The 144,179-nt window shown below is 40.6% G+C and overlaps 3 protein-coding genes and 1 long non-coding RNA gene across 10 annotated transcripts in view; 2 read left to right on the top strand and 2 right to left on the bottom strand.

Moving 5' to 3' along the window:
- AK7 (adenylate kinase 7) overlaps nt 1–48,763 on the bottom strand; it is a 56,888-nt gene extending 8,125 nt beyond the window's left edge. The window contains exons 1-14 of one of the 2 annotated variants that reach the window (XM_019746384.3): nt 48,563–48,763; nt 45,219–45,407; nt 42,670–42,778; nt 38,134–38,228; nt 32,064–32,174; nt 22,717–22,797; nt 19,606–19,694; nt 17,273–17,363; nt 16,346–16,423; nt 15,260–15,409; nt 12,246–12,374; nt 9,633–9,756; nt 3,677–3,805; nt 3,356–3,424 (exon numbers count right to left, since the gene is read on the bottom strand). In XM_019746384.3, coding sequence (XP_019601943.2) covers nt 3,356–3,424; nt 3,677–3,805; nt 9,633–9,756; nt 12,246–12,374; nt 15,260–15,409; nt 16,346–16,423; nt 17,273–17,363; nt 19,606–19,694; nt 22,717–22,797; nt 32,064–32,174; nt 38,134–38,228; nt 42,670–42,778; nt 45,219–45,407; nt 48,563–48,667 — 1,549 coding nt within the window. In that variant the 5' untranslated portion in view covers nt 48,668–48,763. The remainder of the gene's footprint in view (nt 1–3,355; nt 3,425–3,676; nt 3,806–9,632; nt 9,757–12,245; nt 12,375–15,259; nt 15,410–16,345; nt 16,424–17,272; nt 17,364–19,605; nt 19,695–22,716; nt 22,798–32,063; nt 32,175–38,133; nt 38,229–42,669; nt 42,779–45,218; nt 45,408–48,562) is intronic. The other variant, XM_074326968.2, reaches the window with a different exon arrangement.
- LOC148758713 (uncharacterized) lies at nt 2,909–7,055 on the top strand. Its single transcript, XR_016020943.1, has 3 exons — nt 2,909–3,048; nt 4,699–4,774; nt 6,919–7,055. It is a non-coding gene; the product is annotated as an uncharacterized LOC148758713 (long non-coding RNA).
- A 3,990-nt stretch (nt 48,764–52,753) lies between the features above and the next one.
- GSKIP (GSK3B interacting protein) lies at nt 52,754–66,785 on the bottom strand. 3 transcript variants are annotated; one of them, XM_074326971.1, is made up of 3 exons: nt 66,679–66,785; nt 56,926–57,184; nt 52,754–54,030 (listed from the first exon to the last, which is right to left on the bottom strand). In XM_074326971.1, exons 2-3 carry the CDS (start codon nt 57,181–57,183, stop codon nt 53,869–53,871), a joined length of 420 nt encoding a protein of 139 aa, XP_074183072.1. In that variant the 5' UTR covers nt 57,184; nt 66,679–66,785; the 3' UTR covers nt 52,754–53,868. The 3 variants fall into 3 exon arrangements, with proteins under 3 accessions (XP_074183072.1, XP_019601931.1, XP_074183071.1); XM_019746372.3 differs by lacking the exon at nt 66,679–66,785 and adding an exon at nt 66,342–66,658; XM_074326970.1 differs by lacking the exon at nt 66,679–66,785 and adding an exon at nt 59,423–59,560.
- A 58-nt stretch (nt 66,786–66,843) lies between these two features.
- Nucleotides 66,844–130,901, top strand: ATG2B (autophagy related 2B). Of its 4 annotated transcripts, none has more exons than XM_019746338.3 (42): nt 66,844–67,468; nt 76,013–76,175; nt 78,128–78,280; nt 78,754–78,856; nt 80,095–80,257; nt 81,247–81,426; nt 84,943–85,039; nt 85,739–85,924; nt 86,920–87,065; nt 87,159–87,267; nt 87,980–88,241; nt 89,522–89,672; nt 91,003–91,095; nt 91,235–91,423; nt 92,463–92,736; nt 94,355–94,457; nt 96,117–96,312; nt 96,596–96,738; nt 101,553–101,710; nt 102,108–102,280; nt 102,742–102,892; nt 103,803–104,002; nt 104,167–104,247; nt 105,516–105,622; nt 105,788–105,880; nt 106,422–106,492; nt 106,897–106,973; nt 107,258–107,428; nt 108,985–109,126; nt 110,842–111,044; nt 112,074–112,300; nt 113,306–113,414; nt 114,217–114,411; nt 115,090–115,191; nt 120,447–120,525; nt 120,828–121,035; nt 123,396–123,465; nt 123,813–123,895; nt 124,792–124,913; nt 125,165–125,319; nt 126,246–126,395; nt 129,614–130,901. In XM_019746338.3, exons 1-42 carry the CDS (start codon nt 67,307–67,309, stop codon nt 129,842–129,844), a joined length of 6,231 nt encoding a protein of 2,076 aa, XP_019601897.3. In that variant the 5' UTR covers nt 66,844–67,306; the 3' UTR covers nt 129,845–130,901. The 4 variants fall into 4 exon arrangements, with proteins under 4 accessions (XP_019601897.3, XP_019601906.3, XP_019601888.3 ...); XM_019746347.3 differs by having other exon boundaries at nt 86,917–87,065; nt 113,309–113,414; XM_019746329.3 differs by having other exon boundaries at nt 86,917–87,065.
- The last annotated feature ends 13,278 nt before the right edge of the window (nt 130,902–144,179 follow it).

The following is a 144,179-nucleotide window of genomic DNA, read 5'->3' as shown; positions in this document are numbered from 1 at the left end:
TTCCACGTGTAGCTACTTGTATGTTTTGAAAAGGAAAGAAGACAGCTGGACCCCAGATACTGGTATAGGACTTAACTTGAAATTATATGAATAAATTCGCTGGAAATTGAATCTATTTAGACTCCATCATGTCAGATATCTAGGTCAAAATTTAGTAATTCTGTTAATAATCTAAGAATCTCAAAATGTAATACCGCACATTTTTTTCCAGTGATGAGGAGATGGAAGATTCCAGTTAATCACATATTGTGAATGAGTGATATACTTGACTTCTAATTTTCAAAGAATTTTAATACGATGCAATATATTTTCCACTAGATGGTATATTTTTAAAAGTCCTTTCTCCTTTATGATTCAGAGAGAACTTCAGGATTTTGCAGGATTTTGAGAATTACTCAGAATGCTTACTGCCCTTGAGATGGCTAAGAGTGGATAGCAAGTACTAGAGTTCTGCTTGGTAAGAGTGCACAGAATGACAAGGTCACCACATTGGGCTAACTGGGGGTCATGTGAAAATCTAAGTTTTAACACACTTTTCCATATATGTCAGGTAGGTACAACATTAAACTTGTCTCCTTCACCTAGGAGATCTGAAAAGAATCAAACTGGATAGAGGCTAAGAGCAGTGACTTCCCACCCAGGACTGGATTACCACAGATTCAAATATTTTATCACTCACATCAAGCATGGATGCCTGCGTGAATCACGCTATTTTCTGTATCCGATGACGTTGTGACATCTTGAGGGGGCCTTACAGACCCAGCGGCAGCGGGGAAGCTGCACCTACCTGGTTAGTTCCTGGGCTACTTCCTAAGCTGCCCCTACGCTACCCAGTTGCCAAAGATAGATTTACTTGGGAGCAAGCCTCTTCTATGCAAGCCAACCACCCCCTTTACATAACACACACACCAGGCCAATATTTTCCCTGCGTGAAGTCATCCCAGGGCCTGATACGAGGCAACTAGAGACCAGAGCCCACTGGAATCAGGCAAAACAGCCAATCCTCTAAAAAAGCTGTTTACTCTGCCCTGCCTTGCTTTTCCCACGGAAACCCCCCAAAAGGTCATGTCCTAGACATTCCCCAGTCTCCTGCTTCTGCTTCTTGACCAAGCCCAATGCTTCCCCACGTGGTCCGACACACCCCCTTCTCTGGGGAAATATGAGTAATAACTTCTTGTTTCAATGGCATTAGCCTCTCGTGTTATCACTGTCACCTCCATAAATTAAAATCCTACAGTTACAAATGAGACAATGCTCTAATTTCTTTTAGGAACATAGAAAATAATGACAATTTCTGGAAAGAGAGTAATTTACTAAGAACATACTAAACATTCCAAATAGATTATATCTGAGACACGTTTGGCCTGTGTCCAGCAAAGAGAGGGCAGCCCAGGGACCATGATTCAGAATCGTTCATCATTTTACCCCCGTGTTTCCATTTCCCTATCTTAGGGAGGAGGTTCACTAATTCCGCTTTTTGGAGGCAATGGAGTGAGAAGACCTGCGTTTGAACAGAAGCCCTCTCGCTCACCAGGGAAGTGGGCCTGGATACGTCGCCGGGATTTAGCTTCTGGAAGGAGTAAGTGTGGGAGTAATTCCTGCCTTGCATGATTGTGGAAAGGTTTAGTGAGCTCATAGCTCACATGATGCCTGGTGTGACAAATGGTTAGTTGAGCAGAATTTCGTCTATTTATGCATCAGCGAGATGACTATTGCCCACAAGTGATAAACTCTCATAAACTGGACTGACCTGGTTATTTAGAGTAATCGACTTTGCTTTGGACCCTTTTTGAGGCAAATACATAAATAAATGGAAAATCTGAGACCACCCTTCCCTCTGGCCTTCCAGTTCCTGCCACCTTTTCAGAACCCTCAGGCACACGATAAACCTCCGCCCCTCAGGATGATGGCTCGCTGGTGCTGGTGGTCTCAGTGCTTCCATAAGCATCATTGCAAGCCGTGCCTGGACCAAGACGAGGAGACGATTACAGCCATGAACCATGGGGACCTTGACGCAAGAAAGCAGGACCTTCTGAGTTACAACTCTCAGGGGCCTGGAACAGGCTGCCCCAAGGTATATCACCATGGCCTATTGATTATTTTGAATTAAGAAACTGCCTGTGCAAGACGACAACCCTGGCCTCTCTGTCCCCCTAAAAGCAGGAGATCAATCTCCCAAGTGACAGGTGACTTCCCTTCCCTGGAGGGCTGAGAGACAACCTTATCACGAGAGTTAAAGAAATCCAGAGTAGAAAGCAGGTATAAACAAGCCTTGTAAGGCCTTTCCCAATTTTCTACCCAAGCCCAAACTTTGGTTAGATTCCTAACTAAGGAATACCCCAAAATTGCTTAGATTCCTTTCTAATGAGCACTATTTTTCTTTCTTCTGTCAATTTCTCACAAATTTATGTTTCTTTGTCTAAAGAAACATAAACGTGCCGGGTTTGATCATTTCTTTGAGCCTCATTTTATGATCTGAGCAGCTTATGATTTTCCTGTGCACACGTACTAAATTGTTTTTTCCCCTGTTAATCTAGTCATGTCAATTTTATTATTTTATTATTAATCCAGCCGTAAGAACTAAAGAAGGGTGGGAGGTGGGGGGGGTGGGAGGTGGGGGTGGTGGGAGGTGGGGGTGGTGGGAGGTGGGGGTGGTGGGGGGAATTCTTTCCCTTCCCGACACAACCTTGTGATAAGTTGCTGAAAATAGCTGTTCTTGTATTTACCGTCTGACCAAGAATTACCTCCTATGATTACACCTCATGCAAATTAATTTAAAAAAGAGAGAGACAGAGAGAAACTTTTAAAGTTCATGGCAAGGGTACAAGAAATGCCTGCTAATTAGTCAGCAAATCTTTTTCGTGCAGGAAGTTGTTTATGCTTCTCTTTCAAGAGCACATTGTGAAATCTCAATGTCAGCGTATGATAGAATAAACTTGCTATGGAGTTCACAGTAGACTGAAAAACTTTTTATCTGCCCAGCCTCAATTCTGGATTCTGAATGTCTTCTGGAAAAGGTGAAGATGGCATGGCTGTCTCCTAAAACAGGTAGGAATGGCAGTGATCCAGTCCCTGGTGGTCGCGACAACTGACTCAGAAGTCAGAGCACCTTTTGATTTGGTACAGCAGCAGGCAGTAGAATCGAACATCTCTCGAAGAACTTTAATATCCCTGATATTTACCCCAATGCATTCTTCAGTGTGAAAGTTTGATTTTAAGTGTATTATTTGACTCTTTTCTTGGGGGGTGGGGGGTGGGGAACTACCTTATTAACTTCAAAAAGATTGTTTTGGTACAAAGAGGTATCAAGTGGCATTCCTTTAAATATGACCTCGGAGGAATATTTTAAACTTACCAGGTATGGTTAATTTATCAAAGGGAAACATTTTGCCTCTGACTTCATCCTCCTCCTCCTCATCTTCTTCTAATAAAAGCAAAATATACATCATCATGGTTATTATACATATTATTACCCTGGACAGCTCAAAAAATTAAAATATTTTGACTAGTAGTCACTAAAAAAAGTTAGCCATAAATGGGAAAGCATGTGTTTCAGACATAGTCTCTCTGATTTTTTTTGCTTATTTTAATCAAGTGACTATTACTCTGCGCAATAAAGTTGCAACTTATTGTTGCAAAAGTAAACACTCAAAATACAAGGAACACTCAAACTTACGGCTGAACAGGTCTTTGGCTTGATCATAAGTCTTTGGAAATCCATCCAAAATGTAACCTTGATTCCTGCAAGGCATCGATTTTAGCTTTTCTCTTACAAATCTAATTATATATTGATCGTCCAGCTGACCTAATAAAAAGAAAAAAAAAATATTGCTGTGGAGTCACATTCTACATAGGGGTTACATCCTAAAGTCATCTGCAAAATTGTTATGTAGTCAAAGTTACCACTTAAAATCCCTTATTTTTCCATTAAAGTGAAAAACCATGTGGTTTTGTATTTCAAACATAACACATGAATTCTAATGCACAGTAAAGTAGGAGAACCCCAGCTGTTGTCCCCAAGGAAGGACAGAAGCAAATGCTGATGTCTGCCCTTCCAGAATGTCGCCAGTGGTCACAGCTTTTGGGTGAAGTTGAAAACAGAGTAAGTGGAGGAATCCAGTGTTCCTACTTCACGGGGGTTTACTCAATTCTCTTTTGATGTTTTATCTCTATAACCTTAATACACTACGATAAGTGCTTCTGTTGTGTGAATTAAGTGAGCGGTATTCATGTATGTTGCTGGCCCACAATGTATTCATAGTTAGTGCTCAATAAACGTTTGCTGCTGTATTCAAAGAAAAACCAAACTTGATCTGACTCTCAAAGCACTGTTTTCTTTAAAGCTGCAGGAGAGAACAGACCCTGCCCTTCTCCCTGTCTTTTGCAGATGGCCTGGCTTTTCTGACGTTTGCCTCACTGGACAGTTCCCTCTGAAGCCTCCTGCAATTGCTTGGGGAGGCTGAGGCTGGGGGAGTTAACCACTGGAACAGTGGTTAAAGACATAGGAATTCAGAACAGGCCTCCCCAAAATGTGCCACTTTGACCTGTGAACTATTTTGAGCTGAAGACAGTCAAGACCCTGCAGGCTAATGAGAAACTTTCGCCTCTCCCTTAAATAATTTAAATTAGGGGCCTTGCCCATAATAAGAGTTCCCACTAGAAATAACTTTTTTTTTTTTTTTTTACCTATTTATACAGCAGGGCAAACTACTAATTATTGAACATCTGCTCTTCTTATCGTCCTGTGAATGACCTGCCTCCCTTTGGAAGGAAGGTAACTTACCTTATCCTTAGCTCAGAATGTCATATATATACACCTCATTTTTCCTTTCTGTCTTTGATCTGTCTTTGAACCTCCCATGTATGCAGACTCTTTGGCTCTCTTATGTATGTGGGCTTCCCAGGCGTACATATGTAATTAAATTTGGTTATTTTCTGTTGTTAACCTGTCTCTTGTGTAGATTTCATTATTAGACCAGTGGAAAGAACCTGGGGGGTAGAGGAAAGTTTCTTCCTCCCTGACAAAGACAATATAATGCAACTCCATGACAATGTCCAATTGTCATTCCATCATAATTATTAAACAGCTATCATTTCCAAGACTCAGCCCTGCCCTTACATTGCTGCACAAATACATTACAATAATGTAAGTTTGGCAAGTTTGAGAAATTGCTCTCCAAAGCTTTTTCTAGGGTAGAACTATACTTTCAGTTTATGGATGGGTCCATAAGAGAAAATGAATAGTGTTTGGCCTCGTTTGATCACTCTATTAATGACAATAAAATGAGCTCATCAAAACACCTCCCCTTTCTTTTAGCTTTCATTGTCACACGAATCATTAAGCAGTAACTGATTGAGAAAATAATTGTCTTTCAGAAATATAAATATTATGGCAGGGACAAAAATAATCAAAGATATTATTTAGCATAATGAAGTTCCTTGAAATGATTTGACATTACTTCCCGGTAAGGTTCACAATGGTGCAAAGAAATAAAGCTAAATTGAAAAAAAAAAAAAAACCAAGGGATTCACTAAGACTCAAAGACAAGTGCTGCTGAAGCTGTACTTTTACTTTTCAAAGGTTTCCTTGGTAAGGCAAAGGCACACACTCAGAAAGTGAGCTTCTGTCCCCTTCCATGCGTGCCTTGGTTTATTTCAGGCAGTGAGCTTTGCCATTCATTTGTTTGCATCTAATCGTCGTCCGTTGTCTAATCCTAAGTGTTCAGTATGCAGGAAAGGGCCTCCAGGAAGTTTATGATCATTGTGGAATGTGAGTACACAAAGGGCCAAGCCCAAGTGCATTTCTCTAGAAAACTGTGACCTCTTGTAGATACACCCAGGGCCAGTGTTGAGCTCCTTGGAAGGAAACTATCACTTCTGCTTTCAAATGAATGAGCACAGCCCTACTGTGTAGCCTTTTAAACACCACACTGCTGTTGTTTTTTTTGTTTGTTTGTTTTTGTTAAGTCTATCTTTCAAATGCTAATATTAACTGATATTCATAATTACTAAAACACTTTAAAAATAGGCAGCTGCAACAAAAGTGCTTTTTTTGTTGTTGTTTTTGTTTTTAAATAAGAAACTGCCAAACTCAACAATTCTTTTAAATCTTATAAATACCATCATTACCATGAATGGCCACGAAAGAACATCAACATCGTGCATTTCCTCCAAAGGGCTAGAGGAAGAATAACTCATGAGGGGGGAAAAAAATCTCAAAAAAATTTAAATACCAAGGTTGTAAAATAATCCATGCACAGTATAGACAGTGTCAAGTTGATACACTGACATGTTTTTCCTTCTAACCTTTTATTTTCAAATTCATAAAATAGTTGGAATAGTCCAACAATCACCCAGCATTCCACCAACTAGATTCAATAATTCCACAACGCTTTGGAAATACAGACAGGGAGCACAAAGAATCTATAACTAGTACACTCAGTGGTTTCAGCAAGTGCCTATTTCAGCCACAACTGTCCAGGGCAGCTGGGAGTAGAATTGTGAGCAGACGCAGAGGTGCCTTGTGCAGGATTGCGAAATCGGTCGGTCTTGCTGGAATCATTAGAATCTTATGATAACAGACTGGATCATGTGGGACAAATGAGCTCACCTGTGTTGTGTCCCTGTGCTGTGAAATGTCTGTGTGGGATCGTGAAGGGGGTTCAAAGGTCTTGTTCAATCATAATCAAGGCCCACATTCTACACGGTTTCTGGTAAATAGGACTAGAAAGGATTTGGGGACAAACTTGAGGAAGAACCAAATACCTTCCTCAGGTTAAAGGGGGGTGATGAACTACTCCAGTCGTATAGGAAGAGGGTGCATGGGTGGCACACCAAAAGGGGAGTGGGGAGGGAGGGGTGCTTGCTGTTCTGAAGACTTTCTGTTCCCCAAAGACTGCTCCCTCTGCTCCATCCCAGGGTCCCTCCTGACGCAGGCTGCTGACCCAGTTTCGCCTTGTGCATCTATCTGGGGGAAGAACAGAGGCCCTTCCTGAGCTTGGGATGCAGTGACCGTTCTCAGCTGGACAGAGTTTCTACTATTCTATGTGGTCACCTCCTCAGGCATGAAAAGAGCCCAGTCAGTACCTCACGCCATCCTGTTACAGTAAGTCCTTGGATAAGACTTTTGGGTCCTTGCAAAGACCAATCACATAAGTCTATGCCCATCAATATCATCTAGTGTTTGTCTTGTCCGATTACCTTGAATACTGGAGGTTCTTGCCTCTTTTCTAGGGGCAGCACTGTTCACTGCCCCCTAGTACCCTCTTTCTGGCCTTACACCTCAGGCTTAAAGTGTACACCCTTGGATTCCTAAAAATCACAGCTCCCACTCTTTCTTTCTTTTCTTTCTTTCTTTCTTTCTTTCTTTCTTTCTTTCTTTCTTTCTTTCTTTCTTTCTCTCTCTCTCTCTCTCCCTCTCTCCCTCCCTCTCTCCCTCCCTCCCTCCCTCCCTCCCTCCCTCCCTCCCTCTCTCTCTCTCCTTTCTTTTTTATAGAATTTTTATAAGCGTTTATTTGAGCCAAACTGATGGCATGTGGGGAAACTAGACCTCAAATGCCCCTCCCCCATGCTTTCATGTGGCCTGGCCAGATTTCTTTCCACAGGTGTCCTCACAGTGGAATGTCTTACCTTAGTTTTCTTCCCCTCCCGCAAATGGCGGTAGCAGGACTCTGTTAGACTCTAAACCAGGATAGTGACTCCCAGCGTCTCATGGGTGAGGCAGAGGCAGTGTTCTATCTCAAAGAAATGAATCTGTGTTTTCTCTACACACCTTCCTTTGCCTCTGGGAAATCTCTCTGGGGCTCTAAATTCCATTTCCTCCTGGCCATGTCCACACGAAAGCAAAAAGCAAGACTCTGATCATCCGCTGGTGTAAGTGACAATCAGTGTATGCAAACAAAACCATTTTCTCCACCCAGGACAATCAAATTGGCGTGGCCCGGGAGGACAGGAGGAGGTACAAGCGCAGCCTGGACATCAGGGGAAGGCCAGGGGGATGAGAGTCCTTGAAGATGACAGCTGGGAAGACGACCACTTGGAGGGACGAAGGGTGGAGGGCCCCGAAGACCAGACGAGAGCAGCGCTTCAGGAGCCAGCAGTGGATGGTCCTCAGGGCGAGGGCCTCAGTGGCCACCTGTCTGTCACCCGGGGCCAGTTTACCCAGACCAACCCGGGAGGATCAGAAACAGCCACCAGCCAGAAGGAAGAAGTAGAGGGAAGAAACCAAATACGCTTGCTAGGAGGGTGAGGGGGAAAACTATTGGATGAAAGTCCAAACTATTGGTTACACATAGGACTAGTCTCTAAACCACACTCGTATAACCAGTTTGCTGGAGGATCTCAACTGTCTAAGGATAAAAATGAAATGTTTTTATTTTTCTAGTCGAACTGCTGACAGACTGTTTTCCTGCTGGGTCACAAGCTCCTTTAGAAACATCTCAGTTCAAAACCTAGTCTGTGATGATTTGAGTGGAGTGGACTTCAAAAAACATGAATAAACAATGAGGCTGCATACTCATTGTTCTAGGAGTTGCAATGGGACCTGCCTGAAACTCCACCCCAGGGTAGGGAAAGAAGGATTCCAGAGCTGGAGTTTAAAATGACACTTTACTATGATGAGTTGGTTCAACAAACTGGTTAAATACCAAGTAAGTGTGGACAAAAAAGGGGTTCTATGGAAAGTAGTGATCTGGTCATAAATTCCTACCTGGGCAGGTCATGGTGGGTCACGCCCCAGGCCTAGAACTTCTGTAGTGAAAGGTTTCAAGCCAGCCCTGCCCATCTTGTGCATCCAGGTTAACACCTTTGAAATACCAGCGGTAACACCCCTGAAGGGGGTACTAACCCTCCAGAGACACATAATCTGGTTAACTATCCTGTAATCCAATCTGCTCCTTGCTTTCTACCACCTCTATGTAAACCTTCCTGTCATCCCCTCCTTAATCTCAAATGCATAAAAGAAGCTGCAAAGCTGTTATTGTCTGAAGCATTTGAGATCTTGCTCACTGGCATATGTGGTCAGTTCGACTCAAACTCTTATAAAACTATCTACAGGTTTGGATGTTTCTTATGAAGACACGAGTAAGAATGTTTTCCCATTCATTTGTATTTCGTCCTGCATGAATTATGGGTCCATGTTATTCATCAATTTTTTTCTATGAAGATTTTAATGATTTTCTAATAGCTTGCCTGAGCATTTTATATCTTAAGGATATTAACTCTGTCATATTGGTGGCAAATATTTTTTCCCGGTTTGTCCATGACCTTTTAATTAATGATTGTTGATGCTTATAAAATATTTATGACTACACCTTTGATCTTTTTTACACCTTTGATCTTTTTTCTTTTTAACCTAGGTCGTTCTTTCCCGTCTTATGATCAATCACCAAGATGTTAAAGTGACTTTTTTTTTTCTTGGTGGGCGAGATAAAATTTCTTTGTGGCTGTTATAATTTCTATACTTAATGTATAATAGGAAACAAGTAGTCTTTTCTAACAAGGGGGAAAAACCCCGAAGACCCACAAATCAAATTAGAAAAATAAAATAATAACGTGCTGTTTACTTGGGGAAAAAACAAAAACCAACAAAACCTCTTAACAGGACCCGCTCAACCCTGTGCCGTGGGCGTTACCTGCGTTCTGCTCCATGCTTTCTTTGATGCCATCCAAGAGGTCCTGTGCATCGTCCACATTCTCCTCTTCCTCCTCCTCACCTTCTTCTCCTTCCTCTCCAGCTTTAGGTGCCACGATCGCCTCCTGCAGACCATAAGGATATTCCAATTGGATGATGCCCACTGATGTGCTACTCACGAGTCTCCTGGCAAGTGGTGCTGGGAAAGGCTGGAACCCAAGTCAGGAATGCACTCAACCCACCGGACAGGCGTCCTGCGAAAGTCAGGCTGTGTGTGCCTGCAAAGGTGGAGGGGAGCCTTGAGGTTTTCCTTAGTGGAAAATGGAGAATCGTCCATTTCTGTGCTGATGCCAGAACTGCTTAAGAATCAACACTTTTCTAGGTAGTACCAGATTATAGCTTACTTGAAGGACACATGTTTTGTAGAAATCAAGACTTAAAAAAGAAGTTGATTGGGGGTAGGGAGGTGTTTAAAAAAGAAGCAACAGGCCCAGGGCCGCAAACCAAGACTTAGTTGCAGTGTTAGCCCCTCCCAGGAATCTGACCTGAAACCAATCACTCTGGAATTCTATGTTCAACACTGGTGAGGCAATCTGCCTGATAAGACCCCTGAGCTCCTCCTTCCAAAGAAAGGTGCCCTTGCCTGAAATACTCCTTTCTTTTCTTTTGCTGATAACTTTCTTGCCCTGCCCAATTTCTGCCTATAAATAAACCTTCCATGTTGAACAAATTCTCAGAGGAACTCTACTTGCTAGGGTGCTGTGGCATTCATGAATCACTCAGTAAAGCCAATTAGATCTTTAAATTAAATTTACTTGGCTGAATTTTGGTATTTAACAGAGGGAAGGCAGAGCACAGAGGATGTTTAGGGCAGTGAAACTACTCATTGTATGAAACTGTAAGAATGGTTACATGTCATTATACATTTGTCCAAACCCATCGGATGTACAGCACCAAATACGAGAACCCTAATGTAAACTGTGGACTGTGGGTGATGAGGACGTATCAATATTGGTTCGTTGATTGTAATGCATCACTCTGGAGGGGGATGATGGCAATGGGGGCAGCTGCGCTTGTGAGAGGTAGGGGACGTATGGGAAATCTCTGAACTTCCATTTTTTAAAAACTTTTTCTTTTTTTTAAAGATTTTATTGGGGAAGGGGAACCGGACTTTATTGGGGAACAGTATGTACTTTCAGGCCTTTTTTCCAAGTCATTGTCCTTTCAGTCTTAGTTGTGGAGGCCGCAGCTCAGCTCCAGGTCCAGTTGCCAGTCCAGTTGCTGTTGCTAGTTGCAGGGGAGGGGGTGCAGCCCACGATCCCTTGTGGAGTCGAACTGGCAGCCTTGTGGTTGAGAGGACGCGCTCCAACCAACTGAGCCATCTGGGAGCTCAGTGGCAGCTCAGCTCAAGGTGCCATGTTCAATCTTTAGTTGCAGGGGGCACTGCCCACCATCCCTTGTGGGACTTGAGGAATTGAACTGGCAACCTTGTGGTTGAGAGCCCACTGGCCCATGTGGGAATCGAACAGGCAGCTTTCGGAGTTAGGAGCATGGAGCTCTAACCGCCTGGGCCACCGGGCCAGCCCCTAAAAACTTTTTTAACTTTTTATTTTAAGTGTGTTTTTGTTAGTCACAGCTAGGGGAATGAGTCGCAGAAGACCAACATTGGTACTTTAGAATTTATTTGGCATGTTTGAGCTGCAGGAGGTCAGGTTAGAAAAGACCATAACTTCCCCAAGCAAAAGGGGTATGGAGTTTTATAGGTGGGGGTAAACGAGGCTGTTCCCCTTTTAACGTCTCAGGGAGTTTTCATTGACAAAGGGTTCCAGGACCTGCCCAAGCCCTCCAGCTCCACACCCTGGCCCAGGTGTCTGGCCCCAGGTCTCTGGCCCCAGGTCTCTGTCAGACTGCCCAGCTGGGCTGATCACAGGCTCCTAGAAGGATCAAGACAAGATGGCTTTTACGATAAGCCTTCTGCTCCTGGCCTAAATATGGCTTCACATCAAGTAGTTGTTTCAATCTAGTTGTGGAGGGCACAGCTCACAGTGGCCCACGTGGGGATCGAACCAGCAACCTTAGTGTTATTAGCACCACGCTCTAACCAACTGAGCTAACCGGCCACCCCAGGAATTGTTTAAAAACTGAAAATGTTCCAGTCAACAGAGAGAATACAAGATATATTTTGAGCAACAGCAGGAGACAGACTAAATTTCAAGGGCAACCCATGAAAGATGCTTGCATCTCACAGAGGAAAGCCCCATGGGATAATGTGTTTTCCTAAGCAGGGCTGACAATAATATCCTTAACAAATCTCTGTGTAGGATGCCATGTAAAATTAGCGGCTTCCTTATTACAAGATTAAGAAAAGCATTTTTAAAACATTTAAATTTCCAGGCGGCCAGTTAGCTCAGTTGGTTAGAGCGCGGTGCTCTTAACAACAAGGTTGCTGGTTCGATTCCCACATGGGCCACTGTGAGCTGCGCCCTCCACAACTAGATTGAAACAACTACTTGACTTGGAGCTGATGGGTCCTGGAAAAACACACTTACAATAAATAAAGTTTAAAAAAAAACAAAAACATTGAAATTCCCCACAAAGTAGTTAAAAGTGATACCAGTTTTGCTATGGCTTCGGAAATGACGTCCTTCAGTTTAACGTGATGTAGTTTGTAGTGCTTGGACAATGCTTCTGCAATACTGGATTTCCCCACCGCAGGAGGACCAAGAATGCAAATCTTGATGGGCTGCAAGAGAAGAAAAAGGATCGTACAGCAAGCTCGGAGCAGTCTGGAGCTAGACAGAGTGTTTTTTATTCCGGGGCTGTGCCTTCTGCAGTCTCCGGATGCTGTAGGCTAACTTTCACTCCTCCACCTAAACTCCAGTCACTTTCTCAAGGTATTTAATCAGCACCGAGTGTATGCTTTGGTCTGGGCTTGGAGAATAAGACACTCAATAAGATGTGCTCAGGAATTCCTCAAAAGTACTAAACAAGAAAGTACTCGAGCAGTACACGCTACCAGCTTCACACTTTCTGCGTTATTCTTGTAAAGGTAACAAAGAAATCGAATAATTTTTGGTCTGGTGTAGACAGTGCTCGATTTATTGCCTCATGAATATTGCTTCGGACTGAACTCGGTCTTCAATTATCCTTTCTTTATTGACACAATTCTAGTTTTAAAAAATACACTCATTAAAAGACAAACGCCATTTCTTCTGCTGAAAAACTTGCTTGAATGCTAAGGAAGCTCTGTCACATTCATAACCAATGAGTAAATGTTTGTTTCTAACAGAAACGAAAATAACAGTAACAAATAGTCATTTCTTTCAAAATGGTCCAAACGGTGGTGAAACCGAAGCCTGGTATTTTGCAAGGCACATTTAAATACTTTTTAATTAAAAATTTTTTTTAAATCATGCGAATGAAAAGAATTTCCACTAGCAGAGTGTCCATGTGCTTCAAGATGACATAATTTCATCCACGAAGCTGGTTATGGTTATTATTACCACCGCTTCTCAGACAAAGAAATCAAGGCTGTGAAGGAAATAAGCAGAGATAGGAGCTCCCCTTATCTAGGCAGGAAGCCCAAGAGGCATTTGATTCGTTTATAATGAGAGGTCTGAGTACCACTGAGCTCAGGGCACTCCGAGCGCACGTGGTACTTTCACTCCCTCAGGGCAGACAAGCATGTAAGTTGCTTGATGAGCTTTGATCAGAACAAGGAGAGTTGGAACAAGGGATTGTGCGTTGGCATCAGGTCAAGCGGACTGATGCACCTGCCTCTGCAGCTAGGACGACTTTGCTTTGCTAAAGGAACTGGGATATCACGGAAGCCCTGGGCTTGAGGCTCCATCTTTCTGGATAGCACTGTCCACATTGCCCTCTTGTATTTCCTCTTCTATCTGCTATGCTGAGCAATGTCCCCAGGGGTGGATAGGCTGGTACATTTTTAGATATGCTTATTCCTTCTATCACGTTCTTGTCCAGTCTTGCTAACCAGGGACCACATGGTCTCTTTAAAGTGTCTTATGTCTAACTGCGCGCTGCTGCTTTACAGTTGACTTGCAGAGGAAAACACTAGTCTAACCTCTCGAGTTGGGTGAGTGTGTGCCTTGGAAGCGTCTCCAAGTACAGCCATCATGGGTTTCTCAGACGCTTGAACAGGTCATTGTTTCTTTTGCTGAGTGGTATACCTTTTACTTATTCTTCACCTGCCACGTTTTTCAGGAGAATATGGTTCTTAGGATATAATGGCAACACTGTACTCGTCTGAAGGATTCCCATGCACGGTAGTAATTATGATTATGGCGGCACCTGTTACTCAGATCCAATCTACAGTTTTCAAAACATTTTCTCACGTAATGCTCACGTCCGTCCTTGGACTGGACCAAAGGTCTGGGCCAGTGCTACATTTACCTGATTTCAGAGCGGGGCTAGGCCATTCTCGCTAAGTTTGCATCCTAGCTAGTTTGAATCCCCAACGAGCTACCTCTGTGACCTTGAAGAAATTGCTCCATCTCTCTTGAGTTTTGGTTTCCACATCTATAATATGGAGATAAGAATATCTACCTTGAAAAGTTGTGATGATTAAAATGACTAGCAAATGTCCTAGCCAATACGATCAAAGTAATAATCAGTCATCTTCCATCTCCGCCTTACCCTCTCCCATACGTGTTCCCAGGGCTGAAACAGGCAGGCCAGTAAGACACCTGGTTTTTCTCCTTATACAGACAACTCTGACAATCAGTCTGGAGCTTGCTGTTACGTTCAATGTGTGTCAAGCATTAGTCATTATCTACATTAACTTAAAATTTTTTATTTTTTTTTTTAAAGATTTTATTGGGGAAGGGGAACAGGACTTTATTGGGGAACAATGGTCAAATTGTTGTCCTTTCAATCTTAGTTGTGGAGGGTTCTGTTCGGCTTCAAGTTGTTGTTCTTTCCGTCTTAGTTGTGGAGGGCGCAGCTCAGCTCCAGGTCCAGTTGCCATTGCTAGTTGCAGGGGGCACAGCCCACCATCCCTTGCGGGAGTTGAACCGGCAACCTTGTGGTTGAGAGGACGCGCTCCAACCAACTGAGCCATCCGGGAGCTCAGCGGCAGCTCAGCTCAAGGTGCCGTGTTCAATTTTAGTTGCAGGGGGCAGAGCCCACCATCCCTTGCGGGACTCGAGGAATTGAACTGGCAACCTTGTGGTTGAGAGCCCCGCGCTCCAACCAACAACTGAGCCATCCGGGAGGCAGCTCAGCTCAAGGTGCCGTGTTCAATCTTAGTTGCAGGGGGCAGAGCCCACTATCCCTTGCGGGACTCGAGGAATTGAACTGGCAACCTTGTGGTTGAGAGCCCACTGGCCCATGTGGGAATCGAACCGGCAGCCTTCGGAGTTAGGAGCACGGAGCTCTAACCGCCTGAGCCACCGGGCCGGCCCTAACTTAAAAATTTTTAACACTCAGTTGGTAGTATTAATAAAACATATGTGTAGATTGTCAGACCTGGACAAATGGATCAAATCTGAAAAGGAACTCGAATTTAGAAATTTGGACATTTGAGAAAGGAAATGCTTTCACTGATATACTGAAAGTTTCATTTACTTTGCGTAAATCAGAGTTGAAACAGGAAACGGTTATAGTTACCAATAATCCTCGGCTTTGCTTGTATTCTTTGAGGATACTGTTGATATTTTCCACAAATCCTGCTTGGGCAACCCATCGAATGTTAAAATTCTCCTTCACAAACAGGGCTTCCATTCTCAAGTTGACCAGTAAATGGTCAATATTCTCTTGCTAAGAGATAAAGGCACATTAGAGATTTGTCTCCTTTTCTCTCTCTTTTTTCATCTTGACAGTTATAACAGACCAAAATCACCACAGTTATTTACTTTTTTTATACGAATTTATTGAAGTTTTTTGAGCCAAACTAATGACAATGCCAGGAAGCAAGATCTCAAATGCTCCCACTGCAGTTTTTAGAGAAAGTACATATACATTCACTGACCGTGAAAGTCAAATAATGCAGCATCCAGTATTGCCTGCTCTGATATGCTCTCACACGTCTAAACTCTCCCCACCTCTGCTCTCTTGCAATAGGCAGCAGCCACCCTGACTCCTGTAGATACACAAGCACCTCAAAGAGTAGAAAGATATCATGAGTCCAAGTATGATGTTTCTTCCTAAAATTTATAAATTGTATCTACTTTTTGAATAGTGTGGTCCCATGGTTCAAAATCCAAGGGGACAAAAAGCATAGAGGAAAATGCTGCTTTTGACACCCGTCACCACCGACACAGTTCTGTTGCTCAGAGGCAACCAATGATATCAGTCCTTCCAGAAACATTCTTAAATGCAGTGTTTTGATCAGTATATTCCTAAAAAAAGTTACATCCTAAAGCTAGCTGGAAGACCACACTGCATGACTAACAAACATTGTATTGGTTTTTGTTGCGATGGAGTCAGAATTCAGCCTCCTGTTCAAATTTTAGAAAAGGCCAAACAGAATGGCACCCAATGCTTGTGCAGCATCTCACGTATCAGACAGCTTTCATATATGTGTTCTGACCATGACCTCGGAGAGTTTTTCAGAAAAGAAAAGAGGAAGTCGCTTAGGGTGGATGGCTCAGGAGCTGAGCTGAGCTTGGAAGCCAGGCATTCGGACTCCAAATCCCTCAAGAACCACTATGTTTAGGAAAAGGGTAGGAAAAAAAGAATCTCTTATATACTAACTGTTAAGTCCTTGGTTAGGAAAGCATTTTCTTTGGGTACTTTCTGGATTTTTCCAGGGCCAGTATGTTTGCTGATGCACTGTTAGAAAAAAATAGAAATATTATTTGGTTTACCTGTAAGATTTTAAATATAAAAGTTCTCAAATGAACACAAAACATAACTGAATACAAAAAAAAAAAACAACAACAAAAATATTTTGCAAAACAGAGGGCAGTGCCCGATGGTATTCATTCATTTATTTGTTCTATGCATAATTAATGATCACCACTGCATGTCAGGAACTGGAGAGAGAGATGAGAAAGGCCCAATTCCTGCCCTCAAGGAGTTCCCAGTCTGAAAAGGGAGGCAGGTGTGCGTACACAGATGTGTCATGTTTGCAGCCTGCAAAGGGGCTGCTGGGAGTACAGAAGAAATATCTGGCCTATGCGGGAGGTGGGAAGGAGGCAGGGAGGGTGCAGAGGAAGACATCTAAGCTGAACCTTGAAGATGAGTGCGAGTGGCCAGGGCAGGAGAAGGCTAGCTGGGCTCCAAGGGGACAGGTGGCTTTAGCCAGAGCGGCCTGGACTAGAGACGGAGCCCTCACATCCCCAGAGCTTCTGGAAGACACCAGTAGGTTTGGAGAACCTGACGATCGCGGTACATTGAGGCAAGTGTCCACAGACACATTTTAGTATCCCAGTGAGTGATTTGTGTGTGTGTAGCCCTACAATGGTCTTTCCTGTCACCTTCCATGCAGTTACTGGAGAAAGGGCCACTTTGATTGTCACTTCCCAACACATACACTGCAAATACAGATGGTGAGTTTGGTTTTAAGGATATTCTACTTTAGGAGCCCCCAGTCTTGTTAGCACACCTGATTTCATAACTACATTTTAGGGGTAAAACGATTTAAGAAGTGCCATCAAATGTGGGACAAAACGGCTGTACCTTGACAAAGTCTTCCAGCGTATGTACAGACTCGTCCACGGCAACCAGGTAACGGAGCTTTGGCACGTGGTCTATTATGTTTTGTATCATTCTGCAGACCAATAGGGAAAATCATCACCAGAGGGAAAATCCAGAGAGAGGCAGTAAACTAGACTTCACTGAGCACCAGCCCCACGGCCGGTCACCATGGCAGAGCCCGGGGCTTTAGGAAGTGGTCTGACTTCATTTCCGACCAGGTCAGGGTCGAGATGCTGATGCGCAGTACAGATGAGCAAGCTGCTACAGAGGTAAGTGACCTTTCTCCGGCTGAGGGGGCTACAGGATTTGAAGCCAGGTCCATCTGGCTCCAGATCCGGCTGGTGTTCTTCAAAGAAGTACCTGACCCCACGGGCCTAGCGTTGATCAAGTCTGCCCACTCAGACGCTCCTTTAAGTCAGGGCTTTGGGGTCCGTGTTTCACAAGGTAGACACAGTTCCCGAGAAGCTGTGGCTTTCTTAAGGGAGTCACACAGCTCTAGGGACTGGATCTAAGGTTTTCTACGTTAGATTAATAAAGATCATCAACATTTCTGAGTGTTTAACTCTGTCGGGTCTGGGCCATGGGCTTTCCAGGTGCCACCCCATTGAATTCTCACAACAATCCTATCAAGTAGGGACTATTATTATCCTCCTCTTACAAATGAGAAAATCAGACACAGAGAGGTTAAGTAACATTCCTAGATTCACACAGCACAAATGAAAGAACCCCAGAGAGAAACAACGGAGCATAGAAACCTATCACGAGACTGTCAATTCTCCCTCCATTTCAACTTCTTCAGTGAAAGGAAAATAAAACAAATGTGTGTACGTCTAAATGTCCATTTCCCATATATTTTATATTAAATTTTCAGACCACTTCATCCTTTAGTTTCTTCCTTTGTTAAATATTTTACAATCTTCAAAGAAACCTTTCAGAAAAAATGCTACTGAAAGGCTCCCTGAATCCTTCAGTGGTGGGAAGAATTTAACTCTCTAATGTATCTGTTTGGAAGTAAGATGTTAAAAACGAACACTAAGTGTTTTGTTTTAATGACGTAAAACATTCTTTTACGTCTTTAAAACCTGATAACATAATGATGTAAAATCTCTGCAGAAAAGGGCACATTTCAGCCTCTCCACCTCCAGAGTAAATGTTGGAACAGACCTAGGTTTTGCAATTCAGGGGATTCTTCTTTCAGAAAAATAGTAGAAGTTAAGTTTAGGGCCTTGGAAGAGAACCATGTATGAGGAGGGGTCCTGAAGTTTAAGCTGCATTATTTCCCAGTGAACCTGTAAATCTGCCTGGGACGGTGACCAATTGACTAGCTGTCAGTGGATGAGAGAAAGAGCGGAATCTAGAAACCAGAATCTCAGGGAAGAGCCGACACTGGTCCCTGCTGGGGCTGGGGTGGGGGAAGGGGTGGTAGAATAAAGCCCCTGAAATCCAAAATGCAGAACTGACGAACCACCAAGCAAGTGAACCATCTCTTTGACCATATGTTTAAGTCAGAGCCTGCAAAGGAGATGGGTCTTGACTGTCTGGAACACAGAGTTAGGATACTCTGTAACTGTGAGAAACATGTGTTAATTTTACCTACAGTTGCCAAAAAAACCCACTTTGGCTTTATTTTATTATATTTTTATTTTTTTACAGGACTTTTTTGGGGAACAGTGTATATTTCTGGGACTTTATTGGGGAAGTGTGTTTTTCCCAGGACCCATCAGCTCCTAGTCAAGTTGTTGTCCTTTCAATCTTGGTTGTGGAGGGCGCAGCTCAGCTCCAAGTCCAGTTGCCGTTTTTTTTTCAATCTAGTTGCGGGGGGTGCAGCCCACCATCCCTTGCGGGAGTTGCCCTGTTGCTCAGAGCTCGCGCTCTAACCAACTGAGCCATCCATCCTCCCCAAAACAACTTTGGCTTTAGAGTTTGCTATCTAAATTTCTAGAATTTAAGTTGGTGGGCTGGACATATCAATCTTATCTGGGACACAAGAATAAGAAACTAGGTTCCCAGGATAAACATAACAAGTTCATTCTTTTCCAGAATTGGAAGGCATGCTATTCTGCTGATAAAGTTTCTAAAAGATGAACCGGAAGTTGTCATCGGAAGCGTGGAGCTTTTAGATGGTGGACACGATTTCATCAAATGCAAAATGGAGATAGTAACAGTACCTTCTGCATGGGGTTGGCGTGAAGAACAAGTACAATATTACATGTGAGGATCTTAGCCCTTGGTAAGTGCTCAATAAATATTCACTTTTAAACAAACACGTTAGTACATGAATTCTAGGGAATTCGAATCTCTGGGAGAATGCTTACCCTGCTAGATCAAGAACATGAATTGCTGGAATTACATTTGTTCCATCTCCAAAAACTGGTAATGCAGGGACCTCACCCAACCAAGCCATCTAAAAGACAGGAAAGCAAAAGCATATTTTTCCTGTTATATGTGTCCGACGATTACAACTCGCGTAAAAGCCATAGGCACCCATGAGATCTAGCTGAGGAAGTAATCATCAGATGAAGCCCCAGAGAAATGTTTTGTAAATCAGCCCTGATGAGATTTATCAACTCCTATTAAGACTAATAAAGTGTAACCTGAGCTGAAATACTTTTCAAGAAATCTGTCATCTCATCAGCTATCTGTAGCAGTCATCTGTATGTTACCTACACACAGAAATAAAATGCTTTCACATGCATGATGCCTTTGATTCTCACAAAAATTAAAATTAAAATTTAAAATTAACCTGACTGGCTAGGCGTAATCACCATCAGTCCATAAGTGAAATGCTTAGTAAAGGATCCCGCAGGAGATTACACTTCTCATGAGTCCCATAGCCTGGATTTGAACCCTGATCCTCAGACTCCCAAATCCATGTCTTTTTCCTTCATTAAATATTTCAATAAATAAATAGACAGCCTGGGTACTGTTTAGCTGTCAGGTACTTGGTTATTTTAAATTGCTTTTAACGAGTGAAAGAGGTGGAGGTGGGGGCCACAGTAGACCATTGAATCTTACAAGGTATTTTGGACTTAGGGAAATCATTTAAGGGTTTTAAGCACTAAAGTGGCATCATTAGATACACTATTGCTGCCTTGTGAAAGAATGGTGGACAGTAAGAGTCTAAATGGGAAGATGGAGGCCATGACAGTGGTGTGGACAAGAGATGGTTTAGCTTAACCTGTGGGTGGGGAGTCGGGGGAGTGAGGTTGGAGAGAAGAGACATATTGAGGAGGTTGGCTCTGCAGTAACTGGAGATTTTGTGATGGATGAGAAGGAGGGAGGAGTGGGGTTCTAGTTGTTGCAACTGGGTGGAATGTGGTCCAATTTTCTGAGATGGGCCCTGGGGGAATTTTGGGGTGACTGTAGGTATATTCTGGATTTGTGAAACATCCAAATTGAGGTGCTGAGTAGGCAGCTGGAGCTACAGAGCTAGAACTAAGGAGGGAGAGCCCTGCTGGTGACTTACATTTGACAGTCATTGGCACCCACCATGGGAATGAACAGACCCACTCAGGAAAAGAGGGCAGATGGAGAAGAGGGTCTAGGGCAGAGGCCCTGAAAATGCCAACATTCAATGGTCGGGTAAGTAAGAAGTAGCTGAGAATGGACAATAAGAAAGAGCTTTCTTTAGCTCAGCCTCTTCAGTTGCTGTAACTCTTATATGAAAAAGTCAAATCAACCAACTCTCTCGACTCACTATACTTCTAAATATTGCCTTCTTTCTTTGTCCCACATTATAGGAAAATTTCTCGAAATCCTTCCCTAGTCTCCCCGTTTCCACTTCCCCTCTTCCCGTTTGTACCCCCTTGAACCTCCTCAGATCAGGCTTTTGTCTTACCCGGTTTCAAACAATCCAGAGGTCAATTCTCAGGTTTCATGTGGTTTGATTATACGCAGCATTTGACACAGTTGTCAAGATTTCTGTTTAGAAACACTTTTTCCACTTGGCTTTTTCGACACTGCCCTGCTGCTTCCCCCTTACCTCACTGGGCACCCTTCTCAGATTCCTTTCCTGGTCCCCTCCTAGCTCCTTGTAATCTCCAAATACTGGAGTTGGCGTGTCCCAGGACTCTGTCCTCGACCTCTTCTCTTCTCCATATTTACTCTCTAGGCGATATCATCTCGTCCTATGGCTTTAAATACCACCCGTATGCTGGCAGCTCCCACGATTATATCTCTAGTCCAGACCACCTCTATGATCTCCAAACTCATGTCCGACTTCCTACTCAGGACCTTAACTTGGACATCGGTCATTTCAAACTTAACACGTCTAAGACTGAGCTCCTGAGCTTCCCGTTGCTCACCGTAACCTGTTCTATTCTCCCTTCTTCCCGTCTCAGCAAATCACGACTTCATACTTCCAGTTTCTCAGATGAAAACCTTTAAAGTCATCCTGTTCTTTCTGTCACCTTTCCTTCCAAGCTTTGAACCGATCCTGTTGACTCTACCTTCAATATCGATCCCCAATCTGAACAACCTTCGGTGTCTCCATCATTTCCACCCAGGGCTTAGGCACTAACTACCCTTCTAACCAGCCTCCCTGCTTTCCCATGCCCCACCACAGTGCAATTTCAACCCAGCAGAGGAATAGTTCTCCTTTTAAAACTTAAGACAGATTATGCGACTTTTGCGCTCAGAATAGTCTACTGGTTCTCAAACCCACTCAAAATAAGAGCCAAAGTCCTCACAATGGGCTACAGGCTGGGCTCCACCTGCCTCCTCCATCACGTCTTGGACGTCATCGCCTACCGTCCTCCTGTGCTGAGGCACATTGGTCTTTTTGCTGTTCCTTAGCATGGTCAGCACATGCCTGCCTCAATTGTTTGCATTTACAGTTCCCACCGCCTGGAATGTTCTTTCCCCAGGGAGCAAGTGCGTTCGCTCCCTCGCTGCCTTTCACGTTCTGCTCCAATGTCACATGGTTGGAAAGGCCTTTATCAACCATCATGGAGAAGATATGACCTCCCAACCCTGGCACTCTCTCTTTACCTTTCTCTGCTTAGTTGTTTTGCCGTTTTATCTTTCAACATCTGAAACACTCTACACTTACTGGCTAATTTGTTTACTATCTCTCACTCTTCTTCTCCACCCAACCAGAATGTGAGCTCCCCGAGTGCAGGGACTTTACCATGTGACTGTATTTCCAGTATCCACAATGGTTTCTGGCACAGGGTAGGCACTCAATCAATGTTTGTGTCCTGAGTGAAAGGAGACCCATCTTTTACTTTATTGTCCTGAGAGGTGAATACAAGTTGGTAATCATGGGAAAGAAAAAGAAGAGGTTATGGTCTACACCCGTATTTACCTTAACTCTCTGCTACTGTACTGCCATAACCACATCTAGAAGCAATCAAAATTATCTTCAAATTGTATAACCTTACTGTGAAACACTTAAAAAAATCCTCGTAGACATTGAAAAGTCATACCTTAAAAAAAGAATGTAAGATGCCTCCGTCTACTCCATACTGAAGTCCAGCAGCAACTACGTAAGTCATGAATTTTTTGCTCTATTAGGTAAAACATAGGAAAAAAAGCTAAATGTACTATTATTAATCCCATTGAACCAGATTATTTTAGTGGTTAAAATGAGCACTTTAGGAAGTCTCATGACGGCTTCCAGGCTACTGAGGTGTTGTTTAGGATAGAAATGGTGTCCGCTAAAGGGGAGAATCGATACCACTCACGCTGTCCACAAATGCCTCTGACCGCTACTAGAATTGAATTGGGACTCTTAATTAAACGAAAGCCAGAGTTTATCATTTGTGAAGACTTAATACCACTAAGTACTATGTTGGGCATCTAGGGGAAAAGGAAGATAAAGAAATCAGTCCTCCCATGATGATTTTTAATTGTCTAGTAGGGGAGGTGGACATACATAATTATAACCAAGGAGTTTGGTAATAAATCTTAATACAAGGATTATAAATGACATGGAGTATTCACTTCATTGGGGAGGAGTAAATTAGGTGCTGGGGGAATTTGCCTCAATATTTAACCATGTGAAAAAGTCATCATGGTATTAGCAGCTCTATTGTGGGGGAAATGGGCCTTTTAGCATGTTGAAAAGCTAGGGAAACCTGGGCACTGATTCTTCTTCCTCTAATGCCCTCCTCCCTTATAATCCAATTACCATGTGGCTTTGATGATGTTTAAGGTAAAAATCCAGAGAGCCTCGTGTAATGGTTGGTACAATTCCTTCTGGATTGCTGGTGTGAGGTCCAAGTATAAAAGGGGCCACCAGAGGTCTGTTGAAGTTCCATTAAGCATCTGACTCACAGGCCAGCACAGGCTTCCCCACGACAGATCAGACTTTTTCTCTTTGGTTAATTAAATGGGAAATTTAATCTTACCTGAGAGAGAGTTATTTGTGAGTAAGTGTGTGACTGGTCTCTTCTTACTAATCCATCACCCAATCAAAACACTGTGGTTGGCCTCAGAAGTAGAATTATCAATAAAGGCAATACTTATCACCACCGTGATTAGATTTTTAGGTTAGATGTTGGTAAGTTGAGGGAAGAATGATGTACTGAGGATGGAGCCCATACAAAGGTGGGAAACCTCATGGTATAAGAGTACTGGGCTCACTGAGTGAGGTTTCTGAGGAGGAACTATGTCTCTGTAATTGGTCCACATTCCTCTCCATCTGGACCAGTGGGTAAGCCAGGCAAAGGCAAGGTGACCTGGTTCCTTGGGTTTTTCTGACCGTATTGGGTAAAGTGATAACAGAAAATTCCCATTAGGATTTGAAAAGCCTTTGGGCTTGAGATTGGTGAACATATGGAGATTTGGAGAGAGTGGCATGCTTGCAGAGGGCCTGGAAGCTCCTCACCCTTCCCCATACCTTGCTCTAAGGATCTCTCCCATCTGGTTATTCTTGAGTTAGATCCCTTTATAATAAACCAGTGATGTAATAAATACTAAATGTTTCTTTGAGTTCTGCAAGCCACTCTAGCAAATGAATCAAACCTAAGGTGGGGGTTGGTCAGAAGCACAGGTGACAAACTGGGCTTGTGACTAGTGTCTGAAAGTTGGGGGGCAGGCAGTCTTGTAGGAGTGAGCCCTCAACCTGTGGGATCTGGTTCTATCCCAGGTAGACCGTGTCAGAATCGAGTCGAATTGTAGGATAGCCCGCTGGTGTTCGAGAATTACTTCGTAGAATGGGAAAACCTGCCCCTGCCATATACTTTGGAATTGAGTTCAGAATCTTTATCAGAAAAATGAATGTGGGGACAGAGCCAGGAATGCAGTTTCCAGGCTCTTGGCCTCACGCTAAAAGGTGCTGGCTCAGGTAGTAAATGGCCATCAGCTGTGATTGGATGGCCATCAGCTGTGACTAGTTGGCTGTCAGCTGTAACCAGTGAGCCATTGACCACTAATATAACTGCTGTGGCTACGCTAGCAGAAAATGGGGGGCTAGCAAGAAGATGGTGGCTGAGCTAGCAAGCGGCGGAGTGTGGATTGCAGATTGCAGACAAGCAGATTGCTGGCAAGTGAGATTGTTTGACAGAGACAAGTGGATGGCGGGTTGTGGATAGTGTGGCTCCTGCTTCCTGTGTCTCCAACCCAGCCACCAGCGAGACTATAGTGGGATGACTCCCCTATCTATGGCTCCGTGGGTGTTCCTTTTTGGCCTCACCAAGTCCTCCGTGGGAGAAGCGGGACCAGAGACCTCGCAGGCCATCCAGCACGACACATGGCGCAGCAAGCAGGGCCCCCCACATGACAATGAATTTTCCCTCTTCTGCTCCAGGTGAAAACGGTGGATTAAAAAAAAAATCTAAAACTTTTCCTATGTGGATGAAAAAGGGGTTCTACAGAAAGTAATCTCACAAGGTGATCTAATCATAAATCCCTCACTGGACAGATTATGGTGGGTAGTCACACCCCAGGTGTATAACTTTTTTAGTAAAAGGTTTCTTTTTGCCTTAAGCCAGAGCTGTCCATCTAGGTTAACACACCTTTGAATAAACGTAACTATTACTGGTCCAAAATCTGTGTACTAGATGCTTCAAAAGACCAAATCTCAAAATGTCAGTTTAGAGTAAGGAAAAGTTTGTTGATTGGGAAGGCACCAAGCAAGAAGATGGGAGACCTAGTGGTTCCTCAAACCCAGCTTAAGAAAATACAGAGTTCAGGCTTCTACGAAGTCAACGGAAGGGAGAAGGGGAGGAGTAAGAGGTGATTGACACCGCAGACATCTGGGTGCCATCAGGGGTCTGAGGAAGGTTATTCCAGTTGAGGTGAGTCTGGTCAGGAGGTTCCTGCAAATCTTTGATAAACAATCATGATTTTCGTACAAACTTCCCTTAACTCCCCAGGAGAGGTACCTTCTGGTAAGCGTCTGTTTTTGTAAAACGCAAGCCCCAAGCAGAATCTCTCTAATGATTGGCATGTTTATATGCAAGACTGAGCAGAAGCTATGAGCCTGAAGGCCAGGGGAGAAAAGCTGGTTTGAACAAGATGGAGTCTGAGATGGAGCATTTCGCTCTGTTACATCATCAAGAGAGCACATAATCTCGTTCCCCACCTTGCTTTCTCCCACCTCCATGTAATTTTCCTTACATCCTCTCCTTAATTTCAGATGCATAAAAGAAACTGTAAAACTGTCATTTTCTGAAGTCTTTGAGATCTTGCTTTTTGGCAACTGTTGTCAGTTTGGTTCAAATAAACTTTTATAAAAATTCTCTACAGGGTTGGACATTCTTACATTAGCACCTACTACAAACACCTAGAAATGCCACTAGTATCCTTCTATGTATGGCAAGAGGTATCCCTGGGGGCCAGAAATTAAGCCTTGAGAATAAGAGTGCTGAGAGCTGATAACACGGCAGCCCTGGGAAGTCATTGGTCTCTTAATTTAGGAGTGTGGGTTTTTCCATTCATGTGGATGGAGGAGACAAAGCATTAGACCTGGTGAGGTTTGGAGTTGGACCACAATAAGGAAGGGTTCGTCCACAATTACACGGTGCACTAGGAAAAAATCCACCCTGTGGCAGAGGGAGGGAACACGCAAACATATCAAACCCAGCCAAGGTTTTGGAAGGAACAAAGCAAGCTCCCTGGAGAATTCTAACCTTGGCTTTGTACTTCTCAATGATTTGTCTTTCAAATTTAAATTACCTGCTTAACCCAGGGAGTCCAGGGCCAAATTCACATAACAAGCATTGTAGGCAGGGAGACACCTGCGGAACTGTAGCTCAAATACAAAGCCCCTTCCCCCTTCTTGTCCTGTAAAGTCTCAGTAAAGGGGCACCAACTGGGGCGAGGGTGGTGACTTCATGGTAATAGATGAGATTGAGAGTACAGCATTGACTGTCATGCCAATTACAAACTGTGAGGTATATTCTCAGTGTGAATTCCCATTTCACACTGACCACCATGAATCTCGAAGGTGCCTCATTAATCAATATGCTTGAAACATATATAGCAGTCGTTTTGAAAGACAGATAGACTGCACTAGCCCACTTTTTCTTAAGAACTCACTTACATGAAGTCTTCAGGGATGATGATGAGCTATAAAGAAATGGATATTAACTATTTATAGAGAAGTGTGGATGCAAAAGGGGGTTCAATGGAAAGTAACCCAACAGGGTGATCTGGTCAAATTCCTACCTGGGCAGGTCATGGTGGGTCACGCCCCAGGCCTAGAACTTCTGTAGTGAAAGGTTTCAAGCCAGCCCTGCCCATTGTTCCTGTGCATCCAGGTTAACACCTTTGAAATACCAGCGGTAACACCCCTGAAGGGGGTATTAACCCTCAAGAGAGACACATAATCTGGTTAACTATCCTGTAATCCAATCCACTGCCTTGCTTTCTCCCACCTCTATGTAAACCTTCCTGTCATCCCCTCCTTAATCTCAAATGCATAAAAGAAGCTGCAAAACTGTCATTCTCTGAAGCATTTGAGATCTTGCTCACTGGCATATGTGGTCAGTTCGACTCAAATAAACTCATAAAAATTCTCTACAGGTTTGGACGTTTTTTATGTTGACAGACACTAGCTTTAAAAATCGATGTAAAATCACAGGATTAATTTACCTTATTTTTTTCCACAGGATTATTTTTAAATTTGAGTTTCATAAATCACAAGAAAATATATACTTATTAAGAGACACTTTACATTGTTAGTAATTAAAAAAAAACAAAAACCCTACTGAAGATTAATTCACAAACCAAAACTACAAAATATATGAGAGAACAGTTCACCATGAGTGAAATCAGACTTGCATTGCCTTCAGAAAATAAATGAGCAGAGATTATAAAGTAAATATGTTTCAAATGATGGGGAAAAAAAAGAAATGGAAGACAAACAGAAAAGAACAACATGATGATGATAAAGAACAGGCAGGTGTGGCTGAGCAAGGACTAGAGAAGAGCAAGAGAGAAGGGGGCTGACACAGGCACAGGAAGGAGAAGAAAACAACTGAGCCTCCCTCCCTGCTGCGTGCGTCTGGGCTGGAGTCAGGCTGAACTGGGAGGGGTGAAGTTTCAATTTAAGTGACAGACTGATGGCTTTAATATGCAACTTGTCCGAGCCTTTATAAGAACTAGAAAAGACTTCATTAATACCCAACAATGGCCTGAAAAAGCTGTGGATTGGGCTAGAGGTATTATCCTAGTGGTACTTATTGAGAAAAAAATAATTTTATAGTTTCATTCCTGCAATGTCTAACACTATGAAGGGGTTATAAGAAAATGCCCAGCAATTATGAATAAGCCAAAAACGAAACATAATTCCAAAGAGAAATAAAGTCACTTCACAGTGGGAGATGTGTAGTATGCCTTTCTGAGTAATTGACAGATTCAAGAGACCCCAAATTAGCAAGATTGGCAAAACACTTAAGAAACTTGACATAAGTAGACACATATACAACTCTACACAGTTTGAAATAAACAGGTTTTTCAAGTCCATATGGAATTTAAAATAAAAAAAACACACAAAATTGCCCATGTAGTACATAGCGAAGCATCTTACTAAATACCACAGAATCAACACCACCCCAGCCATGTGCTCTAATCATAGAGCAATTAAATTAGAAACAAACAACAAAAAGATAATGACTCCTCCATATATCTGGACATTAAAAAAACACTTCTCAGTAACTCACAGGCTAAAAAGGAAATTATAATAGGCTTTAGAAAAATTTTAGAAATTAATGATAATGAAAGTACTATTCAGGTTATTTCAAAACTGTGGGATGCAGCTAAGACCATATTTGGTAGCAAATTTATGGGATTAAGTGCTTTAGTAGAAAAAAGACTGAATATTAATAAACTTAGTCCAACTCAAAATAGCACAAACCCAAATTAGAAGGCAGAATAATAAAAACAGAAAGTAATGAATTAGAAAACAAGGATAAAGAGAGAACTGACATAATAAAAGCTGCTTCTTTGATAAGAATAATATAGAAAAATTAATTAAGATTGATTAAAAAAAAAGGGATAAGAAACAAGTAAACGGCATTACTAGAGTTTGAGGGATCTGAAAGCCACACCCACTTTCCTTTTGGAGTTCTAAAAGAAGTGAGAATTTTTTAAAAGGCAGATGGAGCTCAAAGTACCATCTTTACTACTGATGCAAATTAATTTGGAGCAGTGATGAGGAGCTTCCAAATCTTGAACCCCAGAATAAAACATGCTTTCCCAACCAATCACAGGCAGCATGGGAAAACTGGACTTTTCTATACAGTGGCCTGCAGCTGTAAAACTTAAGGCCCAAAGAAGATAAAACGCACGCTCGCTTCAATCGGCTGGATCCCACAGATGAGAGGGAGGAGGAGCCAATGTAACATGGCCAAGCCCTCCCCCAAACCCACCAATCAGGTAATTTGCTTGAGTTTCATGACTTTGGATAGGGGTGGTGCAAGAAGATAGTTGTATTTAGAGAGAATATTTAGAATTTTCCTCACTGAAATCAAAGGAGTGGGAAAGCAGTGATGACTCACAAATATTAGTCCTGAAAGGGGGGACTTAACTACAGATAGAGATTTAAAAAATCATAAGAGAGAACAACTTTTTGACAATTAATTTGAAAACTTAGCCTAAATTGGGGCTAATTTCTTGCCTCCAAACCCCATCACTGCCTTCACACAGTCCAAGATAGTTTTATAAGCAAATGCTACAAAATATTCAATGGGTAAAACCAATTTCATACAAATTGCAGACACAGAAAATTTTGTTCTCAATCAATTGTATGAGGATAGTTGACCCACGAGACTGAAACCAGAAAACGACAGCATGCAAAGGAAGATATAGGCCAATCTCACTTGTAAACTCGAATGAAAATGCAAAAATCTCAAATATGACATCAGTAAAGCAAATCCAGAAAACATTTTTTCTAAAAAATGATTATCATGAGTAAGTTGGGCTGGTCAGAGAATATAAACATCAAAAGCCAGTGGGATAATGATCTATTACAAGAAATTTCATAAATTGCCATTGAGATTTGGCAGATTTTTTTTTTTTTTTTTCAGGGACCATACACACTAGATACTAAGGGACTACTTAACCATTTAAGTGACTTTTGCAAAACAGGTGGACAATTCTGGTAAATTCGAAATACTAATTAGAGTTACTATAATTGTACTTTGAAATGCAATACTTTTAAATAGTCCAAATAACCGGCATGGCTCATTTAAAGATGGAGGCACCCCCTTAAAGACACATTTGGTGTTAAGCAAATCAGAACTATTTAGGCAACTTGTATAATTATTTGGGCTTCCCTTTGCCTCCAAATACTATGTAAGCCGACCTTCTTGTGTTTGTAATGTAGGCCATAAATATGAATGTGATTGCTGCAGGTATGGTAACAGTAGGTGAACACACTGGACCACCAGCCCTGGGAGTGCACAGACCATATCTGTTTTGTTCGTGGCTATGAGGCCAGCTGTTACTGCCTAGTACACAGGAGGACTGAAGCAGATGTGTGCGAAATAACTGGGTTAAATGATTACTTCCAAGGTTCTATCCACCTGATGAAAAACACAAGGTTCAAAAAGGGTCATTGAGATAACCAAGTTGGCCAGATCAACCTAATCTTATTAATTGTTCAGAAAAGAGTGGTTAAGACAGCTGGGGATAAAAAGAATAGATTTTTAAAATAAAATTTCGATTCTATCATTTAGAGTCTGAGACAAATTTAATGTTTTTATAATAAAAAAGATATTATGATCACAGTATTTCTCCATTTTAGACTATCGTTCACATCAATAATCTGTGTGTGTGATCATGTCTTTTCAGCCAGTGAATTAGACATAAATGATCAAGAAATCATGGATTTTTCATTTGGGGCAATGTCCAAATTTTAATAAAATAATATAGGGTTTGAAACTGGAAGCCATATACACTATCTAGTCAAGACCCATTATTTTATTTAACCCCACAAGTTTAATAACTTGTCTAAAGTCATAAATTAATAGGTAGAAAAGGGGATAGAATTCCTAATCAAGTATCGTTTCCTTCAGATATTTTATACTCATAGTGTTTGTATTGTCAAAGCAAAAAAAAGACAAAGAAAAAGAAAAAAGTTTAATAGAAGTTGAACTTGGGAATATTCCGAATTCCTATTGTAATATCCCTGTGACCACTAGGTGTCACCTTAGAACTATTATTACACGACTGTGGGTCCTCTGCATATGGGGAAAAACGTAGCCCATGGAACCTTGAATGGTTTGGGGGTTCTACATAACTTCTACATAAGGTCACTGAGGATAATGATACCAGCATGTAGCTCACAGAGTTTTGAGGACGCTCTATGAGATCCATGAAGATCACAAGAAATACACGAGGATGGCACAAGGTACCGTTAAGTAAACCGCGTAGCCCAGTGCCTGGCATGCAGAGAGCAAGCCCTCAATAATTTTTAGCTGTTACTACTTATTCATCACCAGGGCATTGCTGTCACCTGTTTTGATAAAAGATAATATAAATACAATAATTTCATTTTATATGTATATGATAAATTTGCTGCAACAGAAGGCTAATTAATAAGCTATTATTATTGTTTACATGAACTTCCCAGCTATAGGTATGTCTTAATGATCAGTGACCATGGATGTGTCAAGGTCAACTCTATTGAATGATGGATTTTTAGAGTCGGGCAAAAACAAAACAACACCCAGAGGCTTTGGTGTCTGATGGGTCTGGATTTGAATCATAGTTCTGCCACTTGCCGCTTCTTCCCCAGTGTCTGCATCTGTGAAACGGGGATAACTATTTACGTGTACAATATGCTGTTGTAAGGGGTAGATCAGAGAAAGCCTAGAAGTGTGCAGGGCGGTTGTCAGTAAATCCTGGCTATGCCACCTTGAGCAAGTTACTTAACCTCAAGAAGACTGTCTCTTTATCTGTAAGTTGAGGCTAATAACCACTTTTCAGAGTTGTAAGAAACAAATGCAATAGACTCCGGAAAAAGGGAAAATGTGGTTCCTTTCCTCATCCTTCCAACTCTGAGTTATTTGCCTCTCCTGGATTGAGCAACTCTTTGGACCTACAGACTCCTTGGTAGGTAAGGGCCTGAGCTCTGCTGTGGACCCATGTACAAGGCTGTCGACTTAGAGGGCTGGACCAGAACCTGGGCCAGGACCTAAGGACAGTGCCTCTTGGGTGAGTCTGAAGCTCAGAAATCTGTGGGTGGAAGGACCAGGAAACCAGAGATGCTTACCACGTTGAAATGATGTACGTAAAGCATGCGGAACAGTCCTCACCATGCCCATCGTATGCTGCCTCCAAAAGAGCTTTTCTTACCCAAAATGCTCTACCACTCCAAACTTACATTTTTTCCAAATTTGAGGACCATTTTTTCGGCATTTATGTGGTCCAGAAAATTAGGATGGTTCTTTCTTCTTCGATAATCCTCTTCAGTAAATGGAATGTCAGAATCATCCTATGAAAGAAAAAAAGGCCAAACTTGATGTGTTAGAGCCACGTAAAACTTCTAAGCCCACAGATGCTAGGTCAGCCATGTTCCTTTAAGCTCAAAAAAAAAAAAAAAGACTGCTTTTTAAATAGTGAGTTAATTTTCTTGGAAATGTTTTAGCTAGCCAAATTTTATTATTTAACCTTAATCTAAACAAAACAAAAATTCTAAATGTTTTATTTTGAAGAGACGGTACCAGGTTGTCACTGGGATTCCATAAAATCATTAAATAACCCATTTCTTAATAGTTCCTGAAATGTACCATGATTCCCCCAAAATAAGACCGGGTCTTATATTAATTTTTGCTCCAAAAGACTCATTAGGGCTTATGTTCAGGGGATGTCATCCTAAAAAATCATGCTAGGGCTTATTTTCTGGTTAGGTCTTATTTTCGGGGAAACACGGTATGTAATTTCATTTTTTAAATCTAAATTGTGATTTTTTTCTTTCTCTTTTCCACACTTTCCCTCAAATGAATCCCATGTTAATGAGAACATACCACATGCAAATTTCTGTCTTAGGCTTTAAAAACTGATTTCCTCAGCTAAGATGAAATATCAGTTTACCCAGAAAATCAGAGATGAAAAATATTTCCCGGCAGTCCACACTCAGTCTCTCCGCAGCCTACCCTCCTGTGCTGTCCCATGGAGGCAGATCCGAAACAAGTGAATTAAAACTTACAGGAGACTCAAAGAGAGTAATTGAGTTCCATGATACAGGGTGATTTTCCTCAGCTCCATCCAGATTTAGAGGTTCTACTTGGAGTAGAATTTAAAAAATTAGTGTTCCATAAGGAGATTTTTTTTTTTTTAGGACTTTATTGGGGGAACAGTGTGTACTTCCAGGTCACAGCTCAGCTCCAGGTCCAGTTGCTGTTGCTAGTTGCAGGGGGCACAGCCCACCATCCCTTGCGGGCAGTCTTCGGAGTTAGGAGCACGGAGCTCCAACCACAGGGCCAGCCCCAATAAGGAGCCTTTCAATCACATCACATTGGTCTAAGTAATACCACATCCAGAGCATTTGAGTCCAAGGCTCACAGGAAATTAATCAGATAGGCAGAAGAAACACAAAGATGAGGCCCCTGCAGGTAGCACAATTGTTGGCATGTTTGACAAATGGGAAGAAAGGCCCAAACGGTTGGAGCCAAGCTGGGTGTTGCTAGGGGATGAGGTAGGCGATAGGCAGATTATCAGGGCTTGGGGAGGAGTTTAGGTTTACGCTAAGCGCGTTGGTTAGAAGGCACTGAAGGGTTTTAAGCATTTGAAGCAGGACTATAACGTGATCTGAATTCTATGTGAACAAGGTCGGTTAGGCTGTTCCTTGGAGACTGAGGGGAAGGCAAGAACCAGTGGATGGTAGGCAGTGGATGTAGTCCATCAATACACAGAGAACAAGATAGAGTTGGGATACGTTTGGGATGATGAAGTAACAGAATTTACTGATGGGCTGGCTGGTGGATGGGAAGGAGTGAGGGTGAGCAACTGAAATGATGATGATGCCACGGGGAGAAAGTCTGTGGAGCATTTGTTTTTTGGGGGAAGATCAAGTGAAGCCACCTCAGCTCTGGGTCCACAGCATGCATCTGATGAATACAGGTTACCTAAGTAGATAACCTTTAAATATGCCAGTGGCTCACATGTAGGGTTGCCAGATAAAATATGGGACACCCAACTAAATTTGAATTTCAGATAAACAAATAATGTGATAGTATAAGTAAGTCTTACATATTGCATGGTGTGGGGACAGAGCCCCAGAAAGCAGTTTCCAGGCTCTCGGCCTCACATAGAAAGGTGCTGGCTCAGGTAGTAAATGGCCATCAACTGTGACTGGATGGCCATCAGCTATGGCTAGTTGGCCGTCAGCTGTAACCAGTGAGCCATTGGCCACTAATATAACTGCTGTGGCTACGCTAGCAGAAAGAGAGGAGAGGAAGAATGGGGGCTAGCAAGAAGATGGTGGCTGAGCTAGCAAGAGCGGATTGCAGAGAGGCGGATGCTGCCAGCGAGAATATAGTGATATGACTCCCCTACTTATGGCTCTGTGGGTGTTCCTTTTTGGCCTCATCATATCCTGCGTTCTTATGTGGGGAGCGGGAGCAGAGACCCCGCATGACTCCCCGCACGACACATGGGATATACTTATGCTAAAAATTACTTGCTGTTTATCTGAAATTCAAATTTAACTGGGTGTCCTGTATTTTCATTTGCTAAGTCTGGGAATCCTACTCACTCAGGGTCTGGGGACAAGTGTAATCAGCTTTGCCTTCGGGATAAAGCCAATTAGCTAATACAGGTGATCATTTGAATCACGAGGCGAATCTAGGCCAGACTATGTGTGACAAATGGCGATGCCAAGTCCTCTTACTTGGAACTAGCTATGGGGTATCATTTAAACATGTATGTAATAGGTTGTGTCTGCTTGTCTATACAAAAGGGTGGGATTTCCTTCTATCCTTGCAATCTCTTACTGGATTGCTTGTGACATGCATGACACTCCAGTTTAATGTTTATTCAATAATGAAGGTGTTTTCTTTCTTCACTACCTCGTGAATAGATTTTCTGGGTTGGGTGAAGATTTCATTTTTAATTATATTTCCCCAGCAGTATACACATATATATTTTTTCTGAACCATTTGAGAGTAGGTTGCATATATCACGCCCATTTTCTCTTTAATTTCCATTGTGTATTTCCTAAGGATATTTTCTTACATAACCACAGTACAGTTATGAAATTTGGGAAATTTAATATGATATAATAATTTGATCCAATCTACAGTCCATGCTCCAATTTTGTCAGTTGTCGCAATAATGTCCTTTATAGCATTTTTTACTCCAGCATAGGGTCCAGTCCAGGATCGTATATTGCACTGAAGGACCATGTCTCTTTAGTCTTCTTTCTCTGGAACAGTGTTTCAGCTTTCTTTGTCATTTATTGCCATTTTCCTTTTTTTTTTTTAGAAAAATTATTATTTTTATTAGTTTCAGGTGTGCAAAGCAACATAATATTTAGACCTTTACACCCCTCACAAAGATATAACCTCCCTTCCCCAAGCTACTGCCCCTCTGACATCTTGTATCACTGTTACAGTACCATTCGCTGTCTTCCTTATGCTGTACTGTACACCCGTGACAACATCTATGAAAAAAATATATATGTATATATACATACATACATATATATTTACCTATGGATGACATACAACCCTATTCTACTTCAGCATCAGGTGTATAGCGTATTGGTCAGGCATCTACACAGTCTATGACGTGATCCCCCTGATAAGTCCAGTGCCCATCTGGCACCTTACATGATCTTTACAACCTTGTTGATTATATTCCTCATACTGTATTTCATATCCCCGTGACTATAATGTGTCTACTGATTTGCTCTTTCTAATTTTTCCAACTTCTTCCCATCCCCTCCTCCCTGCCATCTAGCAACCAACAGTTTTTTTTCCTGTATCTCTGGGTCTATTTCTGTTTTGTTTGCTCATTTATTCTTCTCTTTACTTCCCACTTTTAAGTGAGATCATATGGGATTTGTCTTTCTCAGTCTGAGTTATTTCACTTAGCATAATTTTTTCAAGGTCCATTCAAGTGTTGCAAATGGTAATATTTCATTATTTTTTAATACTCCATTGTATAAATGTACCACAGTTTGTTTATCCAGTCCTTTGATGGGCATTTCGGTTGTTTCCGAGTCTTGGCTAATGTAAACAGTGCTGCAATAAACATAGGGGTGCATATATTTTTTCAAATTAGTGTTTTGGATTTCTTTGTATAGATACCCGGGAGTGTAATTGCTGATCATAAAGTAGTTCCATTTTCAATTTTTTGAGGTCCTTCCATACTGTTTTCCACAGTGGCTGCACCAATCCGCAATCCCATCAACAATGTACGAAGGTTCTCTTTTCTCCACAGCCTTGCCAACACTTGTTTGTTGTTTTATTGATGACAGCCATTCTGATAGGTATGAGGTGGTTTCTCATTGTGGTTTTTATTTGCATTTCTCTAACCATTAGTGATGTTGAGCATGTTTTCTTGTGTCCGTCTGTTGGCCATCTGCATGTCCACTTTAGAGAAATATCTCTTCATATCCTCTCCCATTTTTTAATAGGTTTTTTTTTGGTGTTGAGTTGAGGGTTGTTGTTTTTTTTTTAATAAATGTTTGATATTAACCCCTTATCAGATGTATCATTGGCAAATATCTTCTACTCAGTAGGATGCCTTTTTGTTTTATTGATGGTTTCCTTTACTGTTAAAAAACTTTAGTTTAATATAATCCCACATGGTCTCTTTTCTTTCTCCTCACTGTGATGGAATGCAGCAAGCAATGAGCCATCCAGGACCTCTTCCTCCCGCTTATTCTCCTCACATTGCTCTGGAGTTCCCGCTCCTCTACGTGCAGAGGTCCTGAGTTCTCAGATACAGCAGTTTCCAGGAGCTAGCAGTGCCCCAGCCAGTAATTCTCCTCACTGACTCCCCAATCCTGTGGGGGCTTCTATTGCCATTTTTTAAGAACATAGGCCAGGGCCGGCGTGTTGGCTCAGGCGTTGGAGCTCCATGCTCCTAACGCCAAAGGCTGCCGGTTCGATTCCCACATGGGCCAGTGGGCTCTCAACCACAAGGTTGCCTGTTGGACTCCTTGACTCCCTCAAGGGATGGTGGGTTCCGCCCCCTGCAATTAAGATTGAACACTGTACCTTGAGCTGAGCTGCCACTGAGCTCCTGGATGGCTCAGTTGGTTGGAGCGCATCCTCTCAACCACAGTGTTGCCAGATGGACTCTCGCAAGGGATGGTGGGCTGTGCCCCTTGCAACTAACAATGGCAACTGGACCTGGAGCTGAGCTGCACCCTCCACAACTAAGACTGAAAGGACAACAACTTGAAGCTGAACAGCACCCTCCACAACTAAGATTGAAAGGACAATAACCTGACTTGGAAAAAGTCCTGGAAGAACACACTCTTCCCCAATAAAATCCTGTTCCCCTTCCCCAATAAAATCTTAAAAAAATAAAAAAAGAATATAGGCCAGTTATTTAATAGAATGTCCTTCAATTTGAATTTATGTGAGCTTTCCACATGATTGATGCAGGTTTCTGCAGAGCAAATCTTGTTTCCCTCATACTCCCAATTACGTCCTCACCCCCTGGGATTATTTTGAAGCAAATCTCAGATATAGTATCATTTCATCCATAAGTACTTCATTAAGTTTATTACAGTCGAATTTATCAATCTTTTAAGAAATATTTAACACTATTGGGTCTTCTAAAGAAATCCTTCCCTATAAATTCTATAATTTTTCTTAAAAATTAAAGTTTTCCTTTTTACTTTTAATTATAGGAAATTACTTTTAATTATAAGAAAAAAAGCAACACAGGAAGAAAGAAAGAAGACTCTAGGTCCACATCTTCTTGTAAAGTAACAACCAGGCGCTTTATAGGAAAGGAAAGTACCTACAAATAAATGACATGACTCAGGCTTGATATTGCGTGACTAAGTGGAAACAGACAGAATGTAGGTGTGATTCAGAGAAGTTAGACTCTGAAAATGGAGAAGTTTGGGGGATCCCAGCACCACTTATTTTGCTTCTATTTTCCTTTTAATGTGTGCACAAGAATATAGGTCTAAATATATAGGTCTAATCTATGACAAGAAAATAGGTCTAAATAAGTCTAAAAGACAGCTCTTTCAATTTAAAATAAAAAGTGTAAGTGATAAGCAAACATTGCTGTAGTTTAATAGGCAGCATATGAAACAGTGGGGCCCGTTAGAATTGAGTGAGTTTAGAGTCAGTGAACTCTGTGGAGTGTTTATTATGGGAGAGGGTTCAGGAGTGTAAGAATACACAATTCACTGTAGAAACTTCTCTGTGTACAAAGATTGTTGAGGATGAAATGTTGCATAAAGGACAAGCTAGTGTACTTACAGGGTCCAGAGGTTTGGATCTTGCCCAGGTCATCACCGTGGAAACTAAAATAAACACCTTCCGCTTTTCAAAATGGCTGATTTCTTCATTCAGTGCTGTAGGGCCAAAAAGCGAATGGTTATTTGGATCCATGTAGAACGTGTTTTCAAAATCATGTGTGCTGTTAGCGGGACTTGAAGTTACTCCTTTTTCCTGGGACCACTTAACACCAGTGATGTCCCCCTGACGCTTCACTGTCCAGTCCCCATCATTGCTCTGGGCATTCTCCTTCCAGCTGCCTGACCCCGTCAGAGCCCAGCCGAAAACTTGAGCCCCCTTCCTGTTTCCTAGCCTGCTTTCACTTTTTGGGAGGGCCAGTGATACTAGTACTAATCCAGCAGACATGGGTCAGCATGATTCATGAGCTTGGTTGATTTCTCACCATTATGAGATAGGTGCTACTGTGATCTCTGTTTTACCAATAAGGGAACTGAGGCACAGTTTGTCCAGAATTGTGGAAGGAAGTGGTGGGGCAGAGAGTGCAGTCCAGGCAGCCTGGTTGCAAGGCCTGTGTTCTCCCCACAATGCTATAGGCCCAGCTGCACAGAGAGTGGAGCAGGAGGCCCCATCAAGGTTGGAGGTGGGGGCTCCACATCTGAAGCTAAGGCCCTCTGAGGATCTCTCATAAAGCAGTTCTATGTAGCCTAAGCTATTGTGGAAGAAAGTACAGTGTTTCCCCGAAAATAAGACTTAGGCAGACCAGCAGCTCTAATGCGTCTTTTGGAGCAACAATTAATAGAAGACCTGGTATTATATTATATTATATTATATTATATTATATTATATTATATTAATTATATTATATTATATTATATTATTATATTATATTACATATTAAAGACACGGTCCTATATTATATTAAGACCAGGTCTTATATAATTTTTGCTCCAAAAGGTCTTATTTTCTGGGAAACACGGTGATTTGGGGTATGCCCACCCTTCCCACTCCTCTAGCTGGGGGCGCTGTGTGGAGGACCTTAGGAAGGCAGGAAACCTCCATTATAAACAAGGATTATAAACAATGTGTAGGGATCAGAGTTTAGAACAGTGGTGGATGGAAGGGCGAGTATTTGATTTCCAAACGGTTTGTCACTTTCCAGGAGGGCTCTCCATACATTGAATCTCCCTGAATACTTTTGGCATCTGATTCCACTAAAATGTTTTTCATGATGTATAATTTTCCAGAAAAAAAGTCTAAAGTGAGGTCTAATTAAATTATCAAGGGATCTAAGTGACATAGTTGTCACAGACATTTTTAGTCTCATGAGCTGATTCCTTAAATAACAAGCAAAACAATAAAATGCTGATATTCTGAATTTAATAAACATATGTATTCCAGCCGGAAAATGAGAAAGTATTATTGAATTAAGTCTAAGAGTATTGTGTCTACACACAGATCCCAATGTGTTAATTTTAGTTTCTATTTTTATTCTATTAACAAAAATTGCCTCTTCAATTTAATTTTGCTCTTTTGCCCTTTCTGCTCCATGGTGTTTCAGATTGGCCTATTTTGTGAATGTTGGCACATTTAGAGGCCCTTTATCTGGGTTATCCTTTTCTATTTGTGATCATTTTAACGGGTCTAAAATGACCTGCTTGTTCACTTGTGAACAAGAGCATTTAATCCATATACACAAATAGAAAAGGTTTTCTCTCATTTCTAATACTTTCTTCCTTTCTACTCTGTTATTTTGCCTTCTTGATAGGATCTGTGAAAGGCAACAGGAGAATTCTTTTATATTACAACATTTAAAAATAATGCAATAAATTATTATTAAGAAGTAATACATATCCATTGTAAAACCAAACCAAAACAAAACATCGAAATCTAATAATGTGTATCATGGGGTGACTGGTTAGTTCAGTTGGTTAGAGCGTGGTGCTAACAACACCAGGGTTGCCGGTTCGATCCCCACATGGGCCACTGTGAGCTGCGCCCGCCTTAAAAATAAAAAAGAATGTGCATCAGGTAAAATGACAAAGCTGCCACTCCTGTTCTGCATAGCGCCACCAACCCCAGGCCCCCCACATGACCCTGAAGACAGAGTAAGGGCCTGTGATTACACTTTCTTGCAGACATACTCTGTAGCTCAAAAATGAGGTAATACAGTTAAATCTTTCCACCAAATAGAGAAGTGATATTTTCTTAATTATATAAAGCTCTTTCTTTATCAGAACAAAGAAGGAAGCAGTAAAACATACCCTACAGCTTACCTTCAAAGCTCATGAAAGGTAATGCAGTATCAAACTTTGAGAATCGATTACATTCCCCTGAGGGGCACCAGGGCGGGGGAGGGGGGGTCCTATGAGAGGCTGAAGCTCAGCTATCATGGCGGGAAGTCAACGGTTAATGTCTAAAATTCACAATCATAGAACATCAGGTGCAGGCGTTTTTACGTGTTAAAAGGAACAAGGGGGTGGAATGAGGTTCCTTTTGGGGAGTAGGAGTGGGATGCAAAGGAAATGCAGGGAATTGTTGCTTTTGCTTCTAAGCCCTACTGTGCTTTTCAATGTTCAAAACATGTCCAATTTTTATATCAGAAAAAGTATTAAAAATTTAAAGAAACTTGCAAGCAGGCATTACATAGAAAAATCAATTTCCAAAACCTGGCACAAAATAAGAACTCAGTAAACATTCGCTCTGATTATTATTTTAGGAGGTGTAGTTATTTTAGAAGGTGCAATTACACATCATTGGGAAATACTTGCACAGGGAAAAAGGCACAAAGCAGGCTTTCAAACAAGCTCTGTTCCAAAAGATGACACAGTGTTCATGTTTCTGATTTGCAGCTTATTGAATGAAATTTAGGCCCAAAGTCAGAAGTGAGAAATCAACCATTCTAAGTTCCTAAAGTGTCCCCCACACCCGCCAACAGTGCGGTTTCCATCACAATTTCCTCAAATATGGTACATCCTTCCCCTGAATATGGTACATCATTCCCGAGGCTCCGTTCCATTTCTTTGGATAGCAGCCCAAACATGGCATTGCTGGTGCTGTGATTCAGGGGTTGACTAAGTACTGCCTGACTTTTAAACAAAGCTTTATTGGAACCAGGCCAACCCTCCACACATGGTCTATGGCTACGTTCTCACTACAGTGGCAGAGTACTTGGCTCAAAGAGCCCCAGATATTTACAATCTGGCCTTTTACAGAAAAAGTTCGCTGACCCTCATCTAGTCTTCCTGAAACAACAACATTGAAGTGTAAAAAATATTGGGGGGTAAGGTGCTCTGTGTCTTTTTGGCTGTCCCCCTAGTCCAGAAAAATGATTCAAATAATCTCATTTGCTTTCTCCTTGGCTCCCAACTTAATGAGTCACAAAGACGAATCACAATGCACCAAATTGCTAAACATCACTTTGTTCTCTGAAACCTGAGATCCTTAGAGTCTAATACATGACATTTTTCAAAGCATTTTAAAACTGTTAAGTATTCCTGTGAGCCTTCCCTGACCCTGGCACTCGGGGAACATTTGTTGAATTGAATCACATCCGTCTGGTTAGAAACAGTTCCTCTCCTCTTAAAGTCACACCCCTCCTGTGGTGCCCTGCTTGTGACCATTCCGTTCCCTACTCTGCATGAAAGTTGCCAGGGTGTCCCTTAGCTTTCTGCGGGCCTCCGAGCGCCTGGAGAGTATGATCTTTTTCTTATTTGTCTTTGTACCTTCTTCCCAATACATGCAACCCCACCTCCTTAAGTAGTGTCTGCAGAAGGAGTAAAGGTCGGATTTTGGAAGTTAATGTTTCATTTCTTTAAATGATTAAAAATGTTCTACGCCTTAGAAGCACCTATTGTTAAATTAATTAAACAAGGAGGCCATTAGACTCAGGTGGTTCTAACACCTTCACAGCCTACATCAACAAACCAAAACTTAAGCCTGTAAATGTCTCAAGGTTAAGAAATCAAAACCTGGGGTGGCTGGATGGCTCAGTTGGTTAGAGCACGAGCTCTCAACAATAGGGTTGCCAGTTCAATTCCCGCCCTCTACAACTAGATTGAAGGAGAATGACTTGGAGCTGATGGCCCCTGGAGAAACACACTGTTCTCCAATATTCCCCCAAAATAAAATAAAGAAATCAAAACCTAAGGACGACCAATCACAAATAGCCAACTAGACTTCCAGATAAGGTAAACGCTTAAGCAAATGCTTAAGCTATATCCAATCAAATAATTGTTTTGCTTTGCTTCTGGCTTTTCTCTACAAAAGCCTTTCCCCTAGCTTCTGTTGATGGAGCACTCTTAAACACTTCCAGTTTGGGGCTGCCCAATTTGAATTGATTTTTGCTCAAATAAACTCTTAAAATTTTTAATATGCCTCAGTTTACCCTTTAACACTACTCACAGACATATTCATTGGCCTGATTTCATGTTTTAGGTAAATCTTAGTTCACTTTTTTTCCACGGTCCTAATTTGCCCAGTGTTCATTAGATGACTCCCAGGTAAAGTCAATTACACAAAAATGATGTCCCCGGAGATAAAAGGGTGCATCTTGCTGACCAGAGACTGCCCAGATGGCTTCCTCCACTTGCTGTGGATTCTCAGAGATGTTATAAATGATAACATCACACTCCAGCAGGCGCATGAGAAGGTCTTCTCGAGGGATAGTCTGGAAAAGAGAATTGACAGTCATTTGTTCAAGAAGCTAACAAAGTAAGCTTAATATTTAGACGGAATGACAACTTCCAAATTAGATATGCCACACTGAAGAGTCCCACAGAAAAAATTTGCAGGAGAATATCTACTTAAAATGAAATTTTGGCTCTCTTCTGTGTGTAGTTTTCAAATAACAAAGAAGTTTATGAACATCACTTGGAACAGATGATTAAAAAATTGCATAATGATCTTAGGTGCTATTTCTGCAAGCTGTTTACACCGCAATTCAGAAGGGAAGAATTAGAACACTCTGGAAGCAAATGTAGGAGGCACTTAAAACTAACTCACCCTCTATGCAAGATTATTTGAGCAATTACATATCATGAATCACTCAGAAATGCCAAGGGGTGATTTATGTGGATTGTTTCAGAATCCTCAAGATGGAATTAATCTGTTCTGTTTCTAGATGTAAGGTACGTTATTACAGTTGACAGTTGGGACTATTTTAAAAATGCAGAAACTTTTAATGGTTAAAAATACAAAGTTCTCACATTAGATAAAAGTAACTGTGGTGATCATTGTGTTTTTACTAGTTACTCCTTGGTGTGTGGATACTAGCACAGTTCCCGATGGTGCAATACTGTGGGTGGGTATTAAGATAACCATACAAGGACCCTGCATTTCCAAACCAGTGTTTGCATTTATCCTGAGGGTCAGAGTACAAAGGGCACAGTGGATTTGTAGAGGAGAACAAAAAAATTTAATTTGGGGTATACTGATTTAGAAACGTCTGCAGCACATCTGGGGGAGTGGGCTACAAGGCAGTTGGATTTGTGGGTCAGCACAGCTGGAGACAGATTTGAAAGGCATTGACTTGTATGGGGGAGCTGAAGCCACAGGCCTGGGAGACGTGAAAGAACAACACCTAGTATGAGGAAGGAGGGAGCTCTGGGGACAATTGCTTTTCAAGGGTGGAAAGAGGAAAAGGCGCCAGTGTAAACCCAAGAAGGAGCATTTGGATGGGTAAGGGGAGCCAGGGTGTCATGGCTGCAGCAGGAGAAAGGAGAGCTTCTCCTGGGAAGCCTGCAACGATAGGCCCTTGGGATTCCGGGGCTCACAGTGACACTGGCCAGGGCATTTGCTGTGAAGTGGTGGGGACACAGCCTGCCGGCACTGGACAGACCAGGGACTGGGTAGTGCAGGCGTGAGCTCTGCCAATGAGGCTGGGCCTTCCCTGAAGTTCCATGGTGGCAGGGGCCAGGGGCAGAGAAAGAGGCTGGTAGCCATCAGGCCCACTTAAGTGTTTTGTTTTGTTTTGTTTTGTTTTGTTTGTTTTGTTTTGTTTGTTTTGTTTTGTTTTGTTTTGTTTTGAGTGGAAAAGTTTTGAGCATATGTACAGATGGAAAGAAAGAAGCCAGCGGTGAGTGAAAATGCAGAAGCATGTGAAAGGGGGAAGTGGTGAAGACGGCTCCCAAAGGTGGCGGGAGGGGACTCATGCATTCATTTCTCAAATATTCATTGAGGGCCACTTTCTGCCAGTCACTGTGCTAGGTGCTGAAGATGCATGGATAAACAGGAGACTAAGTGAGGCACAGTCTGTATCCTCAAGGAGCTGATATAGTCAGTGAGACCCACAATAGACCGATAATAACAATGGAGTGTGAGAAGCATTATGATCTACGCAGGTAAAGTGTGCTATGGTTGTATAAGAAAAGAGCTTAGAATCCTAAATGGGAGTGGGGAAGACGTGGGAACCATGGAGGGCTTCCTGGAGGAGACGATATCCTGAGTTAAGTCTTAAAGGACGAATAGGGCTGGATGGGGAAGGAAAGAGGAAAGGCTGTTCCAAGATACAGCATGTGCAAAGCTGTATAGGGTCTGGAGAGCATCAGGCAGGTTGATGGGAGGAGTTAGCCTGGGAGGGATACTGCTCTTGGGTGTTTTTAAATGTCTCAGGATGAGGACTGTAGAGAATTTGCCATGTGGAGGCAGCCCTGTTTCTCAACAAGATAGCACTAAAACAGTATAGCATTCCTGAGTGGCTTATTGCTAAAGGAGATTTCTCTTCCACGGTTATGTAGTGCCCATCATGGCCACGGGTTGTGTTGGGGTCATGCAGGGCAGAATACATGTTATATGTAGAGGGGAGACTATATGGAGAATTTTAAATGTATAGAATTCAGTATATAGAGAGAATTTTATGAGCCTGAAAATCCAAATGAGATTCATACTTTTCAAAAATATCTAATTTCAATTCTTTGCTTCAGGCAAACCTTTCAAGTGGACACAGTGGTTGTTAATTTCCTTTACAGGACAAAGACCTGCCCTCATCTTGTCCCTCACCTTACCCCAGAAGAGAGGGAATGAGAAGCAAAGAGTAACAATACATTATAAGGGTGTCGGAGCGGAAGGTGACACTTGGTCTACTCTCAGTAGAAGCCACTGAGACTTACACAGTATGTTTCCATGGCAAAGTCAGGCGCAGGTTTTTCGAGTGTGGAGAGCGTGCCTACAATCTGGAACGTGCCTTCCTTCATTTTGGGTGAGGAGGCGTCTGCCATAGCTGACTTACTGTCATCTTCCTCTTCCTCTTCTTCTGTAATCTCTTCAAGTGAAGCCCCGACTACACAGTTAGATAGAAACTGCAAGACAACAGCAATTTCTTAAAAACTAAGAACAACTTAGAGTAAGGGCAGTCAGTGAATGATGATTTTAGAAGCTCACCTTTAACGAGGCCTTGCTAGAGGTGCCATACACGAAAATAAAAGACATTCTTTAGAATTAGCATCACCAGGTATTGCTAAAGCAGGGGTGTCCAAACTTTTTTCAACATTTTTTTACCAAGGGCCCTATGCGGTAAAATACACAAACAGACGGGCCACTCACTCGAGGTGAAGTACATATTGCCTCACCTGGTTTATTTAAGTAAATTAAATATATTTCTGGAATTTGCTGCGGGCCAATTAACAATGGATTGTGGGCCTCAGTTGGCCCGCGGGCCGCAGTTTGGACACCCCTCCGCTAAAGAATTACTTCGCTTATTTGCACCTATAGAAATTCCTTTGTTAACTTAACACCCATAGACATTCCAGCCTTCTCTTCATGTAATTATTCCCCTTTCCTTTCTCCTAAAAACCTTTTGCCTTTGCTGCTTAATCAGAATACTATTTGGGTTTCTGCCGGAATCAGTGCTTCCTGAATAGCTATTCTCTTTGCATCTCAAATAAATGCTTTTTGCCTCTCACCTCAGCCTTTTATTTTTAGGTTAACAACACAGACAACAACAATTACTTGACACTTGAGGAAGAGGGGTCCTGGTTAGTTAAGGAATAACTAGAAAGTTCTGTTATTGATAACCTTCTGAAAAATATTTCTACAAACTAAAAGTTTTATTCTAAATATATGTTGTTAAAAAATAATCAGGGCTCAAAAGGGGGTTAAATAAAAAGTTATATTCTTTTTCCTCTCTCCTAATGTCAATCATGTCACCTCCCCTTTTCACTACTCGAGGGGCTTTTATTGGCATTAGAATATAAGCCAAACTCCTGACCCACAGGGCATGATCTGGGCCTCTGAGCTTGAGTCTCCTTCGTTAATTTATTCAACAGATACCGGTGGAGTTCTGACGTGTGAGGTGCTGTTTAGTTGCTGAGCAGGGCCATGTTTTCCTTTGTGGGGTCTTTTCTCCATAAAAAGGCATTAAAGTGATACTTTACAACTGTATTGATATAAAGACAAACATATTCTTTGACCCTCAAATTTCCTTTACTTCCTTCTGATTTTCAAAGAAACAAAAACGTTTTGGAAGTCCCCAAAGTCTCGTGGGCCCTGTGCCTGCTGTGCCAATGAAGGTGGCCCTGGGGCCCTGGGTCACTGCATTCATTCCACTGTCCTCTGAACACACCAACCTGACTCCCACCTTTGTCCGTGCTCTGCCCCCTGAGAACGAGTTCCTCACCCTGTGTAGTCAGATTAAATGCCCCCCTTCCAGACAGCTCTTGCGTGCAACTCTATTCAAAGGAGCTGTCTGTCCTCTTCCCCTGGTCAACATGTTATGTCCTCCTTCCTGCAGAGTACTTATCCCACATTCAAATAGCTTGTTTATTCTGAAAAGTATTTATTGTCCGGCTTGTTCCAGGAGAGGGAGGGTTCTTGAGGACAGCAACATGTTTTGGTCTCATTTACCGTGTAGTTCTCTGCGCCCACCATTTTGTAGGTGCTCATGAAGGAATGCCATCCTCCAGGGAGATACAGTTAAGTTTCTTGTGTATCCTTTGAGATGTTTTCTGTGTATAGGAGATCTATCTATCATCTATCACCTATCTCCTCTCTCTCTCATCTATCACCTATCACTTATCTAGCTATCATCTATGTATCATCTATCTTCTATCTTCTATCTATCTTCCCTATATCTATCTTTTTGAGACACAAATAAGTTCATACTACACCTGTCTTTTTAATGCTTTCTTTCTTTAAAAAATTTTTTTGTTGTGATATTGTTTGTCTTTATCCCTTCTTTCCTCCCTTCTTTGATAGTTTGTTTTTAGTGCCTTCTAGTAAATATATATCATATAGAATACATATCATATCACATGTATTACCATGATTACATACTGTATAAAATATGCTATTTTACATATAAGTTATGTAGCTAAATTGACATTGTTTTGACTGATCACATTTAGATGATATATTGGGTTGAACAGTGCCGCCACCCCACCCTCCAGCACCCCAAGTTCTTGTCCACTAGGAACGTGTGAATCTGACCCTATTTGGAAATAGGGTCTTTGCAGATGTCATCAGGTTAAACAAAGTTATACTGGATTAAGGTGGGCTCTATCCAATGACTGGTGTCCTTATAAGAAGAGGAGAATTTGGGCATAGACACACTCAGGGGAGACACCAGGTGAAGACAGAAGCAGACTGGAGGGAGCAGTCTCGAAGCCTAGGGATGGCAGGGATTGCTGGCAGCCACCGGACGCTCACACAGAAGCATGGAACAGATCCTTCCCTAGAGCCCTGGTAGGAACCAACCCTACCGACACCTTGATGTTGGACTTTTTGCCTCCAGAACTGGGAAAGAATAAATTCCATTGTTTTAAGCCACCCAGTTGTGGTAATTTGTTACAACAGCCCTCGAAAATCAAGAAGTCCTCTTCAGGGAAATGATAAAATCACGGCTTTCTTCTTAGGACCACGGAGCATTTGAAGGTAAAGGGCCCCAGGGTCCTCATTTTGCACATCGTCATTTCCCAGTGCTTACAGATGGAGTAGGGGGAGGAGCTTAGTGGGCCTCAGCGCCCGAAACAGTGCCTGGTACACAACAGGTGCTCAAACCGTGTGTCGAAAGGACGGCTGAACGAAAACTGCTCTGTGGGTGATACAACCACCGCACTTATTTTCTTATCAGTTGCCTGCTTCAGATGAAGTGGCGGAGTGTGAAAAGTACCGTTAGGAGGCCAGAGACCTGGGCTCTGTTTCCAGGCCCTGCCCTCAGCTCGCTGTGACCCTGGGCAGGTCCCTTTCCTCCTCTGAGCCTCAGTTTCCCCTCAGTAACAGGGGAGGACCGGAGGCTGGACCTGTGATCTTTAAACACCTGGGCTTCCACGTGATGTGCTTGACTAGCCTGGATGCAGACTGGGGTCCTGGGAGCACTGGCCATGCCCAGGACGGGGGACCCTGTCTTAGGAGAGGCCCTGATAGAGCCCCATGGGTCAGGACTTTGCTGGGTTTGGGGACCTGGGGCGGGGGACTGGGAGGTGGGGGCCAGGGTTCTGCTCCGACCGTAAACACTCACCTTCCCGATGTTTCTGCTGCTGTACGAGTCCAGCAGGTTTATAAACACCCTCTGGATCCGGATAACTTTCTCCGTCGGGGCAGTGATTTCCTCTTCTTCAGCCATGGTGGGAGCCGCGCTGGTTGCTAAGGAGAAAGCGTCTCTTTGGTTGTCAAGGAGGCAGGGCCGCTTGGCCTGGGGACAGCGGGGCCCTGGCGGCTCTCGGGGGGATGGGGGGAGGGCCTAGGGCGCTGGGCGGGGTGTTCCTGGGGCGAGGGCGGGGCCACTAGGTCCCGCGCTTTGTGGGCTCCACCGGGCCTTGGTCGCCAGGCTGGCGGTAACCCCAAGCGAGTGCTCTCCTCCTCCGCGCCCTGTGAACACGCTGTGTGCCCTCGGGCAGGGCGCGGCCTCGGTTCCCTTTCTTCTCTTTCATTCGGAAACTCTGCAAACAAGTCCCAGTGTCCACCTGACAGGGAGGACTAAAATTATTGACGAATCTGAGGAAAAGGTAAATAACCCCACAGCCTAAGCCTCCCCTGAAAGGTTGGAGGAACATTCCTCTGTGGGATGGTCTGACCCGGGGGACGTACATAATCCTCTACTGTAAAGATGTTGCTTTGGAGTTTGGGGTCCTGGACATCCGAATGACAGCAGCGTGTGGTCCTCACTGTGCAGCCAGTTGCTGCTTGGTCCACGGGGCTCAGTGGTTTAGGGGTCATTTCCTACCAGTTCTGAAAGACCTCTGGGACTGGGGTGCGGGGGGGAGGCCGCTAGAGGCCACCCAGTCAGGGATTCATTCATCCACCCACCCTGACAAAGGGATGGGATTTCGACTTTGACCTTCCAAATGAGATTGTACATGCAGTTGCCCAGATAGGATGACATTCAATTTATCTCAGAGGTCATCACATCACAAAGGTCATGTGGAATATAACTACAGCTTGCCATTTGTTATCTTGGAATAGCCCGAGTCTATTGAAATATAGTTGTGCTTTACACATGAACTTGTTAAATGTAAATATTTAACATATGCAGCAATTTTAATTTTTAAAATACTGATTGTCTCAAAAAAATGGAGGTGGCCGGGAAGCTCCAGACAACTTGGAGGCTCTGGGCTGTCAGGCACTCAGATTGGGCTTTGAGTGGCAGCTCTGCAGCCATTTGTGGGAGCCTGGGACCCACCTTTTAACCTTTCCCAAACTGTTGAATTGGCTGTAAAACAGGGGTGAAACCATCAGCCGAACAAGGCTGTTAGGATTAAATAAGACAGACAGGAAAGCATTTTCTAAAGTTGTCTCCAAAGATGAAATGGCTTTTTATTCTGCAAGTCTAGGGCACACTTCTACAAATAGGAACCTTCTCATTCCTTTTTTTTTTTTGTCCCCACCCCCTTTTCTTTTTTATACATCTCATTAAAACTTCTTTGAAAGAACATCTTGCTCAGAGCAACATTCTTTAAAAAAAATATCAACAACAAAGTGCTGTCGATTTAAATGTACCAATATTTATGCAAGACCAGTGCAAAACTTGATGGAATAAATATACCTCAGCATTCTTTCAAATAACTTGTTAAGTCAAATATTCTAGAATTTACTAGATGCCTCATTTCCAGACTTTTAGTTTGTCCCTATTGATAATGAAATTAAGCAGGTAAGTACTTTGAAAATTATTCAACTGGTCAACTATAAGGCATCTTCAGTGATGGATGCTACGCTTCATTCGTATTGTTTACACTGATAACAGGTAAGTGAGCTAGTGCCATAGTTATAAGGGGACGGCTTCCTGAGACTTTTACATGTGTCGCATTGGTAGGTTAGGAACGGAGATTCTGTTATACTAACCTACGTATCTTTTACGATGTTATCCACAAAATAAAGGGGTGGAAAGAAGAGTTCTGAAGTCAACACGCACATAGAATCTCAGTGTTTTCCTAACTTGTTCTCCCTTGACAATCAAACAATGCATTTAGTTGTTTTTGAACACTGGAGAGACAACAGCGCAGTGTGAGACGGAAAGCTAACGATGAGTACACCACTGGCCGCTGATTTGGGAAGTGTAACGATGGATTCTGGACCTGGAGGAAAAGTGGAAGAGTGTCATCATGGGAACTGAGGTGCGCACTCTCTCCACAATCATAGTACCTGTTCAAGGATCCTGGGAGTGGACACAACCGAGCACTGCTTGGTGCTTTTGCTAGAGAGAAAGGTTCTTCAGCTGGCTTCAACTCCGTTATTTACAGCATTTCCCCTTCGACTAGTATATACCTGACAATTAAGTTCGCAAACTCATCCTAGAAAAAGTGCCACATACCTCATTGCTGAATATCACTGTGGTCACCTTCAAAGTATTCCCCTTGGGAAGCTGTGCACCGATGCCAGCGCCTAGTCCACCCTTCAAAGCAATTTTGGAACTCTTTCTGGAATGGCCATCAGAGTTGTCATCGTATTACCCTTGATGGCCTGAATGTTCATCAAAATGTCTTCTTTTCAATATTTCCTTTATCTTCGGGTAAAGAAAGAAGTAATTGGGGGCCAGATCAGGTGAGTAGGGAGGGTGTTCCAATACAGTTATTTGTCTACTGGCTAAAAACTCCCTCACAGACAGTGCCGTGTGAGCTGGTACATTGTCGTGATTCAAGAGCCATGAATTGCTGGCGAAAAGTTCAGGTTATCTAACTTCCATGCAGCCTTTTCAGCACTTCCAAATAGTAAACTTGGTGAACTGTTTGTCCAGTTGGTACACATTCATAAGGAATAATCCCTCTGATACCAAAAAGTTTAGCAACATTGTTGCAACAAGTTTGCACAGTTAATCGTCCAACCTCATACAAACAAATATGAAACAGTATAAAGAAAGTGAAAATCACCTTTCTTACCAATGAGGATTACTATGAACACACGGAATATTTTATTTCACTTCTATTTCATGAGATTTTTTTTTCAAAATAGATTACATTTTCATATCATTTTCAGGTAGTATAATTTCCCCCATGCCATTTTTTTCCATGATTTTTAATGGCTGCATATTTTTCCATCAAGAGAATGTAGTGTAACTTAATCACTTTTTAGAGCCATTGCAATTTTTCATTAGAGAAAATGAACATCCTTGTAGTGGGTCTTTTGCTGAGACACCCTTCTGTGCTAAATTGCTAAGACATTACCAGTACAGAAGTTATGAGCTTTGTAAAGGCTCTATTACCAAGTTTTCCGGAAAGGTTTCATCAACAGGTCCTCCAATAGAATGTAAGAATGCCCGCCCTCTCACTAGGCTTTACTGGTATCATTATACTTAAATAAGAGAAATTATTAAATTATTAGGTGAAATGGCCAACATAGCTAAACCTATTTACCTTTCTTGAACTACTAGTTAAGTTGAATATCTTTCAAATGATTCTGGATATTTGTGTTTTTTTCTGAGTTGTTTGATCATATTATTTGCCCATTCTCATTTTTTTTCTTATCGATTTGTAAGATTTATTTAGGTTTTTTTTTTTTTCTTTCCCTTTTGGAAGTGTAATCAAGGCTTAATTTATCTGGCTAAATTCTCTAAACAATCTAGGTAAAATGGACATTTTAATACCTAGTGTAGGTTTTAACAGGTTTTAATAGTAAACTGTGAAGTTTTACTAAGTCTTTTTTCTGTTTCTCTTTCATAGTAATAAAAAGAGCAATTCACTTCATATTAAAATGTAACAATACTGAATTCAAAAATAGAAACGGGAGCTCTTAGAATCAATCATTTATCACAAAATGAATAATTTCAATTGTTAAACATACAATCACTTTTCTTCATACTTAACTCAAAATGAGTAAACAGCATTTTATTCAAACTTTACAAATACCCTTTACAGTTCGCCTGAGATTAAGCATGAGAAAGTTCAACCTGAAATTAGACTTCATGGCCCTAACAGTTAAGCATGTGGAAATAAAGCCGAGGATGAATATGCACTTACCAAGTATCATGAAAGCATTTCGATGATGTTTGACAATGAAGTGACCCAAACTGAATTTTAGTTTGCTCTAGTCTACAGGATCTTCAGAGCCTAAAAATATCTATTATTTAATGATAAAAAAAGCCTCCAATGACAGATTTATCAGGGTGTGTCCAGATGTAGAATTTTAGTTCAACATTTCTATGGCTGCTGCTTTAGACTATTATTAAAAGAAAAACACAACCTCCCCAAGCATTATTCAACACGCACTTGAAAACATGTAGCAGCATAATATAGTTTATTAAGTTTATAAATATTAGTACCTGTAATAAAATATAAAATGCAGATTCTCCCTTTTTTCAAATATTAAGTCTCTGAATGCTTCATTCATCCTTTGGTTTCAAACCCATACAGTGCACTCATATTACATTGTAGATTTAGCATTGAGACGGAACACTGTACATCTGTTAGGGGGACAGGGGAGCTGTGGGAGTACGAAAGCACTACAGTTGTAGAAAGTAAACGCTGAAGCAAAAATACTTTCTGAATATATACTGTACATCATGTAAACAAACATTCATAATAAGAATCAACACAGGCCAAAATATTGTTTTTTAGGAAATCAGAGTCTTCTTTCATTTAAATCACACACACTGAAGATGCTTTTTGTTAAGAAAAAGAATGGAGCCTGTTCCTGTATTTGCTTATGTGCTTAAATACCTCAGAAACAAGTTAATTGTTACATTCATTTGCTAACGGTTTGTCCTCTTGGCTGGCTGTTGCAAACAAGGAATAATACCTGCAGAACTATTTCAGTCCCCGTTTTTCATTGAATACTAGCTAAGTAATATATAATTAATTCATCTTTATCAGTCCATATTAATAATATAAATAGAGTAACTGAAGTAGTGAATTTCAAAATTTGTGCCAGGAGACTAGTCGCTAGTTATTTGTTTCCAGTAAGGCTAGTACCAAAATGTTTACTGCAAAGTCAGTCCAAGCTGAATCAAAGTTTGCAGTTAGGTGATTTTAACTCCTAATTACTGTGCAAATCCAGAATTTTCTATGTAATAGAGAGTGCTGGCAGCATCAAAGCCCTGTAACGACACAAGGAAATACCGATTTGGTTTTGAAATGCAAAGATACTATATGAAGAAATCTGAATGTCCTAAGATGGTATCCCAGCAATGGCCTCAGGATTTTCTTAATGAATCAGAAATTAAGAAAGACAATTCATTAGTCAATAATGTTCTGAGTCAAAAGCCTAAATTTGAAGCAAGAAATGATAAAGACATAAAACCAAAGATGCATTTTCTACTATGACCATACGCAAGAATTTTAAGCTTGATGTCAACATTCTGTACCAGCAGCCGCCCCCTCTAAGGAAAAAGCTTAGTCATGACTGTCCATCCCTTTTCAAAGCTTCCAGTCTTTGAAGGAGTGCATTTCCAAAGGCTTCCCGGTAGGCGGGGCTGACCGTATCCAACAGGGAGTAGACTGTTTCGTGGTAGGGAGTCTGTAAATGATCATCCACCTGGTCAAAAGCATAACCTACCACCTGCAAGAGAAATTCCACAGTGAATTCAATAATTAGATTTCATCTTGGTATAGAAAGCAAAAACCAATTATTTACATAGGTCATTCTTCAATGGCACTGTTTTTCAATCAATAGCTAGAATATGCATATTTTTAATATCGTTAATACTTCAGCAATTTATAACATATGAGAATAACACCTGCAAAATGCTCTCTTTATAATTTTTTTCTCAAAATTTAAATTGTTTGATTTACCTCTCCTGGTCCTAAAAGGAATGTAAGATAGAGAAAGAATTTTAAAAGCCACACAAAAACAGTGTTTCCTTTTCATAATCTAAAACATGCTTCAATTTAATTCCACATACACTGAGAGTCTACTATATAAAGGCACTTTAACAGATAATGTATTATTAGTCCATATTTTTACCACTATGTACTTGATTTGGACTGTTTTTATAAAGAATTCTAGACATTGTTTATAGCTTTAATCCTGCTTTATAATTAGTTATCTGAAAGGCCACTTTCATATGACTAATACAATACTTATCTAACAGAGTGGTAAGATAAAAGGGAACCTTATTCTGTGTGTTTTTTTGTTTTTTAAACGCAGCTAAACCTTTTCTGTCCGCCAAGATTATGAGACATGGTTCACCAGTACAGAGTAGGGCAAAATTGATTTAGTTTTTGTTGACTTGACTAAAGCTTGTGAATTCCCCATATAAACACAACATTTTTATGACATCTATTCAAGCCACAGAAGATGCAAGTTTGAAATGGAAGTGTTGTTGTTGTTATTGCTTTAATGAAAAGCAGAGGCAGACACCAAAGGAAGATGAGTCACACCTCTTCAGAAGCACGCCGCATCGCAGCACTTTCTACAATGTACAGCTGTCCTCCTTATCAGCGGGGGACATGTTCCAAGACCCCCAGTGGATGCCTGAAACCACGGATAGTATCGAACCCTGTATATACTGTTTTTTCCTATACATACACACCTCTGAGAAAGTTTAATTTATAAATTACTAAGAGGTTAACGATCACCAATAACAGGATAGAACACTGATAACAATACCCTGTAATAACAGTTACGTGAATGTGGTCTCTCTCTCTGATAACCAAGAGGGAACTGACTAACGGGTGAGTAGTGTACAGTGGGATCCAAAGGGGTGATTCATGTTCTGGGCAGCACGGAGCAAGACAGCCTAATATTTCATCACGCTACTCAGCAAGGCATGCATTTGGAAACATACAAATGGTTTATTTCTGGAATTTTCCACTTAACATTTTCAGACCATGGTTGGCTCCAGGTAACTGAAACTGTGGAAAGCGAAACTGGACAAGCAGGACGACTGTATTACAGTTCTGCTCGCCCCTCTCTTATTCCTGTGAGACTGTTGTCTTCCTAGTGGACAGAGATCATGTCTTATTCGTGGTTTCATTTCCACTTCCTGACACAGGATAGTTGCTCAGTGAATGTTAATAAATATCAAGGCTGAAAAAACAAACAAACCTTTTAGTACCTACATACCAGGTTTTATAACTGACCTAGATTTTTTTGCTTACTTTATTCATATAATCACCCCCAACCCTTTTCAGTTTTTTTTTTTTTTTTAATTTCCAGGTTATAGGTAAAGAACCAGGGACTCGATGGACTCACCCAAGATCACTCAAATTCACACGTAAGACTTGTGACTGATCAGAACCCTTCCTACCTCACCACAGCCACCTTAGAATTAACAGATAATGTATTATTAGAATTAATCGATGTAGGATAGAATTAATTTACCTGGGGTCATTTGTACTTTTACTTTGCCTATTTAAGATCCACTCTAATGACTGTAAGCTTCAAATACAGACTCAGGGGTTTAGGAAGGCGTACACAAAAATTAGTCAAGTCAGTATTACACTCAAAGCTAAAGCAGCCCTCTCCATGGCAGCCGTGAGGGCACTGAGAGCATGAAGACGCAGGCTTACATTTGTTCCGTGTAAGTGATCCTCTGACAAGGAACACACGGAACACGGGATTCATACCCGTCCTAAGGAAACTGAACGTAGCGAAATGGAGATGTTCATGTGATCGTTGAATGTAATATTTATTATATGATATTCGCACTTCCTTAGGCCTTGCCCTTTGCCTTATCATATGATACCGTGCCACTCTTGGGGGAACTGCTCTCAACATATAGAGAAACAGAAATGTCAGAGGTCTTTGACCAAGATTGAATATTAATTATTAAAGTTAAAACTAAAATTTGGAGTTTCTAATGACTACTCTTTTGTTCAGCAGGTCAAAATTTTTATAATAGTAAGTTTTATTATTTTTTTTAATGAAAAGTTGATCTCGGCTGACGCTTTCTACTATTCTTAACTCAGGATTCCGGTTTAAAGGATGGAAGGAAGTCACTATGCCTAGAAAAGCTCGCATGTAGTAAAGAGCCAACAGGACACTCTTGGAAATTTGGAGGCGCAACAGTCTGCTGTGACTTAATTCTGATCTATTAGCTAGAGAACAGTGGAGTCGAGTATGTTGTTTTATAGAAGAGATATTTATTACAAGAGGTGGAAAAAGATCCTCTCAATACGATTGCAAAACCCATCCAACGTAGACAATGCATAATTTTGGTGGACATATTTAGCTATAGATAAGAAATAAATTAATTTTGGGGGCAATCATTAGAACAAAGTAACACTCTGCAAATCAAATGTTTTTCTCTTTTTTTTAAAAAATTCCATTTCCCCATGTTGACCGAAAGACTTTAGGTTTACTAAAAATTCCTAGAAAAAAAGTTTTCCTTAAAAACATCTTGGAAGCTGAGTGCTGGGTTCTCATTTAACACTCTTGCCTACTCCTCAGCCTCTCTCTGATAAAATGGTGACGATATGAATACATTTCTTTCAAAAAAGCAGAGGGACTTACCCTGAGCCCTGCTTCAGTGAGCTCCAGGCAGTATCTGTTTCTCTCTCTGGTCTCCACGTTGATGTAGGCCACGTCATCTGCACAGCGCAGGGTTTTCGAGACAAACATGTTGTTAACAGCAAAGAGAACGTCGTTTACAACTGCTTCCGCTTCCAGCTTCATGTCTTTCATGTCAGTTCCTTCAAAACCATTGAGCTCGGCATCTTCTTCAAATCCTGACACACCACTTAGCTCCATGGGATTACAGTCTGTTTCCATTCTGCAAAAAAGGAGACAGAAAACTTGCTCACAGAAAGACATTCCCAACGTCAGCGTTTCATTCAAAGTAGCTATGCCTGGCATCTGCTACTTGGTAGGAAACATTAGCTAGCAGGCATTTTTAGGGAAAATATTGTTTAAAACCATTTCCAGTAGTTTTTCACAGCAAAATTATAGACACTTATAGATTAAAAAAAAAAAAAAAATCTCTGTTCTTCACTTCTCCCCAAAAGGCTAATTCCCATACTGATAAGAATTGAGAATGTTAGTTTTTAGCTATTTCAAACAATGCCTCAGTAAAAATCTTACTACATCCTACTTTTTAAATGTAAAATTATTTTTCTAGGATAGATATTTAGAACTGGAATTGCTGAGTCAAAATACATGCTCATTTCAACTTTCAATAGCTACCACAGATTCACCCTTCAAAAAAGGCCGTATGATTTAAACTCCCCCAATAGAATATGAGGGACTGTGCTCTTTCCCACCAGACTCTCCAATACTTTTTAATATTTGCCAATTTGAGAGGCAAAGAATGATGCCCTCAGCCAATGACCCCACCTTAGAGAAACTGAATCAGAAATCTCTGGGAGATTTTTCAGAGCTTCTGGGTGATTCTACTATACAGTCACGCTAAATTACCAGCAAAAATCATAAGGAGCTAGAGTTCCTGCAGCTGCATGTCATTTGCACATTACAAAAGTCAAAACTGTTTGCTAAAGACAATTTATGATACACTATGTAAAGCTATTTTAAAAAATTACATAGCAAACGTACAAATATATTCTTCCAGTCCTAGTTCAACTAATATGTTTTAAAGATCATTTATCTAGCTTCCCACAGCACTATACAGAATTAGCTACTCCTAACAAGTTAATTAATTTACCAATTATTGCTGGTGCAATTTGTTAGATAACTGAAATCTAACATCGATTTACTACATACGAATGTGAAAATATTTGATTTTTAAAAAATTTCTACCTTACTCTAAAAATAATCATACTCCTGTATACTTGGCTTTATGTATAAAAAACGAGCCCATTTTTATTTTTTATGGAGTCAGTCTGAAGACTTTGAAATGTGACTGTTCACTATCTCTTAATATCACAGATACCAAACATCTTTTTTTGACTTAAATAATCAAGTACCTCAATTAGGGGTGTCACAAATAATAATCATTAATCTGAGGCCCACTGGAAAAAAAAATCATAACATGAAAAAGATGTTTATATGAGGCAGCGTGACAATATATAAAGTTTTTAAAGCAAGAGTCCAATTCAATTCATTAGGACCTTAATGATGGAGAAAGATGAAGAATCCAATACTAGAATGGAGAAATCCTCCCAGGTCAGAACAGTCGGTCATCAAGCTGCTGTGTAATATTTAGCACCAAAGGGCAAAAAAGAGAAAGACACCTTTCCGAAGACGTTCAGTCTAGAAGATGTTTTCTAAAATATCTTTGAATGACATGTAAAATAGCAGACATTAAGAACTTTTGATAATGATACATATAAATAAAAAATGATACTTTACTATTGAAGCACTACACAAGTTGATAACATTTTAAGCTCTTATTGTTGTAAGGTACTATAACAATTTCTCTTCTGTTGGCTGTCTCAGGGTCTTATTTATCAATATCCTTTCCTAATAGCACCCAGGTTTTCCAAGGGGAATCATACGGCCCCTTCTCCTAATGAGTACAGTAAGCAAGCAATTTGGGTGAGACTGACCCCGACCTCAGTTACAGACTGTCCTCAGCTGCTCCACATGTGAACTTCTTCCCAGTCACTTCTACCCAGAACAGAGTACAGAGCCCCAGGTGTTCCCGGCCACCATCCTGAGATGGGGGAAACTAGCGCAAGGATGATGCTGACAATGGGAAAAGTACAGAACCAAGAAAGTCATTGAGAAATGGAGCCAGAGACCTGATGGCTGCCCCTGCTTTGCACTTTTCAGTTATTGGAGCCAATATATTCCCATTATTTTACTGGCAGCTGAAAGTATCCTAACTGATTTAAGAGACTACCAGAAACGAAAAGCAAAGATTGATTTAGCTCTTCAACAGCTTTAGAGAAGAGGTTGGAAATACAGAACCCTGATACTTTTGTGCCTGTCCTATAGAAAGTGCTTATAAAGGCTTTGTAGAATTTGAACATCAATATGTGTTTATTAGTTTCATATTGTAGCTGTAACAAATTATAACAAACTTAGTGGCTTAATACAACACAAATTTTCTTACAATTCTGGAGGTGAGAAATCCAAAATCAGGTGTCAGCAGGGCGGAGTTCCTTCTGGAGGCTTCAGGGGAGAATTTGTTTCCTCGCCTTTTCTAGCTTCTAGAGGCCACCTGCATTCCTTGGCTTATGGTCCATTCCTCCACTTTCAAAGCACATCACTCCAACCTCTGGTTCTGCGCTCACATCTCCTCTTTCTGACTCCTGACACCTGTACTTCTTTTATGAGGACACTTGTGATTACATCGGGCTTTCCCAGACAATCCCTTCCCCTTTCAAGGCCCTTAACTTAATCAGACCTGCGAAATTCCTTTTATCGTATAAGGTAACATGGTCAGTTTCTGGGGGTTAGAACATGGACGGCTTTGGGGGGAGGGCACTGCAGGTTTCATGCTTTGTCCCCTGGAACTCCAGCACCATCATCATAGCACAAGGTACTGGGGGTGGGTGTTTCAACTAAAGGCACCATTTTGAATTGTCCTAAATGAAGAGCTTGGTCCAATGACTAGATTCTGGATGGGAACTGGCCTGTCTGAGTCCGTCCTCTCTTCAGGCGTTTGCACACAGAGCCAGAAAAACATGAAATCAGGTGGTTATGACGGGGTACAGAAGCAAAGCAGAGACCAACTGGGGGAGCCTCACCCATGGGGCACTTGGTTTCTACTTTTTTGATTATGCATCCCAATTAACTAAAAATGTTTTGAGCAGATACCTCATTATATGTACGTTTATATATATTCTACTACTATTAAACTATGAAAACATACATAGGAATTTAAACAGGAGAAGGTAAAACATGAAATGCTAACCGACTTTCCTCTGAGTGCTCAGCGGATTATACTGTGTACCCGACTGCGGAGGCTGCACTGAGGATGCGGAAACACACGCCCGCTGCAGTGAAAGGAGGACTACCAGAATTACTAGCAACACATCACAGCTGCTGTCGGGTTATCAGAATGTCTGACTCACCAATACGAATTCTGTAAAAATCCGTGGTTTCCCTTTCTGTAGGCAAAACAACTTATCATAAGAAATTCTAGACCAACAGAACTTTCTGTGATGATACAAATGTTCTTTAACTGTGCTGCCAATAGAGTAGCTTCTAGGCACATATGGCTATTAAGCACTTGAAGTTTGGATAGAGTGACTGAGGAACTGAACTTCCCATTTAATTTAATTTTCATTCATTTACATTTAAATAGCTAGTGTCTACTATAATAGACAGCGTATGTCTAGACCGTTGTGAATATTTGTGGATAATAATGAACTGAGTTTATATTATGGTTGAAAAAATAGATGTAAAGGTACTGAATTAAACTTTCTGTATATAGGACTAGGAAAATTTGGAACTATGTGTTAGAAAATCTATTTTGAATCTTAGCTACTCCATGGAGGGGAATTAACCATCACTATTTCAAATGGCAAAAACTAATGAATTACTTCTTATATTTAGCAACCTTGTTTATTTAGATTCTAAGTTTATTAATCAAATATCATAATCCACTATATATATAGCCAGCATTTTTGTAAGCATTACAATACTAATTGAAAATGCTGACTGGTCGCTTAGAGCCTAATTTGGGAGATAAGACAAGTACATGAAAGAGGTAGGTAAGTATTAACTCCATGCACACACATCATAATTATAACCCTAGCTGCCTATCGACTCCTAGACCTACATTCTCAATTCGAGAAGACTGCCAGGCTATACCGGTTTCTCCTCTCAGGGCCAAGCCTGGAAATGGTCTCCAAACAATAAACTGGAGTAAGAGTTTCACTTCATTTGTATCTTGCCTCTCAGGGATCATTGTCCTTCACTGCCTGATGCCCAAAGTCTTAAAAACAATTTTAGGTATTTTTGCCCACTGTTTTTTATTGTTTCAGGTAAGAGTCAATCTGGTCTCTGTTACCCTATCTTAGCCAGAGTGGAAACCCCATTAACAGTTTTGAGCTAATTTTGCCATCTTACTACATCAGTTTTTCTTTCACTGATTTTAGTCTCTCCTACACTACTTTGAATCAACTGTACTATCTTGTGGGTTCCTTCATTAATGAGTTAAATACAGTTCTGACACATGCTTATTATGTATAAGACCCACGTTTTTAATTTTAAAAAATTTGTACTTTGACACTACTTTCAGACTTTTAATCCTTCAAAATTCAGCTCAGATACATCTATTTCTGGATTCTGTACCTGATCTCAAGATAAAGATAATCACTATCGTCCTTAGTAGAATCTCTGCACTGATACTGCTGTACTTATCATACTTCATTGCAAATGGGGGCCTGTAATATCTATATCACCAGGACAGTGTTTGGCACAAAGCAGGCCTTCACTGAATATAAGAAAAAATTTTGACTCTCTGCTTCTCAAGATGTGGCACTCAGCTTGGTGACAAGGGGCACACAAAGACACAGGATAAACAGGGTAGACATTCCTAGAAAATACACGTCACTGTTACAGTAACAATATTACGGAGTATGACACAAAATTGCCTAGAATTGTACAGCAAATGGAAGTCTCCAACCATGTCCCCTTTAGGTTATGCCTCCACACCCCAGGGTTTCTTTGCCTCTGATAGGAATATCCGAGTGAGGAATATCTGAGGGAAAAGTAAGTAAGAGGAATAGTGTTTTAATCCAAGGTATTAACTCAAAGAGCTGAAAATTCCAGGCACTGGGTCTGGGGGTACAAGATTAACAGGCACAGACGGGAGCTGGTAGAAGGGTAGGAGGTTAGTACCGAGTAAGACTTTTTCTGAGTCTTTATGGCTCTTCTCACTTGTTATGATATTGTCCTTTGTTAAAAGTTAAGGTAATTCTTGATAGCTCTTACTCCATCTGCTCGTATGATTTCTGGGCTGTTAGTGTTTTTTGGAGCATTCATGAAACTGGTTATCAAGATAGTGATTTCTAAGTCCTTTATTCTCTACTTAATTTTTTTATATTCTAATTTTTCTATGGCAAAAAATGTGTTATGTTTGCAACAAGACAAAAAAAGCTTTAAAAATGTGATATTCTAGAAAGTAGAAGGTGTAGAAAGCAGAAACATTTTTCTTCTTAGGAAGTCAGGCTATTAAGATAGTTAAAATAACTAGTACCTTCAGTTTTAAATAAAATGAGAGGTTTGAATTTATTTGCATTTTAAACAAGGGTTTTGAAATTAAAGATGAAGAAAGTTGATTAATTATAAATAGCAACATTTAGAATTTAGGCAATGATAAAGTTAGTTTCACCTTTATTTTCTGTAATACATAATACTTCATCTGTTTTCAACAGCTCTGAGACTTATGTTTATTTTGAAAAAAATTTAAATCAGAACCATTTGTAATATTACAAATATAAAGTACTTGTAATTCAAATAAAAAAGCCTGTTTTTCCATCTGTACCTCACTTTCAACAATGAGACACACAAACACACAACCTAGTAGTAACAAATCTAGCCAACAGAACTGCATTGTACTTTTGTTGATTAAGCGGGGAGCTGAGGGTGATAGTGTTAATTTGGGAAGCCTTTTGAACTGCAAATAAGCAGCAACAGTATAACCCTGTAAACAACTTTCCCTTCAAAACCAGAAACTGTAAATGAGAGTCTAAGAAAAGACACTAAAAAATTGAATGCTTAAAAAAGTTCCAGGAATTAAGTTTTTGTTTCTATACAATCAATCCTCTAGGTTACATAGAGAATTTGGTACTATATTTAATTTAGAGTACATTCTAACCAACACAAGACAAATTAATATCTAAACAGATATAAACTAGAAAACTTCTTTGCTTGCTTTCTGTTTAAACTCTACATTGGCTTTCCAACAGGTTCTGAGCAATATTCTGTTGCCAGCATCTTTAAAAATTGTAGTACCTTACAGTTGCTATTAGTTTTTCTGCTAAATTGCATCACCTCACCTCGTATAAAGTTTCCAAAATGACTCCTTATAACATCATGCATAATTAATTTAGGAACCAGCCTGACAAAAGAACAGAAACTGAAAGATTACAAGAGCAGTGTACGGATTTCAAATGTTCACTCTGAAAGAAAGTTTGCTTTTCCAGCTGAATTACAACAGTCAGCTGAGGGCTAGAAGGCAATATCTTAATCATGGTTACTTTTATTGTATCATACCTCAAGTCTGCAAAATCCTCTCGACATGAACAAGAAGCGGTCTGTATGTGCTTGTTAAGGGGCGCTTGAGCAAACTGATGGGGCTAGAATCTCAGTCCTGCTTCTTAGTTACTCTGCTGCAACTCGAGGCAAGATATTTTAATCTCCGTCACACATTCCTCCTCTCTAAGATGAAGCCAACAATGGCATCTACCTTAAAAGGATACTGAGAGAACTAAATGAGTGAACCTCTAGGAAGTGCTTCGCGTGGCGCTGGGCACATGGTAAGCTCAAGAAATATTATCTGTCAATTATTATACACTAAAAATATTTAAAAATATCTTTAAAGAAGAGCTGACCTCGAAACTCCAGCCGTTTGAGTCTTTACATTATGTAGAATGGCTGTAGCTGCTGCCTTGTACGACTCTAAGAGCCACGCGATGTGGGAGCCCGAACATCATGTTCCTGTTACATCAGGTGCAAGTTTTTAAAAAAGGCCAATGACATCCCATTGGCTTTTCTTTTATTTCACATGTTAACATGGATTACTCTGAAGAATGACCCAGTCGGTATTCCTTTAATAGAATTCTTAAAAAGTTGACAATGGTCGGGGATTATCTCCGTCTTCCTCAATTAATGCTAGTTGTTAACATTTTGTGATAGTACTTTGATAAAACACAAAAATAGCATTGTGATTTAGGCTGAGTTTGTACCCTATTTGAGCAAAAGGTATGATAACAGGTCCTACACCTTAACATTTATGCTGAATTTCTCCTAGAAAGCATAATGTACAAGGCAACACACCTAACTTTAAAGGGAGTATGTCTGTTATAAAATCTTGCAATTTTTTTTATATTTGAAATTTCAGGCACTCTAGGAACAGCCTGAATGCACTTGTAATTTTACATTCCAAAACAAAACATATGAACCTGAAAGAAGTCAGTTGCACCCATTCCTCAAAAGTCCAGTTCAAACCTCCCAAACCTAGTCTAATTCTCTGCCAGATGAGATCCATCCCATCTTTGTTTATATTCTTGCTATGGCAAGTGTTATAATTACTATTCACAGACATGGCTTCCTATCTTCAAAATAGTGGGGGTGCCAAAAAAATGTATACCCATGACTATGACTTGCATTCATCTTTTGTTATCGGTATATATTGCCACAATTTTAATAGCTTTTTCCTTTCTTAAAATGTGTATACATGTTTTGGGCACCCTCTATATCCAGAATCCAACTGCTTCTTACCATCATCACTGCCACCAGTCTAACTCAAGCCACTGTCATCTTTTGCCTAGATTATTGCAATGTCCTTCTAACTGGTTTTCTTTTCTCCTTTGGTTCTCCCACCCCACACAAGTCTATTTCAACACAGCAGTCAGCACGATCCTGTAAAAACAGGCCAGATTATGTCACCTCTCCTCAAACTCCTTCACCCAGAGTAAAAGCCCAAGTCGTTATCATTGCCTACAATGCGCTATATGACCTGACCTGCACTCCACCTCACCCCCTCTACTAGTCCCGTCACTCCTTTCTGATGGTCCTTGACCCCACCAAGCATGCTTTTGCCATAGAGCCTCGCACTTGCTGTTCCTCCTGCTTGGAAAACAACTATTCCAGGTATTCACGTGCCTTGCTCCCCAGCTTTCTCCAAGTCTCTGCTAAAATGTTACCTTATTAAATAAGGAGACCTTCGCTTATTCCTTTATATAAAAGTGACAAATCTCTTTCCTCTCCAGTGCTTTATTTTTTTTCCCTACGGCCCATATCACCACATGGCATATGATTTATGTGATTACTGTTTGTTTCCCTTGCCTTCAACAAAATGTAAACTTTGGAAGGGCAGGGCCTTAATTAGTTCAGTGCTATATCCCCAGCACTTAGAACAGTCCCTGGTCAGGTAGGCAATCAATAAACATTTACTGATTAAAGGAACAGACCTTTCACTCTAGAACACAAGCTCCTTGAAGGTTCTGCCTGATTCTCTTTACCTGTTAACGTAAACCTTACCAATTGCAGAGACTTTCCGTTTAATGGACCCTTAACAAATATTGCTGAACGAATGGAGAGCAAGGAAACTGAAGTCACTGAGAATGCTTGGGACAGGTCTACAAAGGAGGGGCACCAACAATCCAAGCACCTACATACGTACACTGGAGAGCACGCTGGTTCTAACCTGAAAACATGAAAAGATGGTGTGGAAAGGGGAACCACAGCTTTCTCCACCTGACAGTGGTTTGGGGCTGTGTTAGCGTTTCTAAGGCATTCATGAGTTATCAACATATACACAAAATCTCCTTAAACAGGTAGTCTTCATTTACTATCCTTAATTGAACTAGATGAATCAAGACTCTGCTTAGGTTCGTTCCCCACTCATACCGTGTAATTTTCGTAACAAGCCCGGGAGGTTAGCTATTCACACGCTCACACTTGGCAAAGGTTTAGAGAGAGCAGTGGCCGGACCAAGGTGGCTCGGCTAATAAGCGCCCGTATCAGGACTGTGACCCAGGACATCTGGCTTCCAGGCCAGCAAACACCTTTCGTGGTGACTGAGTTAAGAGCCAGCCAGCCTCGCGTCTGCAGGAGTTGCCTCCCCAACGGCAGAGAAATACGATGGCGCAGATTCCCAGAACAGCACAAGTACTTCGCCCAGGTTTCTGAGGGGACGGGAGGCTTTAGCATTAATCAGAGGAGGCAGTTCTGCCCACAAACGCCTGGAAAACTCAAGTTTCCTGGTCGCCGGTGCAGCACAGCAGGATGAAGAAAGCGCTCGGGAAGCAGCCAGCCGCCCAACGGTAACGAAGACGGAGCTTTGGAAACAATACCTGAATGAGGCGGCTGACGAATAACTTGCTGACAATAGGCACCGGTCAATACTCGGGGGCGGCGGGAGGCGAGAGCGGCTGCAGCCCTCCCGGTGGAGCCGGCGGCGCTCCCAGCGCCGGGTTCCGGGGTCTGGGTCTGAGGGGACCCGGGCGGCCCAGGCCGGACCCGCCCCTACACCCAACCCAGCCCCACGCCGGGCCCCTTCTGCTGCCGCCCCTCTCGGCCCGGCCCACTGCGCCGGGTCCCGCTCGGGGGACCCCTCGCCCGCACTCCCTGAGGCCCTCCGGCCGCCGCCAGTCCGTCCTCCCGCCCACCGCCGGCCCCGCCGACGCTCACCTGCGCGCTCCCGGCTTCCTCCTGGTCTTCCCTCCCAGGGCGTCGGAAACCGGCCTGCGGCGCCTCCTCCTCTCGTCCCCGCCCTCGCCCCGCCCCTCGGAGCCGGAACTGCTTGCTTCCGGGCCCTTCTCCCGCCTCCTGCAGCCCCAGTGTGGCGTCACTTCCGCCAGCGCAGGCCGCGCGCGGGGAGTCCGGGTCTCGCGAACGCGCCGGAGCGTCCCCAGAGTCGGGAGCGCGCCTGCGGATGACAACAAATTCGTCTCGCGGCGGCGGTGGAGGTGTCTGCCTCAGCCCCTGCCTCAGGCCCTGTCGCCTCGCCGCGCGCTCTCTTGCACCCCCTCTCCGTGCGGACGACGACCCCTCCGGAAGTCCCCGGGCCTGGGGCGCCCGCGACTCCTCCGTCCCTTGTCCCCGCCAGGCCTAGAGCGAGCGGCGCGGCGCAGGAGATGGGGTCGTCCTGAGGGGCGCCTGGTGCCGAGAAGGGATGGAGGGGCCACCCCGGGCTTAGGCCCTTCCGCGGCCTGGGGACGCCGGCCAGTGCCCTTGCCGCCGCCGCAGCGGCCTGGAACCGGAGCCTGGGCCGGGAGGCCGGAGCCGCCGCCGCCCGCAGCCCTCGCCGGCCCTCATCATGCCGTGGCCGTTTTCAGAGTCCATCAAGAAGAGGGCCTGTCGGTACCTCCTGCAGAGGTACCTGGGCCATTTCCTGCAGGAGAAGCTGAGCCTGGAGCAGCTCAGCCTGGACCTGTATCAGGGCACCGGGTCCCTCGCCCAGGTCCCCTTGGACAAATGGGTAAGAGCTGCCGGCGGCCGGCCGGGCGGGACTCGCCCCCCTCCTTGGGGCGATTTGAACGAGTGTCACCCCAAATTTGTGACGTTCAGCCCCTCTCTGCGAGTGGCAGTGCTCAGAGAAGTGTGTTCAAGTCTTGTTTAATCTGTTTCTAGCAAGTTTGCACCCCCAAATCACGTGTTCCAGAAACTTAGCAGAGGTGGTGGAGTCTACACGGGGAATCAGTGGAGTCTACACTGGGAATCCGGAGTCAGTGCCTGGGGTCGGTGAAGGGGTCTGTGGAGGGAGGGGACCAAGGGCTGCCCCTTCGGGTGGGGGGGCGCGGGGTTCTGTGGCCAACACCCTCTTTAATGGGCTGACACTCCGCGAGTGTCAGGATGAGGAGGGCCTTCGGAAGTGTCAGAACGCCCCGTTGTTCCCGTGTTTGTGTCGGGCTGGCTGCCTGCGCGGCGCGCTCTCCCGACCGCATTTGCCATCTGGAAGGAACCGGTGAAGGAGGCCTCCTCTGCCGATTTGCCTGCTTTTGCTTATCGCGGCGCGACGAGGCCAGCCTGTGAGTGGTTGAGGGGCCCTGGCAGCGCTGTTTAGTTATGCTGCTTGTTTCACGTGATGGATCGTAAAGGCAGGTGTTGTAAAAGCGCCGAAGCTGCAATTGGCAGACCTTTAAAATCCTGTTTTCTACTTGTCATGCAGGGGCTGTGGGTTGACTCATCGTGTCTTACAGGTGCCTGTGTGTATTTCAGTGCACCCCGTACAGTTGTACCGGCATTTGTGTGTTCAGTGCATATAGTATTTTACTTGAAGTATATTAAGCCTTGAGTTTGACGAGAATGGAGTGGCTTTTCTCCTCCCCCAACCCTTCATTTATTGCACTCGAATTTGCTGTTTACAGTTTGAATTGGTTGTACCATTCTGGAGTTTTACTATTCTAAAAACAGTCCAACACACCTTCCACTTAGGAAATCATAAATATAGGTAAGTTTCTTATGAGAGTTGTGTAAACAAAGGGAAACCTGTTTTCCTCCTAATTTAAGCTGTGTAAAAAGTGTGTTTTGCACCTTTTATGTCAAAGTATTTTAACAGAATAATGACTTCCTGAGTCATAGAACCTTGAAATGCTCAGGTTATGGTAACACCTTATTATGACCCTTAAATTAATTTGCTCTAGCATGAATAAGCATATAACTTTATCAGTAAATCGATGATTTACGCTGGGGAGAGCACATAGTATAGTAGAAAGAGCCAATCCCACACCTGGCTAACCCAGGCTACCTCAGTTAACCAATTGATATTGGATATAGTAACTCATCTAAGCTCAGTAAACATTAATGGAGTGTCCACTCCATGCCAGGCAGTGTGTCAGGGTCCTGTATTGCTGTAACTCTTGCCAGAAGATAGGGATTGTGATAGATATTTTTAAATTCAATGACCCATGAGTCTATACTTTTGGTACAGCTTTCTTTTTTCACTTGGGGAATATTGGCGAACAGTGTGTTTTTCCAAGGCCCATCAGCTCCAAGTCGTTGTCCTTCAATCTTAGTTTCAGGGGGCGCAGCTCACCATCCCATGTGGGAATTGAACCTGCAACCTGTTGTTAAGAGCTTGTACTCTAACCAGCTGAGCCAGATGGGCTGGCCCCTTGTGGTACAGTTTTGAATACACTATCTGGAAGGAGGAGGATTGGGCATGTATTAACTGCCTTTTGTGGGTCGAATGACTTTGTGCAGATTATCCTTTAGTGACTTTTCACTTTAACTCTATGAGGTGGGTGATATGATTTCCATTTTACAGATGGAGTTAAATAATTTCTCCAAAGCAACATGGCTAGCAAACGGTACGGTGAGAATCCAAACCTGTCTAAATCCTAAGCCCACTATTATTTTTTTTAATTAATCATGTGTCTTCAAGGAAAGGACCGCAAATGCTTATTGAGCATCTATTTATTTAAGGCACTGTGCTAGGCACTCTCATTTGTGTGGTTTTGCTTAATCCTCATGGAAATCAGGTGCTAATATTCAAATTTTACAGTTTGACCAGGATTGATGGCAGAATAATTTAGGGCTCGATTTAATCTGAAGATTGTTTTATTCTGCTCCTTGAAGGCTGGGGCTATGCCCAACCAAAATGATAATATCAAATAAAGCATCCAGTAAATATTTGCTGTCGCTGTTTATTTATTTATCAACAATAGGGCGCTGTGTTGGCGACTAAGGTAAATCTTGATGTGAGACACTTAGCTATTCAAACTTCTGATTCAAATTCAGTTACTTTTGACACTTGATTTTAATGACTTTCATTACTGAAACAAAGCTACCTCACAGATTCATGGATCCAAGTGGAAGAATTACATCATTGGCAACATCACTAATGTTTCAGCTCTCAGCGTCAATTATGCACGGGATTATGTTGAAATTGGCTGTGCCATTCCCAGCTTCCTTGATCTTAATCAGTTGTGCTTGCTAATTAATTGGAAGGTGTTGCATTTTTTATATATTAAAAATTAACTTTAAAATCCATTTTAAAAAACTGCTCAGCAGACTTTTAGATTCATTGGGATAATTTTCCATGTTTTCGAATCTTTTATAACTGTGTAGATAATGACTTAAAAAAAGAGACAGTGTTTTTAATAGACGTTATTTCAGCAACAAAATCATGTAACAATGGAAACATTTCCAAATACAGTTTTTCACAACTGTTCTCCCCATAGTAGAAGTATCCGTTGAAAAGCAGTTAATACTTTCTCACTCATTATTAAAGTGGTATCTTTACTTTGAAAAGATAAAGTATGTTTAGTTTTTTGGAATACACCTGGTTGGTAGCATGTACTGCCAATAACCATCTGTCATCACGTGAATGGTCGGCATATTTTGCACTCTAATCTTGGTATGGAAGAAAATTTCTTTTCATATTTAAATTCAACTCTTAAATATTTGGCCATAAGAAAACCCAGGAAATCAGAAAGTTACTGTCACTTTCTGTCTCTTTGCAAAGATTCAAGTGCTTTAAGGTCTGTTTTTAATATGTAGAAGTTTCAGCGAGCTGAAAAGGAAAATCCCGCTGAGGACACCACTCTTTTAACTCTTCCCATTGTGGCACTGCTCATCTTCTCTGATGTATGGTCTGAGAGAAGGCGTCAGTGCCCATCTGTAAATTAAATATTAGTACAACTTTTAAATCTAAAAATGAAAATTTTAATATGGAATGTCTAATTTTCTACTCACATCCCTATGGATTATCGGTTATACTCTCTGGGATATACGAGGTGTGATCACAAAATGCAGTCAATGTTTAAATGACAAAATTTATTATTGTAAAGGACACATTGCCATTAATCCCCCTCAAAATACTCCCCCTCGCTTCAGACACACTTATTCCATCGTTCTTGCCACTTTCTGAAGCAGTTCTGGAAGTCCTCTTTTTTGTCTTTACTTCATCCTCCATCATGACAACACTCCGTGTCACACATCGCTTCTGGTACAGCAATTTCTGTCAAATAAAAACATTACAGTGTGTCCTCATCCACCTTATTCACCAGATATGGCACCATGTGACTTCTGGCTCTTCCCCAAAGTCAAAATGACCATGAAAGTTTATGTTTTGAATGGATTCAGGACATGGAGGCAGCCAAGGCAGCGCAACTGAAGACACTCACGAAAGAGGACTTCCAGAACCGCTTCAGAAAGTGGCAAGCATGATAGGATAAGTGTTTTCTAAGCGAGGGGGAGTATTTTGAGGAGGATTAATGGCAATGTGTCTTTTACTGTAATTTTTTAAATTTAAACATTCACTGTATTGTTTGATCACGCCTTGTACACTTTGGAGACTAGTGACTTAAAAGTGCGTGTAATGGGAGGGAGTGATAGAGACAAGGGGTTTGGAACTATTCCACAATTGGAATGCGCTGTCTTAGAAGTTCCTGAGTTCTTTTCCCATTGAAAATAGTACACAGTATTGGAGTTAAGAGTTGGAGATAAAGCTTTGGGAGTTATCAGAGTATCAGTAGTGACTGAAACACTGGAATGGCAGGACGTGCATGGGCAGTTGTAGATTAGGTTGAGAAACGCAAAAGGTTGAAGGTAAAACTTAGATGAACACCAGCATTTCAAACGGTAAAGGGTTGGAAAAAAGAGTGTGTGAAGAGTGTTATGGAAGCTAAGGAAAGTTAGAATTTTAAAAAGAGAAATTCATTGCATTTGTCAGTTTATTGCCAGTGAAGAGCAGTTTCAGAGCACCTGAGGGTTAGAAGGCAGATAATAGTTTGTGGTTTGAGCAGATAGCTGCCTTGACTAAAGAAAGAGAAATGAGATTGATGAGGTTGGGACATGGAGTCAAGGTAGGGGATTTTTGTTTGCTTTCGAAGATAATAGTGACCATTTATTAAGCACCTTCCATCTCTATAAATTGTGCTGAGTGTCTTGCTCTAAGTTGGGTGCTACCATTTGCATTTTACCAGGAGGTTAAGTAACTTTGGCTTAGTATCAGCAGTGTAGCAAGATTTCAAGCCTAAGGCTTTCTGACTCACATTTTTTTTGTACCCTGCACTGCCTCGAAAGATTCAAGAAACCTGAGCTTCTCGAGCATATTAGCAGCCTGGGAGGGTCACCTGGGAAGTTTACTAACATGTGACTTCTGGCCCCTTTCCTGTAGATTGTGGTTCTAAAGACCCAAGAATCTACATTTTTAAGAAGCATCCTTGGAGAGTCTGTTGATGCATGTGGTCCTTGACTGCATTTTGAAAAACATCAGTAGTAAAGGGGTTGAGCATTTTTCCATTTAGTTTTGAAAGCTTGTATTAGAAGTCAGCTTCCAAGCCTAAGCACTGCATTTTTGAGAATGAGGATTTTAGCACTTGATTTCACTTAGCCTCCTGCAAAATCTTCCATTGTGGAAATATATTTCTCTCTCTCTGTTTTATAGTTTTGTTTCTTCAGTGATTAATTGAAGACCTTTTGCAAGTTATTTAATTTTTCTGATCTTCAGTTGCCATCTCTATAAAATGGGACAAAAAATACCTAATTCAGGGGATTATTTAGAAAATGTAGTGCAATACCTTGGATATAAAATAGTAACAAACTATAGAAATGATCCCTGAAAATAAGTCTTTGTAGGTATAAAATAGTATAGTGTGGTGTCCTGTATGTAGTAAGTGCTAATTAAGTTAATTGGACTAAATCTGTTCTTGCATATTTTTATGCTCTGTTTTATCTCTACTTGAATTTTGATACCTTGGTTTAAACTACCAAGGATGTATTCTTCTCCTAGATAATCTTATGTACATGGTAAAAAGAAACATAAAATGTAACTGTTTGCTTTCTTTCCTGCTCTAAAGCACACCTCGAATTCCTGGTAGTGCTTGTCATTGAGCTGGGTAGGCGCTGTGGGAAGTAAAGGACAATAGTCAGCATTTAGAACGTGTTTACTTGGTACCAGGAATTATGTTGGTGGTTTTACATGTTATAATCTCATTTACGTTGACAATAACCCTATGAAATAGGTACTATCCCTATTTTATGGATGAGGACATTGAGACTCAGAAGTTGAGACCTTATCCACAGCCACCCAGCTAGTAAGTCTCTGACCTAGGACGTGAACACATGCTGTGTTTTAAAGGAATGTTCGCATGTGTTTGCCCAATTTTCTCAAAATTTTTGAAAAACGACTGTATTCCTTGTTCCTTTAAAAATTGACTTAAAAATTTTTTTCATTGTAAGTTTAGTCGTAGAGGATAACTTTGTTGTGTTGTAAATATCGATGTAAAAATATAATTTTTTCCCCCAGTAGGATCAGATTTCCATCATTAATACATTTAAAAGTGCTTGAACAAAGTCTTCATAAATAGTTGGAATTTTAGCATTGTATCTTGTCCCACTGAACTCATATATTCATCCTACTTCCACTGCAAAATTTTGTCACAATTTATTTATTTTATGCTTGAGCCTTTTATTGATCATATTATCATTTCTCTGCAGAAAAACATGTAACTAAATTGAAATTGATTATATAAAGTAATTTCCCACTATTGTTGTTTTATTTTGCATTAAGTGAATATTTTGTAGTGTAACATTTTAATTCCTTTAATGATTTCTTTACTTTTTTTTGAGTTTTTAAAAGGTTTCCTTAGTGGTTGCCTTTGGGCTTATATTGATCTTAACTGATCAGTATTTCTTTCAGATAATCATTAGGCTTTAAGTATTAACATTTTTCCTCTGGATTGTGTTATAATTATTATATGTTTGCAGTTGATCAAAACTGTAAATGTACATTTGAATAATTAAACATAGAAACTTACTTACACATTTCTTAATGATATGGGTGAGTTGTTTTCCTTCTTCCCTGATTAGTTCACACATCCAAAGATGAATATCCTTACAACTAGAATTCGATAGGACTCAGCATAAATCCCATTTCTAAATTTTTAAAATAGTTATAAGTTTGAGAAATACTGATATCATAAATAAGTAGGTGAGAATTGGGGGAGATTTTGCTGTAGCAGTATCAATTAGCTCTTTTAATTTCTTTGCGTGTCATGGCAAAAATATGTATAAGATAGGGAAAGACCCGAAAACTTATTGCTGGCCCTGTGTGGAGATTTCTCTACCCTAGGCAGTGTATAAGGGAGAATTCAGGAAGGGAAAAAGGTAGGCCTTTTTGGCCAAGTGAGGGAAAGGAGATTGTACAAAGGACTATGGGAAAGGAGAGTCAACATGATGTCACTGCCGTAAGTATTCTTCGCGGGCAGGTCAGCTTTAGGAAGGAATATATTTAGAGATTCAGGATCTGGGTATTGTACCTTGAAACCATCCAAGCCCATATACTCTTGAGAAAGTCTGTGGGATTGTACAAACACCAGCATGAAAAAAGCCTTTTAAAGTAGTAACATCTGATAAAACATGAGCCAGTCTAAATCTCAATATATATCAGTGCTAGGCTTGTAGAAAGTACCTTGCATATAAACTGGCATTTAATCAATATTTATTTTAATTGAAAAAGTATATTGTCAAAAAATACATTTACTTATTCCACTAACTATATTTACATTCATTCTGTCTTCCTTCTGTTAGTCTGGTTTGCCTTACCCCTACACTGCAATCGCTTTCAATGGGATCACCGATACCCTAAAATATCGCTAAATCCAGTGGACATTTAAAAATCTTTGGCTTCTTGTTAGCTTTTTGTTGCACTTGACCACTCTCCTCTTTCATATTGTCTTTCCATGATTTTCTGGGACATGAAGCTTTCTTGATTTTCCTTCTACCTCTCTGCTTCCCCCCCCACCCCCACAGTTTATGTTGCAAGTTCCTCTTTCTTAACCTGCTTCTTAATATTGGTGTTTATCAGAGTTCTGCCCTAGACCTCTTGTCATTTTACTCTACGTAGTTCCCAAAGTCTGTTTTTCCTCATCCCTGTGGCTTCATTTAGCCTCTGTGTTTATAATGCCGTCTCTATCTCCCGCTCATAGCGCTCTCCTAAGCTCTAGACTGGAATTTCCAGCTGCCTCCTAGACATCACCTGGATGTGTGCTCAAATGTGTTCTTTGGAACTGAACCCCCCATCTTCCCCTTAACCAGACTCCCCAGGCTTGTCTGTCTCAGTAAATGGTACCGCTGTCTGAGCATTTGTCCAAGCCAGCACCTGGGAGCCATTCTTCATTCCTCCTTTGCTTTACCCCTCGTGATGCCAGTTCATTCTGTTGCCTAATATATTACCAGTATCCACGTGCTTCTTACTGTCCTCAATGTCACTTTCCTTGTCAAATCAATTTCTCTGGCTTCTCTGACTCATAACCTTTCTGCCTGAGTTTTGCTTTCCTCTAAAACATGCTCTCCCTGGCAGCAGGAGTGGCCCACTAAAGGTTGTAATCCCATCATGGCTCTCTCGCTTAAAATCTTCAGTGGTTTCGCATTGCCCTTGAGATAAGTTTCAGACTCGGACATGAATTACAAGGCTCTTTGGATCCCACTCTCCCTTATCTGTGTAGCCTTATCTCTGGCTCTTCACCCTGGCACACTGCGCTAAAGCTAAAGCAGCTCTTCTTCACTTCAGATCCTCTGTGCCTCAATATGTGTGCTCGCACTCTGACCGCTGTTGTGTGTTTTTGTAATCCTTCCACATGCCTTTGTCTTTGCCTGGAACACTTTGCCGAGTTACCTCCTCAGCCTTCTGGTGTCAGCTTTAAATAGCAGCTCCTCAGCTGGCCTGCCTTGAGTCTCCAGGTCAGGTTCTTCTTCATGCTCAAATAGCACCGCGCATTTCCTCTGTCCTGCAACTCCTCACACTTGAATTACGCGTGTCTTTCATGGTAAGCTGTCTTGTAAGCTTAGTGAGGACCAGGAATCATCTGTAACTATTAGGTTGGTGCAAAAGTAATTGTGCTTTTTGCCATTAACCTTTTAAACCGCAATTACTTTTGCACCAACCTAATAGATCCCACTTCCTTGATCCCTCGTACCTGACACGTATGTGAGCATACTCAGCTTCTTTGAATCAGCTAACCATTTTAAGTTCTTGTTCTTGTGATTTCAAATTGCACTTTGTTTTTCTCTCTAGTGTCTCAATGAGATCCTGGAGTCAGCAGACGCACCTTTAGAAGTCACCGAAGGATTCATACAGTCCATTTCTCTGTCAGTTCCGTGGGGCTCCTTGCTACAGGATAATTGTGCACTGGAAGTGAGAGGGTTAGAAATGGTCTTCCGACCTAGACCTCGCCTAGGTAGGTGTGTGATGTGTTTCTGTTTGCTTCCATTTTTATTTCTCAGAGGTTGGGAAAGTAACCTAATGGCATTCAATGCAGTATTTAATTTATTACTTTGTATTGTATTTGTGAAATTTTCAATAAAGTAATAGGACTTAGGTCTATGTAGGGTGATTATACCGTTAGTGTTAGTTATTTCTCTCCCTATTTACACTATTTGCTCACAGAACTTGAGTATGCAGATGATTGGTTTGTTACCAACTATCTATTGTGTTTTCAAGATTCAAAGTATTGGGCCAGAAAGCAAGGAAGTGATCAAAGATTGATGAAGAAATGTTAAAAGGACACAGGATTGGGCTCCCAAGGGCTCCCATTGGCCAAATCTGGGAAAGCTTGAGTATCAAAAAGAATAATGACAATAATAGAGTATAACACTAAAACAAAAACACCGTAAGTCCACATTGATACAAATCAGTTATGTAAGGGGGACACGGAGAAGGGAAAGCTCTTCACTGTAGTAGAATGCCTATTTATGAACATAAAAAATGATAGTGTTCGCTGTTTTCAGCCATCGTAGTAAAAGTTGGGACAGATCAGAGTCATCAATGAATGCTAACACCGTATCATGAAGGGTTGTTGAGAAGCTTAATATTTAGACAGTATCAAAATATCTCCCACTGATTACGTATTATTTACAAAGGAGAGAGAGAGAGAGAATGAATTTCATGAACCAGTACAGTCATGAGGATAAGTCATCTTAAATTATGAGTTTAAATTCTTTATTTGAGTGACAAGCGATGTTTGTAAAGACGTACTTGAAGAATTGTAATCTTAAGTGCTATCTGAAACACCAAAGTTTAAATTATGCTTAGTAGAATTATAGTACCTATATTTTGAAAATTGGTAATCTGTGCATGGAAATCCTCCTTAGTAATCTGGCATTTAATAAGAATATTTTATCTTTTAACTATGATGAGTAGATATAATAATTCTTTCCTATGGAAAGTGAAATATTTTCTTTTTATTTTAAAAATGTTCTATTAGAAGAGCTTTTAAATTCCTTTCTGGAAGGCAGCAATTCTACTAATCTCTGTCAGTTTGTTTTGAATACTATGAAGGAGTATGGTAGAATTGTCTCATGAGGGAAGATATAGAAAGGATTTTTCAGGTCGCATATTTCTTCTTTCAAGGATGCTTTTCTGTTTTCTCCATATTTATGCTAACCTTCTAAAGCCTAGGTCAACTCCTGCCTCTACCAGATTTCCCGTTCATTTGCTCAGCTAGAAGAATTCACCTCTTAGCTGTCATAATGTTTTCTGTTGACACTTAATAGTTGCTTACTAATTCTTCTTAACCTCATCTCATTTCTTCTATATTGAGGCTCTCTGAGGGTAGAATTAATACTTATTTTTCTATCCTCTACAGTAGAATCAGCTGAGGCTGGCAGGTTAAATATGGTCTGTCACCTGTTTTGGTAAATAAATGTTTATTAGAGCACCATCATACTCATTCATTTATTTATGCTCTCTTGCTGCTTTTGTACTAGAGTGAAAGATTTGAGCAGTCAGGATAGAGACCATATGGCCCCAAAAGCTTAAAATATTTACCATCTGATCCTTTACAGAAAGTTTGTCAATCCCTGCTGTACAGTATTTTGGACACTGTGTATATAGAATACCCATTAAATGTTGATGAATACATGAATTAGTACTTGGCAGGAATATATCATGTAATGAGAGCACATGTCGCTGGACTTTTTCTGTGATCTTTTTTTTTTCTCCTTCTCAGTCTTTAAAAGGTGATACTTAAATCTCAAGGGTGATTTCTAGAATATTGTTTCCTTGGGTAATACCAGATGTAAAATATCTTGTGGAAGATTAAGGATTTACCTATTGGAAGTGTGTTATTTTAAGAAATGGCTTTGTTGTAACTATGAGAAGTTATTTAGGATTAATCTATATTTTCTGCAGCGACTGGTTCTGAGCCTATGTATTGGTCAAGTTTCATGACCAGCAGTATGCAGTTGGCAAAAGAATGTCTTAGCCAGAAACTAACAGATGAACAAGGAGAAGGATCTCAGCCTTTTGAAGGACTTGAAAAGTTTGCTGAAACCATTGAAACAGGTTTGGTATAACTGAGTATTTTAAAAATTCTTAGATTTTATTTAGTACCTTTATGTACAGCCAGCCTTGTATAAGGAAAAGCCATTGGAGTGATTTTTAAATGAACTGCTCTCACTTCAGTACTTTAGAATTGAGGTTGTTTTAAACATTGTATTCGATTTAATGACATGTTCTTTTGTATCCTAGTTTCTCCTTTGTTTACTTTATTATGCTTGCATAATTAAGGGATTAGAATTCATCAGGTAGGGTTAGTCACTCACTGCCCCAGTGTCTGTTGAGATGTAACAAGGGGTAAGTGCTCAGTAAGGCAAAATATTTATTGCACAACTCGAGATGTGGGGATTTTTAAGGAAAGAAATTCAATTTTATTTTGTAAGTTTTTATTGAACGAATTTAGTGTTTATTCTTTCATTCGAAGTTTTTATTTAGTGTACATATGGTCTCTTATGTTGATGGTTACCTGTTTACTCTAGTACTAAGAAGAGTAAAAGTCACTTTTATAGACACTGTCTTGAGAATTGAACATGTGCCAGAAAATTCCAAAACTGGAACTGCACTTGAAATTCGAATAGAAAGGTAAGACTTCTTATATCTGAAAACAAATGACCCTATTCTTTTCCTTTATGAATAATGAAATCTCACTCTTACATTGGATTTCAAGATGCTTTCGGAGATGAGAGGTGATGATATTAAATTGATATATTGCATAATTTTAGAGTAAAGTGCTGCTCGCCACGTTATGTTCCAATCCCATTATTGAAAACTTTAAGTACCAGTGCGGTATAATATTACATGATACAGTGTTGAATTCAAAGGAAGTCATTCTCCTGTAGTAGTTAGTATCAAATCAAAACAATGAAAATTTGAGTGCTACTCAATTTAAGGCACTCTTGTTGGAGCGTTCCAGTTTTTTTCATGTAAGCGATGTACTATTTAGGCATGTCTCATTAACGTAAGAGGCTTCTTTGCTTCGCTGTTTTCTGTTCGAGTGCTGCTTTAGTGAGAAAGGCTGCAGCCATCGTTTTCTTACAGGATTCTGTGAGGCTATTTTAAGGTCAATATGTGCAGTAGCGATTTACCTAACACATCACTGTTAGATTTCTGCGTATGCCTACGTGGAGCCCCTATAAACAGCTATCAGATGGGTGACTTCCATACTCACACGAGTGTTCATTTGTGGTAGTAACTGTTCACCTGTCTTATGCCGTACGATTAACCAACAGAAATAAATAGAATATATGTATACTGTGCAGCAAAGACGCTTGTATTTGGGGGGGGGGGGCTTTGCCACGTTTTAAGCAGATTTGTTGTGTTTTCTGTCTTTCACAAAACATACCGATGAATGAGACAGTTATTGTTAACAGATATTTGAAATTGGGTTGCATTACCTTAAGTGGAATGTTAAAAAATATCAAAAGTTATGCATTTAGAACTACTTTATTTTGTTTAAACTGAAGATTAGTCATAAGAATTTGAAGAATAGTCATAAGAACTCAAGAAGTGTCATTTATGACTGACTTGTGACTTGGAGCCAAATGCTCTCTCACTGTTACCCAGAGGTGTTTGTGAGGGAGTGTAGCTATTGTTTTTCTTGACGCTAACTTTAAGGAGTTACTGATTTTTTCCCCCCAATTTAGGAACTTCATAAAGTAATCTTTCCTGGGGTTAATTTAACTGGTAATACCCACATTACAGGCATATTCGAAGGAGTGCTAACACTTGAAAAATCCCTTTAACTTAAAAAGTTATGTGCCTTTCTTATAACTGTAAGTCGGTTTTTATAGTTTTATGCTCTTTTTGTTTTTAACTTTCAGAACTGTATACTGTGATGAAACTGCTGACGAATCCTCAGGAATTAATGTACATCAGCCCACAGCTTTTGCTCACAAGTTACTTCAGCTCTCTGGAGTGTCTCTTTTCTGGGATGAGTTCTCTGCATCAGCAAAATCTTCTCCAGTGTGTTCAACTGCACCAGTGGTAAGAAAAACAAAACAAAAGAACAAAACTCAATCATAGATTTTTTAAAATAAATTTTTATTGGGGAATATTGGAGAACAGTGTGTTTCTCCAGGGCCCATCAGCTCCAAGTTGTTGTCCTTCAATCTAGTTGTGGAGGGCGCAGCTCACTGGCCCATGTGGGAATTGAACCGGCAACCCTGTCTTTCAGAGCTTGCACTCTAACCAACTGAGACATCTGGCTGCCCCCAAATCATAGATTTTTTAAAAGGTTTCAATGAGAGCTATTAAATTTTGCTAGGATATATAAGTGTTAATGAGTTTCCATCTGATCTGGAAGTTAACACAAATATTCAATACACAAATATTCAATAATGGTGACATATATTTCAGAAATTTCAAAACATTTGTGTTTATAATTAATTCCTTTGCTTTTGACTGTGTATTAATTTTTCCCCCCTTTCTTCCACCCTGCCTCCCCCCCCTCCAGTTCAAGCCGTAGTTTCTCAGTCTAGTTGTGTAGGACACAGTTCCCTGGCCCATGCTGGTATTAGGAGCCTTGAGCTCCCCCTGGCTCAGGCAGTCGGTCGCTGGTCGTAGGTCCACCGCTCACAGCAGCTCTTGTCAGCTGCCGGCCACTTGCGATGGCTGCCGGCCACTCACGCTAGCCCACTGGCAGCTCACAGCGAGCTCCAGCTGCTCATGGCCGCCCAGCTCCAGGGAGAGCTGTTGTTCACAATTTTAGCTGTAGAGGACGCAGCTCACTGGCCCATGATGTGGGAATCGAACTGGTGACCTCGGCGTTAGGAGCATGGTGCTCTAACCACCTGAGCCACCAGGCCGGCCCACTGTGTATTAATTTGATAGTGTTTTCACACTATGAGATACTGGTTTATCTGTTGTAATGCAATATAGCTCTGCATGTCAAATGTTTTATTCTTCTTAAGCTGAAATTTGTATTTTGCATTTCGATTTATTTTCAGTAATTTATTCGTGTTGCATTATTGTAGGAAACTGAGCCAAAGCTGTCACCTAGCTGGAGTCCCAGAATTGTCTGTGAGCCACACCCACAACTAACTAGGAATTTACCAGAGGCAGCACCCTCTGACCCAGTGCAGATTGGAGGACTGATGGGTAGGTTGGAGCTGAGTCTCACGCTGAAACAGAATGAAGTACTTCCTGGAGCTAAGGTCAGTGCTTGTTTTATTTCCTATAGTGAAAAACAAAACAAAATGACAAGCATTCTTTAGTCCACGTGGTACGTTCTTCAGTCCCGATTATTAGGAATTTACTGTTAAAAAAATCTTTAGCATCATAAAATAAAAAAAATTTAAAGGAGGAAAGATTTAGAAAGCAAGAAGTTGACTGAAGGTGTTTAATTATATGTAAGAATATCTACCTTATGTATATTTTGAACAGAATGACTGTTTTTATAGTTGTGTGATATTGATGAAAGGAGGTGTTTTTTCCCCCATGTTGTCTCAGCTTTCTGAAGACACTGTAAAGACAACTGTACTTGTTTTTTAGGGAACAGTATTGAACAGTTTGTTGGAGAATCAGGAAATGTACATTCAATCAGTCAGTAAAAAATGTATTTCTCAAGTGTTATTTTCAGACTTTGACAATGAGTTTTCTATGTAAACTCTGTAAAATATAATTTAAATTGTGAAGGATTGGGACTTGCTCATTTGTGTGTTCACTGTGTACCAAGCTGTAGATGGTCGAGTGACTGTAAGCCAGGCCCGGGCCAGCTCTCGGCATAGATGCGGAGATGAATGGACTTCAGTCTTTGCCTTTTCATAAAAGATGTAATACGGGGGATGGAAATTGCTGTGGGAACATGGAAGAGGGAGCCCTTGAGTACACGCGAATGTACATAGAAAGGTTTGCAGAGGATTGAAGAGTCCCCAGAAGTCCTTCCTGGGACTGGAGCCCCTGACTGGAGACGGAGAAGGAGGGAAGACAGCATTCCTGTTATGGGTGTCCCCTTCCCCCTTTTGTGCCGTGTCCTTCTTCAGATGGTACAGAATCCTTCCGCCAGGTCTAGCCTCTTTGTAAAATAACAGGATAGGATTGTTAATGGAGCAGAAAGCCATCGGTATGTGTAAACACTACAGGGAATCCCCTGCCTGGTAATGTCCTGGGGAAACAAATAGTCACATACCTCTGGGGAATGCTTTTGCTATTTCTCTAAGAGGGAAGAACCATAGCAATAACATTGATAGTTCTGCTTTGATTAAGTACAGATAGTCCTCAACATTTGTGTATTAGATCTTTGTGCAAACCGAAACTTTTACATGTTATGTGTTGATTTGCATAAATGCCTTTTAGATGTTACTTTCGGACATCTGTGTATTAGGGGACAAATGAATGTTGGAAACTATTGCATGGTGCCATTGTCTGCCAGCCAGTGTTTAATATTTGAAGATATTGCTATTCTTGCCTATATGTTAATTTTTATGTAATAACTTGAGTGAGTATATTTTGTTCTTATTTAACGAAAAGGAATACTGAATGGAAAAATAAAAGTTCTAAATATTAGCATTGAGAACATAGATCTCATAAACTTAATACAGTATAGCCAAAGATGACATTAATTCGGGGTGCTCAAAATTGCAGATCTTTAGTCTCTTTCTGATGTAAGCCTTTCAACTGTGGATTCAAAATGTTATGAAAGCTTTCATGTTGTTTTTAGTTGCCCGAGACTAGTACCTCAAATAGTGTGTAATTTTGGTGTTTCACATATTCAAATTTAGCATGTTTTCAGGAATGCATTATGTATGAAAATAGGGGACTACCTGTATTGACTTTAGACATTTGTTTCAATTACCATGTTACATTGAGTTTTAAATTTATTATAATTGTTACATTCTATCTTTTATTTTTCTAGAGGAAAGTAATTCATACTTTGTTCTTTATATGCCAAACTCGGAATGTACTAATAATGAAATATTTATCTGAAAATTAGGAGTTACACTCTGGATTGTTCCTTTTAATAAATGTCAGATATATATTTTCAGTTCTAAGAAATTAAAAAATAATTTGTAAATTTGGCATAGAATCAGAAAGAGGTTTCCCCCTCCCCACGCAGTCCCCACCCTTGATCCTTGCTTATTCATGTCCTGAGATGTCAGTAGTCAGTAAGGAGCCCATAAAACAAATCCTCTAGTGACGTCAGAAACATCCAAACTTGTAAAGAATTTTTATAAGCATTTATATGAGCCAAAACAGACAACAGTGGCCAGGAAGCAAGATGTCAAATGCTTGGGAGAATGAGTTTTTTATGCATTTGAAATGAAGGAGGAAACGTAGAGAAGATGGAAGGGGGAGGAAATGAAGTGGGGAGCGGACTACAGGCTCATGAAGACCATGTGTTCCCTGGAGGGTTGTTAACCTAGAAAAAGGCATGAACATTGACAGGGCTTGCTGAAGGCTAAGATGAACCTTTTGCTAAAGGAATTATAGGCCTGGGACGTCACTCCCCACCTGACCTGCCCAGTTAGGAATCTATGCTCAGATCACCCTGTGAGGTTACTTTCTGTAGAACCCCTTTTTTCGTCCACATCTCTATGGACGGAACAGAGAGCCATTCCATGGAAGGAATGAGGCCTTTCCACCTAGGTCAGCCCAGGTTAAAGTCCTGGCTCTGCATCTGTTAGACGACCTTGGACACATCGCTTAATCTTTGGGAACCTGCTTCCTCATCTGTAAAACAGGAACAGTACAAAGAATGAGAGGAAATATAATGAAAGCCCCTAGCATCGTTCCCCAATACTCAAAAAAAGGTGGTGACGGGGATGATGATTGGAGAATGTGTCAAATTCTTTGTTAGATCATAAAAATTTCTCAGAATCACCTTTAAACAGAAGAAATTTGTTTTCCTCCTGGGGAAGATGACATTTTTCCAAATATAAATATATTTTATTAATTGAATTATTTTAGATTTGCAATAGGAGCCAGTGTTAGCATTAGAACTAAGAGGAAGTGAATGAAACGTAAGGCAGGCATATTCCACTTTTTAGATTGTGATCTAGAGACTAGAGTAATTGTCCTGTCAGACTTTATTCCACAGGAAGCAGGACGAGAGTCTCTTTGGAGAAGGGAAAAATGGACAAAGAGCTGGAGAAGAGGAGGGAGGTGCACATGAGCACCCTCCTCGGTTGGCATTTGTGCTGTGGCCTGCAGGCCCATGCCCAGCAGAGCGGGGCTGTGTGCGACACACTGGGCGCTGGGCAGGCAGGCTGGGTAGAGAAGGGCCTTCTGTGCTCTGCTTTCCACGGGCAAACTTATGAAAGCCAACCTTATGTGCTCGTGGTTTGAATTCAAGCTTTAAGGGTTACGGTTCGAGTCTTTTGAAATCATGGTGGGAATGAGTACTCTATTACTGCTATCTTAATTGTCTTTCTTGGAGGCTGTCTTAAGGCCTCCTAAAATACCTTAAATGCACAGGAAGCTTAAACAGACAAAAAGTATGACATTGGGCTTGCCATCATGGAATTTCTTAGAAAGATTTTCCCTCTTAGAACAACAGGTTGGTGGCCTTTAAATCTTTTCACTTAGATTGTGTGAATTAGTAGAGAGAATCTTAGGTGAAGGAATCCAAGGCTAAATAATCAGTATTCATCTCAGTGTGTTAAAATATACTGGGATTTGTGGTGATGAGATTATGAAGTGTTCATCCTGAATTTCTTTTTTTTTTTTTGAAGTTGGATATTGATGGACAGATAGACTCGATTCATCTATTCCTGTCTCCAAGACAGGTACACTTGCTTTTGGATATGTTAGCAGCTATTGCTGGGCCAGGCAAGTATAACTCTATTGTTATTATTTCTAATTCTTTAACACTTCTAATTAAAATATATAACATACATATAGGAAATTCTATTACAGAGGAATGTGTGAAATTAAAGATGTATTGTAAGTAAGACTCCTGAATAGTTACATTTGATTGGATCTATCAGATTGTTTTAACGAGACACAAGTTAGCATGCAGATTATTTGTGTCACATTCTCTTTCAAAATTCTCTGACTTCCTTGGTTGGGGATATAGTACTTCACACAACTGAGAAAGTAAAATTCTTGAAAACAGTAAGTCACTATGTTTTTAATGACTTATCTGTCATAAGATTTTGTGATTCCTAGCTAGATGCTTCAAGTATTGCTTAGATCTCTGATTTGTAAAAAATAGTGGTGGTTTGGCACCGACTGTGGTATTAAGGCCACTGTGAAATGGAGTTAGTAATGAAGAAAAAATCCATAGTGTAAGAAGTTTTAAATTTCTTAGTTGATCTAACTACCGCATTACAATGATGCACTGGCACACGTGTGCTACAGTATCCTTTTTTGATTGTGTAATTTGTTTTATAATTCATGATTTATTCTAAGGAAAGTCTCGTGTACAAAAATGTTGCCATTGGTATTGGATAAATGGGCTTTGGGAGAGAAATGATTAAGTAACTCCAAATTTAATTACTGTTTTGCTTTCCTTTTGTATACTTGTAGAAAATTCTAGCAAAATAGGGTTAGCTAATAAAGATAGAAAAAATCGACCCATGCAGCAGGAAGAAGAATATCGAATTCAAATGGAATTAAACCGGTATTATTTGAGAAAAGATTCCCTCTGTGTGGGTGTATCTTCAGAGCAAAGCTTTTATGAGACAGAAACGGCTCGTACACCTTCTAGCCGTGGTAAGCAACTCAAAAAGCAGACACCAGAACCATACATTATCATCATAGCGCTAAGTACTTGATTTTGGCCACTGTGAAATGGAGTTAGTAATGAAAAGGCAAAACAGCCATACTGTAAGAAGGTTTAAATTTCTAGGTTAATCTAACCATAGCATCACAGCCATGCATCGACATATGTGTGCTATAGTAACCTTTTTTGATTGTGTAATTTGTTTTATAAATCATTTATTTTAAGGGAAGTCAGTTTACAAAAATGTAGATTTGCACAAAAGATAAATAGAGGGTAATTCTTCATTTTGTCAAATCCTTATGTGCTCACATAATGATGTATAGTAGATTCTTTTGACTAGGAACCTTTCTCTATTAATCTATCAATTATATGTAAATATCTTTACCCATTTACTTTGCATTTACAGGTGTTTCAGAATATATGAGCACTAATACCCTAAATAATAAGAATCAATTTAAGTATGAAATGTTGAACTAAATAGAAAATTAAAGTCAACTTAAGAAATTTTGACCATGGCAAACTTAATTTGCATGAGGGTTAAACAACCTCCAGAAAGAAGGAAGTGAAATGGAAATAAAATTCTAAATAATCAGCTCTCTTTTTTTCTTTTAAAGCAATAGCTGTATTTATATGAAACCAGCGGTTGCAAGATATTTATACTGTTTTGAAACCTAGATTTTAACTTCTAAATTGTAACATGAGGCTTAAAAAAATATACTGGGAAATAACTGCATATCGTATGTTTTTTCAAAAAGTTCTCCAGTAGGATATTATAACCTTTTGTTAACCTATGTCCAGTTGAGTTTTTACTGTGTCATTTATATCTTAGATCCAAATAAATTGCCCCATTGGAAGTAACATAAAATTTAGGATATCACTGTTACATCTGAGATGATCTGAAGGAAGACTATTAATGTATATTAATTTAAAGATGTGAATTTGTGGAATTACAATACAATTGACAAAGTTTAATTCTCTCTAGAAGAAGAAGTTTTCTTCTCCATGGCTGATATGGACATGTCCCACAGTCTCTCTTCTCTTCCACCCCTGGGCGACCCCCCACACATGGACCTCGAGTTATCGTTAACCAGTACACACACCCCAGCGGGATCCCCATTAAGTGCTACTGTGGTAAAGTATTACTCAGTTTTTTGTTCTGTTCTTGAAAAGCTGCTTCTAAAATTCTGTGCTTCATTCATGTGCTTTAAAAAAATTCTTTTGTAGCTTCAGCCAACATGGGGAGATTTCCTTGATCATCATAAAGAACAGCCAGTGAGAGGGTCAGCATTGCCGTCTAATAGCCTCGGTCACCCAGCATCTTTACCGAAGACTTGTAAGTGCAAATAAGACATTTGTTGATGGTTCCCACGGGAATTTTTAAAAATTAAAAATGCCATTCTACTACTTCTTTCCTTCTCCTATATCTATATCTGTATCTGTATCTATATCTATGGCTATATCTATATCTATATCTATGCTATTTAGCAAAGTTCAGAAAGAAATAAAGCATGGTTGAACAATTCACTGTGAAGCCTTTTAGTATAGTTGCCCATTCACTGTATTCTTTGGATATTTAAGTACTTAAATATTTTCAGTAAAAAGTGCACCATAGGTTTCATGTTGTTATTGTAGTTTAGGATCCCAGTCAACCATTTGATTTTTGTTTCACTGTTTACACTTTCCTTGAAAGACAACCTTATGTTTCTTCTCTGCAAAATTTAATTGAAATAGACACAAAGCTTAGAGGAAAATTTGGTGAGCAGTTTGTGGTTAATCTCTGATTTTTCCAATACAGTTTTATTAACGCAAAGCTTTGTTCATACGTTTCCTATTGTAGCATACTCTTTTGTACTTCAAGTACCCAGGAAGTACAAACGCAGAAAGATAACAGTTTATTTTGTTTTACTTGTGTGATATCATTCAAACTGTTGTGTGATCACCCTTTTTTGAAAACTAATACTTGTGTAAATGTTTTATAATTTTAATATAATGGATTGTTTTTAGGTATTAAATTTTATGTATATAATTTTAACACATTATTTCAGCTCTCCCTTCTCGATCCATCTCAGTGGATGAATCCAGGCCTGAACTTATTTTCAGACTGGCTGTGGGAACTTTTTCAGTCTCTGTGCTTCACATCGACCCGTTATCTCCACCTGAAACGTCGTTGAACCTAAATCCATTGACACCTCTGGCGACAGCTTTCTTTTCTTGTATAGAAAAGATTGATCCATCAACATTTTCAACAGACGATTTTAAGTCTTTCCGAACAGTATTTGCAGACGCTTGCTCACATGATCACCTTAGGTAAACTTTTTTTATTTACTAATGATCCTTGAAAAAGAACCAAATGTGGACTTTGTGTCTGTCTGTCTACCTATCTTCATTTGTTTTTCTAATTCACATTTTATTTGTAAATGAGTGGAATGAGTGAGGTTTTCTTCCAGTGCTGCAAAGATATTTATCCTAGAATCTTTCATTCAGGTCATTTGGAGTGTGAAACATTCAGATATAACATCTAGGTAATCTGGAATTTGGAAATTATTTTTTCTGTAGCTCCTTGTCCTGCTCCTATCAAATTTCTTTGATCACATTTTGCCATCATCCCCCCGACACCATTACTACCAGAAATAGTTCTTATTGTTACTGACTTAACAGAGATGGCCATGGTGCCGAAAGCAGAAGGAACTTACTAGAAGGGACTTGGAAATGATCCATATGCCGCTGGCTGTGGGGAAATGATACCAAGGCGGGTCTGAGCTTGGATGCTACATTTTCACTTTCTACTTAAAAAATCAAGGCTGTCCAAATAGCCAGTGATCAAGAAATGATGGGTTGAGTCCTAATAGATGAGATAATTAAATTTGTAAGTATAATATTGCTAATAGGCAGATGGTATTTATTTTAACATGAAAGTGACCTATAAATTCTTGAGTGACATGTTTTTTTCTACAATGATTTAGACATATACATTAATATTTTTAGAAAATATTTTGGGCTTTTAATTTAACTTTAACTTTTTTGAAATATTAAAATTAATATACAAAGTGGTTTTTATACCTAGCAAAAGAAATTCTGTAGGTTGGGACCATAGTATTTATAATCAAACTACAAAACTTTTTTTTTCTTCCCATTTTTGACAAGGTTCCAAGTATCTCTCAGTAGGGAGTATAACAAAAGCAATAGAAACTGGAGGTAGGCCTTCATTTGAGTTCTGCTGACTAAAGTTTGAAAAATATTACATGATGCTTTTAGATAATTTTAAGAAACGATTACATATATTTTATAGATTTGAAAGATTTTATCCATTGCAGTGGAAGAAGGAATGACAGTATTGGGAAATAAATAGGGCAGCCCTGGGTAATTTCCTTTCAACAGATCTGGTTTCATTATCTTAAGTCAGGGAATGGGAAATTTGAAGAAATCTTTCTGGTTAGTATCCTTAGGAATATTAATTACTGACAACTTGAATTTGTCAGAATAGGTAGGTAATTGTTATACTTTATTAACACTTGTGTACTACTCTTTGATACATTGTTTTATCTAGAAGTAAATGGATACTTTTTATTGCTGTATTTTTCATATAGATTTATCGGTACTGGCATCAAAGTATCCTATGAACAAAGACAGAGATCATCATCCAGATATTTCAGTACTGATATGTCCATCGGGCAAATGGAACTTTTGGAATGCCTGTTTCCGACTGATTTTCATTCTGTTTCTCCTCACTATACAGAGGTAAATGCTAGATATTTTTCCTTTAGGATTCTTCTTTTTTTTTTTTTTAATTAAAGTTTATTGGGGTGACAATTGTTAGTAAAGTTACATTAACTTCAGGTATACAATTCTGTATTACATCCTCTATAAATCACATTGTGTGTTCACCACCCAGAGTCAGTTCTCCTTCCATCACCATATATTTGATCCCCTTACCCTCATCTACCACCTCCCTCCCCCCTTACCCGCTGGTAACCACAAAACTATTGTCTATGTCTATGAGTTTTGTTTTTCATTTGCTTGTCTTGTTCTTTTGTTGTTTTTGGTTTATATACCACATATCAGTGAAATCATGGTTGTCTACTTTTTCTGTCTGACTTATTTTGCTTAGCAGGATTATTCTTTAAATCTGTCTTACTTTTTAAGAAATGTATGAACAAAAATGGTTTTCTTAAAAAAAGGTATAGGAAGTCATATAGGAAGAGGCATGTACGCACGTGTGTGTGTGCCTGTGTGTATGTGTGTGCGTGTGCATTTGTGTTTTGTTGGAACAAATTTTTTAAAAATTTTTGTTGGGAAATATTGGGGAACAGTGTGTTTTTCCAGGACCCATCAGCTCCATGTCAAGTCGTTGTTTTCAATCTAGTTGTTGGGGGCGTAGCTCACTGACTCGTGGGAATCGAACCAGTGACCTTGGTGTTATGAGCACTGTGCTGTAACCATGGAGCCAACCGGCCACCCACCAGCTGCTCAGCTTCAAGCTCAAGGCGTTGTTTCTCACTGGCCCATGTGGGAATCAAACCAGCGACCTTGGTGTTATGAGCACTGTGCTCCAACCACTGAGCCAATCGGCCTCCCGCCGGAGGCCCAGGTCCAAGCTCAAGCTGTTGTTTTCAATCTAGTTATGGAGGGTGCAGCTCACTGGCCCATGTGGGAATCGAGCTGGTGACCCTGGTGCCACAAGCACTGCGCTCCAACCACTGAGCCAATCGGCCTCCCGAAACACTTTTTTTTTTAAATTTATTGGGGTGACAATTGTTAGTAAAATTACATAGATTTCAGGTGTACAATTCTGTATTACATCATCTATAAATCCCATTGTATGTTCACCACCCAGAGTCAGTTCTCCTTCCATCACCATGTATTTGATCCCTGAAACACTTTTTTAAGTGTGGCATTGGAATTATTTCTGAGCTTTTAGTTATTCTTAATAGATTAAATCGAATATATTATGAAAGCAAGGTTTTCTGACTTCAAAAAGTTCTTCCCACTATTAGCACCTCTGTTAATTCATGTGATTAATTATAGCTTAATATTTTACATTTAATTTATTTTTATCTTTGTTTTTAAGCTTTTAATGTTCCATTCCAAAGAACGAACTGATTTCCACGCCCCTGTGTGTCTTCAGCTTCATTATAAGCATTCTGAGCATAAAGGACCCCAGGTAACAGATTGTTTTCTGTGAATACCACCTATAAATTTTGATTTTATATGTAGTATTTTGTCACAATTAGAAGGTTTTAACTTAATCTTATCGTATTGTTAGTGATCATATTAATGCCCCCTCCCCCTTTTTTTTAAAGGGTAATCAAGCAAGACTTAGTTCTGTTCCTCAGAAATCAGAATTACAAATTAAATTGAATCCAGTATTTTGTGAGCTGGATATCAGTATTGTGGACAGGTTAAATTCCTTGCTTCAACCACAGAAACTCACTACAGTGGAGATGATGGCATCTCACATGTATACTTCATATAATAAGCATATTAGTTTGGTAAGTATTTAAAGGTTGCAAATACTAATCATAATTATTGCTGTCTAATAGGCTTATTGGGATTATTGGAATTATTTCTGAGCTTAAGTATTTAAATAGATTAAATAACATATTACTAAAGCATTATTATTTGTAATAATGAAAAAATGGAGACATCTTTTATGTGTGGCTACTAGACTAGCTAAATAAGCTTTGCTAATATTCTGAGTGAAATAGGAGAGAGAAAGAATAGATTTGTTAAAAATCCAAGTCTAGCATAAAAGGGATCTTTCTAATCTAGCAAGGCAGAGACTGAGTCATGGCAGTACAGTCTGGACTAAAGTATTATAAGATTCAATACATTTTAGAGAAAGAACAGAAATAGACTATTATGTGAAGGGCATGTTCTTCAACCCTTTTATTATAACATGACTTTGAATAAATGATGCATACGTGTTTTGGTTTCTAAGACTCATTTGATGAGATCATACCCTTGTGTTGGATGGGAGCTTAGAGTGATTGAGTCACTTAGTGACTATTTATTTAGAACACATGATGTGCCAGACTCTGGGCTTAGTCTTGGAAATGTTATGTGAAGACGAGTCAGGGACGGGCCTTTGCATTTGGCATAATTCATCTAATTTCACACTAAGTCTTTAAAGTAGCATGTTTGTAGATAAATCCTTCAAATTGAATATTGGGTACTATAGTGATTTTTAACTGCATGGAATTTGTTGATAAGCTAATTTACATGTTATTCTATTTTATTCTATTGTAAGATACATATGCATCAGTTGTGCCTGGTTCAGCTTTTATTTTCAGTTTTTTATATAAGGGTTTACATTCTGCCAATAGTTTTGGCTTCTGTCAATAGCTGTTGGTTATAAAATTTCATTATACTAAACTAATATGGTAGTAGTTATTTTGAATTATATTTTAATGTAGTACACTGAATGAGGAAATAATGATTATACATATCATAATGTTGAATACTAATGTCACCTATGTTTATTTACTTAATTTAACATTTTGACCTATTTTTTGATGTTTTGCGTTTTAGCACAAGGCTTTCACTGAAGTCTTTCTAGATGATTCACATAATCCTGCAAATTGTCGGGTATCAGTACAAGTTACAACACCAGCATTAAACCTTTCTGTTCGCTTCCCAATACCCGATCTTCGATCAGATCAAGAAAGAGGACCATGGTTTAAGAAGTCACTGCAGAAGGAGATCCTTCATTTAGCATTCACAGATCTAGAATTTAAGACTGAGTTCATAGGAGGATCAACCCCAGAGCAAATTAAATTGGAACTGACCTTTAGAGACCTAGTTGGTAAGATCGAATGTGCCTGTAAAGGAGCCAGACTAGAAACAAACACCTGTTACTGAAACTTATAGCATGAAAAAAGTATATGACAGCCACAAAGTATGACAGAATTAAAGAATATTACGTTAGAAAACAAGACTAACAACTTCTTTCTGGTATTGTATACAAATACCGTGTTTCCCTGAAAATAAGACCTACCCCGAAAATAAGCCCCAGTTAAAATCGTCAGCCAGATGGACGCATTTAGTACGTTGTGACAATGTTCCAGGAGAAGATGACCGACTGTATTTGAATAAATGTAGATTGTTGTACATGAAAAAATAAGACATCCCCTGAAAATACGCTCTAATGCATCTTTTGGAGCAAAAATTAATATAAGACCCGGTCTTATTTTCGGGGAAACACGGTATGTGATATAAGTCAGTTTTTGAAAAGAAATCACTAAGCACGACGATTATTCACTCTGTTACAATCTTCATTTTTCCAGGGGAATCTAGTGCCACCTACATTCTTACCACCTACCCATGTAGGGTGCTAGCAGCCAGAATTAATTGAGTGCCACTCTGGGTTAGCTACTGTGCTAAGCACTTCACACACGTTACCTTGTTTCCTTTAATCATAATAGTATTTAGGCATATTTCCAATCATTTTTGTCATTTTTAAGTGAAGAATCTGCAGACTTAAGAAGGACCTTCCACGGTCATGGAATAGTAAGTGGCAGAATCAAGATTCAAACCCAAGTCTGACACTTGAGCTTGAGCTTTGTACCATCATACTAATCTCAAGTGACTTTTCTTTGTAAAACCTGTTCTTGGGGCAGCTGGTTGGCTCAGTTGGCTAGAGCACGGGCTCTTAACAACAAGGTTGCCAGTTCGATCCCCACATAGGCCACTGTGAGCTGTGCCCTCCACAGCTAAATTGGAACAACAGCTTGACTTGGAGCTGATGGGTCCTGGAAAAACACACTTAAAATAAATAAAAAGCTTTAAAAAAATCTATTAAAAAAACCCCAAAAAACCTATTCTAAGTTTTTCTGTATTACTTTGCTTCTGTCAGCTAATGAAGAGTATATACGAGTATTTGAAATTGTTGCCATTTATGACTTCATGAAAGGGCTTTTAGAGGTTATCTGATCTTCCCTTATCTCCAGTGGTAAGAAACTCATTATTCTGGATGAAAGTCATTCCTGTAAAATTGAATATAAAAAACCTGTAGGGTTATTGTGAATAGAGGTAATTCTTACAGTGCTTGATACTAAATAGACATTTAAGACATGTAGTTATTATCTCTGTTCCTAGATTAACTGTATACATTTTTATGGAGAATAATTATTAAGTGGCACTCAGGAAGTGGTAGCTACTGTACTTACTGTGTCATGATTATGCACTTTGCATATTAAACATGGGCACTTAAAAATTTGACTTAAAATAGAAAACAGCATCTTTATCTGCTCATCGTGTCTCCCCACATGTACACATGGAACAGGAACAAATGAATAAATGCTGCAGAACTTAATGTTGCATTATGTTCCTGATTTAGAGGATCTTTGCTCCCCTAAGCAGGAAAAGTATCTTTTAGCTCTTGAGAAGAATTGCATTTCAGTTCATCAGTCTTGTTTTATTAGGGTCATTCCAGGAAGATAAAGGAGAGCCGTCTATTAAGTTTTTCCACGTGTCTGGTGGAGTCGATGAAGACACGACATCGTCAGATGACTTTGACTGGCCACGGTGAGTAAGCAAATGGATACGACACATCGAGTGAGAGTTTCCTTTCAAAAAATGATTTGCTAGAGTCCTTTTAGATGATATTTTGGCTATTAAATTTAAGCTAAAGAATACCCAGCCTTGATGAGAGAACCCAGAGGAAGATGGACAAGTTAAGTAAAATATATACATTGAGCACGACTCTATGAAAGGTGTCTGTGAGATATTGTGAGAGATGGAAGTATAAGATGTGTTCTCTGGTCTCAAGTTACCTAGTCTAAGGAGAGGGACAAAAGAATCATTAACCATTTTAAAAATAGTTGAAGGCAACAGTAGAAGAGATATCATAGGGTACCATTTGGTTAGTTGTCAAATGAATTTTATAGTCAGTAATGCTTTGGGACAGTGTTTGTCAGACCTGGGGCGCTCTGACAAAATGCTGGTTCTTGGGCCCCACCCTGAGATTGTCGGACAGGGCCTGGGTGTCAGTACAGTTTAAAAATCATCCAGCTGATTCCAGTGTGCAGGTGTACTTAGGGAACAGTGCTTCAGGGTTTCTGGCAGGAGCGATCATTCCTGCGATTACATTAGCCTGATAGTGGGCATGCGTTATATTTGAAAGACCTTCATTTGCTTGACATAATTAGCCATTATTATATTGAAAACTTGGTATTTGAAGCCTCTCTAAAAGTGATCTTTTTGTGTGCCGTTTCCTGCCTGCCTTCTCTTATCCCCCGCCCGCTATGGATCAGACCTGTCAGACTCCTGGGCAGACATTATCAGCACAGGCCTGAAAAGGAGCAGGAGGTTAGAGCATGCGTTCATCATAAGAAACGCATAGGAGAATTGTACACCTGAAATCTATGTAATTTTACTAACAATTGTCACCCCAATAAATTAAAAAAAAACAAACTCATGAGAAACGGATCTACTTCAATTAGGTAATTCAGAAGCACAATTTACATTAGGGTACCTATAAATTAGGAAACAGTTGTGATCGTTTATAACTAGACCAACTGGCACCACCTACTTAGTAAAAAACAACAAAAAAAAGCTGTTCTAGATGCAATACAGCGGTCTTGTTGGAGGGTGCCATGCCTCATCACGACAGTGGGCTGGTGGGTGATGAGAAGGGGACAAAGCCTTGTGCTGGTGCTGTGCTGGCAGAGGATTAACACAAGCCTTTTAGTGACAGTCCTGAAGGAGAAAAAATGACTTTGTCTGCAGTTCTGAAAATATCCCCTAATCAATCTCTCCTTTTCCATTTGAACAGTTTTATAACACAAGCTTTCTTAGGTATGCGCGTATGCCACGATAGCAGAACAGGCCGCATGTGGGAAGGACTAGATTACTGAGAATAATTCTTACCTAATTCTTAGGTAACATTTGCTGGCTGTTCATGAAATTGGAAAAGAACCTTTTTATCCTTAAAAGATGAGATTTTTCAGTTACCCAAGAATAAAGTGTCAATGCCCTTCTTTCATTTACTGGTTTCATCAGTTCCACACTTTGCAGTTTAAAACATGCTCAGAAGTGAGTTACACTAGACATGATTAAACCCTGTAGAGAAGCCGAATCTACCATTAATGATTCAGTCAGTGGTCTTGGTATAAATTTGCATAAAAGCTAAAGTTTTGTGGTTTACACATAGATCTTGATTTCAAAAATTGTCTTTGCTCTCAGAATCGTACTGAAAATAAATCCCCCAGCAATGCATTCCATTTTGGAGCGAGTAGCAGCCGAGGAAGAAGAGGAGAGTGATGGCCACTATCAGGAAGAGGAGGAAGGAGGCGCTCACTCCCTGAAAGACGTGTGTGACCTGAGGAGACCAGCCCCCTCGCCCTTTTCTTCTCGTAGAGTGATGTTTGAGAACGAACAGGTAAAAGGAAAGTGTGAGCGTGCAGTGCAGGAATTATCCTGTATCATACGGCCATGGTTATCATTATTTATCTTTAAAAAAATACTCCCCATACTGTTTACACTAGGTTTTTAACTCCAAGATTGACTATTTTTTTCCTTGGTTAAAAGTTCAAAGTCACACGCTAATTTATTTGCAGACATACCAAGTCCTATGCATAGAATAAGTTGCTGCTACTATTTTAAACATAAAATGGTTATTTGATGCATTTTTTCTTCTTTTTTTCCCCACTAAACTATTTTAGATGGTGATGCCAGGAGACCCTGTCGAAATGACAGAGTTTCAGGATAAAGCAATCAGCAATTCTCACTATGTGCTGGAACTTATGTTACCCAATGTTCATGTAACACTACCCAATAAAAGCTTTTATGAGAAGCTTTATAATAGGTGAGTTGAAACATATTTAGTCGAGTCTTTGGGGTGGACTTTTCTGCCTAACTGCCTTCCTACCTCCTCGTTCCCCCCTTTCTTCCCTTGCTTTAATATTACCTACCAGCTCTGTATACTTTGTATGGTGTTGATTAGAGAACTATTACCATTATGATGTGTTGTTGTCATAGCAGAGTTTCCTAACCAGTGTGTCTGGTAACTGGGTTACGTGCGTGTGAGATACTCCCTTAGCCCTCGCATTGGCTGGTTGCCCTCTGTCGTCTTACCAGAGGGGACTGAGCAGATATCCCTTCTGTGTGTGCAGTGACATGAAAAGAGCTGGGAGGTACTTGTGTAGAGGCCCAGCAGACACTGGGGGAGAATCAGCATCCCAGAGTCTTTGTATAAGGACTGTCCCTTCTTAGAGTTCAACAAAGGGTCTTGTTAGAATTATAAACTCTAACTTATAAGCTTATATATAAAATTTTTAATTTATTATATTTAAAAACCTTTAAACATACATACCAAGCAAATAGTTTGAAATGACTGGCATTCTAGAGTTGAAACATCACAGATTGTCAAGACCTTGGACAATTTCTCTCGCCTCTGGAAGCTCCGTGTCCTCATCTAAAATGGAGATGACACTTGTCCGGCCTCAGTGGGTTGTTGGGTGGGTTAAACACCACAACACTTGGAAAAGTTCAGAGAACAGTGTTTGGCATGTAGTAAGCGCGCAGCGGTCATCTGTTACCATGTTTCCCCGAAAATAAGACCTCGCCGGACAATCAGCTCTAATGCGTCTTTGGAGCAAAAATTAGTGTAAGACCCGGTATTATGTTATATTTATTAAAGACCTGGTCTTATAGTAAAGTAAGACCGGGTTTTATATTCATTTTTGCTCCAAAAGACGCATTAGAGTTGATTGTCTGGCTAGGTCCTCTTATTTTCGGGGAAACAACGGTACTGTTATTGTTCCACTTACTGAAGGAACCTCTTCTATAGCGTACGTGAAAGATGGTCACATGGGGTTCTAGGTAGAGATGTCCTAGTGTCTGTCATGGCTAGCTTCCCACCTGTAAGCAGGTGATTCTCGTTTCTGGTAACCTTCAGAAGCCCCACGCTGTTGTTTCTGCTGCAGATTTCCCTGGTATCAAATAGCTCTGGCTCTTCATTCCTGAACTATTAATACTAAGCTCTGGGTCTCCTCATTGACTACCGGTGACCATGACGGTTGGTCTTAGAATCAGAAAATAAATTCTGCAAAGATCCACTTAGTTCAGTTGTCTTGAACATGAGATTCACGGGTAGGCATTGACTGTGGAAGAAAACGTTAGTACTTCTATTTAACTTAAAAAGAAATCCCCTTTTAAAATTTACATTTTATAATATACACAATTTATAAATAGTTGCATATAATTTATAAATTCACCATAGAGAGCTTTATTGTTGTTTTTTAACTGTTAGGGTTTACACTAAAGTTTGGAGACCACTGATCTCTAGCCTGTTCTCCTTATTTTACACTTGAAGAATGTCTACTAAGAGCTTTCAAATGCACAAGGCTAAGAGTGAGCAAAAGGAAACAACTAGTTCAAGGCCCAGCTCAGAGGTCAGAACGGCTTACCACATTTCTGTCTCTTTCTGCATTGACTGACCAGGTGGCCGTTGGTTCAGTTGGGACATCAGAACAGGGATACATGTCGTAAACATTCAATGTATAAATACATGTTCATTTACCACTTCTTTTTAAAATATAGGACAAGGCCTATTTTTCAGGATGAGCCACTGCTTAGAATTTTCACATAATGAATACCCAGAAGGCTTTGCCTGCATTTTTCAGTTTCAGTTTCTTTAAAGTGGAGTGAAAAAATAGTTTCAAAGCAGCCTGAGTGCAAAATCCTTCTAGGTTTTAAGACTTTTTTCTCCTCAGTCTGTATACTTAAAAGTCATCAGTTAGCACAGTATTTAATTAAACTATACTTACAATAACAGATTCTAAAAGCTGGGATGAGCAGATTTGAGCCCAAACACAATGGACCCTTGGTGAATATACAAAACATACAGGTCAGCTCCTGGGACAGAAGTGCTCAGGTGTGCTAGAGAGGAGTCCTCCAGCAGCCAGCACGTGGGGACATCAGTCCGGATGGCAGCGGGGTAGCTGGCTGGTAAACCAGGCAACTTGAGAATATCTGTTCACCTGGGGAGTTAGCTGCATGGGGTTGCTGAAGGGAGTTTCTGTTCCATCTTACTCTGCCCCCTGGTCTCTCAGGCCCCTAGACTTAGATAAACACTGATGTGCTCTCTCACGCTATGGATCGTGTAAGTCACATATCTAAGTTCCTCACGGTGTGAAGTCTTTGCCTCTTGTGTAGCATCGTATCTTTTTTAATTGTCAAATATTATGTTAAAAACTTTAAAACATTCGCAGACTTACAGAACAGTGGCAAGTACAGCACAAAGAACCTTTTCCCTGAACCTAAGAATAAGTTGCTGATGTGAGGCACCTTACTCAACTGGGAGCGCCTGAGAGCTTCCCAGAGGCGAGGACGTTCTTCGACAGAGTCAGCTCAGCCATCAAGATGAGGGTGTCACTTTACACACTACTGCCATCTAGTTCTCAGACCCCATCCAAATCTTTCTAAAGGGCCTTTTATATACAGATGGTGCCAAAAAATGTATACACATTTTAAGAAAGGAAAAAACTGTATTAAAATTGTAATACTCAATATTTACCAATACCAAAAGATGAATACAAGTCATGTGTATACATTTTTTTGGCACTCCTGGTATATCCTTTTTAAATATCTTTTTGAGCAGGAGTTTTAACCAATTGCCTTTACTTCATACATTTAAGATACTATTCCTTTAGTGCCTCGGTCAACTAGCTGTTGTCTTTTTAGAAAGACAGTCTCAGGAAAGACAGGAGAATTTTTCTGTGTCAAAAGTCCTTAAAAATAGAATATAAAGAATAATTCTAACCGGTTTTATGAAGGCAAATATTTATGGAGCATCTGTTATGTTTTAGGCTCCTAGTCGCAGAATCTTCGTGGTATATCCTTACATACCTTGTGTTTTCTTTCTTGATAGTAAAATCATCACTCAACATTTTAGAGTCTTATGGCATCACGACTATGTTTAGAACCAAAATATAAATAAGGAAAACAGTCCAGTCATATGAAACTTTATTACACGTCACATACCGTGAAGTCCAAGTTTTAAGTCAGTGGTTTCTCCTTAACCTATGAGGAGCAGATAGTGGTTTATAGGGAATAAGGTAAAGGGAAGAGCGTGTCCTGAGAAAATTCATTTTATACCTTCGTTATTTATTTATGTATTTCTATCAGAGTTTAGACTGAGATCTGGATTGAAACTCTTTTGTTTCAGTAACTATGTCTAGGAAGCAGTGAACCAATTGAGTACCACATAGTTTTGGGGCACAGTTGCGTGTATCTGAGATGTGACCTATTTCTGCCCTCTGTCCCTGGTATCCTTTACCTAGTGATGCTTCCACAAGAGTCCTTTTGGGTGAGGATTCCAGTCTACTGAGAGTCACAGCTCTCGGTCCTGGTTTGTACTTTCTAGGGCTTCAGAAGCTCAGGGACTGGCCCAGGAAATTCCTAGACAAGTGGCTTCTCACAGGAAGGGGCCAGGGTGGCGTATCGCTTGGCACCTTGCTTGGTATTCGCACTAGGCTTTGCGATGAGTCTGTGCTTTTGGCAGCCCTTCCACATGAGTCATCCCCTGGTCCTTCCATCATCAAACCTTCAGTGCCTGCTGTGCGACAGCCACTGTGCCAGGCGCATACAAAGATGATGAAGACAAAGGTCACTGCCCCCTAGGGGCTACGGTCTAGGAAGGGGAAACAATACAGTACGTGTTACAGGTGCTGTGACTGAACTGCGTGCGTGTGAAGGACATGCCATGGGTCCAGACCTAACGAAGGGCTTCGTAGAGGGTGTTGTAAAGCCTGAGCTTTTATGAAACTAGAGCATGGGGGATGAGGGGAGGGGAGCGGAGGGGAAGAAGGGCATCTGAGTAGTGCGAGACAGTTCTTCGAAAGAGTAGGATGGGGTGTTAGCATAGCTTGACATCTGTCACCCCATTAGTCATCAGTGTGGAGTAGGCTACTGAGCTAGTTAGAAGGATTTCCTCTATTCCTTGTTCCCTATGCATTCTTCATCTCATGCAACCTCCGCCACGAAGCTGTGCTTCCTGGTGAAGAGAGAAAAAGCAGATATCCCTGGAGAAAGTGAGTGACAGAAAAGAACTGAATTGGGAGCTGGGCATGATCTGGGCTCTGGTCCCAGTTCTCCCACTAATTAGCTGTGTGACCTTGGGCAGTTCACTGAACCTTTCTGAGGCCCGTTCTTCAGTGTCAAGTGAGAGTAAGGATTCTCCCCTGGCTGCCCTGCAGGATTATGAGAGGGCCCAGTGACACAGTGCGTGATCTGTTAGGGTTTACAGAGTGCTCTCGTATAGGGTACAGTCTTCCTTTTGTCCTGCAAGGGTTTGTATACTTAATTAACTCCCTCCTTTAAAGTGCATTCAGGTGCATGTAATTCGATGCATATAACACAGGTAAAACTAGGCAGGAGTCTAGTTTGGTATCTAATTGTATACATTCCTTTCTCATTGCCCTGCGTTGTAGCCATATCAGTTATTTTTCCATTATATGGACATAATTGATATTAAAAAAAAGCTACTCTGTAGAATCTTATTTCTATTTCACCATTTAGAAAAATTGTTATTCACGTGACTTCCTAAAGGGGTATTCTTTAATTTGCCTTCATTTGGACTAGGAATTGTGTACTTATTTTTCAATTTTGTTTTTATAGAATCTTTAATGACTTGCTGCTGTGGGAGCCGACAGCGCCTTCACCGGTAGAGACTTTTGAAAACATTTCATATGGTATCGGGCTCTCAGTAGCCAGTCAACTGATCAATACCTTCAACAAAGATAGTTTTAGCCCATTTAAATCTACAGTTCACTATGGTAATATATTTTAAATCTGTTCTGATGTAGATGCCTGGTTTATCAATAAAGTAGGAGCTTTTTCAATTGATGGATTTAAAAAGATTTCTTTGATGTTTTTTCATTTATAACTATATTCTATAATATCTTTCAGTACTTTATAGTTCCCCACTTCTATCTGTATATTGAGACTATTGTTATTAATTAAATATGTTCCCTTTATAGTGATAAGGTATACATTGTCTGAAGGTCAGTGGTAAAATGAAAAAACGGCAAGGCCATTTTTATTGTCATGCAGATTCTTTGTAAAAATAAACAGGTTGTGTAATTAATAAATGTTCTCGTGATAATGGTCAAGTTGCTGTTTTATTTAACAAGCTGTCAGGCCCCTGTAATTGTGACATTTTTTTCCTCATAGATGAGGAAAGTGGATCTGAGGAGGAGAGTTTGCACTATTTTTCTACTGTTGATCCCAACTATCGTTCCCGTAGGAAAAAAAAACTAGACCCTCAGAACAAGAACTCACAGAGTTTTCTCTCCGTTCTCCTGAGTATTAATCACGGATTAATGGCAGTGTTTACAGACGTAAAGGTAAGGATTTACAAATGTGAAGTGTTTTTTCAAGTATAGTTTGCTTTAGATCTACCATGCTATACACATCCAGTCATCGAGGTGGTTTGAGGTTGTTTTACTTTTCTGAGGCACGCCACGATGACAGCAACTTGGAAATTTCGCTTTCGTTGCAGATCAAAAGACAAACATTGTATATACCTTATTTTGGAAAACCTGCTGGTTGTGCTCTTTAAGTGGTTAACTAGTAATTTGTCCATTATAGAGTAGAAGGATGAAGTACAGGGATTCCTTTGGCAGAAGAGGCCCCACAGAGCATTTAACTACTCAGTTTTTAACACCACCGTGTTGGATGGGTCAGGAGTCAGAACTCTTAGCTGCAGTGTGAGATTCTCCTCAACTGAATCAAGAAGGAGCCTCCCTGGGTCATTCTTACTTTTCTGCATTTAAGTAATGACTCTGTGTTTTCTGATCTTTATTAGCAAGATAATGGAGATCTGCTGGAAAACAAGCATGGTGAATTTTGGTTAGAGTTCAATAGTGGTTCGTTATTTTGCGTGACAAAATATGAAGGTTTTGATGACAAGCACTACATCTGCCTTCATTCTAGCAGCTTCAGTCTATATCACAAAGGTAGGACAAATGTTAAATGTGGGTTTTGTTCACTTCTGCTTAGACATGTTTAAATTTTGTTTAATAAAGCAGATCTATTGAGAACAGAATTCTGATATTAGAAATTATTTTCTGTGGGTTCTGATTCCACTGGCAAATAATACTTACTGTAAATTGGGAGTTGACTGTATGTTCTTTTTTTACAATAACTTTACTGAGATGTAATTCACATACTGTACAATTTACCCATTTAAAGTATACATTTCAGTAGTTTTTAATATTTCACAGAGTTGTGTAACCATCATCACAGTCAACTTCAGAATATTTTCACCACCCCCAAAAGCCCTCCCATCCCCCCCAGCCCTAAGCAACCACTAATCTACTTTCGGTCACTATGGTATATTCCTCATTTTTCATATAAATCGAATCATATAATAATTGGTCTTTTGCAACTGACATTATGCTTTCAAGATTCATCCAAGTGTGTCAGTATTTCCTTCTTTTTTATTGCCAAATAATACTCCATTTTATGGGTATACTGATCAGTTGGTGGAACTTTACATTCCAACTTCTCTCTTAAATAGTATTTCCTGTTGGTAACAGACACAGAATTTACCATTCTTGAGCTCATTTCCTGTGTTACCTTATAAATAGGCCTGAGATCCTTGCGCATTTTTAACGCTTATCAGATTTTTCTTATTAAATTTAATTTTCCTAGCATTTTAAATCTTAATTATTTGTTAAGTTGGGTACTGCCAGTCATGCCAACATTAGTAGAGAGGTGTTGTTAGTGAGTTGGTTCTTGGTCGTTTCACCTCCAGAATTATGTCATATTCAGTGAAGTACGTGGTTTTTTGTTTTCAGTTACAGAAGTCCGTGAACTAATTTCAGGTAATGATTTTGTTATCTTTTCACCTCACTGGGAATGTAGGCATAGTGGATGGAGTGATTCTTCCTACGGAAGTACGACTGCCCAGTTCAAGCCACCCACATTGGTTGGAACCCACTATTTATTCCTCTGAAGAAGATGGCCTCAATAGAGCATCTTCTGATGGTGTTGGAGGAGACGCTTTGAATATGCTCTCGGTTGCAGTTAAAATAGTATCCGATAAATCAGAGTCCAATACAAAGGTCTGTGTTTTATACTTTTATGTCATTAAATACTTGCTGTTGATTTGATTATTAGCTAAAATGATTGCATAAAAGACACATTTATTTTCTTTAAAAGAAGTCAAGTTTTGAATTGGAGGACTGAATAGGTAACGAATGTAATTCCTTATGTTGTTGCTCTGTAGGAATTTCTCATTGCTGTAGGCCTGAAAGGAGCCACTCTCCAGCACAGAATTCTCCCTTCTGGGCTGAGCTGGCATGAGCAGGTGAGAGCGCTGGTATGGATGTGTCCGTCGAGTTTTGTACTTTATATTGACATGTGACGTATGTACTATTTATAAGTTCAGCTCAGTGAGTTATCATGAAGTAAACACTCGTGTATGAGCAGCCCCCTCTTAGGTTAGGAAACAGAAGATTTTCACCACTCCAGACTGTGATTGATTTTTAGTTTGGAAACCTTCAACTTTGGTCCCTAAACATTTCAGAGACAGAGTTATCCTTTATATCATGAAAAGGGACTTTGTGTTCTGGTACCTGGCACAGAGGAACAACAAATCATGTGTTGGACTTGCACTTATAACCATATATTCTTTTTAAGTGCCATAATTTCATAATTATTCTGTAGGCCAATAACATGGTTTGAGACACGTATAAGGATTTCTGTAATTAATTTCCAGTCTGATAATTGTATATGTTAACGAAATACAGTTGGTTGTTTCACAGGAAACTTTGGGTTTATGTGAGAATGAAAACACGTCCATTGGGTCTTGTTCATGTTCCTTAGAAAGAGGAACCTTTTCTTTGTGCTGGGAAGATAATAAATTATTTTAAACTTGAATATTTTCAGAAGGCTTTTTTCATAAAAGCATTTAGGAAACATGAGATATTCTGTTTGCCTATCTGTCTACCTATCTATAGAAACGTGAGAAGATTTTCTATCTGTACTTGTATCTGTCTATATCTGTCTCTGCCTCTGTCTCTCTCTTTCTCTCTCTCATCTGTACAGTGGGAGAGTATGAACACTGAACGGGCTGTAAGGGAGAGATTTAGCCTAACCTTGTTTGCTTAGATTAGAAACATGTGAGAACACACGTTGGTGAGAAGGACTGGTTTTCAGACTGAACTAGATACAAACTAAGGATAAAAAAACTTCTCCCAACAATGGATTATATAGAAAACCAGATGGACAGTTTTAAGCAGTCTTTAGGAAAATGTATTTTTTTCAAGAATTGCTCCAAGCAAAATAATGTGAAAGTATATTATACCTACTTGGTTAGTTTCCTAAGATATGATTTTTCTAAGGTTTCTGTAGCGTTGCAGTTGTTGGATGGGACTTTTTATTTCAAAGTCCAGTTTTGCAAATACTTTTTGAAATGAATTCCTTCAAAATGATGATTTTTTTCTTTTAGCATTATGATTTTCCAATAAATGGTTGCTTTTTCTGTGAGATACTTTGTTTTGCATTGGTATTAATGATCTATCAAAACTTTTTTTTTCTTCTAAAGCAGGGCATTTTATATTTTTGTGATTATAGATTTTATACTTCTTGAATATTGCTGATGAACCTGTTCTGGGATATAATCCTCCAACTTCATTTACAACTTTTCATGTTCATCTCTGGAGCTGTGCACTTGATTATAGGTTAGTCAACAATGGAACAAAATAAAATTTTATCATTTAAAGTATATACTAAGTTTTGGAAAAAAAATACATTAAATTCAGTAGAGTTAAAGTTCCAAATGCTCTTTAAAGGGTGTTTCTGTTGTTGCAGCAGACTGATGTTCTGTTGTTTCTTTTTGGTATTAGGCCTCTTTATTTGCCAATCCGATCTCTTCTTACTGTGGAAACATTCAGCGTCTCAAGTAGCGTTGCCTTGGATAAATCATCTTCTACTCTCAGGTACCTGTGTGAACTTCACTGTAAGGAAATGCAGCTGTTCAAAACATACTGCTACTTCCCTAAACCCTTTTATTAAAGTCTCAATCTTTTGTTAAAATCAACATTCTTTTACTAATAGTCATGTCTCTTTATCCCAATTTTCAATTTTTCTTTCTCAGATGATTTGTCCCATCTCTTCTATTCATTACTGTGTTTCATGTTTAGGGAGGAGATGAATTCTTCAGATTTTTAGTTTACTTTTTAAAATATGTACGTAAACTTCCCATAATACCCGATATACTTTATTTTCATAATTTAAACTTTGTGAATTTGGGCATCTATTAAAAAGAAAACTGCTGAAAATTTAGAATTAATTTGAGCAGATGATTTAATCTCATGTTTTACACCATTTAAATATGTCTAGCACTTATAAACAGTGAATTTTAAAGAAATGTCACATGGCATTTGTAAGTTAGAAGCTGCACATGACTCAAATAAGATATCATGTGGCATATATTCGAGGTTAGTTTTTTAGGTGTTGATTTTATCGTTTTTTTCTCAGAATAATCTTGGATGAAGCTGCTTTACACCTGTCTGACAAGTGTAATACTGTCACTGTAAATCTGAATAGAGGTAAGAGTTAAAAACCAAAATCTGCACTAGACGAATGCTAAAAGAGCATTTGTGTACATGAATATTTTAATAACAGATTTTTGTGTGTGAATATTTTAAAGCATTTTAACTCCAGAATAATGCCAGTGAACTAAGGATTTTATTAAATATCAGTTTAAAGTTTTCATGTTGCTAAGTACATTAAATCACATGTACTCCATTTACTATAAGACAAATTTCGTTTCTACCTAAAATAAAGTGAATTGTAGGATTTTTATGGATGAAACTGTATTTCCGTTGATTGTAAATATTTGTAACACTACTTGCCATGAATTGTAAAGAGATGCTAGCTTTATTAGGTGTTGGTTGGATAAGCATTTTTTGGAAGCTGTACTCAGACATTTTATTTATTTTTATAATTTTAGATTACGTTCGTGTGATGGATATGGGGCTTTTGGAATTAACCATAACTGCAGTGAAGCCTGATTCTGATGGAGAGCAAGTAAGTTATTAAAATAAATGGAAATTTTTATTTGTCTTATTTTTTATAGGAGAGACTAAGAAAGTATTGACTTTACTGTAAAATTATTTTTCCATTTACCTAATTTTGGTCAAAAATAGATAAAATATTTTAAAATTAAGATTGAGTTATGATAAATACATATTTCCTATGACAAGACACATTGTCATGTTATATTTTATTCTATGTAAACCTATGCCAGAAAAAGAAATTTTTGTTCCTTGTTTGGAAAACATTTCATCTTTTCTTCCCTGTGTCCTGTCCAGGCCGACTCGCGCTTTGAACTACACTGTTCCAGTGACATTGTCCATATCAGAACCTGCTCAGACTCGTGTGCTGCATTAATGAATCTCATTCAGTACATTGCAAGCTACGGGGACTTACATGCAGCTCACCAGGCGGACGTGAAGCCTGGAGCCCCTCAAAAAAAGACACAGGTACAACGGCAGCGTCGCTCCTTAGAACTAACTCACCCCCGGCCCCATTTCATGCACACGAGTGACATGTTCACAGCAGTGAGGTCGCAGGACAGGCATAGGTAGAAAAGAAGCTGAAAAATCTTCTGTCTGTTCTTTACTTTGAGAGTGATGGGGTCTGGAAAGGTAAGTCCATGGGCCTTTTTGGAAAATCTTTCTGCTGTTTGATATTCTTTGTTTCAGAACATTAATCTTCTCAACCAACATAATACTTTTTTCCAGACTTAAGTTATTTTCATCTGTCCTCACGGAAAAAAGAAAACGTATGTCATGTAAGAACTCTGTATGTAAAAATGCTATGAGAAGGTAGATGGCAGGTGTTAGTATTATTACCAGAAGACTGATTCATAGAATATTATCCTACGTATTTGTTATCTATCATACTATCCAGTTTTCAGTATACTTTGCCATATGTGGTTTCCTTTAATCCAGTTTGATGCAGAGGTTAGAGAGATTACTATCTCTGTTTTACAGATGAATAAGCTAAAACCCAGAGAATTTAGGCAATTTGTCCCAATTAGTAATAGAAACAGCAACAAAAGCCAGATTTTTTTGATTCCTGGTTCAGTGCTTCCATATGCCCGCAAGTGTCACACCTCTGCACTCACTTATGTCCAGATTGAACAATGTCCACTTTGTTCAGCACTTTTTAATTTTTCAGTGTGTTTTCATTCTTCTTCGTAGCCTCTTCTGAGAACAGAATTCTCTTAGGTTATGGAGCCTCTAGTGAGGGTCTGACTGGCCTTGCATTGCTTTCTGTTCAGGACGATCCCATACTGCATTTGTGTTACACTTCTCCTTTCGATTCCTTACTGCTGCCGTATTCTCACTGATGATAATAAGGTGATTTGTGACACGCCCTCTCTGCTGTTGATTCTCTTTTTGGAAACATTCTCCAGTTTATAAAAAGTTATTTTAAATTATCCTGTTCAAATTGGATGTTTCCATTTTATAGTCATGCTCACATTTTAAAAGCCTGATGTGGATTTAATGAATCCACTAACCAAAATGGCTAAGTGTCAGTGCTGCAGTTGACCCCTGTGAGCCCCCATTGGGAGATGTCCCCTCTCGTGCATGTCCCCGACTGTCCTGTGGTATCTGCTCATCTCCCGAATGAGGCACTGACTTGCAGGGACTGTCTCAAAGGTGTGGAAGGAGTTGCAGCCAGCAGATGGGAACAGATCAGACTACAGAGCGAGATGCCCTGTCCCTCAGCTTGACTGCAGTTGTTGTCACCTGGCCTCTCTTCTAATGTGTTGCCTCTTCGAGCTTCCCGTTCTCCGTGCTGGTTTTGAGGCGATGACACATTTATTTTCTATTTGCCAGTAGTTGTTGGGGTGATGATAAACTAAAAACTGAAAATGAAAATTCAGCAGCTGCTGGGCAGAATGTAGAAAAATGAATATGTCCCTCTTTCTGGTGTTTTGTAAAATGTCTATTTCCAGGACAAAATAATGTTACATAGTTTGCTTTTTAGAGCCCTTTCAGTTATTTTTAATTAGGTATTTTGACTGTAGGTAGAGTCTGGTGGTCGATCATCCTCACGAGGTCCAGTACTTCCTGAAGCAGATCAACAGATTTTACAAGATCTGATGAGTGATGCAATGGAGGAGATTGACGTGCACCAAGCCACCTCGTCTGTAAAGCCACAGTCTAATGGTAAGACAGACCGGGGCTTTTCTCTGGAAGCTTGATGTTGTAGGCGAGGCTTACATTATTTGTATTCTTACAAATTCTTCAGTGAGTAATTTATTGAAGAAAAGACAAGTCTGAGTTTTGGTGGATGTTTATTAGTCAATCAGATTGTGTTCATCGAGTGTCTAGTAGTAAATAAGACTGGCCTGGGTGTTGTGGGGGATGGAGATTGAGTGGAAGACAAAGCTTATGTTTTCTGGTAGCTATAGTTTAGTAAGGCAAACTGGCAGTAAGCCAGACTGGTGCTACTCCTTAGAACGATTCAGAAATGATGTAAGAAAACACTTCAGAATGTGTTATATACTCTAAGTACTGTTCGGGAAGGATTGGCATCGGTTCAGTAGACTTGAGTGAAAGTGAGATGAGTTGGCTTTTAACAAGGGGATAGGATTTAGGTGCCTAGAGGGGAGAGAGGATGATCTTGGCCAGGTCATTAACGTCAGCGGAGGCTCGGACGAAGGCTTGCCTGTGCCTTACTGATCTAGCAGCTCAGGCTATTACTAGAACAAAAGTTCCCCGTTTTATTGAAAAGAATTAGACAATAAAGTTGGATAAGCAGGGAGGAACCAGACGGTTAGGGAGCTTTGAAAGCCAAGTGGAAGCATCTAAATATATTGAAGCACCTATCTGAAAAATATTTGTTTTCTAATTGGTTGAATTTAGCCATTTCTATATATTGTATTGTCCTAATTTTTAAAAATTATTTTGTGTTGTATTAAAAGTTTAGCATTAAATATTGCTCTCATTCTAATTTAGACTAAATTAGAACTAAAGAAGCAAATGGGAACCTTTAGCCTCCTATGTACCACTTTATTTGTAATAAATATTAGCAGCTAACCTACTTATGTGGGAAAGAATATTTAATGAGTATTTACTGAGCAATTTCAACATACAGGATTCTGTGCTAGGCACTGGGCGTTTGTAAGGATTTATAAGTTCAAGGTGCTGCCATAGAAGAATTTAAAATCTAGGCTAAAATGTCACTTGATTTATCTTATTGTTCTCAGTCTATATCACAATGTTTAGTTTGAACGACTGGATGGAGAACGACTTAGTGAATCTATTACAATATGTAATATAAGTGTATAAAAATGTATGTTCACATAGAGATTTTGGCGCACATGCACTCTTGTATGAATTTCATATTGTGAGAACAGTTTCCCATGTGGGTACCCAGCACCCCAAGAAATACTCGTTTTGTGGCTTGGAGTCACTTGGAGCCATGTTGGGCAACTCTGTAAGCAGACATTTTCTATAGTTTTAGATGAGGCACTGCTGGGTGTACCCAGTTTCCCCTCCGCTTGCAATATTGTCTAAGAAGTTTCTTCCAGAGCTCCACCCACAGGATAGAATTGTCAATATGAAATTCTGGCTAAAACCAAACTCTAGTCAACACTAACCAGCTACCGCTGAATTCCTGAGCTTCTCTAATGCCAAATAGGTCAGAGGAGACTGTCTATAACTTTGAGGCCATCATTTACTCTTTTCTTAGAGAACTTCAAACTGATTGTTAGTCTTTTTTCAGTAGTCAGACGGTAATTTTAAGGGGAAAAATGAGATATTGCAGGTGAAAGCACTCAACGTAATGTGTATCTGACATACGGTTAAAATGCTTACTAATTGTTCCTGTTGATGCTTCTGAATGTGCCAGAACTGAATGCCATCATCTTTGTACCCAGGTGTTGTGGATGAAAAATCTCACCCTCAGGAGCCGTGTTGTTCAGACCTCTTCCTGTTTCCAGATGAGAGCGGGAATGTGTCCCAGGAGCCCGGCCCCACTTACGCCTCATTCACCCACCACTTGATTAGTGACACAATGACAGGTGTGCCCACTGAAAATGACGACTTTTGCATTCTTTTTGCACCAAGAGCAACCATTCAGGTAAGAAACTGATAACATAAGTGAGGCCTTACGAGAGTGTCACTAATTGAATTGACCAAATGGTACATGATAAAGATTCTTTAGATTTTTTTAACTCTTTGTAGTTCAGAATGACTTTGTTTTGTAATTTACTACTGATGCTTTGTAAATGTTTGTTATACTTTACTATTTCTGTGGCACATCTCTCAAAGACTCAGGAAACAATGCTCTCTATATTTGCAAAATTTCCCACATGGATTATTCAACTACAGATGTTGTGTGTAGTAAGATAACTCTTTAGGGTGAAATTAGGTGGCAGAAAGAAGTGCTGCCGAGTTGCTAGTCCAAGAATTGGGAAAGGTTTGTGTGAAGGCTTAGTGGACATATATAATTTCCATTTTAGAGTCATGTTCACACTTAAAAAGCATGGTGTGGATTTAATGAATCCACAGTTCACTAACCAAAATGGGTAAGCATTGGTGTTAGAATTGAACCCCATTCAAAATGAATCACTATTTGGTGTATATATGTATTAAACTGCCCAGTGGTACCTTAGTAGGTGAGTGTATTTATTTGACTAAGTTCTGGGAAATTAAAAAAATAAAAGCAATCAAATTCAGGATAAGCTCATTATTAGGGACATGGTAATTTGATCAGCATATTGAAATATGTCAGATTTGGAATGCAGTATTGACTTTGAATTAAAGAATTATACGCAGACACACACACACACACAAATATACTTACACATGCACACTCACACATACACACACGCTAAATCTGTGTCTTTTTTATTGTCAATCAAATAGTAAAAGCCAAATTGAAGACTGTAAAAAATCCTAAAGGAGTGATTAACAGAGAACAGAAAGAGAGTCCATTTTGTGGTTAATAATGCAGAATATTTTATGTGATGATTATGTCAGTACGTATCCCATTTTATATACTGGAATTACTAAAAAGAATGTAGAATGAAGAAATCCCTGTGAGATACGCAGCATAATCCATGGTTTCTACTGAGATGAGACAGTATGTGTTACCTGTTTATTTTAGGAGAAGGAAGAAGAACCGGTTGTAAAAATAATGGTCGACGACACAATTGTGATAAGAGAGAATTATTTTAGTCTGCCCGTTAAGAAGACAGATACGAGCAGAGCCCCACTGCACTTTCCCATGCCTATAGTCCGGTATGTTGTTAAAGAAGTCTCTCTAGTTTGGCATCTTTATGGAGGAAAGGATTTTGGAACAGCCCCTCCCACTTCTCCAGCTAAAAGTTACATGTAAGTTAATTTCTATAGAAGTTTATTTGGCAGACCAATGTGCTCTTTTCATAGAAAAATGCATAGCATTTATCATTTTAAGAATTATTAATAAAGTAGTATTAAAAACCATGTAATTTAAATGTCACTCATTCAATGTTAGTGTTAAAGTTTTGCATTTTGTAAACTTATTTGCAGTGTTTGTATTTTCACTAAAATGTGGTGACTTAAGTCATTTCCGTTCAGCATAATTTATTGTGTACCTCCCAGGTGCCAGAACTTACGTTAGAGGCACATTCACTGAAATCCATATGACTCAGACCCTGCCCTCGGTTCCAGAGGGAGAGACAGTTATGTGAGCAAATGAAGGCAGTGAAGTAAAGTGTGTGTATCAGGAGGCAGGGGCCATGCGTGCCTCTGAACCTCCAGCGTCCGGCTGGGTACCAAGCGGAGAGCCCATTCCCCCGGAGTTCTTGTTCCACAGCTGCATTATCGGAGGAGAACTAGATAGCGGGACTAGGCACCGTGGGGCAAACTTCTCAGTGGGTGGGGAGGAACAGACAAGGCTTCATGAAGAGGTAACCTTGGGCACAGCGGTGGAGTGACTTTTCTATTTAAAAATGATGTTTTAAAACTTCCGAGTTCACTATAATTCTTTTCTATATTCATGGGGATTTCTAGGACTTGTACTCTCTCAGGGGTTTCTGAAGTAATAAGGGACTGGTAAGGCGGTCTCATTTCCGAGTCTGTCTTGTCATACGAACACCAACATTGTAGTCAGGTGTTTCTGTTTCGCGAGCAGACGATCACCATAATGGCAATAATAAAAGTCGTGTTCTCAGTGTCCCCAAAGTATAAAAGGTGTGGTTTGAATTCACAGTCATACAATTTGTGGCAATGTTCTGACAGTTCTGTAATCTTATTTTCTCTTTTCATGTTGTTGTTTTTTCCTGATGTCATTCATTACCTTCCTTCGAACATGCCTTTAACAAAAGGTGTTTGTTTTTTTTTTAAATTTATTTATAGCAGTCCCCACAGTTCACCGTCTCACACACCCACAAGACATGGACGTAATACGGTATGTGGGGGAAAAGGAAGAAACCATGACTTTTTAATGGAAATACAATTAAGCAAGGTAAGATGGCGTTTTGAAAGGAAAAGTCCCCGGAAGTGGGAGCAGTGGTGGACTTCATTAGCACCCCACCCGTGAGCAAACATCAGAGTCCCCTTGAGGGCCTCTTAAAACACCGGTTGCTGGGCCCCAAAGTTTCTGCTTTAGGAGGTTTCTGCTTTAGTAGGGCCCATGCATTTGCATTTTTAGTGAGTTCTCGGGTGATTCTGACCCACTTTTCCCAGGACCACACTGGGGAGCCACCGCCCTGGAGTATCTGCAGGGAAGGCCTGCTACTGGACAGCACGTCTGTCAGGCCCTTTGTGGGCGTCTAGGGAACAGCAGGGCCAGGCCACTGCTGACGTCACGTGCATTTAATTCTGTCAGCTTCTCTATGATTGTGCTAAGTGTCATATTTTAGGGTGCTCGATGTGGTAATGTTATAGTGATGCCAGTTCCATATATGTAATTGTATCCTTGCCCCTTTGGAACTTGAACCCTGCTGCCACTGATTCATTTTCAAGCAATTTCATAGATACGTAAGATGATAATTTCACGTCTTATTCCTGTTGAGGGTTTTGCTTGAAAAAGATAGGTATTTTACCAAGGTCAAATAAGAAATGTCAGTCAAACTTACCCTTGTGTGGTAGGGTACACATGGATCAATAAATAAGCGAACAAATGGATGTTACGTTGTTCTCTGAAAGCGGAATTGAAAGCTGAGAATTCAAAGAAAACGATGAGTGGTATTTTGCACTGGAAAGAGAAAATCTAGTTTAAATAAAATGTGAAGATTGCTTTGTGTTTCTTCTCCTTGTCTGTGAAGGTGAAGTTTCAGCATGAGGTCTACCCCCCGTGCAAGCCAGAATGCGACTCCAGCCTCTTAGAGCACCCAGTCTCCCGGCAGGTGTTCATCGTGCAAGACCTTGAAATTCGAGATCGTCTGGCAACATCACAAATGAATAAGTTTTTGTACCTGTATTGCAGTAAAGAAATGCCTCGAAAAGCTCATTCCAACATGGTAAGATTTAAAACTTTATAGTTTTTGCTATATGAGTTTTCGAAAAGTGTTTTTATTAATGTTGAACTGCAGAAGATTTAGATTGGGGAAAATTACTGGGTATTTTTTCTAAATTTAATATGAAAATCCATTTAAAATATGCTGCTTAAATTTTTATGTTTTAAAAATTATTTTGCATGTCACTTCTAGGGTCCATTAACTGTAATTGCCAATATAAGGATACTTGAAGAAAACCAGAAGTCCATAGTGATTCCACAAAATATTTAGTATTGTTGGAAGTGTTCAGATTTCTAGTGCTTTTTAAATTTTAGTAGCATAGAAATGATTAGCTCAGGACTTTCAGAAGAAAATGTCAGAAGCTGTTTTTAGAACGTAGGTCTGTGGGTTAGCTTCAGGGGCCAGCAGACTCGTCTGAGACTGCACATACAACATTACATATGGTTTTTCCTCTAAAGAGAACCCGTATCTTTCATCAGATTTTTGAGGGAGTTTGGGACCCAAGAAAGTCTGATTAAGGCTTTTAAGGAAAGAGGATACACAATGCCATTTTTTGTTCTATAAGGGAATAGAAACGGGACTTTTTATTTTCTTTCCTTTTTGTTTTTCCTTTTTTAAAATGCAAACAAGGTCATAATATCATTGGGGGAAAAAAAGGTTTTTCTCTTTCTTATTTTGTAGCTGACAGTTAAAGCATTACACGTGCGCCCGGAGTCTGGCAGGTCGCCCCAGGAGTGCTGCTTACGAGTGTCACTCATGCCACTTCGCCTCAATATTGACCAGGTTCGTTCTGCAAGCATAACTCATGGGGTTCTGATGCAATACATGTCCCACATTCAGAATGAGAAACTTGATTCAGTCGAATTACATGTTTATTATTAATGAACTTTGATGAAAGTTGCATAATTGAAGCAGTCTCCCACTGGTAAGAACACAGCCAATTCAGTAGGCGTTTGGAACCTGAACTGTTGGTGAGTAACTGCTCTTAGATGTTATCTCCAGTCTCCTACTCATGGTCTCTGTGACATAGCACTTGAACCTGCTTCTCATTCTCTCCAATTCTTATGTACATACCCCTAATGCGGCTATGTAGATATTTTCAGAGTGTCAAAGGAATCCCTGATATGTTTGATTCAAAGTTATGAAGGGGCGTGTCTTAGACGCAGCCCCTGGGAGAGAATTCCTTCTGCCCTGGGTAAAATCACAAATTAGTGAAGCGGCATCTGAACAGGTCACAACCAACAGAGGTTTTTGGAAAGACAGAGAGAAATCTACTTTCTCATATTCTAACAAGCATCCCATCAAATCATTCTGGGTTTTTCTTTGACCCAGAGAGTTGTTTAAAACATAGTTGGTGCCTCTTCTACAAACTTTTTTCAAGGTGTATGAAATACGATGCCTTGTTGCAGTGCAGTGTAGTGAAGAGACAGGCTTGGAGCCAGACCTGACTCAGTTCTCCTTTTACTATACAGTTATGTGGCTTTGAGTAAGTTACTTAGCTTCTCCAAGCCTCAGTTTCTTCATTGGTAAATGGAAGAAATAGTAATACATGTAGCATCATTGTTTTTAGAAAAATGAGTGTTCAATGAGATTAGTGTATATAAAACATTTAGCTTGGTGCCTGGCACACAGTGTTAAAGATCAAAAATGCTTACACCAACTGAAGAAAATAAATGGAGTTTTTTAAATAATCTGCTTTTGGAATAACAAAACCCTCCTGTTATGCCTTACATTGGTGTGAGTTCAGATTTGGAAGCAGAATATGTGTGGAGTGGCATTATTTGTTCACTTAGATAATATTGACTAAATAATGTTGGCTCATTTAAGTAATTAACAGATACTTCAGGAATAAACTTAAATAATATTTATACTGTAAACAAAATATAGGCATATCTCAGAGAAAGTGTAGTATGAAGCACAGAAATTTAGCACAACTTTAATTAATATTTGTAGCTTCTGAGCTGGGTTAGACTTACCCATGAGTACTTTAGATTTATGTTTTCTCATTATGAGAAGACTATCTTTTGATACCCATATTTTAATTTAATTTATCCATACATTGGCCTAGTAGGAACATGATGAAGGATTTATGAGAAATTTGATCTGTGGAAATCACATGTGAGGAAGAATTTGAGCAAGATACATCTTTGTGGTATGATTTTACCAGACTTAGCAAGTCCAATTTTCCTTAATAGATTTTTCTTTAATATTGAGCTTAATTTCTCATTTAGAACTATAAAGCATTATGGTTTTAAAATGGGGAAATATTAATCTTAGAGAAAACAGTCAGGGAAATAAATGTTATGACTAAACTGAGGAGGAATGGGAAATAATTCCCCAAGATATGAAACCTAGGAAAACAAAGCCATGCAACAAATATGCAAGCCTTAATGAAGCATATTACTAATCAAAAAAATCCTTTCTAGTTTGCATCTTCTAAGATTGAAACATCATATTTTGAGAAAGCAAACGGTCATCTGAGTACAAAAGCAAATATTTGTGTTTTTCATCCTTTTTTGAAAACAAATCAGTTGATGAATGATAATGCTTTGACTAATATTTTTCTTACCAAGCAAACCTCTGACTTTATCTTAACTGGATCATAGACAGTGACTATGAAAGCAACACATTGTTTTCTCGTGTTATTTTTTTTCCAATTAGTTTCAGATGTACAAAACAATGTAATAATTAAGACATTTCACCCCTCACAAAGTGATAGCCCTTCTCCCCCAATCTGTTGCTCCTCTGACATCATATAAATCTATCACAATTCCATTGACTCTATTCCCTATGCTGTACTCCATATCCCGTGACCATATATATATTAAATTATAGTTGACATACAATATTATTATGCTTCAGCTTCAGGTATACAGTGCAGTGGTCAGGCATCTACACTGTCCATGAAGTGGTCTCCCTAATAAGACATGTGCCCATCTGACACCTTACAAAACCTTTACAACGTTATTGATTATATTCCCCAAACTGTATTCTCATGTTTTTAAAAAGCTGCACTGCTGTTGAAGTTCAGTACAGTTGCCTCCAAAGCTCAGCGTGTTGGTAGGGTAGGCAGGAAACTAGGCAGAGGGAATGAGCTCCCTCTAGGGGCATAAGTAGGTGATGCAGGTAATAGAGGTAGGCAGTTTGAGATCCGAAAGAGGAAGGGGCCAGATATCCTGACTCTCCTGGTCTAGTGTTCATTTTAGTATTGTGCTGCCTGGAATCTGTGCAGAGAAGATAGGTCAGTGAATTTCCAATTGGTTGCTGAATGTGAACCTCGTCCCAGGTTACTAGGATGCCGGGGATACAAAGGTGAATAAATGTGCCATCCTCAAAGGTCTGGATGTAGTGGAGGGACCAACATCAAATGTGACTTAGCACCTGTGGTGAGTGCAGGTGATCAAGATTGGCAGAGGATGATATGCGCCAGCAGAAGAGGGCTCCCAAGCCAGGCTGGGACTTTGGAAGAGTGAGTGGGGATCAGGAAAGGCTTTCTGGAGGCGGTGACACTCCAGCGGGGCCTACAGAATGCAGTGGAGTTAGCCACATTCATTGTTTTGTGAAGGCATTGAGGGCCTAATTCGGGTTGTAAGATGGGATGTAAGGCCATGCATGTCAGATAAGGAAGTGCTCAGCTGAGGCTGGAAATGATGGCTGTGTAGCAGGACCAGTTGGCACACTTGTGGTTTTTCAGCGTCACTGCTTAATTTCAGGGTATGATATCAAAAGCAATTCTTTTAGTACTGTTAACATCCTTTAGCATAGGACCTTAGAACTAGAAATAACTATTTCATGGTCAAAGTTTAGCATAAAAAACCACATTTTATAAAGTTTTAAAAAATTGATAGTATTGAGGTATAATTTGCATATAATAAAAGGCACACGTTTTAGGTGTACAGTTTGAGCTTGACAAATACATACACTTGAGTAACTACTACAGCAATTGAAATATGGAACATTTCCTGCAAAGTCCCCTCGTGTCCCTTTGTAGTCAGTCTCCATTCAAAGGAACCATTCATTTCATTTCCATCACCACCCACTGGCCTTTCCCGTTCCACAGTTTGTATCAGTGGAGCTGAATCTGGCTTCCTCTCCTCACGTGATGTCTGAGATTCGTCTGTGTGGCAGCGTGTATCTGCAGTCTGTGCATTTCATTGCTGAGTAGTAGGTCACTGCATGGGCATACCACTTATTTATCTATTTACTTTGTGATGCACATTGAGGTTGTTGTTTTGTTTTTGGCTCTTACGACTAAAGCTGTTATGAAACTTGTGTACAGGTCGTTAATGGACATATGTTTTCATATTCCTTGGGTATTATACAAAGAATTTCTGGGTCTTAGGATAGATGTGTGTTTAACCATCATAAGCAGCTGCCAAACAGTTTTCCCTGGTGGTCCTGCCGTTGGACGTTGCCACCAGTAACGCATGAGCGCTGCAGTGGTGTTGTCTTTTTAATTTTAGTTATTTTACTTAGTGTTCATTGTGGTTTTAACTTGGCTTTCCCGATGACTAATGATGCTGAGCATCTTTTCTTGTGCTTATTCACCATTTGTGTACCTTTTTTGTGTGAAATGTCTGTGTGCTGCTAGTTTTAAAATTAAATTGTCTTACTGAGTTGTAAAGTTTAGCATAAACATCAAAATAAAAAATTCTGAGAGCATTTTGGAAAGATAATTATTAGTATCCCTTTGTTGCTTTGTGCATTTGTAGTAAAATGGGTAAAAACCACTGTCTCTTTAGTCTTTTTTTTCAGAGCACATTTATACCTGAATTTTCTCTGCCTTTCTCTGAAGGCAGCCATGGAGTCAAAACATTTATAGCAGTAAAATATCACCATCTAGTGGCCAAAGAATAACATTTTATATACTGTTAACTTTGTTAGCATTTTATTAATATGTACTACTTGGGAGATATATATAGTAATATATAATAAATGTGCATGACGTAAATAGTTTATAAAGTACATGAAATATATGTGTAAAGCATAATGATGTAACAAACAATTCATGAACCCACTACCTCCTGCAAGAATATTCCCAAAGCCGTTAAACGACCTGCTTGTTCTTCAGTCCCATCCCCCAGTCTCCCATGTGCCACTTACCTAGAAAAATACCTTTCGAACTTCTGTCATTTATACTTCTGACAAATGCGATCAATAGTCGATCAGATCCTTAGGAATTGCCAGGCAAACTTCCGGTGTGCTACCTACCAAATATCGTGGTTCTGTGGTTCACCTTCGCATTGCATTTTAGTACAACATTAATGTTTTATGTTAACTTAGAATTTTTTTAAATAGAAGGGAAGAATAAGAAAGAACAGGCTCAGGCATTGAATTTTCTTCTCCAAAATGGATTTGTTGGTTTGAGTAAGGTAGGCAAAACGAAGCTGCTGATAACAGGCAAATAGGGTTTGCATATACAACATCAAGACAGAGCCATCCAGTTTTGTTTATAACTATAAATTCAGAAGAGACCACAGTGCATGGGTGATTTTATTTTAATTTTTGTTTTGAATGTCATGTCCAATGAAGAAAATGTATCAAGGCAATATAACCTAGTGGTAAAGGCAGAAATAAGACATTAAGAACTTTTAAGGCACATGCAAGTATGGAGGACGTGCTGGCTGCCGTTACTATTGTTAATAACGTTACCGCGGCAGCGCTGAGCGAGAGCGGTGCTGAATGAGGAGGCTGTGTTTCTAAGGAAACGAAAACGTACTTTGATTTAGAAATAACTATGATTTTTAACTTCTCTGTGTCTTCATTTTCACATCTATAAATTAATTTTCTCAGAGTTGTGAGAATTAGCAAAGGGTGCGTGTGTGTGAGAGAGAGAGAGAGAGAGAGAGAGAGAGAGAGAGAGAGAGAGAAAGAGAGAGAGAGAGAGAACAATGCTTGACACAATGTAAGGACTGAATAAATTCTAGCTGTATATGAATAATAAGTAAAATATGAGACTTTAACATACTTTGTTTCATAGTTTTAGCAATAGATGTACCTTTCCCCATGTTACTTATAATTATACCTCTTAATTTTAGGATGCCTTGTTCTTCCTGAAGGACTTCTTCACAAGTCTTTCTACAGAAGTAGAGCTTCTGATGGCTCCAGATCCAGAAGGTACTAAATATATGTAGTTTGAAAAAGCCTATAACAGGTATCTGGATTGATTTTTATGAGGCCTTTTGGAGAATGTACTTGCAATCTTTATTCTCATTTATATAAATGTGTTCTTTTTATTAAGTTATGCAAATGTAGTTTATGTAAAAGTAGTAATTTAAAAGGTGAAAGTCAATTTTCTCTGTAGTAGTAATTGTGTTTATTAAATAAAATGTAGCAACACAAATTAAATCTAGATTGATTTAAATGGTTGCTCTAAGGAAGACTACCTAATTTTTCAAATGTCCACATTACATGTTCAGTTAAAAAGTCTCCTGGAGCTGATGTCACCTGCAGTTTGCCAAGGCATTTAAGTACCTCAAAGGAGCCAAACGTCGTTCTTTCTTTCCCTGCGCCAAAGCATCCTTTCCAAAATGACAGTGCCAACTCAGTGGAAGTGGTTAATGGGGAGGCGCAGAAGGCCTTCTCGGCCGAAGAAGCATCATTTAGTGACCAGCCTGTGTTTTTCAGGTAAATCATTTAATTTGGATAACAGAGGACATTATTTTAGTTTTGAAGCTTGTCCTTTAATGCGTTTGTGTGCAGGTAGTCATGAGGTCACGTCAGCTTTTCTTTGCACTGCCGTATTATCAACTGGTATGTTTGTTTGTATGCGGTCCCACCTAACTCACCCCTCTCATTTACACAGGGTAACCCTTGTTGAGGATGTATCTCTGTTGATTCTATAACAGGGGTTCCCTTTTCCTCAGCTCCCGCCTTTTTCCTCCTCCGGTTCCTCTCTTTCCCGTCACTGGTATGGCTTCTTTGTACCTCCTCACACGGCTGTCCTTTCCCTCGTTTCTGTTATTCATCTCAACTTCAGCATTCCTTCTTATTCCTTATGGGAATTTTCTGTTTAGCTTTCTGTCTGCCCTCTTCCGTCACTGTGTGTCTTTCCTGACTCTGCCCTCCCCGGGTAAGTTGCACTGTCCGGAACCCCGGCGCCTGTGCTGCTGCCCAGCCATGCGGCCAGCTGGTTACACAAACTTATCCCTCATTTCACACTCATTCATTCTTCCTGTCTTGTTTCTTTCTCCACCCCTGGGGTAGGTGTGGAGCGTTGGCTCTATTGGAAGGGAAAGGCTGAGGCTCAAAGCCACCTGTGTTGTGAGGGACAATTAGCCACTTTCCCTGGCTTTCCGTGCTCCTCTCCCATTGACACCAGTGGTCCCCAAATTCTGCCTTTCCCTCTGAGCTCTGAGGTTAGAGTTTGGCTCAAAGTGGGCAGTATAACTATTTTAAAGTATTTTCTTGTTTTAAATATCAGTGGTTCTAAACATTTGCACCACAGAGTAGAACCTCTTTTATTATTTGATGTTTTAAAAAATGTTTCTACTAAAAAAATTGTATATCCTAAGTAACAATTTGTATTCTCATTTTATATTAATCACATGTAAACTACCAATTTGGTTTTTGTAACCACTGGATAACCAGTATAAAGGAAATTGAATTGTTAAAATTCTGGCCTGAAACAAAGAAATTTGACACTTTTTAGTTTGTGTAGCCTTACTTACTTACCTAGGTGTTTATTTTTTTCATTAGACTATTTAAAATAGTGTATAGACTTCTATTTCTACTTTCAAAAGCTCTTAGTGGGTCCAGGACTCTGGGCTAGTAACCAGTGATAGAGTCCAAATTCCTCACTTTACAGATGAGGAAATTAATGCCGAGAGGTGAGCTGACTGGCTCAGGACCACACAGTGGCTGAGCCAGGACTAGAACACAGGTCTTCATCTCCAATTCAGTGCATTTTACAAGTGATGCGCCCCCCCCCAAACATTTATTCAACGTTTATTTATTCCACAAGTATTTATTGAACACTTACTATATGTATGCCACATTTTCTACTATATGTATGCCACAGTGAGCAAAGTAGACAGAAATCCTTATTTAATAATTAATACATATGATTCGTCCTAATGTGCTTTGGAGAAAAAGAGAGTGAGAAAGCGAGAGGCAGGTGTCAAGGGGCTGTTGCCCAGACAACCAAATGGAGATGAGTATTCAGAAGATGGGGGAGGATCTTGGATCTCAAGCTTTTTGTGTGATTGATGTGAATCCATCATTTCCATTTTACTGCAGGTTAAATGGTCTTTGTGGGCTGGCTTAGTATATAATCACCAGTATTAATTCTGTAGAAAAAATGAGTTTCCGATTCCAGTTTACAGTCCAGCGTTTGGAAGCCAGCTCCTCCTTTTGTTTGATGTGTCATCAGTGTATAATTATAATTTAATTCTCAATTCCCAATACTTGTGTGTCGATATCCTACTTACAAGTATTGTTCTCAAGAATGCTCACTAAAATTCACCAATGTAGGTGGCATTCAAAAAATGTATTGGCAGAGACATTTAGGGTCAGAGAGTTTAAGTGACTTGCCCGTGGTTGCATCCCATATAACTGATAAAACTGAGATTCATGTCCATTATTTTCTAACTCTTTTGCTTCATCATGGAGCTAAAATGAGTGTCTTACCTCTTGTCTTTTTACTTGTTGATAATGATGGTATTATTTGGTTTAATCTTGAAGGTTGCTTTTATTAATTTGTTCTCTGTATGAATTGAGAATATCTGCCAGAATAAATTTTTCTAAGATAAACATTACTTAGTAAACTACGAAAAAGTTTTTGTGAACAAATTTAAATATAATAAAATAAATACAATTTATAAGATGATTAACATCAGTTTAGTTGTTATATTACCTTAAGAAAAGGCATTCTTTTTTGTCTACTTTGTGGTTTGGGTTTTATTCTCTGTTTGAACAAACTAATTTATATTTAATTTCAACTATTAGTAATTTTGAATATAATAACTCCCCTCCTGTCTTTATTTCAGAGAATTTAGATTCATATCAGAAGTTCCTATCCGACTTGATTATCATGGAAAGCACGTGTCAATGGATCAGGTTTGCAAACTTTGTATAAAGTTTGTGTAAAAAATTGCCTTATTTGTTTTCCTAATAGACTCAATTAAAAAAAATTTTTATGTCATAGAGGTTTGAAATGATGTGTAAGATTTTAAAATTTAATTCTGATTTTAAAGTAAGTTAAATATTTTTTACTTAAGAACTCATGAGTAAAATTTGATATAAATTGGGGTCGTACATATTATGAAAGCAGTTGTTTTTACTGCAAACATTTTAAGTGTTTTAGCTTCATTAGTGAATGTTGCTTTGGCTTTCCCAAACAACAACTATTTTAAGTGTTGAGTCTCTCAATTTACAAATTAATCTGGGTTTTCTTCATTTTAAAGGGCACGTTAGCTGGGATTTTGATCGGTCTGGCCCAGTTAAACTGCTCTGAACTAAAGCTGAAGAGGCTTTTCTATCGGCATGGGTAAGTTGGGTTATTACCTGAGGCTTTGAGCTATAGTAACTAACATTAGTTTACAACAAATTAAAATTGAGTTTCCTTAGCAAGCACACATAATTTAATTCTTTTATCATATCGGCTGCAGAGAGCTCATTTTTAGAGGATCCTTACTGGTTAGCGGCTAGTTTTCATTCTGAGAGAGTAGAATAAGTTTGACAAAGAAGTATTTTTCAAACACAGCTATAGTTATGATATTTTTTCATAATTTCCCAAAGTTGTAAATCAGTTTGTTTAGTGAAAAGACTGGACTAAATTCAGAAAGCAATGGTTCTTAGTAGCTAAGAACCGTATGGCAATTTGTACCGTGTTTCCCCGAAAATAAGACCTAGCTGGACAATCAGCCCTAATGCGTCTTTTGGAGCAAAAATTAATATAAGACCCGGTCTTATTTTACTATAATACCTGTAAGATCAGGTATAATGTAATATAATATAATGTAATTTGTAGTATAATATATAATACTGGGTATAATATAATGTAATATAATACCAGGTCTTATATTAATTTTTGCTCCAAAAGATACATTAGAGCTGATTGTCTGGCTAGGTCTTATTTTTGGGGAAACACGGTAGATGTTGAGTTAATCCTATGCCAGAGCTTTAGATGTTCAAGAAGTAAGAACAGTGGAAAAACACAGCTATTCATATTACCTAAGCCTTGTAGAAATTAACACTATAATTGGGTTATATGTATGTGTATAGACATGTATTTTTATATGTATTTATATATTCAGACTGAATATTATAATATTTTATCTTTGTAATTTGTAAATTTTCTTTTAAGTTAAAAAATTCCCCCAAACTTATCTAAAGCTATACATTTCTTTTTCCTTCCTCTATACTAATAGTCATTTGCTCTAGTTTGCTAGGTGTTGACAAATTATTCTCATATGCAATCACCGAATGGCTTACTGACATTAAGAAAAACCAGCTACCGGGCATCCTGGGAGGTGTTGGGCCTATGCACTCACTTGTACAATTAGGTGAGTTTCCTGTTTTAATCAGAAGATGATTTATTTTGCCTGATCGGTGATGCTTAACCTTTTTGTGGTTATGGATGCCTTTGAGAGTCTACATGAGGACCATCTTTCTAGAAAACCTATATTTGTAGTCATATACACAAAACGCTGTCTCCCGTTTCAGGGGCTGCAAGCAAGCCCCAGGGTTAGAATGATAGCAGAGATCTGAGCCCCAGCACGCCTGCTGACTGCTGTGTGTCTGTCGCCTGTTGCAGTGCAAGGCCTGAAGGACTTGGTCTGGTTACCAATAGAGCAGTACCGGAAGGATGGCCGCATTGTCAGAGGATTTCAGAGAGGCGCTGCCTCCTTTGGCACCTCTACAGCCATGGCCGCTCTAGAACTCACCAATCGAATGGTTCAAACCATACAGGTATCTTTCCATAGGCTACCTGACCCTATACAAAGAAGAAGGGTCTTTGTAAAACAGTGGGGTTATTTTTGTTTTCAAAAATGATACTGTGGAAATATACAAAATTAATAAAATATGAGAATAGATTATATTATTTGTAATGATTTAATACTATGCTTTTTAAATTGCTTAGCTGTCCAGTGTTACGTTATTAGTAGAAAATACGCAGTGGAATGCAGTGTGAAATGTGTTTGTGTTACCACGGTTTCAAACGTAATCCATTCTGGAAGCCCGTTTGAGTTCTGAAACATTCTAAAACTGAGGCGCAGTTTCCCCATAGAAAGTAATGCAAAATGGGTTAATCTGTTCCAGACCTTTAAAATAAACCCCTAAAACTGCAAATTTAGCGTGAATTTTACTATCTAATGATAGCATAGATCCATAAAATTTATGGCGTTCGTAAACCGAAATGTTCATCAATGGAAACGTTCAAAAACCGAGATACTACTGTAAATGATAGCCATTAAGCTAGCTGAGGATTTATTTTACCACATTTATGTGAAAAAAAAACCATAGCTAAATGTAAAGAGAGAATTACAGAGCAAACAGTAGTTGTTTTAAGGTTTGTTACATTAAGTATTAAGGTCCAACTGACCTTATCCAGACCCTGTGTTCTTGACTAACCCGGTCACTTGGAGAACGTTCTGAGAGGGCAGAAGAGGGCATGAAAAAATCAGCTTGATCCAGATAGTGTTGGTTTTTAATGTACGCTTTCATGTTCTTATCAAAGTCGTAAGACCTGTGGGAGAGAATCAAGCGCTGCGGAAGTGCCGTGTGTGGGCGCGATCCCCCACGTCCTTCCCCAGGCCCTGTGGGAAGTGCGCCGTTGGAGCCTAACTCTCCAGACTTGCTTCTCATTCACTTCTACTTTCTGATAAATGGTCCAGGCCGCAGCCGAGACTGCTTATGACATGGTGTCTCCGGGTACCCTTGCTATCGAGCCCAAGAAGATGAGAAGGTTTCCTCATCACCGGTTAGCCCACCAGCCAGTGGACCTGAGGGAAGGCGTGGCCAAGGCCTACAGTGTCGTGAAAGAGGTAGGTGATGCTCGGGCGACAGGCCATAACCCGCTCCCACTCTTCCCGGGCTTTTATCTAAAGAGCACCTGTGGTTGGAGTTTGTTCTGAAGGACCCCCTGGGAGTGCACCTGGCACTGCTGCCAACTGTGAGGGCAAATCCCTGCGTCAGGTAGGAGAAGAGAGCCGTGGGGTGGCCACTGGGTACCCGGGAGGAGCAGTGACTTGCCTCCCCCCACGAGTGAGCAGGAGTAAGAGCCAGCACAGGGGCTCACCCACGGGGCCCAACACATGTCCGCACTCTGCTATGCTCACCTCCGATTTGTTTAAAAAGGCAGCTTTTCCCGTGAATCCCTCGTGGTCCCATTCCCCTGCCTTCCCTGTCCTGAAGATAGTACAGAGTTTTCTGTACCTTTTTTTATGGTTTTATTATACAAGTGTGTATTCATAAGCAAAACATACTCTTGTTTGTATTTTAAAAGTTCACATAAATGGTGTTATAGGTATCCTAACTTTCAAAATAAACCCATGTTGATGATGTAGATCTAATTTCAACTGTTTTGTGGGATTTCACTGTATGAATAGAGATAATTTATGTGTTTTCCTATTGGTAGACATTTGCTTTCCATTTTTTCCCTAAAACACTGCTACGGGAATGTCCACACGAATGTCCTCTTGTTGCTATGTGCAGGAAGTTGTTAGGGGACATGGTGCCTTGTAACTATTGGAGTCTTGATGTCTATTAAATATGACCAAGTTGTAGTTTATTTGCACCAGTGAACCCTGATTTTATGGCTGTTTTCAAGGTCATTCCCTGTCTTAATCTCTTATGACATTCTTTTTAATATGACACATTGTTTGAGGTCATTTTACTTATAATTGATTTGCGTATTAGGATTTCATTAAGGATGTTGTCCCCATCGTATGCTGACAGGCAGAACAGTCTTTTTGACCTGACCAAAGTTAGCCTCTGTGGTCCCAAACCACAGTGGTGGAAAGACCACTGAGGGGGAACCCCCAGAAATGTATTAGTGTGTAAATAAAGGCAAGACTGGTCACCTTTATGAAAAAGAGATTTAGTTGGGAGAACAAAGAGAGATAATTACCAGTCAGACCTGTTCCTACTTTGTTGGGACTGGGCCAGTTACCAGTGGACATGTGAGAAATCAGGTTTGTAAAAATGGTCCTGGGGTTCAAGACAGGGGCGTTTGACAGCAGGATAATAATAGCTCTTGGATGTGTAGCACTGTGCAGTTTGCAAAATGGTTACCTGGTTTCATCGGTATTCATTCTAAAATAAATATTTATGTGTGCCAAGCGCATAGGAACCCTTGAAGGTAGATGGCATTCCCCGTCACAGGTGAGGGGACAGGCTCAGGAAGAACGGCCATGGCGAGTGGGCGGGGGGCCAGGGTTGGAGCCGGGGTTTGGGCCTGCTGTTCAGTTGTCGTTCTCTAAAGCTGTCCCTGCAAAGACTGAAGGAAGGGAGGGCGACTGCAGTGAGCTGGGGTTCAGACGGTAGGGGATTCTTGATGAGACTGAATCTGAGTCCATATAAAAAAGCTCTTAAATAGAGGTTCCTCAATGGGGATAAATATTTCTTCTTCTTTTTAGATGTTAAGAACTCCGAGATTAAGGGAAAACATGCTGTGTGTTTCACAGATAGGCTCATCCTTTAGATGGGAGTCAGCACACTAAGGCCTGCAGGCCGGATCTGGCCAGTGCCTGCTTCTGTGTGCACTTCTAGCTAAGAATGCGTTCTACAATTTTAGAGGACTATAAAAAGATAAAAAAGAATAAACAACAAAGACTTATGGCCCATAAATGTTTATCATCTGGCCCTTTATGGAGAAAGCTTGCTGACCCCTGCTTTGCATAGTTGTGATTTGTGGCCGGTAGTTGTAAGGCACAGAGCTAGATTGTTGTCTAGGAATTCGATAATGAACACTCAGTACCTGCTCAGCTGTGCCTAGCCCGTTCGACGCGTTATTTCATTTAATTCTAACAATCATCACAATATTGTAATTGCCCATTTGAAAGGACTTGTCTAAGGTCACACAGCCAAGTGACAGACCTGAGATTTGAATTTACTTCTGTAGCCTCCAGACTTGGTGGTGTTAATCATCATATTACAATAAGCTGATACCTTCTCATTGTGGGTTAGGGAGGGGAGCTGGGACGGGGGAAGCAGATGATGTGGACAAATGTATAAATTGTAAGCATTTTCTTCAGTGTGTTCATGGTTTCTTTTATTGGCTCTTGTAGATAGTTTTAAAAATAGCACTTATGCTTTTTTTTTTTTTTTCTTCTGTACTTTGCCCCTTACGGTACTCCATTTTTGCCTGCTGTGTTGGGTAGAAATGATACTCTTGCTAGCTTGTCAGAGTAATGGCTAGATTTGGGGTAGGACAAGGTTCCTGGGTTTCCACAGAGAGCCCAGAGCTCCTTGTACTGTGCCCTTCATTGAAAAGCAACAGTGGAACCTGCTCTTGTCCCCTGAGGGACTTCGAGTTCCACTGATGGTGAGATGTGAAAATCGTGTGATGTTTTACCACGTCGGCTTGACCCCCGCGGTTATATATTCAGCTTTAAAGCTGAGCATCCTGATGAGTTTAACGTCAGGCAGTTATAAGCAAGGTGAAAAATGCTCCTGCTTATTAAATATGCTCCTGCTGTATGTTCTCCAAGTTTTCTCTGTTTAATCCAATAAAATGTTCTATTTAGCCCTTTATCTTAATGGAATATTCCAGTTATCTTTTCTAGTACATAGCCAGCAATTTAAAACAAATTTAATAATATCCTGGAGCTTACTAGAATTAGATTTTCTTGTTACAGTTGAATCAGAGGAACTATCATATGCCTTTAGTGATTACATTTATTCCAAAAGCTTTGTTTGCTAAGTTTGATTTAACTAGTGATAAATAGTGCCAGCAAAGCTTGGGTCATTAAATACTTCTGTAAGTTTCCCTACTACAGTTTTTGCACATGTGACTCCACAAAATACTAAATCATAATAATTGCCTCTTACTTCCCCTTATAATTAGAATTTTATCATAGAAATAATTATCCTGGGTTATCTCAAAAGCACAGGCTTTTTTGGGTAGGAAGGGGAGGTCTAGTTTACAAATATCATGTTGATTAAGTTTACAAATATCATGTTGATTAAGTGTGATTACAGGATAGTTTAGGGAGTTTTCTGCCCAGTAATTTGCTCCCTTTTCTCCCCTGCCCCCTTTCAGGGAATCACAGACACGGCTCACACCATTTATGAAACCGCAGCTCGAGAACACGAGAGCAGGGGCGTTACTGGGGCCGTGGGCGAGGTTCTGCGTCAGATTCCTCCCGCAGTGGTGAAACCTCTGATTGTCGCCACAGAAGCAACATCAAACGTGTTAGGTGGCATGAGAAACCAAATTCGACCTGATGTCCGGCAAGACGAGTCACAGAAATGGCGCCACGGGGAGGACTGATATTTCAGGCATGATCCTTACGAAGATAACGAAGGCAGAACTAAGGAGCATAGTGTCCCATTGGCAGCTTTAGAAGGAACTCTTTTAATTTTATTGTGTTCATCTCAGGAACAAAAGCAGTTCTTAGGTCAATAATGTAATATCACAACCACGTGCAACCAAAACTTCTCTGACATTTTAGGGCTAAGTTGGTACTTGCCTGTAGAAAGGTTCGGTGACTGGTATCAAGTCCTTAAAGCATTTGCTGCCAAGTTAGTGGAATGCTTGCTTTTATTAAAATGAGTATAATTCTCCTGGGTACAGATGAGATGTCATTGGAAAGCTCCTTTGACAGTCAGGAGTGCTCAGAAACTTTTGAGCGCTTCGAAAGCACTGTTTATGTTGTTCTGAGGAGTTGATTTTTCTTAAGATTTAAAAAGAATCATAGCTTCGAAACTTTCATGGTGAGTGAGAGACAGAAGCCACAGGAAAATAAAAGCAAATAGGATTTTCAAAATAAATATCAGTGAGGACTAAATAACCTCGTCTGTTGGATTTAGTGTTCATGCCCTCGAGAATAACATTATTTCCACTTACTCAGAAAATCCTGTGGGAGTTGGAGAGCGTGAGTGTCACAGACACGTTCTGTTGTGTTGCACTTTATCTTGTGTGTGTGTATGTGTTTCTAGATTAATACGTGTCACGTGCTATCTTCTTTATGTAATTTATAGAGTTACACAAAACATAAAGAGGAGTAAGGCTGAAAGTTTGGGGCAAAGGAAGGTAACTCAAATGTAATAACTTCCATTTATTTTAAGTGTAAATGAAAATGTGCGTTCGATAAAGAACTGGGGCCCATATAATTGTTTATATGTTCAATTTTAAGCAGGTTATGTAGGGCAAGCTTGTTAGGAATGTGTGGAAAGGGAGTATGGAAGTAGTTTTTACTCTTAAAATTAACCAAAAATCCTCCAAATATGCCCTAGTCAGCTATTTCAAAGTACCGTTTTTACTTGGTTAAGTGTATGTTTTGATAACCTGTCAGGAATGAATAAAGTATTTTTATTTAAAGGCAAAACTGTTTTATGCTTCCATGAATATTTTGCTTTTCCTAGAGCATGCATATTCATAGATGCAATACTATGATTTATTCCAAGATACTTGGGAACACTTTCTCAGAAGTGATTTTGGTTAATATCAAGTATGTCATGACCTGGAAGTGAGAGGGAAATTGTTCTCATCTCAGTCTCTGACTTGGGGTTAATTCAGCAGAAAGAAAATGTAGGACTTTGTATTCACCCACTGTTGAAAGTCACGTAATAAGAATTCTCAGGTTCTGAAGGGGGAATATCGAGGTGAATTTGGATTTCAGAATCACATTTCAATTTGGGGTTGGGAAAATGACATTGAATCAGTTTCACTCTAATTTTTCTAAACAAGAAAGTAATGTAAACCAAAAATCTGAACATTTAAAATTTATAAAAATTGTGCTCAATAGCTGTTAGTTTTATTTTGTTTCCTTTTTACTGCCAAAAAACTATGAAGGGCAACACTCAGAGTAACCACCTGTTTAAGCATCACGGAAGCTCTGCTACTCTTTCCCAATTAAGTGGAGTCCATGTAGACCGAGGTCCCGAGTAAACACCCGCCAAGGCTGTTTTTATTGCCGTGAAAGCCCAGCCTGCTTCTGGGGCACAGTCCGATCGCCCTGTGCTTGGAGCCCCTGTGCTCCATTTCCCTTGCAATGGGACATACTACGGACATTGTCTGTGATGCTTAATCAAAGTGAAACATGCTTGATCAAACTGAAAAGTATAAAATCTCTTTAACTTCTCAATATATTTCCCACAGTTACACTATTTAAGTTCAATTAGATATGGTATAGCGAGAATGATCGTTCTCTTGTTTGCTCTTTGAGCTGCAAAGGGACCCGTCTTTTGACAAATTAGGTTTATAAATCCCATTTAAACATATCTATATCCTGCAGTCTCCATGGTTCTTGCTCTGTTCTGCCTTCCTGCACTTGCTATTGAGAGAATCTATGTTTAGGAACAGAAAGCTTGTGTCTGAGGTTGTGAAAGATTCAGAGTCAAGGGTCTATTCATTGTCAGTTTAGCCAACATGCTCTTTACTTGAGATATTTGTGTATCTATATAGGAATACTTCCACATCATTAAGTATCCTTAAGTTTTTCTTTTTTAAAAGTGTCTCTTTAAACTTTTATGCTGCGAAAACACAGTAAGGGGTGTTGGGCAGGATCCTGGGGTTGCCAGATTTGGGACTTCTCAAGTGGGTGGCTTGGCCACGCACGGCCTTCGTTTTCCCTAAGCCTCAGTGTCCCTCTCTGTGAACAAAGGGATTTCTCATGACAAAGTCCAGCAGAGATTTTTCCACTGGTTAGGGCGTGTGTGCATGTGTGTGTGTGTGTGCGTGCCTGTGTGTGAATGATGGTGTGGGAGTTAACGCCCAGCAGGGTGCCCAGACCTGAGACCCCTCAAACTGGTGGCACTGCCACATGAGAGCAGTCTGGTGACATCCCATGGAGCAGCTCCTGTGGATCTTGCATCTCTGAGAGTTTGGCATTTCTGAATGGCCGCAGTACCTGCGTGGTTCTCTTGTGATGCGACACTCCCGAATGGAGGAAGCTGTGTGTGTCCGCTTGTCACTGTGTCTAGTCCACGTACATATCTCCCCCAGGAGTCCACGTAGCAAGCCTGGTCCACATCTGTCGGCAAGTGTCAGAACTCACAGTGTTACAGAAACATGCTCAGACCACCTTCCATTATGAAGGCAGACAGACAGGGCCATGGCGGTGTCTTCCCTTGAATGACTGGTTTGGGTCCCCCAGTTTCCCTTCCTGTGTGTCCCCGATTGGTATTACTTACAAGTAGAACGTTCACTTAACATTCGCCTTTTCAGATAGAATACAGTGTTTCTTGTAGACATCATAGCAGACTTCCATTTCACTAAAGTTTGGGTCCAATTTGGATTTCCACTTAAGCACACATATTTAACCTTGATCTTTTTATCATGTAAAACTCACTTTAGGAAAGAAAAACAACTTCCCAAGTAGCAATGTGCCTAAAATGGCAAAAATCTCAAAAACCAGTGTTTCTCCCTCCTGCCATGTGTCACTTTTAAAATGCTATTACAATAGTTCCAGCTTCTAAGGGAATTACTGTTTAACCATCTCATTTGAAAACTGTTCTGTAGGTTTGGTGCCTTTGTTCAGTTCCAAAACAGTCCAGACAAACCTGTCTGCTCGCACAGGGGCTGCTGGCCCACAGGGGTGCGGCCCCCCGGGTCGTTTGCACTGTGTGTGCTCACCAGAGTGTAGGCAGCAGGCAGAGCTGAAGTGAAGCAATTTGAAGTGAGGAATCCACACTTGGCACCAGACGGTTTCAGGATTAACAATGGTCAACATGAATTTAAATTTGAAATAGGCAAAAAGCTGGAGATTAAGGAGAAACCATTTCACTTTGCGTCAGTTTTCTTAGACCTGCATTGGGTATACTTCAGATTAGTGGGGAGTCTGTGCTGAGCAGTCTTACTCCCTGTTTTTCCTCACATCCTCTTGACCTTCTTAAGACATTAGAGAGGATGTCTATAGAGTTCTTGAAGCTTCTTGAAAGTGAGGGGCTGTGCAAGAATGAAGTGAAACTCTGGTATCTGCAAGTTCATCAACTGGAGGTACCAATTGGTATCAAACAGAATAAATCAAATATACATTTGTGAATCTTAAAGAGGAAACTTATTTGTAGAGTATATAGGTAACGAAGGGAAAAAACTTTTTTCCCATTACCAAGAAATCTGTTTACTGGAAGATATCATCAGTTTTTTCCTACAAGAATAATCGAGTGCTTTTGTGCCAATTTATTTTTATCTCAGTAGTTTCAGGATCACGCTAGGTACACTGCTCCCTTTAATAGACTTTATATGTGCGGTTGCAAGTCAGCCCATTTTAATCAGAATATTTTCCTTCCGTTGTAGTGGCTGCAAATCAGAGGTGGAAAAGGCAGTCTAACACTCCACTGCAATAGGCTTCTTTTGGGATGAGAAATTTCAGAGAGTTTCAACAATTCATACTTTGAAATGTCAGCAATTTTTAAAAACATAGGTGTTAGAGATTTTCACCTATTATAACTGTTGACATCACTAATGCCTTGGGGGGTTGAAATAGCAGCCCCACCTTTAGACAAATATGTTTACTTTGCTGTTTCACACGTGTTTTGTGTATATGAAATGGCAGCTTCCGGTTTCTAGTTGGATTTGTCTTACCTTGTATAACTTGCCGGTCACACAGGACTTTGCATTTTAAAATTTGGTAGGGGTGCCAAGTTCAGCGCTTACGTTAATCTGTCCTGAATTAGTTTAGACCGTGACTTGATCTCTCCATAAGTAAAAGAACACACGTTGTATGTGTTGAGTATCATTGCTAAGTGTCTTAATTTTCCTAACTGATGTAATTATGGATGTGTATACTTTAAGAACACTGACGCTGTACAAGTATTTTTGTGGGACTGTAACTTGTTAGTGTGACTATTTAAAATATTATGAATTTAAGAGTCCTCTGGAAGAAAATTAAAGTATTTACTCTTTGGAATTTGCCTTAAACATTGTTGTCTTTTTCCCAGAACTGTTCCCAGAGCCTGGGGGGCGAGGGGTAGGTCTGTGTCAGATTCTGCTGTTGGGAAATGGGGTTTTTTCTGACCCGAGTGTCTGATGGCACATCTTGTTTTTTCCATGCTACCAATTTCTGAGCTACCTAGGGGACATGATGGTAATACTTGCCCCTTTCTCCCCACTTTTGGGTGCAAATCACTGTTAGTTACCTTATCCTTCTAGTGTAGACTTGTGGTAAACACATTTTGTAGGTTTGATTATAGCGACCTACATAAATACTTGATAAACCTGTCCTTTTTTTTTTTTTTTTTTTGGAATATTTTTACTTGTAAATGGAATATTTAAAAGAAATACTATTTTTTAAAAAAATTTCCTAAGACTTTATTTGAGCCAAATTGATGACATATGCCAGGGAGCAAGATCTCAAATGCTCCCAAGAAATACTTATTTTTAAAGACAGTACTTTAAAAGAGGTTGGTTTGTTTGTTTTCAAATTTATTGGGGTGACAATGGGTAGTAAAATTACATAGGTTTCAAGTGTACAATTGTGTAATACATCCTCTATATATCACAAAGAGGTTTTGATGTGACAGATGTCATTATATAATCGTCCACTTTGAGCAATCGGGAAAATCACACCTCGCACTTCAAACGTGACTCTTGTAAAAGGGAACCTTTGTGAGATGCGGAACAGTTGTCCACCAGGCATGTGGTATGTTCTTCATAAACCTCACAGCACCTTAGAGGCAGGTACTTGAGTCTGTGTTTTCCAGAGGAGGAGCCGGGCTCAGAGATGGCAAGACACGCTCAGGTCACATGGTTTGGCTCCCAAACCCCATGCTCACGCGACGACGGTTTCATTTAAGGAACTTGCGCAGTTGTCTAAGTCAGTAAAAACTTCACTAATTAGGACGGCATTTTGCTAGAAGATGGAGGCTAAAGGCTCTTAGGATGCTTGAGCCTAAGATGAGAACAAACATGCTTATCTGTCTCTTCACCTGCATCCCAGTCCCTCTCCCCCTCCTGGCTGCTCTCTGGTCCCTCAGTTCCTCCACGTCCCTGTGCGCAGTGGTTAGAGCCACCTGGAGAAATTTTTTTAATGCTGAAGCTCAAGCCCCAGTCAACACCGATTCATTAAAAATCTGGGCATGGGGCTAAATTAGGGTCTCTCCTCCTTAGCAATCTTGACATTTGGGGCTGGGAAGGCTTTGTTGTGGGGGCGCCCTGTGCATTCTGTTTGGCAGAATCCTTGGCCTCTGCCCACTAGATACAAATAGCATCCCCTCCCCAGTTGTAAAAACCTGAATTGTCACCAGATACACCCAAATGTCCCCTGGGTGGCAAAATCTCCCTGGGGCAACCACTGGGCTAAAAACTCCCCTGGTGAGAATAATGTGCAGCCTGGAGCCAGAATGGTGCCTAAGGACTTTCCCACATTCCTTTCTAGAATGCTCTGCCTCCTTCTTCCTTACCTCAGCTTAAGGGCTACCGTTTCAGACAGGCCCAGGCACCTACTTACCTCTTCTCTCCGTTACAGCACACACTCCTTAAAACAAAACAAAACCGTTGTGGCCCTTCCTCCATTGTATGGATCCGTATTGATTTGTTTTCCTATTTATTGTCTGACGCCCTCTGTGAGGGCAGGGCACATATCTACCTGGTGCCCAGCACAAGACCTTGCCCAGAATAAGGAATCAGGGACTGGTGAATGAATGAGTGAATGAATGAATGAAGCTTAGTGGTCATCTAGTCCTATATGGTCACTTTGCAGTTGAGGAAATTAAGCCCAGACGGGAATTGTTTGCCCAAGACCACGTGGTTAGTACTTGAAGGTGCAGTTTCAGGTTTTCTTGGTTGTAGCAATAATCTAAGAAGTAATAAAAGTGTATAAATATTATGTACAATAAAGTGAAAATCCAACACGTGTTGAGGATTTTCTACGTAACTACTACTTCGTTCAGGACTCAACAAGGGGGCGTTCACGTTCAGTATCAGCCAGGGTCCTGGGAAGAAGCGGGTGGCCCCTCGCGTGACTGAGGACAGCGTGGGAAGGGACTGCTTAGCACAGGTGAGAGGGAGCAAGGGAGACCCACACGGACCTGGGGGCTGACTCGGGGCCACAGGAAGACCTGGCGCCTCTCAGTGTCCACGCTGGGCCCGTCCTTGGCCTCAGTCACGTGTGTCAGGGCAGATTTCTTGCCTTTTCTGGCTATCCTTGGCAACAGGAACACGATGCCCCTCTCCATCCCATCGATCATGAGACGGGAACCACCTAAGCCTCATCTCAGTCCTGAAGGGACCAAGGGCGAGTGACTGCCAGCACCTGTGGCTGAAGGCGAGCGGCTGCCCCTCAGCAGCTGTGGCCTTCGCTACAGCAAGTAGCCAGAGAGGCCAGAGCAGCCCTGACCCTCGGGCTCCTACCCGCCCAGCTCCTGCCAGGGCCTCCCCCAGGTGGGACCCAACTTCCATGCAGCGTCTGAGGCTCAGCTGCGGGGCAGAGAGCAGGTGGACAGAGGGCACGGAGAGCAAAGGGAAGTCATCCAGCTGTCAAACGTTATTTGGTTTGTATTTGGCTTATTCACCGTGCAAATGACAAAACTGAGGCTTAGGGTAAGTGACCTACCCAAAGCCACACAATGTGCTAGTTAAGAAACACTAGTCACTAAGGACAGATAGACCCCCAAATCCCAGCAGCTTCACAAAATTTCCTTTTTTATTCACATAAAGTCCAGTCCGGTGCTCCTGAGTACCTGACAGCACGGCAGCTCTCCAAATGGTAATGGAAGAACCCAGAATCCTCCCGACTCGTCTCGTGGCTCTACCTCCCCCACAACTTCACGGAGACAGGAGGACAGCTTAGTGCCGCAGATGTTTGCTCACATTCCAGTGTCACAGTTCTGTCATGTGATCACACCCAGATTCAAGGGAAGCTGGGTAATGTCATCTTGCTATGTGCCTAGGAAGGAAGGAAGTGGGTTGGTGAGCAATGCAGCTCGTAATTTAGAATCTGAATCCAGGAATGTCTGACTCCAAACCCATGCTCTTAGTACATCCCCTATCAATTAAAGTTAGTTGTTCTACAACATAATTGACCATTACCGGAGTTAGATTTTGTTTTCCTCCTGGGCTTGTTTGTTTATATTCCTGAAAACAGTTTCACATGGAGCAAATTAAATTCAGCAAACGTTTGCTGGGTAATGAGGAAGGATAGTATAATGTAGTGGTCCTCAAAACTTGTCTGCATATAAGAATTACTGGAGGATCTCTTAAAAATTTCCAAACTCAGGCCATACCCAAGACCAATTCAATCACATTCCCCGGGGTGTGTTCTTGAAGCTCCCCAGGTGACTCTAATGTGTAGGCAAGTTTGGGAACCACTGGTATAGTGGCCAAGAATATAGATTTTTAAAGTTAGGTTGCCCGGGACTGAATCCAGGCTCCATTACTTGTTAGCTGTGTGGCCCTAGAGAACTTTCTTAACCTCTCTGTGCTTCAGTTTCCTCCTCTATAAAGTAGAGATACAAAAGGGTTGCTGTGAGGATTGTGTGAGTTAGTATATGCAAAGGGTTTTGAACAGTGTCTGACACATAATAAGTACCGTGTAAGTGTTAAGATACTGTTAGTTTCCTGAAAGCCTCTATGCCCTGGGCGAGAGATGAGAGATACAGTCCTTGCTCTTGGGGAGCTCAGAACCAGTGGGAAGATATCCCAACTAATCATTCCAGCCGTTTGTTCCTTATAAATGGAAATCAACTTGTTTTGCTCGTGAGAAACCCAGTGGTATTTCCCGAAGCCAAAGAAAGGAGCAGAAAAACCACTCAGAGCAGTTTTAGAATTGGAACTCCTGGTTTTGAAGACACCGCCTACTGTCCTCTCCCACCACCATCTGGACGTGTTTCCTGGGCATTAAACACAGATCTGGGCAGCCTTAGGGTAGCTGCTTTTTAGCCTGATGTTCAGGATTGCCTGGTTACAGGGAAATTTGACTTGAAGCTGACTTTTGAGTAGCATTTGGAAATAAAAGTCAAGGAGGGTGTTGGAGGCAAAGTCTTTGGGGTTTGGGGATGGCTGAGAAAAATGAACACTAGTACATCCTCACAGTAAGAATTTCTATGGCTATCAGGAGAGGGCAAACAATTCTTTCCAATTCAGATTCCCCTGAGGTGTAAAGGAAAACGTGACTGTTCAGTGCAAAGTACTAACTTTGCTTCCAAAACCCTAACGTGAGCATTGTGTCAGCCCAGATGTGGCCCAATTATTTTCAGAGTGATGGAGCAAACTCAAGGTTGTAACTCCCAAGGGGGAAAAAAAAAATTTAACGTTTAATAAAAAAGTTAAACACAATCCTTCCCCTCGACGTATGCTGTTTTAAAATCAGTACCAATGTTGTTGACCTTAAAAATAACAGTTTGTTGTTTTACCAGCAAAAATAGGTTGGTTCATTCAGGAACAGCAGAGAATTGCAATTCAGGACAGGCAAGCTATGACAAAACCACAGGCAAGTCTGGAGAACAAAGGAGAAGAATGTTCCTTTATAGCGGAAAGGGGGATTGGGAGGGGCTGTTATAAACAAAAAGTCCATTGGAGGAAACTGGGAGATAGAATGTAGTGGCTTTTCGGGGGCCAGCCCGGTGGCTCAGGTGGTTAGAGCTCCATGCTCCTAACTCCGAAGGCTGCCGGTTCGATTCCCACATGCGCCAGTGGGCTCTCAACCACAAGGTTGCCAGTTCAACTTGTGGGATGGTGGGCAGCACCCCCTGATGCTAAGATTGAACATGGCACCTTGAGCTGAGCTGCCGCTGAGCTGCCGCTGAGCTGCCGCTGAGCTGCCGCTGAGCTGCCGCTGAGCTGCCGCTGAGCTGCCGCTGAGCTGCCGCTGAGCTGCCGCTGAGCTCCAGGATGGCTCAGTTGGTTGGAGTGTGTCCTCTCAACCACAAGGTTGCCGATTCGAGTCCCGCAAGGGATGGTGGGCTGCGCCCCCTGCAACCAGTAACGGCAACTGGACCTGGAGCTGAGCTGCGCCCTCCACAACTAAGACTGAAAGGACAACAACTTGACTTGGAAAAAAGTCCTGGAAGTACACACTGTTCCCCAGTAAAGTCCTGTTCTCCTTCCCCAATAAAATCTTTAAAAAGCAAAAGAGCAATATTAAAAAAAAAAGAAAAAAGAATGTAGTGGCTTTTCATTGTCTGGATTGTGAGTCTCTCATTGGCTAAGTCGTTGCTGGGGAAGGAGAAAAATCCTTCTTCCTGCTGGGGAAGGAGACTGAAAAACATCTTCCTCTTGGGGACGTAAGTCTTGTCTCTTCTTGTTTGGGGCAACCAATAATGAGTGTGGGGTGTAAGAGCTTCCCATAAAGGCCCTCAGGACTCCAATCGTAGTTGAGATTTCTTCCATTAATTTTCATCTCTATAGTCAGAAAATCTCCTTTCATTTATAGTAAACACTTCCAAGGTCAAATAAGTACCTTCTCTCTTGTCCATTTCAGTTCAAACTGAAGCTTCACGTAGTTTTTATTCCCCCTTCAGGACATGCTATTTTTTTCAAAACCGTTCTTATGCCTCCACACCAGATTTCATTTTTAAAGCCGTCTTCTTAGCCTTTATGTCCTATTTGCCGAATTGGAGTTTTAGCTGAGTAGAGACTCTACCCCAAAGACCCACCTTGAGCAAGTCACTGAACTTGGCTGCCGGTCAGGTTCTGTAGACCACTGCAAGGGGAAACACCAAACACCGAGTTAATAATATGTGACACCCATTTAAAATTTGGGTGGCTGCTGCCATTTGCCCTCTTGTAGAAGTTGTACTGACACACCCACCAACCAGAAATCATTACCTGTTCACATGTACACTTTGGAACGACTAGATCCGCTGTAAGCCATTTAAGGACTTGCTTAGAGAATGTGTGCAGAAACATTTCTGGGGAAAGATCTTTTCGGTGTCAACAGGGGGCGCCAGCTCTCTTCCCAAGCGGAATTTGGGTTTAGCGTTCGCCCCTACAAGCCCCGGCAGCGCATTTGAACCTGCGCAAATGCTGACCCCACGCGCCGTGGGAAGGTTTTGGAAAAATCCTAAGTATCCCAGCCCTTTCACAAGGCTTATTTGCAGCAGCTTCCTTTTAGTCGAGGACATTGCCTAAATTCAAAATAAAAATGTCACTTTATTTCATGATTAGTTTCTCCCTGTAAATATTGGGCTGGGTGATAACACATGCCAGGCCTGTCTCTCAGTCCTCAAGGCTTGTGAAAGTTGCCCCTGGTGGAGTTTTCACAACGTTGATAAGGGAACTATTCAGGGCATGGGATCACAGAAATGTGCTTTATATCCAGATAAAGACTTTTTTGTTGTGTCCTTCCTGAGGGGGTATCTAAAGGTGAGTCTGAAACAGGAGCCCATTTAAGCTTCTCTGAGATTCATTTCTCTATGGGAAATGCAGCCCCAGCTCCCTAATCCTGCCATTCAGGGCTGGCACTAGGGTCAGGGGAGGGAGGTACTGGCCTTGGGCACCAGGTTTAAGGAGGGGTGGACACAGGGGCTCATCAGTAATCAGAATAAATAACAATTTAATGCAAAGTTTTTCAAAAGCTAAATTAATGTAAAAACACCCATGATGAACAGAATGGCAACATTTGAAATAAAGACGGGCTCCACTGCACCGCCATGCTCGTCTCAATTGCCTCCCTCTCCGCCAGGTCCTGTTGTGTCTTATTTTTACTTAAAATGTTGATATTTTGTTCATGATGATTGAATCTCATTCTTCCCTTCCTTTGCTCACCCTTTTCGAATCTTACCCCCCACCCCTAACCCCTGCCCCCAGACCCTCCTCCCTGCCTGAGCCCCCATCCTGTACCTCCCCGCCCCCCAAGGTTGGCTGTAGGACAATGAACGGAAAATAACATGGAGAGAAACCACAAGACAATGGCTAGAGGGATTATTGTTAAACACCAGGAATGATGCCAAAATCAATAGTGGCAAGTTGTGAGTTGCTATAAACTGATGTCATTATCTGGACTCGTGGAGATTCTGCTATGACGATGTTAGCAAACATTTATTGTGCGTGGAATGCGTGCTGGAAATGGTTCTGAGTGATTTTCTGTATCTGGCTAATTAATCACTACAACTGTTGGCGTGTGCAGCCATCCCACTCGGCTGCCATTACCGAGCGTGCCCGCCTCCAAGCCTCCCTTTGCTCCTGCTTTCCTAGCACCAGGGCTTCTCCCTTCCCTTTGTTAAATTCACTCCTTCAAGGGCTGAACTCCCACCACCTCCAAGAAGTCTCCCCAGACCACCAGCCTTTCCTGGAGGCCACTGTTTGTTAACCCGATCAGATCAGCTAAAATGTGGTTCTCAGTTGGGAATTAGGGGGGGATTTTGTTCCAGAGGACACTTGGTAATGTTTGGAGACATTTTGGTTGTCAGTCATTTTGGAGCAGTTGACATTTTGAAGCAGTTGCTCCTGACACCCAGTGGTAGAGACCTAGGGTGCTATGAAATAACCTACAGTGCCCAGGGCCGCCCCCACAGCACAGAACTATCTGGCCCCAAATGTCCATAGTACCAACAAACCCTGAATCCAAACTTGCTAAGATATTTCTAAGGGATTTGTGAAAACTCACCCAGGTATCAGATTTGCATTTCACTCTCAGGCTTTCATGTTTTTGCCCAAGGAGTGACAGACGGTTGCCATGAGAGTCCCTTGGTGTGAGGGAGGGGAATAATAACAGGACCAGGGGTTTGAGGACACTCCTTTTTTCCTTGCCTGAGTTTTGAACTAAATGAGGCAGACAGGAGTGAACAGATGGGGGCCACAGTGGCAGCTGTACTACTGAAAAAGGCTAGGTCGGACCATGGCACTTAGGCGGGTGGCAACAATGGGCATTTATTTATTTATTTATTTATTTATTTATTATTTACTTATTGGGGTGACAGTTGTTAGTAAAACTACATAGATTTCAGGTGTACAATTCTGTATTACATCATCTATAAATCCCATTGTGTGTTCACCACCCAGAGTCAGTTCTCCTTCCATCACCATATATTTGATCCCCTTTACCCTCATCTCCCACCCCCCCGCCCCCCTTGCCCTCTGGTAACCACTAAACTATTGTCTGTGTCTATGAGTTTTTGTTTCTCATTTGTTTGTCTGGTTCTTTTGTTGTTTTTGGTTTATATACCACATATCAGTGAAATCATATGATTCTCTGCTTTTACTGTCTGACTTATTTCACTTAGCATTATAATGTCAAGATCCATCCATGTTGTCACAAATGGTCCTATTTCATCTTTTCTTACCGCCTAATAGTATTCCAAGCAATGGGCTTCTTAATTCTGAGTCCTGGAGTCAGCCTGACTTACCCACACAGGCCGGGGCAATGCTGACAGTCAGTCCTCCATGGGGCGGAGTCTCTAGAAGACCAGTGTCTGCAGACAGTCACGAACGGAGAAAGGCTCAATTCTTTTTATGAAACTGGTCCATCGGATAAATCACTTTTTTGTGGAGAGAAATAAGGGGTGGGCAAGAGACCCAGAGTTTAGGGAGCAAGCCCTCCTCATTGAAACCTGGTGGGTCAGTCAGGATGAGCTGGGGTCTGCTGCTGTAACAAATATTTCCCAATTCTCGGTGACTTAAAACGATGAAGGTTGACTTCTCACTTATGCTGCATGTTCAGTGCACATCATTAGGGGGCCTGCTCTTCTAATCACTCAGGTGTCCGGGCTGATGGGGTCGCCACAACTTAATGACATCAGTGCTGTGACACAGGCTTCAGGGTTTGCTGCAGCAGAAGAAGAGAGAGCATGGCAAAATGTTCTTAAATGTTCTGACTGGAAAAGACACACAAGTCCCCTCACATTGGCCGACGGATTGAGAAGGCCTCTCTTAGCCTCAGTGGTCCTCCCGTTTCCCAGGACAGCTGAACTGGAATTGCCACTGAGCAGCAGTAATGCCTCTCATAGAAGAGGGAGGAAGAAGAATTTCCTGCCTCTTCTACCACCCCCATCAACGTTGGGCAAAGGCTCTTCTTTGGTAAGATAAGGGGTTCTCAGGAAGCATTTTCTGGGAGCCCGTGTACAGCCCTAGAGGACCAGACAAAGTAGGAAAAGAGCTGACGCCTGGTGGTCCAGAGCTCACATGAATGGCATCACCCTGTGACAGGACAGAGCATTCCAGGCCTCAGGTTGCTCATCTGCAAAATGAGCAGGCTGCACTTGATGTCTCCTCCATGTCCTGTGGCTTTTCTGAAGTCTCCTTTACTCAGCACCCCCAAGCCTCACACAATAGCTGGCATATATTGGACGCACACTAATTGTAGTCAAAGCAGGGGACAAATCAGCTGCTCTGATGCTGTCTTAGTTTGGGGAGTAAGATTTCGAGTGCTCTCCAGCCTACCATCATTATACCTAATCCATCTGAGGTCAGCTCTGCATCTAATGCATGTTCCCACTCAAGCCCCAGTAACAGGGCCATTAGCTGATGAGCTGCTGGTCACACATGCGTGAGTAAACCCAGCCATGGCCAGCGGAAGAACCGCCCCGCTGAACTCAGCCCAAGTGACTGACTACAGAACAGTGAATGAGGGTGGTGATTTTAAATGAAGGTCCGGGGTTTTGTGCAGTAATAGACACTTGACACACTCTGCAAGCCACCATCCACACTCTAGGGGAGTGACCTCTCTAAAATGCAGCTCTGAACATGACACTCCCCTGTTCAGTCTCCATGACTCTCGGGGCCCACA

Source organism: Rhinolophus sinicus, chromosome 3 (genome assembly GCF_057876585.1).
Source record: "Rhinolophus sinicus isolate RSI-liver-muscle chromosome 3, RSI-T2T, whole genome shotgun sequence".
Lineage (NCBI taxonomy): Eukaryota > Metazoa > Chordata > Mammalia > Chiroptera > Rhinolophidae > Rhinolophus > Rhinolophus sinicus.
This window is presented reverse-complemented; position numbering and strand designations above follow the sequence as displayed.

What these genes read in the sequence shown, in the direction of transcription:
- ATG2B (XM_019746329.3), top strand. Translation starts at nt 67,307, where the DNA reads ATGCCGTGGCCGTTTTCAGAGTCCATCAAGAAGAGGGCCTGTCGGTAC. An exon ending in CAGTGTTTACAGACGTAAAG is followed by an intron (nt 102,281 to 102,741) that starts GTAAGGATTTAC and finishes GATCTTTATTAG; the next exon opens with CAAGATAATGGAGATCTGCT. An exon ending in AATCAGAGTCCAATACAAAG is followed by an intron (nt 104,003 to 104,166) that starts GTCTGTGTTTTA and finishes GTTGCTCTGTAG; the next exon opens with GAATTTCTCATTGCTGTAGG.
- GSKIP (XM_074326971.1), bottom strand. Translation starts at nt 57,183, where the DNA reads ATGGAAACAGACTGTAATCCCATGGAGCTAAGTGGTGTGTCAGGATTT. An exon ending in TCACTGAAGCAGGGCTCAGG is followed by an intron (nt 54,031 to 56,925) that starts GTAAGTCCCTCT and finishes TTTCTCTTGCAG; the next exon opens with GTGGTAGGTTATGCTTTTGA.